This window comes from Poecilia formosa, unplaced genomic scaffold, assembly GCF_000485575.1.
Source record: "Poecilia formosa unplaced genomic scaffold, Poecilia_formosa-5.1.2 Scaffold46, whole genome shotgun sequence".
In the NCBI taxonomy this organism is placed as follows: domain Eukaryota; kingdom Metazoa; phylum Chordata; class Actinopteri; order Cyprinodontiformes; family Poeciliidae; genus Poecilia; species Poecilia formosa.
Window position 1 is genome coordinate 760912 of NW_006799985.1, and position 144179 is coordinate 905090.

Consider the following 144179-nt stretch of genomic DNA (forward strand, 5'->3'; position numbering starts at 1 on the left):
CACATTACCTTCCCTGTGAAGAATGTCAATGACCATCTGCAGGTGTAGTCTGCATGGTGTATTAAACAACTTAATAGATTTTACGTAATATTAAACGGAATTATGGGTTTTACTTTTTTCAATACCTTGAAAAAACGTCTTCCACGATATTATATTGTTTTTAATCAATTGTTGAGAGCATATAAATCGTATTCCTGCCTCAATTTTATTTTTAAGCGTAAAAAAATAATGTCAGATTTAAATGAACAGGTATATGAATTAAAAATTGATTTTCCGTATCAAAAAACGGGCTGAACAACGGGTCCCCGTTGTTCAGCCAGAACAACGGGGACCCGCTAACAACCTGTGGATGCAGATTTTCTTTCTATGATTTACATAGAAAGAAAAATATGAAATCTGAATTTGTTATGTAATAAATATATATTTAAAAAACCGTAAACTGTTTGTTGCGTAATAGGTGTATCCCCGCCCCTATTCACTTGCTCGGCGCAGCCGCAGTAGCGGTGTGGACTCCGCCATCGGGGGAAAGGCACAGAGACTCTTCGACAGGCAGCCCTCGCACGTTTCTAACGTCTTTAACAGCAAGTTGATCTTCAAATACTGTTTTTTATCACCTGACTCGCTCTCTCGTTTTAGTTACTGCGGACGAATTAGTTCGACCGCTCGGTGTATAGCATTATTACCCAAGCGCGTAGTTTTTTTTAACCATAATCTAGAAGTAACGGTCAGTGGAGAACCTGAGCAGGCTAGCTAACGTTAGCTAGCGACCTGGCTAGCTGCACACGAGCTGAGCGCTGCTCAGTGGTGGGGTGGGGTGGGGGGGCGGTTTGCCTACAGTGGCGTTTGATGGATCCTAGAATCGCCTGGTTTCAGCCAGAACAACGGGGACCCGCTAACAACCTGTGGATGCAGATTTGGGAGACGACGCAGGGGCTCGGGTATTTGCACGTCAATAGCAGCTACTCTACGGGATCTCAGAGCACTCCGAGCCTGAAACCAATCGTCAACAACGGGGCGTCGGGAGCCGTCCTCACTTGCAGAAACGGGACGCTCGACTCGCACAACGGTGGTGGAGACGTCAAGACTCAGGGGATGTCTACCTCAGCTGGGGTTGGAGAAATGACGGAACAGCGGGACTTTATACCACTGGACACCAACAGCAACCACAACAACCGAGCCGCGGGCAGGGGCGGTGTCGGTGGAGGGGGGCAGCAGGGCAGTGGGGTTGCTGTGCTTTGGAGGGGACTCACGGACGGACACCCCAACAAAAGAAAGAGAGACAATAAAGCTAGCACTTTCGGATTCAATTCCAGTCTCTTGAACAATGGTTGCGGCTCTAACACGGAAAGATATGAAGGTTACACGGGCACGCCTTGGAAAGTCAGGAACTACTCTGAAGGAGTTGTTGGGTAAGAGTGAGTCTGTTGAAGTTTAATTTGGCTGCGTTGCAGGTGATCACCTGCTGCTAAAAGTGAAACTCTACTAATCGGTTTTCATTGTGTTTAGCTTAGTGCTGGAGCATAAACTAGTATGTTTACAATTAAAGGACAAGGGGAGAGGCTGCTCGTCTCACCCCACCCACTGGCTTACTTCCACTTAATAGAATAGGTCAACTGTAGTTTATTTAGCTGGTGAAAAAGTGACTTCTGTTGAAGTTTAAATAGGAGACCTCTATATGTCTTCAGCTGCACTTACTATGAGAGATATTGAAATTCACTCCTTAAAAGGGAAATCCCACATACAGAAGTTGAGTTAGTGACTTGTTGAGGCAGCTGTTAGAAATAATGCTGGCTTTCAACTAAGTTATATTTCTTGCTTCTCATAAATGGAGTATTTCAGGTAAGTTGAGAAACGGCACTTCTCAAAATTTAAAGAAGCCACATATAAAATTAAACCTTTAAAGATATTGCATGGTTGATTAACTTTTTCCAAAAAGTACACATACCATACACTACTGCTTGAAGTATGGATTTCCAGTAAAACATATAAATATTAAATTATAAAAACTGATGAAGAAGAAAAAAAGAATCATCTTCTGATTTGCATGCAATTGGGTTAACATTACAAGATACACAAGAATGCAGTGGCATTAGTGAACACTATGGCAAGACAAGTGACTTGATGGATCAAGACATTGATGCAAATGCATTTAAGTTGTACTGGGTTCAGACTTGTATGTTTAATCCAAAGTTTGACTCAGACAACCTCAGAGCCATCAGGGACACTACCATGGATGGCAAAGGTTGACCGTAACAATAATCATGTTCAAAACGTTGCAGGCACAAATTTGTTTACATACTTTTAGAAAATTTCCACCAACCTTTATTCTGTCTATATTTGACACTGGTCAAATGATTAAATATCGTTGGCATTGCAGTCGCATCACCTTCAGTAGTTGCACGATTTTCCAGTTCAGTGGTATTGCCACTTTTCTTAGCTTGTAGTGCTATCGCAAACTGCAATTTCTTGCTTTCTTGTCTTGTGTTGGTTAAACTTTTTTCTACATCCATAAATTGACTTTACAGAAAAGTCTGGTTTGTACCTTGAAACATTAGAGAATTTTCTGTTTCTCTAGCCTTTGCAGGCTAACATCTTAGTGTTTATTATGTAAAAAAAAATGGTGTAACATGGCTAACAAGTCGTGTTTATATCTGAGAAAGTCACATTCAAAAGAGCAGAGGATAATTAAAACTTTAAATTGTGATAGTAGGGAAGTATTTTAGAGAAAACTTGAGGTTGGGCTTTAGTTTAACTAGTTACTACCAACGTGAATCGTAGAATCTGCAGTTGTCTGTAGTTAAGCTCTCACTGCTTGTTCAATTTTTATTTTTTTTACTTTTTATATATTTTTGTTGATGTAGCAACAATATTAGTCATGGGGATACATGATATATGTGCAACAAACTGTTAGTAACAACTAAATGCAGTTTAACAAATTATTTTTTTAATGAAGTTGTAGAGATGGAGACTTCACTGAAATCATCCTTTGAGGTTATGTCTATTATGCCGATATAGTTCATAGGGGAGTTTGAAAAGACTAAAAATAAAATAAAATATGAATAATCAGTCTGATGAGCCAAAATAACGAAAAAGCCAATCTGCAAGGGAAGGCGGGGTTCTTTAGAAAGACTGAAGAATTATTGCTAAGGTAATAATTATTACAGTAATTATTGCTGAAGAATAATTACTTTATTACACTGTGAAATGTAATAAAGTGTGTGCTTGTAGGTAAAACAAAGAAATGTGAAATGGCTTTAGGCCTTTCATGTTGAGAGATTGACAGTATTAGAATGCACATTAAGATGAGAAAATGACAGCATAAAAACTCTTAATGCATCACAGTACACATGTGAGGCTTATAGTAGAACAATGGGAAAATCTTCTCACTTTGGATGAAATTAGTGTAAGAGTGATCTGACATAAATGTCAGTGAACAATGTAAGGAGAACAAGTCACACTTTGAAAATAGGACAAGAAGAAGATGGCTCTGGAAACAGTCTGGCTACAAGATTCCTAACTCTACTAGATATTTGCTTCAGGTGGTCAGGGAGAGCTGTATCCATGGTTGAGGCACCACAGACCACAGAGCTCACAGATAGAGCTCCACTATTTATCACAATGTGCACCATATTAACACAGCAAATTACTCATTGAAACTGTTAGTTTATAAACTCCCAAGTGTCACAAGCTTACACTTAGAATGCCAATAGGATATTCAACATGCTGGATGGAGCCTCATTGCGGTGGATGCCCTCATCTGACAGGTCAGAGTGGCCAAGAATCAAGAGCATTGAATGTATCCATTAAAAGAACAGAATGGGAGTAATGGAAGTGTAGACTTCTCATAACTTGTGGCAATGACACGTTTTTAGCAATATCACATTTGCTAAATATCACATTTTCTAACATCTTGCAACCCTATTTTTCTTTTAAACCTAGGGATGGACAATATATCACCTTCAACATCCATATTACTAGCCAATGTTTGTCATTTTTTAACATATCCGTATCGGTCCATTAAGTAAAACTGGGCTGATGTTACCAGCTGATATTTATTTCTGTGTTGTAGCTGTTTTGGATGGAGCTGGTCATGTGGTTTTTGTTTGGTTAAGTGATTGGATTGTGATTCAACACAGGATTATGGGGTATATCGGCCACAACGGCAGCATTAAAATCTGATATTGAATCGACCCAAATTTGCATATTACTGCATTTCTATTTAAAACAAAATATTTTTTTCTATATAATATAAAAGTTATGCATACAAATATGTATTTTCTATAAACTTAGATTGCTGAAAACTTTCAGGTTTGAGGAACTTTTTTCTGAGAATAGAGAGTGTGTGCTTCTACCTCTCAAACTTACTGCTGCTTCAAAAACATTTTAATAAGGCTGCCCAATCAACTTCTTTATATATTAAATCTTGGATAGTAGTAAAAGCTTATTGCTCCAGATCAAACAAACCTTCAAGGAGCTTTGAAGAGTGGCTTTCAACAAAAGAAAGCCTTAATGCAAAGTTGTTGTCTGTGGTTAATAATGTGAAAATTTGATTTATGCTTAATTTTTGTTGCGATGGATCTTTTATAATATACTTTTATTATTCTGGATGACTTTTAGCATAACTTTTTGCTGTGTTTATTATCTTAGTTGTTTATAGTGTTATAACTGTGGAGAAAGATTTCATGGGTGCGGCTCTGAAATAAACATTTTCCTCTCCTCTTCCTGACGGTTAAACATGTGGAGACAAGCAGAACACAAGAGTGTAGAGTTCAGCCTTTTGCTGATCCTCATTTATAGTAATATGGGAGCTTTGTTTGCATGAGGACATTCTTTACTGATAAGCTCTGCTAATACCAGAACCTTAAGCTAACAGCTGGGATCAGGCACCACTGATGGCCTTCAGTACTCAGGCAAGTCATGATGTCAGCACAGTCTGAGACATTGCCACATTATTTAAAAATGAACTAGTGATGACATACAGTATGTATGTGCATGTAAAAACAAACTTTGCTGGGCTACAAGTTATATTTTTTCGGTAATGATATGAAAGAACTTCAACAGTTGGGATGAACAGTGATAAAACATTTTTAGATGAGTGAAGAAAATAGCTACAAGACAAATGACAATCTTCCTACTTCAGACGTTACATTTTAGCTACAAGGTGTTAGCAGATGAACCAGAAACCCGGCACGCCAATGTCATCCAGTGGTTTGCCACAAAATGGCACAAGGCATAAATGAAAGTGTCCTGTTTCCAATTATTTTTAGCTCAATCCGAACCTTGTATTTAATACAAAATATAAATATAGCATTTTCCCAAGCAGAACACAAGACTGTGCAATTGAGCTGTTTTGGGTTGGGAGTAAACGCAAATAAAATGAACAAAAATATCGTTTTCTATTTACAAGAACCAAAAAGGGTAACATAGGAGTAAGTTAAAATGCGCTTCAGCAGGACAGTTTGTACTCTATATTTGGCCATGTGGCTTGGCTAGAGAGGCAGAGGCATTAGCTTATTTGTGTTTGACTCTCTGCCAGGCTTTCTGGAACTGGGAAGGTCCAAGTAAAGCAGCCTGATTCATGATGGCATTGGATCAGTGTTTGCATGCTCCACACAGCTCGACTTCCTCTGAACAAAGCCAACCCTCTCGAGAGACAAACCTTCGCTCGCTCTTCCTCTTCTGACCAATCACATTTGGAGCTTGAAGGGAGGGCTAATTTTCTAGACAAGTGATTGGTGTTTTGTTTAGATTCTTTATATGGACATAGCGAGTCTCTATCCTGAGAGAGCTGTGTCCCCCCCTTTTTTTTTTTCTTGCTGATCCCGGTTTTCTAATTTAGTGTGTTTGATTGTAAAGATAAAACAAAAGATCCCACAGATTCATCCAATTTATAAACTGTTTTAATGAATAATTATAGTTATTTTTAAATTTGCAAACATGCTTGGGATGATACAAGAGAAGGTTACTTCAAATGTAATAAAAAGTGTGGTTAATTGTTCAGCGATGAAATGCCCCAGAGCAGGGTTTTATTGCCTTGTTGTTATTGCTGCTTTTTAGAGATTTATGACACCCAGCATTAACACGCAGGCAACACCTCTTCTTGAAGCCGTTTTATTAAAAACATGCTCAACACAGCGGCTGCAGTATTTAACATCTGTTAGACCCTCCTGTGTTTCCTTACTCGCTGTCTGGTGTTCAGACAATGTTGAAACATCATAACTGCGGATCAGTCTGGCCCCTAAAACCAGCGCAGGTGGACCACTGTCCACAACCCTACCTTCAAGTGTGTAGTGAAGAATGTGTCTTCCTGTCCAGAGGAAAGTTATTCTGTAAACCAGACTTTTGTCACTCTGCAAAACATCTTTTTTAAAAACTGGGTTGTTGTAAGGAGCTACCAGTGCTTTATACTGTTTCTGCTCATCAAAACGGGTCCAAGGAGGAACAAACAGCATGTGAATCATTGACCAGAATTTGATGCCCATGATTCAGTATTTTCTGCCAATTGGTAGCAATTGTTTAGTTCTGTTGATGTCAATGTGAAGACATTCTCTACGACAAATTGATTGCTTTCTTTTCATATTTGTAGTATATTCAACATAAAGACATGTTTAAAAACGCTGCAAACTTTATGAAGCTGTTCTGCTTGGCACTTTATTGTTTTGATTTGGCTTTAAGGCAGCACAACGTCAGGAAAATATGAGTGTGATTTTTATTGTGGAATATTGCAGTAACCATAAGTTACTATTATTAACCCAGATTATCCGCAGTCTTATGAGTTTTCTTTGAGCTCTCACCACAACTTTCATAATGTAAAAAAATCCTCTAACTTGCTAAAAATATTCTAGGCAGGCAGTAGTGCTTAAACGATTAATCGGATTAATCGCCATGAATGGATTATTGAAATCAATTAATCATTAATTTGAGTATACAAACCTGTGCCTTTTGCTGAAAGAATAACATACTAATAGCAGTAATTAAGGCAAAACCTTACAAAAATTTTACATTTTGCATCTAGGATAAATTCAGAACTCCTCAAGTGGCATAGTTTTAGCTTCACCCAGTTCAAATTCTATAAATTATTTTTGATTTAAACACCTTTTGCTATCCAATCAGTAATAGCTTAATCCAAAAATAATCAAAAGCCCTTAACTATATTGATAAGTAGAAAGGGCTAAGCTTTTCACATGCTGTTAGAAGTATTTTTTTACCTGCATCCTTTGCTATAAATGATCAAGCATACACTAAAGAAATGCTCTGTTATTGTATTTTAATTTAAAAATTTCATTAAATTATTTGCATTTTTGTATGCATTTCCAATTTTGAATAAAATAACCTTAAGGGGTTAAATGGAAAATAATGAATAGACTAATTGATGGCTAAAATAATTGTTAGTTGTAGCTCTAGCAGGCAGAGATCAAATGCATGGCACCTGAAATATTGGAGTATTCCAAATATTGCACCCAAGTAGCCATTTATTGTAATTATTGATATAACACTGACTATTCACTGCTCTGTAGGTGCAATATTTTCAGGTTGCTACATCTGAAATAAAGCCAAAAGGCGCATTCTTCCATTTTCTTTGTTTCACGGTTTCTGTGAGGTATTAAAAAGTCGTAAAACACTTTAATGTAGAATCATCTCATTTTCTAGCCTTAAAATGTCCTAAATCTGTCCAGATCTTTCCTGTCTTTATTATTGTTTCTGCTCAGGAAATTACAATCAAAATATTCTTGTTCCCTTATCTACTTCCAGTACTTAAGGAGGCTGTATATTTAACAAGGCTGGGCTTGGCAAAACATTTCCCAGTTTGGCTCTAAAAGCAGAACTGAAAAAGTTGCCATCAGTGTTGTTTGACTGTGGAGTTTCTGAGCCTCAATTGGTAACATGGGCGACTTCAGTTAGAAGATTACCGGGTCATTCCTGACCCTCTGTGTGGATTTATCTTTCAGGAAGATGCTGAAACCGTTTCAGCTTCATGTGAAATGTTTTGCTAGTGCTTTTCTGTCAGTCTGTTATTTGTTGTCTCATTTCAAGTCTAAGATTAGCCTGCTGCACCACTCACAACACAACCACCTCTGTCACCTACATTCATCAGCATGTGTTCTTTTGTGTAACCAGAGCTGTTTGGCTCTTTGATCCAACAGTTGGCATCCCTGATCGTTGATTGATAAAAAATTAATGGGTGTGTCATCTGTACGGTACAGACACCTCTGCTTTTGTTTGGGGTTGTCCTCATTTTGTGAACCAGTATTTAATGCATGGCAACCCTGGCAGTTCAAAGCTGCTGTTGTGTGTTGGAGGTTCAATAGGTACAGCAGTGTCACATAACAGCTTTGTTGCAGAGTTTGGCAATGCCTAAAAATGTAAGCCTTTGTGAAAATAGGGTCATGATGTCAGTACACTTTCTAGCCGCGAACACCTAATTTTTAATGCTAGTTTGAGTAAATTGCGACTTGGGTAACTACAGCTAGACCAGTCATATTTATGAGGCGTTTCTTTGTAGATAAGTATTACTTCTTAGAGTATATAATGCATTATAAATTGACAAGTGAATATAGAGAAAATAGATATAGAGTGTCTATGGATTTTAAGAACATTAGCTGACCATGAGTCTATTTCTACTTAACAAATGGCTCACATTTCTGAGGCATTTCAGCACTTCCCAACCTGCTATATGTTTGGCCTTTAGCTTATTTGTATTTTCAAAGTTTGAGCCAGCTTTTCTTCATTCCTTCTTAATTAATTTACCTAAAATTTTACCTGGCCTTTCTGATGCCTTTGAACGATTCAAAGAACTAATCTTGCCTTCCAGACAAGGTGTTGCACAGTTTTTATACAGAAGCAAAGCAGGAATGTTGAAAGTCCTGCTAAATTGTTTGCACAGGATTGCTAGTCAAGTGTCCACCATTTATGATCTGTGGTTAAATAAAAAAAAATTAAAATTAAATCTTAACACTATTGAGTGCCAAACAGGCTGTCATTTGTCTCTGGTCAAGAAACAACCTGCTTGTAGTTTAGCTCAATTTATTTATAGAAATAAAACTAACCAGATCTGGTGCCTATCTAATTCCAGCTGTTTCAGAATGAAATGTAGTGGTGGTAAACATCTTAGTTGTGTATTAGTTTTAGTGACCTGTTATCAGTATGTGCTGTATTGCTGTTCAAAGCACTAGACTCCAGGGTTGTTCATAAACTTTAAACCAAGAGTAGATGTGATTGTTTGTTTCGATTATGCAGAAACCACTAAGCAAAAAGAGTTGATTTGGGTGTTCTAGCACCATCTTAAGACAAAAATTTGCTAGTTAGTTTGTAGAAGACTATCAAATCAGAGTAAATTTAAGGAAACCATCTAAAAGGAAGACTTGACATTAAATTCATCCATATATAAGATATGTTTAATTTTTCAAAACTAGAACGCTAAACTAGGAGTTACAAAACACTGGGTACACAACAGCTAAATAGAGGCAAATATTTAACAATATTACTGGAAAAACTTGGAAGCCTCCCTAGAGACACAACTGTTTCCATGATTCAGTTTGATCGGTTTAAGTATCTTAGATTTTGAAGACAATTTAAACTAAACGGTGAAAGAGCTTTTAGTTCATCTCTAGCAGGAACCTCTGACGCAGATGCTAAGATTAGCATAGTAATGTTTATCCAGTCTCTGTATTCTCACAGAGCATACAAATTATTCATATCTCTGGAAACATTTCTTCTCTTTCCTGAGTACCCAGCATGTTACCAAACAAATGCTCCCTTCGACGCCTTACCAACCAAGTGTTGTTGGCCGGCCTGCCAGGCTGCTTTTATCAGCTAATTATCACCAACAAAAGACTTCCCTTTTACTTCAGAGCTATGTCAGGATTGCTCATCATGGGACATACTTCACAACCACTGTTGTATTTTAAGACCGTGAGAACTCATGGCACGCTACCTTCCTGCTCAAAACATAATCAGGTTAAAGTGAACATCAAACGTTTGTTTTTTGCTCTATGATTAGACATTAATAGTGTAGCATCTTCTGTAGAGGTGCGGCTAGGAGAATTGTGTTAAGCTTCTTCTAAAGTATACATTAACTAGGGCCGGACAGTGTAGTTGAAAAACATAACATGATGTAAGCATTTTATGTCAGTATAATTATTGATTATTTTTTTGTTTTAAATATCTGAGATACTTCCAAACTAGAGATGTTATCTTTCCTGTTTTGTCCACAGTTTTCACTCCACCTGTTATTTTTAAGCAGTTATGAGGGACAGTGGCGAAACCTGTAACTGCTGCTGCGCGAGTGACTCAACAGGTTGTTGCTAGGTAACCAAATACTGAGTTAGTTGATGCCACTTATCTTGCTTAGCTGGCACTGAGAGGTTGAGTGACTAAAGTATTTCCTCTGCCTACATCCCCCAGAATGCTATGCGGTTCTGGATCAGGGTTCCATGAACTTAAATATCCCATCAGACAGATTATCTATTGATATTGATCATGTATCTATCACAGTATATCAGTTCAGTACGTCGCCTCCTAGATGTTTTGCCTTCAAGTAGTGAATGTGTAAGATGACTGAAAAGTACAATAATTTTTTTTTAAGCGTTTTAAGTTTGCAAGGTTTGAGGATTCCATATGAAATCTTACTTTAAATTGAATGTCTTAGATTCCTTTCTTTTTAATCTGCAAATAGAAAACCACACCATAATCTTGTTTTTATTCAGTTTTTAAAATCATGAGCAGATTGTCTGAAGTTCAGTGTTGCAATGGATGTGCAGCGAAAATGTTTTCCTTCTGCTTCTGTAAGGTTTTAAACGGCTCTTACTGAAGATTACATAACTTTACTACAGCAGTATGGGATTGACAGATAAACGGTGCCAATGTGCTCTGAAGGCAGGCTTCACAGCTACGATGTAATGTGATCCGTGAAGGTGGAGCATGGGTCGCTCTTATTACATGAGGACAAGGGAGCTGTCGTTGCCTGTTTACTGTGAAATGAAACCTACTGATTGTGGAACTCCCTCCCTCCCTCCCTTCCTCCCTTACCTTATCTGTGGTCCAAACAAAACATTTTAAATAATATACATAAATCCTCTGAGTTTAAACAACAACAACAAAAAAAACCCCCCATAGTTTTTATATTTTAAAATTGTTTACATTACAATTTTTATTTAGGATGCATTAAAAGTTTGCTCTGGTTATTTGTAAAACTAGGTAGCCTCATGTTACATTGCTCACAGAATGGTAAAATGAGTATTTTATTGGTCTGCAGATTTTTTTTTGCCTGGTTTGAACTAACCAAGCAGATTGCTTGTGAAACCATCCTTTGCTCTGAGCCATGAGAAGTTGGCATGCGCTCTCCCTCTGCTCTGAATCACAATGAACAGGCAGGTCAGTGCGAGTCTCCCAGCTTTATTCGGAGCTGCTTTGGAGCTGAGACAGAGCGCAGCCCTCTGTTAACAAGTAATAAAGATAAGAAAAACCTGTTGCTGCATAATTGTTGTATAATAAAAACATGTCACATTTTTAACATCAGGGATTGTGGTCACACCCTGACGCTCCCACTTAAGCTGAAAGGTTGATGGCTTGGCAGCAGCAACTTAGTAAAATCAGGTGTTAACCTGTTTGATGTTGCATATAAAGTTGTTTTTTTTATGTTTTATAACTCTGCCTTTTAAAATGTAGATTTTCATATTTGATTTTACTGCATTTTCAAAAATTGGCAATCGATCCTCAGATATTGGTGCAAGTTAACATGGTGGCATCAGGTGGTTGCTGCAGAGCGCAAACATCGCCAAGTCGTCTGGATGTCTGAACACATTGAGATGCTGCCATGCAAAGTTGCCACTGAATCTATATAACATCCAAATATTCTAGATCAAATGCAGCACATTAAACTTGTAGATGTTGTAAAGGCAAAAATAATAATCACCCAACTTCTAAGATCAAATACTTTTGCAATGTAGATTTCAGTTGCTAGGTTTCTTTTACTCTGAAATGAAACCTGTGTGTGTGTGTGCGTGTGCGTGTGTGTGTGTGTGCGCGCGTGCATGCGTGTGTGCATACGTGTGCGCGTGCATGTGTGTGTGTGTGTGCGTGTATAAAGGGGGCTGGAGTCTGCAGTGTTCATTGTGAAAGAAGCATCTTTAAAGCTAAATGTTTTGCTGGAGCCAGAAGCAACAGGATGAAACTGTCCCCTGACAAAAACTATAAATTATGTCTGTCACAGCTGATTTGTTGTCATATTTTGAAATGGTTTCATATGATACTATAACTTATGTTTGGTAAACCTAAAAGCCTGGCAGGTCAGTTTTACAACCTTTGAGCCAAATCTAGAACATAAAAACAGGCCACTTATCTGATGACTAATTCTTGTAAACAAAGTTAACCCATATAATTGAGTTTTCTTTAAAATTAAAATCAAAACTGTTTTTCATGTTCCATACAGAATAAAATCTCACTTACTTAGATTTTGCTTTTTTTACATTTTTTTTATACATTTTTAGAGTAAGTTAGAGATTGTTGTTGTCAAATGTTCTGACTTGTGTATTGCTCCAGGCATCGTAAGCTAAATCATGCGTGTGCAATGTTAATATGAGTCGACTCGTCATTGAGTTCACTTGTCTGTTGCAAATCACCTGGAAAGATCGAGAGGTAAAGGCAAAGTGCTGAATGACAAATAGTCATTTATTTATCTGAGTTTCTTTAGCTTCGTGCAGGCTGTAAAACTCTCTGGCCTCTAATGATAGCAAGGCAAACATCTATAAAGCAACACACTCATGGTTATCAATGCTTGTTAGTTTTAACTGGAAGCCTGTTTAATTTTGCTGTTGTATTACATCATAGTTGTGTCTTATGAATTTTTCCACCCAAATTTTTTTTTTTCACTTAAGTTCAATTTAGCTAACTAAAGGAACAGAAAAAGCCTGCAAGAAAACACTTAGGGAGCAAAATGCAAGGTGCTCTTAGGGTTATAATCCAAACAGTTACTGTTTGTAGCTTTATAGGTTTTTGACATGTCCAACTCTGGTACACATTGCTTCTGTGTCCTTATTTCACTCACACCAGCAACATGTCTGGCATATTTAGAAGGCGTAACGAGCCTGTTTTTTAGTCCTCATGGCCGTGTTTGTGTTCCTGTTGGACCGCCCACACAGGCTTGTCCCTGCATCCATGAGCATGCAGCCAAAACTGCTCAGTGAAAAGGTCAGCGCATGTGGGCACAGCGACCCGTCCCTAGGACAAACGTGGAACCCTTCTGTTGCGTGCGTCTCTCGAGTCCAGATTCTTGTTGACATTACATGAGTACACAGCATGAGTCCTTTTTTGTTTTGGTTTAGCCTGGTTCTTTTTTTTCGGAATTGCACGAATTGCTTTGTACAAGAGAAGTCTTTGTTTCCTGTTCCCTAAGGAGAGCCGCTGTCTGGCACAAAAGCATTCTTTATTTCCTGTAATATTAACTTGTTAGTCAGTCAGCGAAGCTAATTTGAACAAGTGTTTGTTGGAAAAGCTATTTTTCTAGAAAAGACGTTTTATTACAACTACTGGTTTCCTGGATGTTCACAAATCTTAAAAGTTTTTAGATGTATCATAGAGGCACTTTATATTTTCCCAGAGTAGGGGTTTTCTTTAATTTTTTATAATTAAATAAAACAAACAACTTATTTGTTTTGTTGTTTTTTTTTTCTTTTTGGAAGAAAAACTTACCTTTTTTTAAAAAAAAAAAAAGAAAAAAAAAGAAAAAAGAATTAATTGTGTAATTAAATTATATTTACTTATTGTCCCCATGAAGAAATAAAATGATCCCAGTTATTATAAACCAATTTGAAAATAAAAAGTCCAGAGTCTTCACAATGCCAAATATGATGAACTTGAATTGGAAATGAACAAAAATACTCCTGATTTCAGTCCTGCGTTGTCTCTTTGGATGTCCATCATCCAACAGTGCTTGTGTTGCTGTGCTGATTTAACAAATCCTTACAGAACCTCCAAAGTCCTGTTTACATACAAAGTAGCGCTGCATGGTGTCGGTAGGACACTATGCGGTTTGACACAGAAGTTTGATGGAAAACAGTTGTAACTTTGGTTTAAAATTAAGAAAATAAACTCAAAAACTGTATACTACAAATGCTTAAGTTGACAAATTATTATTAACATCAGCAATTAACTTGACTTTGTCAGGATCACTCAGTGTCTGACTCTTAGCACCCACTCTCTGTGAGGGGCTCAGAAGAGGAGAGCACAATTTCCGTGAAACACAGGAAGGCAGCTCCAGTTGCCTCAGCTTAAATCAGTGTCTCATTTTGAGCGGTGCTGCATCTGTTATTGCCAAACATTTAAAGTTCCCGTTTTGCGTTTCGAACTGTGAACACATGACTGTTACTCTAAGCGTGCGTCTGTTTTCACCTGCCTCCACTTCTGTCACTAAAGTGTACTTCCCTTTCCTCTGTGTGTTTTGCAGCTTGCACGAGGAAATCAAGGATTTCTACGAGTACATCTCCCCACGGCCAGAGGAGGAAAAGATGAGATTAGAGGTTGTGGACAGAATAAAGGGAGTTATCAAGAACCTTTGGCCCAGTGCTGAGGTAAACCTCCCTTTTTTTGTTTTTTTTTCTTTTTTTTTTAATGCAGCAATCGCCCTCCCCTGCTTGCATCAAAGGAATAAAGTGAACAGTTTGAATCATTGGTAACTTATTAGCGCTGATACAGTTGCGTACATTGCCCAGGCTGCACAAGTTGACAACACAGCTCTCAATTACAACAGCCTACAGTGCTGTCAGGTTGAATGTGCTATCAGGCCACTAGCAACAAATGTCCTCCGACTCTTTATCTCTCTGCGCCACAGTTCTGTTTGGCTCAAGCTATCAGTACCACCTCAGGCATTATTGCATTTACTGACTTTGATCTTGCTGATAGAGCAGCGGGTTTCTAAGTGTGTCTGCTGTGGGCCTAAAATAGGAAGCGCAGTACTCTTCCAGCCTTGGACAGCTTTGTATCTATGTTGATTTCTTGCCGCTGGGAGCAGGGGCAGTGTGGCCGTCCAGTTTTCACAGTGCTTGCTTAACTCATAACCGTCACCCAGAAAACGCTAACATGTTATCCAATAAGTCCATGAGGACACCGAAAGTTAAAGAATTAACTTGCTTACAAACATGTCTGCTATTCACTTTGCAAACCGACTGCATTAAACCGCTGAGTGTGGTTTAGCAATGATAAGATACGTTAGGTCTACCAGCGCAAATTAGGGGTGGGCAATATGGACTTAAAGTTTTATCAGGATATTTTGTGATACTGTTGTGATAACGATAACAGTGGTGATAAGAACTATTGATCATTTCTTTAGGTAATTGTATGGCTGTGACTGCGTGACACAGCAATCAAAGCCCCACAAGCACAAATAATGCTACTAAAAAGCACCTATTTATAATAATTTAGGACACCAGTCACAAAAGAAGTGATTTGTGTCACTAAAATGCAAACACTTAAAGCATTTAAAAATGATTTGTGTTTATTGATGCTCTTTTATTGAACAATGGAGAAACATTGCAACATTAACGATGCAAACTGTCTTAGTTTATTTTTTAATAATTAAAACATCATTAATTGGAATTTATTGTGGTAACAAGTCAAATTCTTATAAGAAATTTTATCACAATGAATAATAATCGATGTGATAAATGCCCACCCCCCTCTCAATCCGTCCATTAGAAATTTGCCTGAAAGATTACCGTAGTCTCGCGCAAGTCGCAAAAAAAATAAAATAAAATAAAATAAAATGCATCATGAAGAGAACAAAAACTGTGCCATTGTATTGTGACTAAGACGTGAAGTTCTAAAACAAGAAATTGAACATTTGAAATATATTCTAAGCTGATTAATTAAACTAGTAAAACTTTTATTAAAAAGTTTTGGGGTTTAAGAAATTTCACTTTTAAGGGCTAATTTGAGAGGAGAGATAAAAAGTAAAAAATTCAAAGTTTCAGAACCATTGGCTTCACAAACCAGAAGCTGCCCAGAAGAAACAGAAAAAGAGGCCCAGAAATGTCTGCTGCCTCATTCACAGGACCAGCTTAATGATTTCAGGTGATCCGTTTCCACATTTCCATTTCTTGACTTGTCTGATGGGGAGATCTCAGCACAACAACTTATTGTTCAAACCAAAAGGTCACTGAGACAGGAAGGCAGCTGGTTCTGGTTCTGTTTGTTACATATCCATGTTTGAATTCGTAACCTGGTCATATGACAGAAACGCAAAGCAAAAATCTTGCAGGAATTTTACAAGTTAGACCAATGCAGAAAATCATGCAGCACAAACAAACTTCCATTCTAACTGAATTTCAACATGTTTATTAGCATTTTTGTATTTTTGTAGTCAGGCAGAAGTTTTGGAATCAAAAATGGGGAATAGTGCAAGCCATACAGACTTTTTTTTCCTACTCCATTCTTGGAATAAATATTGATTATGTTAAACCTCTTCTTACCTAAAACTGGATGGAAGTGGCAAAATATGAAAGCAGTTGTTGTTGGTGAAAGATGATATCTGAGTTGTTGTGTTCACTACGCTCTGATGCATTGCATCCGGGTTGAAAAAGGTTGCCTTAGTCCTGGAACTGAATGACCGTCGGTTAGGGACGAGACACAACACGGCTAACCTTTGTCACCATGCGCAGTTACGTCACAGTTCATGAAAGCCTGCTGGACTCGGTTTCATTCACAGTCAGCTTAGGATCTTTACATGTGACTGAGCTGTTTATTAGCGTGTGCTTGTATGTGGTGATGTGGAGAGGAGGTTTAGGGGAGCAGGGTCAAGGCTTAGGTCTATTTGTGCACTGCGACATGGGTGTTTCAAAGGAAACAATAATATTTCTGTCCTCCCAGTAGCTTACACATTAAGAGATTAGTGGGTTGTTTAGTTTAAATTCTTGTCATATCTTAGCTTATTAGAAAGACCTAACAGAAAATGTAAAAAAAAGTATATCAAACAGTATTTTATGTGAAATTTGTTATTAAAAACATATGTTGTCTACATAGAAAGTAATTTTTTCTTTTTCTTTAGGTCCAAGTGTTTGGGAGTTTCAGCACTGGCCTTTACTTGCCGACAAGGTAAGCTAGAGTCAAATTTATGCAAATTCTTCTCACAGACCTTTCCAAGCTGAGACTTGTTGTTGACTTATAACCAAATCAGTTTTGCGTCTCAAAGAATTAACTTCTGTAATAACAAACAGGGTTAGAGGCTGTAATGAGAATGCGAGCTGAAGTTGATAGCTGCGCCGTATTTTTAGATGAACTTTAAAAGCAGAAAGATTGTTCTCAGAATGCATCTTATTTTTTCCTCATTCGTTTACGTCTGCATCAGTTCCGTGGCCTTCCTTTTTTTTTTTTCCATTTACTGAGCAAAATTTGGTTAAGTCAGCTGCTCCTGACTTGACCACAGCCTGATAAATCTCTGAAGACACATGCATTCATCAAATGTCTCTTGCTGACCATTTTGATGAGTGCATAATCTCTATGTCTTGCACTTCTGCAAGCAAGGGGAAAGCTGGGTGTTGGGGCATTTGCTCAAAGGTTAGGGAAGATTCTGGTGATGGAACATGTCAAATGAACACATAGGTTTAGTTTAAAAATATTTATTTCATACTTACCTAGAATAACTTGATAAAAATATACTACAATTTTCTACTGCCATTATCTATCAATCTGCTACTGTTTCTGATTTTTTAAAAAAAAAAAAGTTATTCCTAGAGTGGCCTCTGCTGGTAAGAGACTACTTGAAGACAATAATCACTCCCCCTTCATCCACAGTTATTCATGTGGAATTTGTGGATCCGTGGCAGGTTACTGGATAATTATGTAGTAGGATTAATCAATTTTGTTCTTCAATATTTTGCGTGTTTATTTAATGGTATCAAAGTACACATCATTTATTACTTTTATTGAAACATATCTTTCATTTGGCTCTTATTTATCCTGGCTAGGTGTGTTAAGAATCACAGCTTTGACAAACAGTTTTGCTTTTAATTTTGCAGATGCTGACAGATTTCACTTGTAGCTACAGAAGAAAGTTGCACATTTTCTCCACAAGGGGGAACCAAAGCTTCGCTCATGACAACTGTAGTTTGCAGGAGATATTTGAAGTGTCAGGCAGAAGCAAATTGAGGAATATGTATACTTGTTAAATATATTAAAAGGTACGACATTATATAATGAGTTTTATTTTTTACCTTAATTTCTTCATAGCAGAGAGGGTTCTCAGTTTGTTGTTGTTTTTTAAGAGTTTCAGGACCAGTCCATCAGTCAAAGATCATAATCAGACATGGAAAATGCTTTTCCCATGTTTGGCTCTGATCGGTGAACTGAAGGTTCATTAAATACATAACTAAATTCTCCCACTGTTTCCAGTCTGTATACTCATTAATGAGCTGCATGTATTTTAATGTGCTTTTTAAATGGCAAATCAGATAAAGCTTAAATGGATTAATCTTACGATTCCTTTGTTTACTATTGGATTTCCCTCCATCAGAGATCATTTAGTGTATTTATTTCATTCCTTGACATAAAAGATCAGACTCACTTGAAGTTTGAATATGCAGGAGAGACCTCAAAAACAAAGCATAAATCAGTGTTAATCAGGAATGACCTGATCAGTGTACCTGGAGTATCAGAGAAGACTATGTTATGGTCTTTTATATCTTCTGTTTCTTAGACTAAACATAAGCTTCACTCTTTCTTTCCCTACAGCGACATTGATCTGGTGGTTTTTGGGAAGTGGGACACACTGCCTCTCTGGACTCTGGAGGATGAACTGCGAAAAAACAATGTTGCAGATGAGAACTCCATCAAAGTTTTGGATAAAGCGACGGTAACATTTCACTCCTCAAAAAACCCCCACAAAACAGTGTGATCTTGTAGTCTTGCATGATACTTTTTCTGACAAATATCTGGCGTGTTTTGCTTTACTTTTTTTGAATGGGTTCCAATTCTACTTGCGTTTTCATGATTCACCTTAATCTAAATCTAAAGTAAATATTTTTCCACTGTCTTTCATCGTGAGTTATTTTTTTGGTCTGTGTTTTAGGTTCCCATCATCAAACTTACTGATTCCTTTACTGAGGTCAAAGTGGACATCAGTTTCAACGTGAATGGAGGTGTTAAAGCTGCTCGGCTCATCAAGGAATTTAAGGAGGTAAGATCTGCAGCGAAGGCCCTTTGCTCAGCTGTAACACGGCTCCTGGATTCACTGATGCAACTTTTAATCACCTGTGGAGACACTGGCAGGATTTTTATCACTTTTATCACAGGAGACATAGTAGGAGTTTAAAATTATTCTGTCTTTTGGTTTCTTTGTCCATTTTTTCACCTGCAGAAATATCCTGTCCTGCCTTACCTAGTCCTTGTGCTGAAGCAGTTTCTACTTCAGAGAGACCTCAATGAGGTTTTTACTGGTGGAATTGGTTCCTACAGTCTCTTCCTCATGGCTGTTAGCTTCCTGCAGGTTTGTTTTGCAAATCTAGGGATTTTCATTCCCCATGTTCCTAATCCTCTCTTTACTCTCTCTGAATATTCACCAATTCACCTGCTTTTGCTTTTTTGTCCAGCTTCATAACAGGGACGTTTCCAGCCCCAACATAAACATCGGTGTTCTGCTAATTGAATTCTTTGAGCTCTATGGTCGCAACTTCAACTACCTGAAGACAGGCATCAGGATAACAGACGGTGGTTGTTATGTTGCCAAAGATGAGGTTCAGAAAAACATGATGGATGGATACAGGCCCTCTATGCTCTACATTGAGGATCCTCTGCAGCCAGGTAGGAACAGGAAACAACAGAAACGGAAGGAGGTCGGAATTACCTAATTGACATGTTGCCTCCGTCTTGCTATCAATAGACAATGATGTTGGCCGGAGCTCATATGGTGCCATGCAGGTGAAGCAGGCGTTTGATTATGCCTATGTTGTCCTCGGCCATGCTGTGTCACCCATTGCCAAGTACTACCCCAACAATGAGAATGAGAGGTAAAGTGCTAACCACAAACATGCTACTCATGCACTACAGAATACTCCTAAGTATTCTTAGAAGCTGTTTTCATTAGCAGTCCTAATTTAAAGAGTCTGTATTTGGAAATTAACTGTTTTTCTCACTGTTCCTAACCTCAGTATACTTGGTCGGATAATCCGAGTGACTCAGGAGGTGGATGAGTATAGGGAATGGATCCGAAAGAACTGGGACAGCCAGTCTCAGAATGATCGCTCTCTCAACAGTATGTATTAGTTGTACTTGTAACAAAGATTATATCACTCCATTGATACGAGCTGCAGCTACAACGCATCCCTCTCGTTTCCTATAGGAAATGACGTCAAACTACTTGAGTCCAAACAGCTTGACGAGTGCAACAACAACTTCCCGGACGACGAAGATGTTGTGGTTCTTCCTTCTGCTCCTCACAGCAAGTCCTCTTCCAACACTTCTTCTCCACTCCCGTCTCTGGGCTCGTCTCCTTCCTCGTCCCCGCTGTCGCCGTCTTCCACATCCTCCAGCGATGGGGTCAGTTTCCATCACACTTAAATATCATATAACCAAAAGAACGAGCAAAGATAACTTGATTAAATATAAAATACAGATTTAAAATGATAATTTCATTTATTAGAGGCAAAAGCTATCCAGATGAAATGGGCCAATATAAAATTGTGGATCTGAACGACTTTGACAAAAAAATAAATAAAAAAATAAAAAAAAAGCAAAAGAGGTCGGTAAGAAGGAAATGCTTCATGTAGATTTGTGTTGTTGGTGGTTTCCTTTAGGATTCGGATGGTACTCCATGCAAGACAGTCAAACAACAGCCTGTCCGAAATGCTAGCACACACAGAGAAAAGTCTACAGTGGTCAGTAATCACCGCATACAGAACCACTCTACCAGCACTCCACCTGCAAGCAACAAAGGAGGAAAGGTATGCTTAGTCTCAATTTTCTGTTATTAAAGGGTTCAAGAGGAATAGTTCCATATTTCTTTGTTTAGATTTTTGGGAGTTTTTTTCTTGAATAATAGTGTTTTTTATTTTTTAGAGTTCCTATTTTTGACCTTTTGGAAAATTATTTAAGACACTGATTTAGCGAGTGAATTAGTGGTATGAAACCGTATCTTTAGGTATGCCCTAGGGTATATCCTTCCACTGATTATTTTTGTTTTAAGGTATCTTAAGCAGTTGGGTTGCATAGCAGTGAGGGTACGTTTCTATAGCTCAGCAGCTAAAAAAAAAAAAAAAAAAAAAAAAAAAGGGGAACTTTTACTCACCTTAGATGCTCACGTAAAACCCAATCCATATTGATAAGTTAATTTTCTACCCACATCTACAGTGACGTTGTGATTGTTGCTTTCTGTGTCTACCATTCTTTGCAGCTGTAGCTAGTTATCTAAGCCTCTCAATGTCTTTTCAGTCATTGCGTTACCTGAACATTTTTAGGATTTACTCATCTAGTGAATGGGAAAATTGTCCCCTGATGGCATTTCCAGTACTCCCACTGTTTTACAATTTCTGGCTGTCAGCTGTGAAAACTGCCAAACGGTCAGCTTAAAAAAAATATCTGAGAACCAGCTGACTATAAATCAGAATATGACTGGCTTAGAACATTTATGCATTTTTACTGTTATTTAGTTTAAGAGTGAAGGTATTCAGACAAGGAAGCAGATTACACTAGAGTAGACACATTCTGCCTAGCAACAATTTCTGATTGGCTAATTTTTTACCCAATACAAAATGAGTCACATGGCAAAGCTGAATCAAAAACATTAAAAAAAAACAAAAACATAGTGACATCTGATCAAGAAGCCCTTTAGTGTCCCCAGACTATGATACAACTCTGGTTTAACCGTTGAATTTCTGAGACCAATTTTTCACACACCTCAATCAAATAAGCAGGTCATTAACCAGACAGTGAAGAACTTGACTGCATGGAGATAAAATAGTATATAATTCAGCCATTTGTTTCAGATGGGGTGAACCAGGAACAAATTTGAAGGTTGTAAGAGTTTGTCTTTAGTTGTGCTAAAGTCAAACTCTCCCCATTAACAGTTTGTCCTTGGGGGTCAAGGACAAACTCAGTGAGTGAGTTTGAAACCACTGTTCTGTCATGCTTCGACATCTGATTGTTGCTTTGTGGTCTTATGTGCTTTTTCCAGGCCAGGATGTCTCGTTCCAACAACAAGAGCGGCCACCACGGCCAGCAGAACTCGTCCTTCAGCTCCAAAAGTCATCAGAGCAACAAGCCACACCAGCAGGGGAACAGCAAGAAGAGGAAAAACATACGAGACTCTACACAAGAAGATCTTTGCAGATAGGGGTTTGTCTGCTCATCTGTGTTGTCACCGACAACCATCTCCCTTCCCCCCACCCACATCCCCGTCTGCAACTGACTATCCTATCCCACTTCTGCTGCCAGATGGGGGAAGTTGTTAATTTGAAAACTTCTGCAGAATCGGTCACCCATTTTTTATGGTGGCAGGTATTTTCTAGCAGAAATAGGAAAAAAAAAAGTGTTATTGACCATAGGTTTAATTTCTTGGAGCTGAACTGAATCACAGACATTCATCTGCTTTCCAGCAGCTTTTACGAAGTAGTTATTCCTTCCCACAGCCAGCCTCTTGTGCCTCCTTCTGTCGAGGATCGAACAGGTTGGATGTCTGGAATCTCCTCTGGAGCAACATCTGGAACTGCCGGCTGGAAAAAAAAAAAAGAAAAAAAAGGATCAAAACTATTGTGCAAAAACGTTTAAAACAAAAAAAGTAGAAATTGCAAAATGTACAAAAATATAATGCTGAAAAACAAACATACACAGATTTTCTTTTAAAGCTGTTCACTTACAAATCAATCAGTAAGAGTGGGAAATAACTTATGCATGAGATTTTTTCTGTTGGTTGATTCTACTGTTGGATTAATCTGTTTTGTTATGTCCAAACAGATTGTACAAAAATTTGTACGAAAAACAAGCATATGCAAAAAAAGAACAAAAAAACAAACTGTTAACACAAGTTTCATACGATGTTTTTACAAGATTTCCTGATTGAAGTCACAGACATGCACATCTTATTCCCATTCCTGTTTGGCTAAAGCCAACAGGTGGTTTGGATCCCATTGCCAACGGAAATCATCAGCATCCACTTTTACTCCTGGTCCCCGTCTATGATTGTGCTACTGTGTTAATATTTAGCCTTGAGAGAGCCAGAGCTTAGACTACGTCTCCCTAGATGACGGAACGGAGCTCTGTCGCAGCAAGCTCAGTAGCACTACCACACCAGTGTAAAGGCTTTAAAACTGCAGATTTAAATATATATTTGTGGTGATAATGGTTTTATGAAAAATCCTAAACTTGAAATGTGTCAACAGTTAAACTATGGGGGGGTGGGGATAATCAGTTTATTTGGTAATCTACCTATTACAGAATCGTTTGTATTCGTTAAATGTATTTATTTTTTTATTAATTACATGAACATAGTATGGATAAATGTATAAATGTATTATTAACATTAGAGCCCATATCTTCAAGTCCTATATTTGAAATAGAATATGTCATGGGAAGGTGGGGTGGGGTAGGAACAAGCATTCAGGTAAAGTAAAATATCACCTTTTATTGTTTCTGCTAGACTTTTTTTTATTTTTTTTTATTTCACTGACTGTTGAGTGACCAAGTTTCTTTTGATAATTGAAGAGACCATTTTGTAGGTCATATATTGAGAAATGTCTTTTAATTTGTGGCTGGTCTATCTAGACTAAAAAGGGAGCTTTTTTGCCTTTTGTTTGTTGATTTTTGTTGTCCAAATTTCTAAAATGTCATGGCTGCAAACACTTTACAAAATGTCAAATCCTTCTGTTCTGCTGCTGCAGTACAACAATTAACCTGTAGATGGAGTTATAGCTCTATGTCTTAATCTATACACTTTGGGCTTGTATACTGCATTTGAGTAGTTTATTTAACTGTCACTTTTTGTTATTGGTTCTTTAAATGCTCATATCCCCACTGAATGGGCAGCTGCACACACAAACTCCCCTTTTAAGCTGAGTACTTGCTTGGAGGGAGTGACACACCAAAGCACAGCTCAGCCTCTTATTCTCATCCTGAAATGACCCTTAAATTTAAAATAACCAGCAATAAGCATCACCTTTTATTCTCTTCTATTTTGCATGCCTAAACAAACAAAAGCACATTCAAGTCTCCTTACTGCCCATTAGAATTTGTGTTAAAAGGATAAAAGACAGTTCCACCCCTCCTCACCAACCAGGGTTACAGTTGTGGTTAAAATGCAGTATAGAAGCGCAGCAGGGCTTCTGATGGACAGATGAAGAGAGATGTGAACCAGATTTGATGTGCCATCTGAATGTCCCCTCTCCACCTCACTTTTCACTTCAGAAAGGCTTTGAACCCAACTGAACTCATCTAAAAAAAAGGTTGTTCTTCTGCAGCTATTACAATTCATGCAATAAAAAACATTACCATTACAATGTGTGTTTTTTCTTTACCTCTGACTTTTTGTGATGTATGATATGAAAACGAGCGCCATCAGTGGCGATGCAGACGATATGACTCACCGTTCAGGATGACGGGTTGGACTTGTCAATTGGACCAGGTTTTTTTTTTTTTTGTAAACTTATTGCTTTCTTATGAGGTCCAAAATTAGTCTTTCTAAATTGCCGTTAGGATAAATGTGCTTGTTTATTCTGTATGTCTCTGTGATAGACTGATGACCTATTGAGGTATCAGCCCACCTGAGCATCATCTCAGTGGATAAACTGATTTTATTTACGCCATTTTAAAATTAGTACATTTTGATTTTAGTACTGGGGCAAATTAATTTTTACTCCTATTTTGACATGACTACCTAATTTTTAGACCAGAGTGAAAACTACCATGACTAAGTTATTCCACTGATAAAACTCCACTTAAAAAAATTATAAATTTTTAATTAAAGCACAGTTTTAATCAGTGAAACCTGTTCTTAAGTTGTTTTTATTTCCACTATAGTCTAATAATTGGGCCGCATTCTTTTAAGGACCGCCACTGGCCGTGGTAAATGGCGCACTCGGGCATGCGCGTGGGTGTCGGTGACAGTGATGGAGTGGAGGAGGAGCGACGTTGCGGTGATGAGCGAGCGCGCGCAGTGCCTGATGAGGAGGAGCACGGGGACCATAACATTACGCGCTCAGTCTGTATCTCCAGTGGACAGTAATGTAGATTTATCCCCCCGGACGTTGTTGAGCCGCGCAGGTAAGACCCTGAACTCGAAGTAAATAAATTAAGAACTATTATTTCTCCAAGTGAGACCTCATATGATGAATGCTTTTTGTCCCACCGCTGAGGGAGAGTTTGATTTTTAGTTCCTCACTGCTGACAGGACGTTGTATAGATTTGACCGTTTTAGAAATGAAAACGTTTTTGCTTTTCTTTGGGTTTCACAACGTGCTTTTGCAATTTGCTGTTTGACTAAGCCAGAAGTTCAACCGGTGTTTGAAAACACGCGTGCCAACGAGATTGTCGCTTTCAATGAACTTGAACACGAGTTGCGGGTTAAAATGTGGAAACGTGTGTTTGATGACACGCGGTATCTGAATACAGTATCAGAAACCTTTTATCTGCGTTTACCCCATTTTATCTAGCTTTTATCTCTTCTCTGGTTAAAACGGTATTCTCATGACTGTTGAGCAAAGCAGACGTGAAAGTATGCACCTTCTCTCGCTAATTGTGAGGTGTTTCCGTACCAAACGAGCATCTTTCTTCTGGGATGGACTTGGTATAAACAAAGCAGTGAAATCTTGACGTCTTCATGTCGTTATCTCCTGTTTTCTTTTGCGATAGGGACCTTAAGTACCTTCTAGAGCTAAACTTAAAAAAATATTTTCAGCGTAAGACAGCGGCTCTTTTCCTCGTTGCAAATATGCAGAACTGCTACTGACGTGTAAGAGGCTGGTTTACAACGATTCCTTCATTTTCCTTTGCATCTCTGATAAAATTCCTGATGAAAAAGTTTAAAATGTCACCTCCGTGCGTTTCAATCACTTAAAATTTCATCGATGTTAATTTTGTAATAGGAATTTAATTCAAACTAAATTCATATAGACGTATTTCAAAGAGTTATCAATCTCAAGGTGTTTTCATTTACTATAGCCTACAGATTTTATCATACACATTTGGAAGATTAAATCTGGCAAACCAATTGACTTTTTTTTTTACCTGCATGAATTACTGCATTAATTGAATAAATTAACCCGTGACTCTGGAAAACACTTTACTTCCACTGAACTTTCCTTTAATATTCTGATGTATAAAAAGATTGCTATACAGTCTTCCCCTTAATTGTGTAAGTCATTATGAGCATAACATAACACTTCCATTTTAAAAAGTTATGTCCAACAGTCTATGCAATATTCAAATTATCTGAGAAATTTGCTTTCGGTGTAAAGCATAATCACAAAAACCACAAAGTATAATTTTAGAAGAAACCATCTCATCAGAGGGCTGTATCCAAGCATGTTGAGTGAAAGGAAAAAAGTGTGGTTAAAAACAAGGCAGCATTAATACCTGATTTTATGAACACTGCATGTGCAAGATAGACCATCAACCATGTCTCAAATTGCAGTTGTCGATGGCCAGAGCGCTGCAACTTTTAGATGTGTCTTTTGTCCTACACACTTGAATTAAATGGCAAAACAACCTCACTAGCATGCACACAAACTCGCATTGCTCTGCTAATGAGCTAATATTGGAGCCAGGTGTGTTGAAACAAAGAAACATCTATCAGGGGTGTCAAACTCCAGTCCTCAAGGGCCGATGTCCTGCAACTTTTAGATGTGCCTCTGCTGCACCACACCTGAAAAGAATAATTAGGTCATTAGCAAGGCTCAGGAGAACCGATCTACACAGGGAGGAGGTAATTAAGCCATTTCATTCCATTGTGTTTTACCTGTGGCACATCTAAACACTGCAGGACAGCGGCCCTTGAGGACTGGAGTTTGACACCCCTGATTCTAGAAGTTGCAGGACACCAGCCCTTGACGACTGGAGTTAGCTTATTGAGCAGGATTCTGCAGCTGCAACTTTTTGGATGTGTCCCTGCTCCAACACACCTGATTCAAATCAATGGTTAATGAAAAGGCCTTTGCCAAACCTTTTGACATGGCAAGAATGTATTTCAGCTTTTTGATTCAGGCGTGTTGGAGCAGGGATGCATCCAAAGTTGCAGGACGGTGACACTCAAGAACTGGAGTTGCCAACTCCTTTTATATGGAACCAGTTGTCAAGAGGAGGATAAATAATGCAGGCAAGCTAAGGGACACTATCAACTTAGTTTATTTATACATCAGCGATTCACAACAAATGACATCCCAAACCACTTTCCCAAACAACCAGATGAAATTTATAAACAGAAATGGTCGTTTTAATCCTATCCTTTCGAAAGATTCAAATTTATTTACATATGTTTTAGTTTGAACCTGGTTATAGAACAATACATTTTCTGTTTTTAATATCAGTCAGTAAAAAAGCTTGACATCTAAGGAAACCAGGTAACTGCATAGGTAGAAATCCTTCCTGCTAAACATTAAAGTAGGAAACGATTCATAGTGTAAAAGATTTGATTCTAATCTTATTTTTACAATAAAGCACTTTCTCTGGAAGTGTTCGTCTCCTGGCTAAAACAGCTGGTTGATTTGCTGTCTATTATTCCTGCCATTATGTCACAGTAGGTGCTAGGCTGCAGTTTTATTGCCAGCTTGAAGGTAAATTCATTAAACGCTTATTTGAACTTAAGAGCCTGTTTCCTAAATGGATAGCACTGCTGTGTCAGTTTGGAATTAACCTAACAGACAAAAGGCAACAAACAGGAAGTATTATTTTGCTTGTCACAATCTAGCAACAGACTTTATGTAACCATTAAATGCAGAACCTGTAAAGATAAGGTATGTATTACATTCAGGTTAGTTTGTAATCTTTACTTCTGATTCTTTTCATTTTATTGCTTGTGGAAGAGAAGTGATCCTTCCTACATAGATTTTCTTTGTTAAATGTACATTGTTTTAGCTTCTTCTTGACTTCTGTAAGATGGGATTTGTGAGACGGATGAAATAAGTTCACCATTTCTTGTTGCAACATCTCCTTTGAAAGTCTTTTTTTTATATAAAGAAGACATTCTTTCTTAAAGTATGTTGGTTGAACTTTGCAAAGGCTGGCACTGAGTCATAAAAAGGTGTGAAAGAGAGTTCATAAAAGCTTTGGGATCGATAAAGTGACAGGAAGTCTTGGTGCAACTTCTCCATGTAATTTGAAGAAGTCAGTTCACGTTTTGTCAAGGCTAACGTGTCACTTCAGGGTCTTTTAGTGAATCTGAGAAACCAATATTTGGTATTTTCATGAGCTTGTTTTGAGATTATTTTGCTTCTTAAACACTGAATGAGAGCTAGATAACATTATATGGCACTCTGTGTGTAAAAAGTGCCTCAAATCCAGCAAAAAGCAACTATATTATATTACTGTTTGCACCTAAAAATGAAAAATGTGCTGAACATACAAAGATAAACATTTTTCTTATGGAGCATAGTTAAACCCGAGTAACTTTAAAAGTTATTCTGTTGATTCGTGTCATTAAATTGGAGACCAATATAAAAATATTACAGCACACACCACGCTGATATGCTGTGCACAGCATTACAATAAATTAATATTGCACAATATTTTGATGAAAAAGTACTTTTTCCATTGGGAGATTATGTAACTTCTAACAAGACATTTTCTCATGTTCTAAGTTAATTTATCTACCAATGGAACGTTTTCACCGATGTTAAGGAATTATTTACTTAAAACAAGCCTCTATATCTGTCTTTCTTCAAGTGTGCCAAGATATTTGTACTAGAAACTAGACCAAAAATACTTGATAAGATTTTGTGTTTCTGCATTGTAATCTTTGAACAATTTATTTTGATAAAATCAACTTTGCCACAATTGTTACAACTGTTTTGAAAATGCAACTCAAGTCTTTTCCTATGATTAATGTACTTTTTTTTTATCAGATTATCAGGTAACTTCTGGTCAGCCATTGGCGAATTACTGGTATGAAAGGTTTAACCCACACCCGACCCCGTCTTCTTTGTTTCTAAAATTTTCCATCTTCCTTTTCATAGAGTTAGTCATTCAAATGAGAAAGCAAGGAATTTGCCAGGTTAACCAGAGTTTTCTCTAGTTGTTTGATGGATTGATTAATTTAGTGCTGCCTCTCCCCTCTTGATTCAGCTGCCTGAAAAGTAGGCTCCTATTTTCCCTCACTTTACAAGATAGGAAATTTTGAAATATTTTTGGTCACCAAACATATGGACACACATGTTCTTATTAAAGCAGTTAACTACAGCTGGAAAATTGTCATCTCGGTATCTGTAAAGCAGCAGACTGCAGCCTAGTTACCTGAGCAAATAGTCTGATTAAAAAAAAAAAACTAAGCATTACTAAGTATATCAACTTGACAATTAATGTTTTCTTCAAGTGCTTATTATAGGTGTTTGCTTATAACTATGCATTGAAATCGGTTAATACATGTTAAGATGTCACATTGTTTTAGTAGCAGTAGGAGGATTAGTTGCTTTTCTGTTTAAGTAAAGTAAAACTGTGGTACTTTTTCTCAAAGCTGTTATACCACAGGAGCCTCATAATGGCCCATACCTTTGTAAGCTTGGTGGTCTGTGACCTCCTCTTCCTGGGGTATAAATAGGACGTGACACAGAGGCCCATTTCTTTCGGCCAGACTTCAAAGTGGAAAAAACAAGAGAACATAATGCAGATCTGGGATCTTTACAGGTCAGGGTTTACAATGTATCTGTCCCACCGTCGCATATTGTTGAACTGGGTGCTTTGGTCAAATCAGATGAGGTTTCAGCTTGTAATGGCTCCATTTGGGTTTGGTGAAAAAAGCTGTTGGGAACAGTGGAGGACCCATGATGTTATGGGCTGGTTTCACTTCCAGATACTCTGTAAAGTTTTTTTTAGAGGAATGGTTAAAGATAGTTCCCTGTCTAGGTTTGGTGCCAACTTGTGATGTGTTACAGAGGAAGGATAAAAAGAGTGATTTCTTTTTAAGAAATAATTTTCCTTATTGATAAATGCAGTTAAAAGGGGCCTAATTTTCTATATATTTTTTTACTTAAGCTACTCAAATCATTTTAAAGGGGCTATTATGTAAAATTGAAATTTCTTTAGTTTTATATTTTGCTGTAATGTTATTGCTTCGTCATAAAGATGCTTTGATTCTAGCGCTTTAGCTAGTCCAGGGGGCCCCAAAGAGTTTCACGCTACATTCACTCATTCACCCATTCACACACACATTCACACACTGTAAAGTCTTGCAATGCCAAAGGGTCCTGTAGTGTAAAAGCTGTAATCTAAGTTATCATACATATGTGGAATTCACCATAGCCGTATGATTATGGTGCAGTAACGATTCTCAGTTTGACACAAAGGAAACCCTGTTGTGATTGTGCATGCTATTTGATTAATTTTACAGTTTGATGAATTTAGACAGGGACCATCTGTTCAGGGTTGAGCAGTGTACAAATTAACACAAAGAAAAAGAAAGCCCAGAAACAGATCGGTACTGTTCAGAGTGACGCCACTGCCTACTGCCTCAGCGTTGTTTTGTGACAAGTCTCTTAATAACCAGTGGTCAGGTTGTTTTGTTTTTCTCCATTAGACCGCATTAGATGACCAAGTAGGAGAAAGGCCACACTCAACAGTGAAGGTTGGCACCGACTGTAAACATGAGCACTTATTTTTGAGTCTTAAGCCACAAATGCTCACACTACTTCCTCATTTTGCTGCCATTCTTTTTCGACCTGTAGAGCTAATTTCAACAAGAAAAAGTGTTTTATCTAAACTCTGAAAAACCTAAATGTGCAACTCCTCATGCATTAAGAACATGATGAACACAAGCTTGACTTGAGCTTGATGACTGTGACCTCAACAGGAAATATGGGGAACCTCCACCGGAAATGCAAATGCAACTTTTTGCAGGTTCTTTAGAACTAGGTCTGAAAGCTATCCGTCAAGCTGAGGCGCACATGCTCTCTTTCTCCTTGCAATACTTTTGGTATAATTTCTTCCCTCCTTTTTTGAATTTTCTGCTCTGGAGAAATCTATTTCCACACGGTCTTAATGAGCATCAAAGGAAAAAACACAAAACTGCAAAATCATTTTGTGTTTTATGTGCCTTGGAAAAGCCTTTATACCTTTTAAATGTTTTTTTTTAAATACTTTGTCACGATGGAGTTGCAAACTTCAATATGTTGCAACTGATGCAGTAGAGTAACATGGTTTTCAAAATGAGTGAAGAGCTGTGTATTTATATCCAAGCCCTCTGAGTGAGTACGTAGTGAAACTGCCTTTTGCTGCCTGTGCAGCTGCAAGTCTTTTCTGGTATGTCTTTGCATTAGAGACTGAATGTCTTGTCCATTCTTTTTGGATATTAGTTCAAGTTCAGTCAGACTGGATAGATGGCATCTGTGAACATGGATTTTCTAATACTACCACAGATTACTGCCTGGGTTTTTTAGATGTGGATTTTGTCTGGTTCTTACTAACTCATGAATGTGCTTTAAACTAAACCACTCCAATGTTACTTCATCATAATGCAGAGGTGAGTAGAGTATCCAAAAATTGTACTCAAGTAAGAGTTGCTCTACTTGAACAGATTTTTTTTCTCAAGTAAGAGTAAAACAGTAATTGGTAAAAATGCAAGTACTTAGTAATTGATCAACATATCAATGGTTTAATATTTAAAATTACGTCATCAGGAAAACCGTGTGTATTACTTGGCAACAATAGCTTTCCTATATCTCCTCTTCCATAAAGATTGGATTTGTGAGGAGCATGACTCTAGTGCATGATGTTCTGTTGAAATTTTCTCTTACCTGAGCTTACAATTCCTCTTTAGTTACTGTGCGCCTCTTGGTGTTTACTTAAGCAGTACTTGCGTTCCCAAAGCAACCCACATACGCAGAAGAACAACAACAACATTTGAATGCATAGACACAACCAGGAGTGGTCTGATTGTGATGTGATGCACTTTGGTGACAGACTTCTTTCATAAGATCATAATAATAGTTTTCAGCCATTGTTTACATCCTAATTTACCACATCTGGCTTTTTCTGGTGCAGAATTATGATGCATGTCTCACATCAATGACATAAACGCTAGAGATAATGCAACATTCCCGTTGAGACTGCAGCCGCTTTGAAAACTATCAATTATTATTGTATCCAAATTAGAACCACATATCGAAGTGGCACAGATCTGATGTCTTTCTTTTTTGCGTGTGTGTTTGTGTGTGCGAGGGTGAAAATATCAGAATTGGGTCATTTAGGCTACTGTGAAAAAGCCAGATATAGGTCACATATAGGCAATAAAGCGAATTTGGGTCACATTGGCCTGCTATGAGAACATAGCCTTTTAATTTTCACATGGTGGATTGAGCAGAGCTCAAAGCTTCTCCACAACTTCATGCCTGAACTTTCAGATGTTTCTTGGTCTTCATGATGATGATTGTTGACTGATTTTAACAAACCTTTGAGGCATTCACAGAACTGCTGAATTTCTATTGAAAATAAATTACATGCGGGTGATCACGCTGGATTTTAATGAAGAGCGTTAGAGAAAATTAGGGTAGATAACTTAATATTTGTGGACTCTTTTCAGTTGTTTATGGGAAATCATGCATTATATTTTTATCTTCCTATGACGTATGTGCTACTTTGTGTTGGTCTATCAATACACCGTAAACTGAGAAAACCTTGAAAAGTTCAAGCCGAAGAAATATTTAGAAAAAGTCATCGTATACATTTTATATAATCGTTTGGCATCATTATGCTTTCTGCATGCTTTTAGCCCCTCACAGGACTGACGATTCCTCTTTTCCAATCTCCTCATTTTGGTAATCATTATTTATATTCTTCCCTTCGTCTCCCCTGGAGGGATGAAATGAGAAGGGCTCCTCTTAGTGAATTAGGTGCTAATCTCTCAATGCACCAGGGACTAATTGACCTCATTAGCTTCGAGTCCACTGCCTCTAGGAAGAGATGTACTCTTTAGCACAACCTTTGGGATACATGCTGCAGATGCTTGTCATTAAGAGTCTTATTAAAGCAATTTTAGTTACTAAAAATTTTAAATTCAACCAAATGATTTTTGCACAGCTAAATATTGCCTAAAATAACAAACTGTTTAGCTACAATCATTCTTCTCAAAATTAGTACTGACACCGAGTTATGGATATAAACACGGCTCCAAAACCAGCAGTGATTGAATTATTGGTCAGAGAAAGTCGTTGTTACACAAAGCTCCCTGGATTGTTTTCCCTCCGCTGAGTTTGTTTGATGTATTTAAAAGGAGCCCAACCTCACCTCAGATCTGAGGCCATCGAACGTCGAGAGCACATGACCTTCTCTTTGGGTGATGCCTCTCTTCATCTTTCGCTCCCAGGACCTCCTTCACTCTGCATTGTGAAGTGAAATTGTAGAACGACGTCCTGCTGTAGAAAAATAACAGAAATGAGGAGGGTGCCACTGCGACTGACTGTCTAAGCTCTCTCAAGGTTCAAAGGTGTTTGTGTTTGGCGTCATCAGATCGGCGGGAGACTTGGCTCCTCCGGTAAAACTATCCACTGGAATCTGTGAGCAAGCATTTTAATGCTCCTCTGGGCTTAAAGCCTGTTAACTATTATGTGGCAAAAGGACTAAAGTAATTATGAAAAAATATAAGTAAAATAGTAAATAAAAACATTTTATGAACAAACAGCTAAATAAATAATAGGGGTTATAATTATTTTAATACCTTAAGTGCAAAAGTTGTGAGGGAATTGTATATGTCAAAATGTTTCTATATATTTAAATATTTATTGAATCATATTATGGATCCTGTGCTGCCATGAACTATGAAAAAGTGTTTCATTAAAACACCCAAGCATGTGATTGGTTAACCTGGACAGGTAAATCATAATGACTAAAGTTATAATAGCTCCGCCCACTGACCCATGTAGGTAAATTCACGTTTCATTAATTACGTAAATAAACACTGAAACAGTCAACATCTTTTATTATCTATTTTTTTAGAAAAAAAATGTATTTGTCTTGAATTGTGATTAAGATGCATTTAAGTAATATTTACAGCTTATAAGTGAAAAAGTCTGTTTTTGTACGAAAGATAAGACTTATGCATTTACCTTTTAATTTTTGTTTCAAGAACTTTCACTGGCTTTCCAGAAGATATTTATTGTGATAGTTATAATAGTATTGTTTCACCTTACTTTAGAACACATCTTTCTTTTTTGACATTTTTTTTTTCTAGAGGAGAGCTTTTCTCTTCTTTTTTTTTCCAAACAAGCATGAACATTTTCTACTGGGACTACGTGTTTCTACGTTGGCACCTTGTGCACTTTTAATGATAGCTTTATAATTTTGGCTGAGGTTCTAGGAGGAGCCATTGTAAGACACTATAATTAACGACCAACAACTGGTGCATGGCCAGAATATTCTGTGCAGATCTTGTGCTCAAGGATGCCTCTTATGTGAGCGTGAGTATGCAGGCATAAATAGAACCCTATTAGTGATTGTTCTGTCACGTTGCAAACACAAAAAGTGACTGAATGCTTTATTAATAGTAAAAGTATTCATACCCATTAAACTTGAAAAATTTGTCACATTACTATAAACTTGATTTGTTTTAAATTGGATTTTTTTTTGTGATCAAGAGAAAGCAATGCATGATTGTCAAGTGAAAGAAAAGGAAGCATGATTTAAAAAATGTTTTTACAAGTAAAAACATTTTTACTTGTATGTAAAAATACATTTGTATGTGGCCCCCTTTTACTCTGACCAACTAATTTTCTTTTGTCTCGATTAAAAATTATATTTTTACCTAATCTATATAAGATTATGTAAGAAAACAATGCCTTCTTACCTAATCTAGCTTATAAACTAACAAACTGTGTGAAACCTGTTTTAGTATTTTCCTCCCACTTAATTAAAATACATTTACACTTTGTGGCAATGATGAGACAACAGTCAAGTATTTTACGCAAAAGTTCAACGGATACTTAGACAAAATAAGACAAAGATTCGTCATCAGTTTCTACTAAAAACTAATTTATTGATTTTAAACCTGACTCATAAAGGATGTGTTTGCTTCAGTAGAATAGTGGGAAAACAAGCAGCATGAAGTGAAGTTTCCACTGATTAATATTCTGGTTTGTTTTTGTGTGCAGCAACCCTCCACATACCTTAAACATAATGTGTTGTGTACTTGGATGCCGTTATCAGACTTTTAATTGCAGTGTTTTGGAGAAATGTTTGCAGCTTGTGCTGGGCAGAAATTATTTTTCCAACTTAGGAAAAAGAGGAAAGCTGATGGAAACTCAGAAAAAGATGCTGCAGCTGTAAACCCATCTATATTTGTTCTTTGTTTTGTACAAGCCATAGTTCTTCAGCTTTCATTTTCTTGTTATATTACTCTGTAGACTGACAATAATTTACTGTCATCTTGATCATTATTCAGTCTTGGATGCTCTTTTTTTTAAGACTGGAAAATGATGCAGTCTAACTTTAGCCATTTGAAGAGCTGCAGCACAACATGGGTTGCTTTGGAGTGCCATTAGAGGAATACCTCTTCACCCTGTTGGAGAAAACTTTCCATTTCCTGGGCAACTTCCCCTTCCACAGTCCCTCGAAATGATCTACCTTTAGCATTGCGTGATTAAAACAAAGGTTGATACAGTTACAGTTTGAAGTAGAACAAATGATTTACACTTGAAGGATGCAAAATGATTTATTGAAAGGATATTCAAATTTATAGTGCTTAATATCCCTTTTAATGGCATTACATAGCATGTTGTTGATAGAAAGCTTTGAGTCAAACAGGTTTGTGCGAAGTGACCTTTTGTGTCAAACTTCTTGATCAGAAGCCATGCCGAAACACCCTGCAGCCAGTGTGAGCTGATGCTTTCTTCCTGTGAATGTTTGAGAGCGGATGGTGCAACTGTGTGGGTGTCTTGCTCTCTCTTTCTCCCCATTTCATATCCAGAGTATTGTGCTTGCTATCATTCAAGGACATTATGTAACGCTTGTGAGAGCACCCCATCTGGAGAAGTGCCATTGAATCGAAGAGTTTGCAGAAATCACTGCAGAAATGAAAAACTTACCTGTGAAAGACATTAGTAACTAAGGACGCTGTACTGGCAAAAGAGGAATTTGCTGTACATCTGGTCGATGGCTTTAAAGCACAAATAATCTCTGTAGCATTTCAGGGAATTTGGAGTTCATGTTTAAAGATGTAATGCACATCCCACTTTATGTAGGTGCATTTGTAATTATTTAATCCCAGGCTATGCAGATGTAAAGGTAGGTGTTTTAAACTCGTTCAGTTGAGCTGAAGTCTGTGGATGTGGTTTCGTTGTTGTAGATGTGCATTCAGTGTACAAACATGCAGGATTTGCATGCCAGAGTCAGCCTTGTAGACACTTCAGTGGCTCAACAAGCTGCTCATTGTGCTAAACTGGTTAATGAGTTATTAGCTACCCACTTGCTCTCGCATTAGTGGTGGATCTGGTAGAAAAGGCATGGATTTGGGCATGGAGTCAGTTTGAATCTGGATTACAATAGAGAGCCTCCAAAAATATAACTACTGACCAACTGAGAGCCCTGGGCAAGCCTCTCCTTCTGCTGTCCCTTACACAACCAAACACTCACCTACTCCTCCAAGAAGGCTTTTGGAAATAAAAATGCTTGTTATTGTGCATTGTAGGGATTTTAAAAATATTTTTGAGAAAACTAAGAATCCTCTTTTCACCGTTTTCCTTTTCTTTGTCTTAAAACATTTTTAATAACTGCAATAATAGTGATGCATATTTGTATTTTTTTTATTAATATAAATCAAACATTTATTTATTTCAGTATTTCTACACATATTGTAGAAATGCTGGGTTTTTATTTGGCATTTGCCAGCTTAGAGAGGGATTATACCAACAACTGCTTCATATTGTTGTCTGAAATATTTGCTTTTATTGGTTGGGAAGTTATTGTCTGCCGTTTTCCTCCAACTTGAAGGTTCGTCTGAACTACTTGCATTGATGTGGTTCTTCTTTCCATCTACTCGCTGTGAAAATTATCTTTTAAAAACAGTTTCTTTAATAAGTGCTGCTTGTTGTGTAAATAATTTCCAAAAGCCACAGGACTAGACTGACTGTTGAAGACCAGCTCTGTTCTCTGAAAGAAGCAGCTTATGGTGTATCATTGGTTGATGGAGTATCGGGGCCCAGATAATCTCCTAAACATGCCGTCAGTTTCAAAGCCAAGCTGATAAAACTCTACAGCAACTTGGTTAGAAAAGCATTCATACCTCATTTTCACATTTTGTTCTGTTGCTACCTGAAACTTCATTGCACTTTATCTAAGATTTTATTTGATACATCAGCACAAAGTAGCAATAAATATCTGAAAAATACAGTGTGTGTTTTTATTCAAACCCTTTTCTCTGATAGGCCTATAAAGAAAATCCAGTGCAACTGAATGCCTTCAAAACTATGTGATTTGTGAAAGCTTGTTGGAGAACGTAAACAACCAGATTTATAAATTTCAGGGGTCACAGCAGAGAGTTCAAAGATAAGATTGTTGGAAGGTGTGAAGCAGAGTTGGGTTGTGAAACAACAACTTGCAGAGCAATGTTCGGTGACCCAGAAAACGAGTGTAGAAAGGAACTCTGGTCAGATGAGATGAAATTTGAAGTTTATGGCTAATGGGTGAAGAAGGCACTATGAGTTGAATACACTTTCCCCGCAGTGAAACACGGTGGTGGCAAGATTATGCTTTGGAGATTCTGTTCTCCAGCAGAGACAGTAAAGCTGGTAAAACTTGATGGGAAGACGCTGTCCCACTCAACCCGACTGAGCTTGAGCTACTCTTCTAAGAAGGGTGGGCAAAAAGACTTGTATTCCCAATTGAAGTAGTCTTCAGACTTTTTAGGTGACCTCGTCTTTAACTCGGCTAATTTTAGAGGCCTCACCTTAAACAAAACACAAATGAAAAGGCTGAAGTTCATTTAATTAAAGAAGTGACAAAAAACGACAAACAATACAGTTCTTGAATTTCCTATTCTTCCAAAAATTGCATTTGATCATTTCTTCTGAGTTTTACTTTTTAAAATAAAGAGGCAATCATGTAGAAATTATTCTTTTTTTATTATTATTGTTTAAGTACAATAAACTCCTCCCATGCTGCTCAGCCTTTGATAGCAGTTGTCAAAATGAATGGGAGGAAGCTTTGCCAGGTGCCTGAGGTTGCAACATTGGACACCTGCTCTGGTTCCACTTGGAATAATAATAAAAAAATATGTACCTTAAAAAGAAATATCTGCAAGGTTTCTCTCACTTTTTTGGTGCAAATATTACTTACTCTTATTATGCAATATTACTTAAAATTGTCAGTAATTCTACTACATATGTAATAAATCCACACCAAATAATAAGAAAATAAAACCCAGTTAATATCTTCTCCTTAAATTAAAAATTCCCCATAATGAAAGTTAATCTAATCCTCCAGGAAGGATCAGGTGTCTGCCATTCAAACCTCGCTCACACAGATCATTTATGAAAGTGTTTTGCAGATCTCTGCTGTCGGCAGCTGGGACGCTGATGTTCAGTGGGGAATCTCAAAGCTGTGGGCTCAGGTGTCTCATAGCCTGAAAAGACTTCTACTCCAGTGATGAGGCTAGCTCGTGTACCCTGTTTGTCTTTTGAGTGCTTAAAAATAAAAAAAAGACAATTTGGGTAATGCATTTACAATTCCATTTGTCTCATGATGTTCTTTTTACGTATTGTACTCAAATATAATCTGTAGAGTAGAACTATATTGTATGATATAAAAACAGACAGGTTGTTCTCATTTACTTTGAACTACCTTGTTGCTGAAAATGTTCTATATAAAAAATGAAATTACCTTACCTTCTGTGCTTCATTCACAGAAGGTTTCTGTTTCTCCTGTCGGCTTAAAATCAGGTATTTTGTTTTCTTGCAGCATCCATCTGTGACTAATTGTGCACTGGCTACAGGTTCCTTTTTTTGTGAAGCTGTCCTTGCAGAGTTGTTAGGGAAATGAGTCACAGTTACCAAGGAAGTGAAATGCTGTGCGGTCAAGTGCATGTTGCAGGGTAAATTCTGTCTTTGCTTGAGAACCCTGAAAACCAGGCTGATGCTTTGACATCTCAGATCTGTGAAAGAGTGTTTAGACTTGCAAATTATGATAGAAGGAAAAAAAGCAAGAGCTGAACGTTAAAAAAAGAAACAAGCTCATCTTTTGGAAAATTGGTACTCCAACACACAACACAATTTTGTTAAAGTTCTTGCCTTACATTATTTTAATCAACAGTACACTCCAACAACTTTTTTTGCTCTTTGTGACAAACATACCTCTCCATAACAGCAAGCGACCTGAAAAAGCACCTGTCTGTTTTTGTTTCATGCTGTAAGAAATTGCATGAACGTGAACGCACTGCGATGTTGTCTTGTTGCATTTCCACAACTCTGTAAACATGTTTGGCATGTAGATATGCATGGGCGTTAAACCGAACAGGATTAATATTATGGGATGCCAGAAAACAGACTGCCAGGAAGTTAACTGAACTTTGGTTGGCGATAGAAAAGCTGCTGTTACTAGAAACTAGTTTAAGACGCAATACAAGTACTGATAAGAAGTTCCTGTGTTGGTTTCTTTTTGTAACAGATGGTGATGACTCTCTCATGGCAACTGGTTTAGGTGCATCTATTCGGTTGCTTGTTGACACTAAAAGCAGATCAACCAATCGGCAGGCATCAACTCGTTGCATTTAAACATCTAGTCGCCAATGAAAACGCCACGGTTCCGTTTGGGTTTTGTGGTGTAGTTTTATTTTGTTGTGAAATTTGTGTCTAATTCAGTTAGATTTAATTACTTTTTAGAATGAGTTTTCTAGTTATTCTTAGTTATTATTAGTGAAATATTGTTTAGTTTCAGTGTATTTTTTTTTGTTATAGTAGTAGTTTCAATTTTTGCATACTTTGGTTAATCTTTAGGTGCAGAATTTTAAAAAGTCAAAAATATTGTGATGTCTGTATTATCACAATGCCATTTAATTAATTAATTAATTTATTTTTTTAATTCTTGTTGAAGTGACTAGCGATTTATCTCAACTTTTGCTGTTGCCATTTTGCAGACTGGCATAAGTTTCGGCAGAAAGATTATGGACTGCTGTAATTTGCTGACAACTGCATGTGTGTGTGTGTGTGTGTGTGGGGGGGGGCGGGGAACTAAATTTCACATCAGTTCAAAATGTTAGCAAATAGATTCATAATCACAAAAATAAAGGCCATTATATCTCTAATTTCAGTGTTTTAGAAAGTTTTATAAATGCACTATTTAGTTCCATGTAGTTATAGTTTTTCCCCATTTATTACCATTTTTATTTATTTCAGTTAAATTAAATGGGTAAGTTATAATAAAATAATATCCTGACTTTTAACAACAGTTCTGCCTGCTGCTGCTGGTAGTGAAATAGTGTAATGGTTGTTTTCTTGGCACTCTGGTGCTTCTGTTCCCAGCTGAGCATAATTTCAACACTTTAACCTACATGAGTTGTGTAGTTGACGTTTGGTTACTACCATCTCTTTGTTACAGTAGTTTACTCATCTTCTGGTGGCTTCTTCAGCAGCATAACACAATTGACCACAACGCTTGAATAATCTCACTGGTTTCTTCAGCATGAATATTGTGGCATTGTTGTGTAGCCAGTGGATCTGCAGTGACGGTGTGATGTTGTTACTCCTTCAAATACTTTGTAGACAAAGAATGTGTCAGAATAAAAAACAGATGGCAAAAGACATGTCAGAATAAACAAATATTAGATGCTGATATAAATCTTAAATATCATTAAAAGTTTATATGTCAGCATTGGCAATACAAAAACCTGTTAAACACTGTTAAAAAGGGGGCAAAAGACATAATGGTTTAAATTAAATCAAATTTATATGCAACAATGGCCTAGATGAAGTCCATACCTAAATTTGGGACAGTTTTTGTGGAGTGCCTCTAGATGTGAAAAGCTGGTGGAGATACTTTTTAAAATACTCACAGCTGTAATTACGTCAAAAGGAAGTTGAACAAAGTATTGAGTCAATGTGGCTGAACACAGATACACCCTTTAAAATTCAGAACTGTGCATTCTTTTCCTCTCACTTCATAATTATGTGCTATCAAAATTTCTAGATGAACGGCAATGAGATGTGAAAACATTTAAGGGTAACAAATGATTTCACAAGACACTTGTTGGCATTGCCTATACTCTTAAGAATTTCACGTTTTGGTTTTCTGTTTTAAACACAGATGTATATCAGTTGAATTAAATACGTGTACAGCACTGTCAGACTGTGACTCATTTATGGGAAGGGCAGCAGTGAAACTCAAGTCTTTTCGAGCCATTTCCTTTGTGTGAGCCTTCAGACAGATGCTTGGTAGGAGTAACCCTGCTTTCACACAGCTTTGCCAAAAACCTCTCCTTCCCACTCAGCCACAGAAATCCCGGAAAAGGTACTGGTGTGTAAAAATATTCCTGTGTTGCTTCTCAACGGCGACGCTTTCATTCACATTCCTTGGCCCACAGCGGCAAAACACAGGGGGATGGCTTTTTCAAAACGTGCAACTTTCGCCGTGCCTCACACAAAGCATCCTTTGAGATCCGATATCTGGCATGACCAACGTAAAGACCATCACTGGGTGCGTTTCAGAAGCTTAGCTGAACACAAATTGTGTTCACGCCAAGTGCATGAAACAAAGTGTGGGCTTACAAATTTTAAAAGGGCTGTTAAAGACACTCAGGGGAAAACCAGAATGCTATTAGTTGAATCCTCAGCTACCATTCAGTGTAGTCATCCATGGCTCTCGGAAGACATTTGAGGTAATGAGATCCCTGTGTGCTCGCCCTGCGTCACTCTGACCGTCCGACCTCTCTGCTGCTGCAGGATTTTAAATTGAAGGCTTGGACTGTGGCGTTCCATGCAGCGCTAAGAATATGCAGTCAGCATTTTTTTCCCCCCATTGTGCACATGGATTATTTTTCTTTGCAGAGCTTTTTATCTAACAAATCTTTTAGCGTGCAGTCACAAGCATTTCACAAAGGTCACTGGTTTTCAGTGCATCAAAATGTGATCATCTGATAATATTCTAATCTAGTGCCACTGAACAGGAAAAAGTCATATCCCATAAGGTTTTATCCGTGACATGAAGTGATATGTTTTTTTGTTTTGGAATAAATTGTATTTATTTTCCCTGATGACTCAGGGAAACTTAAGTCATCAGATTAAGATTACTCCTCAGGGCTGGGTGGGGTTTTGTTTTTGTTTGTTGTTAAAGACAGGAAAAAACCCACTAAAACAAATAAAATGCACCAATGAAGCACTGCTAATCAGTTTATTACTTTACCACCGAAATTTTACTGTCATAGTCTGCGTTTCATTCAGCAAAATCTACTCCCCCTCAGCACAGATGTTTTAAGGAAGAATGAATAATTCTTGGCTTCTCACCCACAAGCATTACATGAATTATGTAAGCCTTTTCTAGTGGTTACAAGGATTCACCTCTCCTTCAACTGCAGCATTAAATCAAAAATCCTGTTTTTGAGCAATGAAAGCGTCTCCTAAAGGTTCTGCAAATAAAATGAAACTCCATGAAGGAAAAAAACTGAAACACGATCAGTAAGTAAACCGCCATGTCGCCATCATATTTTATAGTGGAAACGGCGTGTTCAGGTTTTACTCTGCGTCTCTATAGCTAGAGCGCAAAATCTTCTATGTGTGCGATTTACTGAATTGGCAGTGTTGAGTTTTGAAGAGGAAATCAAGTAAGTCTGCTCAAATAGTGTGATCAGTCAGGTTGGGAACATGTTGAAACATGCTCTCAACATGTTCCCAACCATCTTCAGCCATCAAATGTATCAGGACACAAAACAGGCATTCAAGTGGTTGTTGTTTCCTCTCGTGGTTTTATTAAAATACATTATTTTGAGTTTCTGTCAATATTTGTTTTATTTTCAGATTTGCTGGTTATGCAACAAATAGGAAGTTAGAATAATCTAAAATTATTTTGCGTTTTGTGCAAATGTCTCACAAAAATTACACATGTGAAGACATTGTAGTGTCCGTAACACTGAAACGACGTCTCTATAGAGAGAGCTTGCTCAGCCAAGGTTTTTGAAGTTGTGGTATTTTGTGTCCTGGGTGGAACTTGAGTGGAAATTTTATATCCAGTAGCATTTTAACAATTTAATCTCTAAGACTGGGTAAAATGTTATTTCACTATTTCTTATTGGTATTTACAAGAAATCCCATTAGAGTAACTTAAAGTTTGTTGCATGACAAAATGTGTAAGCTAAACGGTTATTAGTACTTTTGCATTGCACTGTAGCTTTTATTTATGTTTTCATGCCCGTCAGCGTCTGTTATCTGACGATACGAGTAACTGGGATTTATTTTAACGTTATAATAGATGTGAAGTTTGACAAAATTGGCTTATTTATTCTTCAAATTTATATAGTGTAGTCAAAAAGTTATTTTTTTCATTGCTACATAATTCGTAAACGCTCAACAGTTGGTGGTTACCATAGCAACCAGTAACAGTCAGCTTACCCACTTTTTCTGTTGCTGTCTGAAACTGTGGTATGTATTAGGATGAGCTCTGTTTTCTTCACAAGTATTATATTTTAACATATGTTTTAGACAAATTTAATCACATACAAGATTTTATGTCTAATTTTGTCATGTTTTGTATGTGTTTTTATTTGTTACCATATTCAATGTTGCGCGTTTCAGCCGTGTTTAATTTGACAACTGTTATCAATGTCTTTCTTTGTCTAGTTTGGGTTTATTTGTTGTATTTTATTTCATGTATAGAAACAGAACCTGCTGGGCTGATGTAAACCACTGACTTGAGATTCTCTCTTAGGTATGTTTTAATTTTTTAGTAATGTTTCAGTTACTAGTTGTGTGATAGTGATATGTATTTAGAACAGAAAATAGAATACACACATATTTGACAGTATTTTAACTTATGTTAAAGATAAGATTAGTAATGTGGACTTTCTTTTAATCTTTGGCTGTTTTGAACTCGTGATGTCTCTTACGATGTTGCTAATATGCATCATGCTAACATTACTTCTGAAAGCACATAAATGTTGTAGTTTTTATATTAAACCTCCTGAGACCCCTGACCACACAAAAGATGTAAATTTATGTAGCATGCCACTATCTGATCTCAGTCAACTCACCCCTTTTTCTGTTGCTGTCTGTAACAGTGGGGTAGACGCTGCTGATGACTAATGTTTACCACCAAGTTGATTTTCTCACTGGTTAGAATAAATACGTTTTAAAGTTTGAGGCAAACAGAAGGGTTACGTATATGACTCCATCGCTTTCCTGCCCGTCACAGAAATTCAGAAGAAGTTATTTTGATTGTAAAACTATGTAGCTGTAATGTACTGTGCAAATTCAACTGTTCTCATTATTAGCCTCAGCTTTTAAAGTCATTTCATGCGCATTAACAACATGCTATTTTTGACAGGCGTCAACCAATGCAACGCACACTATGAATTAAAAAAACATTTAACTTTAGATATAAGAGTAGATTGTGTGAAACGCGCACCAGATGGCCCTGTCAGCAGCCCGAGTTTGATAGTCGTCTGGAAAATTACCATCATCACACTGACCTTAAGCTGTCATCCATTTCTTTTGAAGCAGTGCTGCGTGATATCTGCATTAGGTTCTTTGTAGCTGCGTAAACATTCCCGTCGCTGTACTGGTTTCAGATGTTGAGGTTTTCTGAGTGGGATAGTGGTAGTGAGCTGGCTGGACTGCTGAGGAATAATTATGGTTTTTTTCTTATGGGTGGTGGTGAAAAAGGCGCCCTTCTGCTCCAGTGTTATGGGAAAGAGTGTGGTACGTTTTGAAACCTGAATCAGGGATGTGGCTGGTAACATCAGCTGGAAACAATGATCCCTGTAGCTGGAACAGATTGCGTCTATTCTTCATGTCAATCGGGTGTGCATTTTTATCATGGCCCCGGCTACATGAAATTAGAAAATCTTGTGCTGGTGGTAATATTGGTAAATATTGCAATGCATGCCTATTTTCTGCTGTCCTTTTTCTCATTTGTGATTCCTTAAGCACTTTGGGAAAGGTCTGGTGTGAGCGTCTTCTGACTGTCCGACTGACTAAATATTGCCTTATGTAAAATTCAACTTTGTATTCACAACATATTGACCAGCGTTAATTAGTTTTTAACCTTTAAATGAAATCTTTCGCAGTCAATTGCCTTCTAAAGGCACTGAATTACCTAAAGAATCCACCTGTGTGTAATTTAATTTTCTTGTTTTCTATAAACCTGAAAGGCATTTTTTTTTTTTTTAGAGAATATTAGTAAACAAACATCATCTGGACCATAGAACACCACAAATGTCGGGGATAAAGTTCTGGAGACGTTTGCAGCAGAGTTAAGTTACAAAGCTATATTATTTTAGCATCTCGCAGAGCTCTGTTTAACACATGACAAAATCCAAGACGTACCAAGACATGCCTTTCTTCCTAAAATGACAGAAATAGCCATGAGGTCTAAGGTGTTTCTTCAGTGAACAATGAGACACAGCACTCTGTGTCTCATTTTTGTTACACCTCTGGACCTGCGGGTCAGAAGAGGCAGTGAGGCTGCAGCAATGCATTCTGCTGCACCTGAAAACTTTGATGCATTCTGTCTAGTAACCTAAATTGCCATATCTTACCCTAACTATAATATCGCCCTAATCTGCTAACGTGGAACTGTTAGCAGATTAGGAGGGAGGAAACATGTCAATGTTTTCTCCCTTTTTTTTTTTACTTATCTATGTCTTGACTCGCATATGTTATCTCACAGTGACGCGCATATGGATCTTTTGAGTGAGATAACCAAAGAATTCAAACCTTGTTTCACGTTTTTTTCTTATTTTTGCACATAAACTGATGGTTGAAAGCCTGTCACACATAACTTTGAAAGGCATCTCACAAAGCTCTGTGCAAACTGAAAGCCCTTCATCCTGAAAGGCTTTCAAATTGCTAATTGTGATATTCGCCTGTAGATAATGAAAACACATTTCAGCTTAGAATGCATTTAAACAATGCATACAAAAATATGAGATCAATGAAAAGTGTGTTATTTTCAACATGTACTTTTAATCTGACAAATGGGCCTCATCGAAACACATATTCTGATTTTTATTTTTTTTTTAACTGTGGCTGTATGTTATATGATAGTATGCTAATTACAGTAAAGTTATTCTGGGCTCATTATTAAAATTGTACGGTTTATTCTAAATTAAGCTGGAAATAAGCTGAAATATTTTTGCTATTGTAATATCCTAATTTTGAATTATATAGACACGTCTGACATTCTTATAATAACCATTTATATACAGTAATTTATTTGAATTTGCATTCACATTTATACCAGTTTACCTTTTGAGCCTTGTGACAGTCACACCGAGTGTTGTCCTGAATATGACTTGGGTGACATTTTCCTTTGAGGGAGTGCAGGTGTTTTTAAATCCAAACAGCACATGAGAAGGAAATGGCTCAGACTAATTTGATCAGGGCTATTTCAGTATTGGATTTGTCCCTCGGCTGATATGTCTAGATTTAAATTCTATGTATTTTTAAACCAATAATCCCCTATTTTTACCCGCTGTTTGTGTCAAGCAGAAAAACAGATGTCTACACTTGCAGCAGTCTCAGCCTTTGCTTGATTTATATATAAGTACATGTGAAACATTTGACCAATAACAGACAGCTTCCAAGTACCGTTTTCTCTTTTGCACTTCCTGTATTTATTATAAGCAGAGGCATTTAAAGCTTAAATCATTGCTGAAATAGCATCCTGGTAATATTGTTAGGTGCAAGTCACTCCTTCTGTTGAATGCGGTTAATTTAATACCAGTAGCCAGTACTGAGCGAAAGGAGGAGACATGGCTGGGGACAGGGTATGATAATCTAATCCACAAGTGTGCATTGCTGTACATAGATCAGTCTTCTATTTATAGAAAGGTTTTTTTTATATTGCTGCAGGATTACAGGAGGCCGTAAAATACTAACCTGATCTGACCTGGATATTTGTCCTGCAAACTGATTAAAAAAATTATGAAATATTATATCCAGCTAAATATTTAAGTCACATGAAATAAAAATAATTAAATGTAATCATTGCTTGGTACTAAGCTACTGTAACCATCTTTCCTGTCTCATCTTATAAGTTTGTGTATGTAAAATAGCACTTTAAATGGATGTAAACATGAGAAACACATTTTGTGGATATTAAGGTCCCGCCACATCCATCAAGCCTGTGTAATGGGTTTGATGTATCCCTGGTACATAATGATGATTATATGAAGAGTGTAAAATCTTGACTGTTCCCCTACATCAGGACACAGATGTGTTACTTTAGCTGGGATTTAAGCATTTTGTTTTACTTTCCTTTTTTCCCCCTTTGTTTTCTAGTCTGGAGTTAAAAGTTGAACATTATTGTTGACTTGTTGACCCTTGTTGCAGAACGTGCCATGTGAAATCTGTGATCCTGATAACTCAAAGCAAATTTTAATATCAGGTGTTAGTGGTTGTTGTTGGGCTTGTGTAACCATGTCAGATTTATCCAGGATGTATGTTAATAACAGAGCGTATGAGTCACTGCAAGTGGTCAACTAATAAGAAAAACAAATCTAATACTATCAGATCAAGCATTCAGCATCAAGAGGCGAGTGAGCCTTCAACAAAATGATTTCTTGCATTTATTTGGATTTTATAGAGGATTAAATAACTGTATTTGATTGACATTATTTCACTACAACCTATTTTTTCTAAAAATGATATTTAGCAGATAAATCAAAAATGTAGATTTCAAAAAACTTGATATTCACGAGTAATTTTGTTAAATCACTACCAATTTATCCAACCTGATGATGTGTGAAAAGCTGTTTGTCTTTACTTTTCTTTCCTTTAAAGTGTTGTCTGAAAAATAGAATCCTGAATCTATGCAGGATGAGCATCTTCTGCTTCCTGACAATCCTCACAGTCCAGAACCGTAACATTTTAGTTAGAAACAAAATGGTGTGAACAGATTAGTAGACAAGACACTATTTTATCTGTGAGATGAACTGAATTCACATTTTAAACATTTAACAATGTTTCAAGTTAAGTCGCTTGAAATATTAAATTGATATCTATAATTATGTTTAGCTAATTTAGTTTGTCCAAAACAAAACCTGTAAAATCTTTAAGTTCTTAGGAACTTAAAATTTAAGGAATTTAAAATAGAAAAACCCGGTGGGTCTCTTTAGTTGCCTCTGTACTCCACAAAGTTTTTAGGTGAATCGGCTTGGTCCTTTCTTTACCAAACTCACCTTTATCCCTAGAACTTTGCAGCACAGACTGGGAAATGCATTTGCTCATCCTTTTTTTTTTTTTTTTTTTCCTCTTCTTGAGGCCAGGGTCGCTCTTTGTCCTCTTTTGTCCTGGCTCATTGAATGCTAGCACAAAGACAGTCATAAAAGCAAAGTGATTTGCTGTGGAAAAAAAAAATCTGCATTTGCAGCTCTCTATAAAAGGTTTTGAATTGGGAGCTGGTTTGCTAAAGATATGATCTCTGGATAACATTAGTTTATTACCTATGAGGTGATTTCCAGTCAGCGCTCCATTAGGTCTGGAAGTTAAATCTCAAATGAGGACACATTTTTTCATTTTTTGATGACTATCTGCACTGCAGACATGACTCAAAAGTGATAAGAGCATTTGATGCATCTGGAAGCATTTAATAATTACAGGTTAAAAACTTTATCATAGCAGAGTGAGAAACCTGGTTGGTTGGTTGAAACCTGGGTATCTCATTTAATTTGTTGACATTCTGCTCAAATGACTAGCTTGAAATATTTAAAATGCTTCCAAATTGCTGATTAGCCTTTCTAGTAAGTGAGAGGAAAGTGTCATAGCTTATTTTCAGCCAGCTGACTGGCAATACACGACAACAGGTGAGGGTGGAGCATCACTGCATTGGCCGCAGGGAATTTTATCACTAAAACGCTAAAGCACAGCAAATGATGGTTCCAGCATAATTTTGTTCTTTGTCTTGCTACCCACCTTTTGTCCTTCTTCCTCTTGTATCCCAGTTTTTATGGCACATAGCACCTGTCACAGTTGCTATGCTGGAAACAAACATGAAGCTGTGCCTTTCCCTCCACACACTGAAATAGAGTGAGAGCAGGAAATGAGCTTTCTATTGACAGCAGAGCGAAGTTCACATTGTTTTTCTCTGAATGATTCAGTAATATCTCTAAATCCCTACAAGCAGCTTCGGTGTCCTTGTTTCTGCTCTGTGGCTGTGATGCTCAGTGATAGTTCAGCATAATTATGAGGACCTGTTGCAGCTATAGAGCTCTAGCTATTTGAAGAGAAGGACGATCTATAACAATCTATATCCACCTTGTTTACTTGTATAGAGCTTACCCAGCATGATCTCCCAGACTGTCAGGTACATTGTGGTCCTCTATTCAGCAAAAAGCAAACGCTTCATTTAAAAAAAAAAAAACGAGAACGTAAAGGAAAGATTTTTGTTTTATATTATTATAATTCGATTGTCTATGCAATAGAATATTAGGGATATAATTATTTACTCTATTACCACTAAAACGTTACGTATGCAGCAGTGCTTTACAAAAGTATTATTACTCATTGAACATTTTTCCATGTTTTTCAGGAAACAACCAAAGACTTTGGCTTATTTAATTTGGACTACATGTAATTTGAAGGACAATTATTCACGACTCTCTATATTATATATGTATTCAAGTCAGTATTGTCTAGAACCAATGTTGACTGCGATTACAGGATGTGTCTCTTCCATCATAAAGAGAATAAAACGATTCCCCATTCTTCAATCCAAGGTCACTTAGACTGGATGGAGAGCGTCTATTGTATCACATGTAGGTCTAAATTATTCTAGCACATATCTATGTTTTGACTTAAACCATTCTGTGGTGGCTCTGGCGGTAGGTTTAGACCGACTCATCGAACCCCTGGGGTTCGATCGAACCCAGGTTAAGAACCACTGCTTTAGACACTTTAACGACTCAAAAAGTCTAACTGTTCTCAGATTATTTCCTGCTACTCCCAAACCATTTTTTTTAACTGAAGAAGCCTTTTGAATGAGAGGCAAAAAAACAATAAAGTCCAGTTTCCTCCTGCCTAGCCTCTTAGGATTGGCATGTCCTGTCAAACTTGAAAATCTAAACCAGTTTCCACATGTTTGTGCTGCGTGTAAACTGCTGTGCATCTCTACAGTTGCTCCAAAGTTACTTAATGTGCTCTTTCTTTGATACTGTTGTAATACAATTTCCCTCAGAGGATTAATAAAGTACCTACATGCTGTTTATTCAATAATGTTTTCCAACAAACCTCTGGGGGCTACATGGAATAGCTGAATTTATACTGGAATTAAGTTGCACAGTTGGACTTTACTTGTAAGACAAATTTTTTAAGTTGGTTGGTTGTACTGGATTTTATCTGGAGCTAAAAGACAACAAGTGACTGAATATAAACTCACACTTTTCAGTTTTTTATTTGTAAAAAAAAAAGAAGAAGGTATAAGTAATTTTCCGTACACTTCATAATAATTCACTCCTTGTCTTGGTCTGTGAAACCAAGCTCTAATAAAATTGTAACATTGTTTGTGGTCCTAAATATTCCTTTGGCAGTTGTTTAGACACAGCTCATACTTCTGCTTACTTTCATTTATGGCCTGGTGGTCAAATTGATGTCATTTTTCCAGTTTGTGATATTGATAATAGTTTGTCTAAATTCACAAGCTACATCCAGTTCAGTTAGATTCATGCATCTCACAAAGCAGCCACACATGTGGGTTTGTTGGTTAGTCCTGTTAGTTCAGCTGAGTGCAAATTAAAATATTTTGAGTGACCATTTAAGTGGTAACTCCACAACTGTGTATTGTTAGGTAAATGACTCCAAAGCAGCTGGCCTATTTGTGGATGAAGTCATGACTGTGTCTGCTGACCGTTGTGGCAGAGATGAGCTAAAACCCTTCCACAAACAGAGATAAGGGGTTGCTTTATTGTTGCCTTTGCGTAGTTAAGGTATGAATAAGCTTTTTCCTTCCCTGAGCAGTCCGGATATTTATATTTCACTCTCACAGCTGTCCTCTTGAGTCATATATTCCCTGATAATTTGTACCTTGGTATGTTAAAACATGGAAACAGTAATCATTTTAAAATGAGTATGGATTTACTTTTGCAACCTGAATTAATTTAAAGAAAGTGTGTTCATTCAAAAGTCTTAACTTGGGTAGTTTTGCTATTTAAATTTGTAAATCCTTGATTGCTCATGTTCTCAAGTCAGCTCAACCTTATTTATAGAGCTTCTTTTGAGTTGATTGTAGGGTGTAGAGCAAATATCTTAACTAGAGTACCTTATGGTTTTGTCTGGATTTTCACAAGCTCATGAAGTGTAAGCTGTGAATTCATCAAGAAATGATTAACATATTTCAGGTTATTACGACCTAAAAGAATAAACTCTCTTTTGTCTCTTTTGAACCAGTAAGTGACTTTATTTATAAGGTTAATGTCGGCAGAAACAAAAATGTATATGTGTCTATCATCAGCATATGGAGGCAATAATAAAGCCAAGTTGTTGTTGTAAAATGTTTTGGTTAAAGAACGGTAACAAACATCATATATGATGTTTGTTACTGTTCTTTAACCAAAACATTGTCTTAAGTTAATTCAGTCTTGTATACAAGACTGAATTAACTTAAGACAATCAGCTATGCAAGTTAATTATTAGAATCTATTGACATGCCTATTTAAACTAGAAGCAATAGCTTTTATTTTGAAACGGGAAATGGTACCGAGATGTTTTGTTTTGAGCTGTAATTGGTCTCTGCAATTTATTTCTGTTTTCTCCTCTTATTGTTTCTCTGATCTGTTTTGCAGCGTCTGATTCAAATGCAACTCTTTGCCTTTACTTAATAAACGGTCAGAAACTAAGACCATTTTGAAGCTCCTGTGGCTGCAAGTTGATCGTTATGATCAAGTCTGTTTTTTTTTTTTGTTTTTTCTCTGATTCAAAATTACCAAATAAATCTAAAACTTTCTTTAGGAATGAGTACATTTACGTTTCAGAGCAGAGCCTCTGAAACGTAAATAATGTCTAATAACCGGCCAGAGCTTCTTTTATGTTGTGGGTGGTTCTTAAACCAGACTGCTGAAGAGTCAAATAAACAGTATTTAAATGATTACATAAAACACCTCTTTGCATTTCCACATTTTAACAAGAAGAATAGACATTGATCGATAACTTTGAAGTGTCAAGTTTGAAACTACTTAATCTTTTAAAATGCTGTTGTCCTTATTATTGCCTTTTCCTTCCAGGTGCCTGTAAGGACTACCTATCTGCTCCGTTACATCCTTAATCCTCACCGGAGCTCTGCTGACCTTTGTTGCACTCCTCGTCAGCTCCTGTTTTCTTCCCTCTTCTTCCTTCATACCCTCCTCCCTCCTCTCGCTTCATCTTCCCTCCTCTTTTGTGTCTCCAAGCCCTGGGCTTTATTACTCAAACCCACTGACGGGAGCAACGCACAGTAGTTGGTAAAGGATGAGGCGGGCTTGCTTGCCAACACCAGATAGAGGATAAAAGATACAACAAAAAGACTAGCAACAGGGAAGAGCGACAACGAGGGATAGAAACGGAGGGAACAAGTGTTGGAGGGAGCTGCAACAAAGCTGTGACAGACAACAAAAACAATAAGGATGCCACGACAAAGGAAAGACACAAGTTTTACTTGATTGTCATGAGCTAGCACCACGCTCTTACCAAATAAAGGTTGGTAATATTTTTTTTTTTTTTTTTTTTTGCTTCCTTTTATAGCAAACTTTTGTTGTGCTTACTCAAAGGAAGTAGTGGAGACACACACTTTTGCGTCCTGCAGCTCCTTGTTAACACCTGCTTTGCCTCTGTAGGAAGTGTTAGCCATGCCAGCCAAGGGAAAGTACCTGCTGAATAACCAGGAGCTCAAAAATGAGGCACTCTACCGCAGATTCTCCTGCATCAGCCAGTATCAGCCACTGGCTCTGCTGGGCCTCTCCATATTCTTCTGTCTGGTTTTCCTCATTCTCTTCTTTGCCCTTAACCTGGTGAGTTTTCATTCCGGTTACAAGACAGTTGAGTTTGTATAACTGTATAGAAATCACGCTAATTTTTAAGTAATAAAAATCAAAGGTATCCCTGTCTCTATGTAGTATGTGTACAACAGATAATTTTGGGAATTACTATGTCCCAGAAATATTTTTTTAAATATTTTTCTTGGTAAGCAGATGTGATCAATTGTTAAATTCTGGGAACATAGTGGTTTTATCAACGCTTGTTGCTCCAGATCAAACTCTCTCATTACTTTATGTGCACAATGTAATGAAAGACATTCAGTCTGTCACAGACCTGATTTTCTTGGGGGAAAAAAAAACAAAAAAAACTTATGAGATATCATGACACATCTCACTGAGCTTGTGATAAATGTCTGGATGGTAAAACTGTCAGAATAACAGAAGAAGAAAATTGCTTTTTGTTGTGCAAAAATATGCCAATTTAAAAATTTATATATTTTTACTGTTCGTCCTAGTTTAGAATTGATAGACACAGAAACGTGGCCAGAAGTGGTACTTTTAACCTTAACTGAAGAAATTGTTACTCTGATTTTTTTGTCTTTTACATTTATGATTAATATGGTCACCAAAAGTTGTTCACTCTTAGTATTTAAAGTATTTAAAACCCATTTTCAAACCATTTGAAAATGTTTTTAATGATGTGTTACACTGTCATACTTTGCCATCACTGTTACCTTGAAGCAAAAAGATCCCTATGGCTTGCAGTCTTTCTAATTGTGATTGTGCAGGTTCTCTCCAGGTGCATTAGCTTAACCGGTTACTCTAAGTCTCTAAATTCCCATTAAGTATGAAAGTGCTTCTCCATGCCTGTTTGTCCTGTGTGTGTCCCTTCTAATGAACTGTGACCTGTCCCGTCTCGCCCAATTACTGCTAGAGATAGCCTCTCCATTCCCACCACAGAAACCTTGCAAGCATAAGTGAGTGAAGACAACAGATGAGTGGATGATTCATATTGAACAGAGGAGGCCTCTTATAACTTTAGTTAGTTCTAAGCGTGCTTTAGTTTTCTTGAATTCCATATTTTACATGGCTAAGTCAACAAGTTTTACACCTTTTTCAGTATTTCAAACGGCTAAGTCAACAAATATATCAGTAAGAGCCTACTTAAGCTATTAATGTGGAAGTTTGAAGGACTTTGCATGTTAGTTCATATGCTCTGTTTTTATTTTTAATTATGTACAAATTCAGGCTGTTTGGCTCACAAAATCTCATTATTATTATTATTATTAAATTGGAAACTTTGACTATATAGTCAAATAAGTCAAATAAAACGAACAAGCTGGAAACAAGTTAAACAGACAAGTCAGACTTTTCTGAAGGCTGCTAAAACTTAGCATTAGCTAGCAAAGTCAGTGATAGTTGGATACAAATGTTTTAAATATTCTGCAGTAGCAAAAATAAATCCATTGTTGAAAGAAAACTGCAAGTTCGCAGTTTAGCCCAAGTCATTAAGGGACTGCAGCAAACTGGTGGAAGAAATGTATGTGCAAATTGAGTTTTTATGGCTTGCGTGGAACTTATAGCAAAACATTTTCCAATGTTATCGGTGAAAAAAAATCGGCCAGTGGAACTAGTCCTTTCTTAAAATCAATATTAAGAAATTATTGACTTATGTTGATCTACCAAATAATGGATTATGTCAAAAAATTGATTGAAGTTTGTAGTTGTAATGTAATAAAAATTTTGAAAAGTTAAAGGGGTTGCATTCTTGTGCAAGGCACTGTATTTATTTCAATACTGTTTTTAGGACACAATTTACTGCTTTTATATGTACACATGCTTATAAATACATCATAGCTTTTCTTCAGCAGTGAGTGAGTGACGTTACATGTGTTATGTAACTGGAAGGAAGGGAGAGCAGCATTGAAACATTTATATTTCAGTTCTGTTTGGCTGTAGAAGTGGACAACTCGAGAGTAGCTTGAAAAGACAACATGACGTTCAAATGTCTCTGCCTTCGCAGATGTTGCTCTACTTGAGCCAGCTGTCAAAACCAGTCATAAAAACTACAGAAATTTAAAACTTAAAGCATTTTGCTGTCGGTGTGTTCAGATGGCAATTATGCTCCTGGCTTCGGCTGGTCTGAACGTACTGTTGATTTTGGCACGAAGTAAGTAGCAGTTTAGTGAGTCCAGCCCATCGTACTAAACTGACATCTTCTGTCAGCTTAGATTATATTACTTTCCTGTGTAGGGAAAAAAATGAACCTAACCTTCCTACTATTGTCTTGCTGCAGGCTGTGTGGCACACTCCCTTTTTCTCTTGTTTCAGTCCCACACAATAGCTCCATCCCTCATGTTTACACTGCACACGTGGACATAAACATGCTGTGATTTTATCTCCTGCTCAAACACAAACTCAATCAGAGTTTTCTGGCCTTCTGCCTTGTCTTTTTCATCTCATTAAGACATTTAGGCAGCATACATATATTCATTCACACATCGGAGACTCACTTGGTCCTTGGCCCATCCCCTGACATTCGATCAGTCAGCTTTCCTTCTGTTTTTCAGCAGCTACTCTTTTTTCTTTTTTTTTTTTTTTTTTTTTTTTTTAAAAAAATTTTTTTTTTTTTTAGCTAAAATGTCTCTCTTGTGTCCACATGAGTTAGACAGTGTATTTGTTTCCAAGGGAACAGAGAAGTTGGGAAAGAAATGTTGGAGTGGAGCTTGTAAAAGTTGAATACAAAAGAGCAGGCAGCCAGTAGTAGAAAGTCAATGGCCATAAACTGGTTTTGGTCATGGATATGAACCAACAGCTTTGTTGAGGAGAAAAACTAATCATTTGGTACATTTTGAGCCCTCGTTTTCAGATTTCAGCTTGATTGAGGTCTGGTTTTAATCACCGTTTGTGCTATCCAGTTATCCGGTTTTTCATCCCATGCGTTTGTAGAATTAGATATAATTTTTATCTGCCTTGTTGCTATAAAAACGACACATGAAACTGAAATGTTGAAGGAAAAACTGCAATGGCTTTTTTTCCTGCTTCTTTTTTGTGCAACAGAATTGTATGCATTCCTGTGAGTTTCCTTCATTTTCCTGGTAAAAGAAAAAATAATTTCTCTTTCTCTGGCAAGAAAGGTTTTCATTAAGACACAGAGAGCTGAAGGGGTTTAGTTAAGAACTGTCCTTTTCCAGTGCTGCCATGGTAACCAGCAGGCTCAACATACAATGCAGGGATGGCCTTCTCCTCTCAGAGATCTATTAACACTGACTATCTGCGTTTGTCTCTCTGCAGAGCGCTTATTTAACCCCTTGCTTTCTCTCCTGTTCACACTTCAACTCCCACCTTAGCTTTCAGTCACTCCGAGACATTTTCACAGAGGGCGGAGAAACACTTAATGTTTCCATGGATGCATTTGCATTCAGAAGTCATTCATCAGCAGATGTTCTGTTCACCTAACCCTTGCTTTAATGCTGGCCTGTCCAGGGTGTACCCTGCCTCTCGCCTAATGACCGCTGGAGGTAGAAGTCAGCACATTTGTTGGTCTGTCACGTAAAATACAAAAAAAAAAAAACCCTTCACTGAAGTTTGTTGTTGTAATGTGAAAAAGTTTGAGTTTAGCATATTCTAGTAAGAGAGCTGCCTGAAAGAACACTGCAGAAAAACACAATTGTACCAAGTATTTTTGGTCTAGTTTCTAGAGTAAATATCTTGGTGCACTTCAAAGAAAAATCAAACTTACAAGTAACTTTTCAGCAAGACATAGGGTCTTGTTTTAGGTCCATACTTCCTTAAAATATTAATTAAAATGTTCTAGTTCCAGTGGCAGATTATTCAACTTATAATAAGACAATTTTCCCATGTTATTAGTGAAATGGTCTGTCCAGGGAACTAATACTTTTTTAAATCAATATTATTATGTAATTTACTTAGAATAAGTTCCTATATCTTCCTGAAAAGTTACCTCTATGTTAACTTTGTCTTATTTGAAATGTACTAAGATATTTACTCTAGAAACGAGGCAAAAAATAATTGGGATGGTTTCATGTTTTTGCAGTGAACGTACTTTACCTCACCAACAAGAAATAGTCACAACATAAAATGGGCTCCTTGTTTAGCAAGTTTAACTACATTTGAAAGGTCAATCACAGAAAACCTGTCTGTAGATCTACATTTAAGGAACTAAACATAATATAGCTATTTGATTGGTATGGTGTAACATGTTTTTGTTTTTTCTCTCCCTGTTATTACTGCAGAAAACAGAGGAGCATCGTGCCTTTGTGAGTGTGGTGGGCACCAGCTTGTGTGTGTTCGTGATTGTATTAATACTGGTGTGCACAGAGCTTTTCTCACAACGAATGAGGTTCTTGCTGGGCGTGGTTATCTGGGCCACACATCTAATCCTGGGATTCGCCTTCATCTTCAGTAAGGCTGTCATCCTTCCTTGGGACCAGGTACCTCACTTTTCACCAGGGTTCAGAGAGACTAAAGTTTGGATTGTTGTCATCAGCAGCTACAATTCCTGCACAAGTGATCAAGATGAAATATACATTTTCAGATGTATAAAAGTTTCTTCTTGTTGTTTTCAGGTGCCTTTCTTCCTCTTCATCATCTTCACAGTGTATACCATGCTGCCATTCCAGCTGTGGCACGCTGTGGCGCTGAGTGTCATCACCTCGCTGTCTCACATTATGATCCTCACACTGGTGTTAATAGGTGGCAACATCGCAAAAGATGACCTTGCTAAGCAGGTATAAACAACAGGACAAGAGATATTCTGCAACTTTTAAAAATCTTTAAACACAGCTAACATATCTGTCTGCAATTATGAATTGTTAAAAAGGGTCATTATGGCAATATAAGATTCTCAAGACCAAATCTCACATGCAGAACAAATTATGGAGATTTGCAATGCTTAACAATTTTGCTTTGATCTACAAAGATGCACTTCAGTAATTTGGAACAATTAATTTTATTTATTTTAGTAGTTCATTTAAAACAAAATCATAGATTTCAAATGTTTTTTCCTGGACTGGAAACCCAATAATGAAGTTTTTCAGAAATTTTGAATATCACATTCAGTAAAACCAAAAAATCTTAATACAAAGATGTCAGCCTACTGAAAAGGACCTCGATATACTCTTCAGTCTATGCTCCCAATACTTGATTAGCATTCTTTTTACATTAAAAACTACGTGGGGGAAATCAGCCTATGGCATTACTGATTTGTTAAGGACTCCTACGATGTCTCTTGTCTTTCTTTTGACAAAACATCATATTTTCTCCCCACTGGTGAAGGAAATTTGCTGTTCAATGAAGTACAACCCTATCAAGGCTGCAATCATAACTGGTGAATGAGCTCCTTTTTCAGACAGACTTTTTCCTTCCGCTCAACTTTCCATGAATACACTTGGCTGTAGCTTCTCTTGGCCTGCTCTCTTTCTAGAGCTTGTAAAGGACTCTCTTTTTAGTTCTAATCTAATATCCTAATTATATCAGATAATGTATTTTGTATTTTCTTGAGCTATAAACTGTATTCAACAAAATTACAATGTATATATTTTTTCCACTCTGTTTAATGAATATTTATAATATGAGTTTCACTTTCTAAATTGGTATTCTGATATGAATGAACTGTTCAATGACATTCTGATTTACTGAGATGCATCTTCAAATACACATAAGCAGCATTTTGCTACTCTAAGTAATTGATGGAGGACAAATACGACATGCGTAGTTTGTGCACCAAAACTGTTACCCCATGCGTTACTGTGTCTCTCTGTGCAGTTGGTGTCCAATGCTGTGGTGTTTCTCTGCGGATGTGGAGTCGGAGCCTTTCACAAGGTTCTGATGGAAAAAACGCTAAGGCAGACCTTCCAGGATACTCTGATGTGTCTAAGCATGCGGGTGAAGCTTGAGATAGAAAAGAGACAACAGGTTAGTGGAAACAAAAAGCTTGACCTTCCGAGAGCTTTTCATGTTATGTTGCAGACTTGGCTGAATAGCTGCATTTTGTCCAGGAAGTAGACGGCATTTCATGAGAATACCTGTGCAATGTTTCAAAAGCCCTTGAAAGTTTTGCTTATGTAAGAAACAATTATTCAACTGTGTTGTATTCTTTTCTAAAAGAGATGTACTGGGTCACATCACTGCAGCAGCTCTGTGGGTATACGGCGAAACCTTTGCTTTTGCATGGAATGAATATCTTACTGAACCAAAACCAGGGCTGTTGAGAAATTATGAAAATAGCCAATCAGTAATTTATTTCTAAGCAAAAGGCTGTGATGGTTCTCATGTTGACTTTGCTGTGGTTTTATTGGCACAAACAAATCCCTGTCAAGTTACGTCACCCTTTAATGTCTTAAATTAATTTTGTAGTCTCCTTGAATATCTAGGTAATTTATTGAAGTGTTTACAGGCAATAATCATTAATCATGGAATAAAAAAAAATCTGAAAACATTGATGAATAATTACAAAAAGTGCAAAATCTGTTTGTAAAATCGAAATCCCTGGTAAGAAAAAAAAAGTAAAACTGTTTTGAAGAAATCTACCTAGAAGATTCACTTAATATGAAACATGAGCATTTCCTACTTTTTCTAAGAAATGTGTTTTTGTTTATTATTCCTTTCAACTCTGATGCATGACGGATCATTCAGACATTAAAAAGGCCCCTAAGCTCAGTGGATAAATCAGAGTTATGCCTTTTACATAACTGAAAATGCTGGAAAGAAAATATTTCAATTTAGACCTTTGTGGTTTTTTCACTAAGCCTATTGAAAAGAAACATTTCCTTGGTTTTAGTTTTAAAAACTTGATCCGTTAGCTGTAGTTTTGTACTAGAGGCTCAAATGAAGGATGACCCATCACCAGGTCCTGTGTTAAATATTTGCATTTTTTCACTTTATGCAGACACAGGTTTCCCATATACTGATAATCTAGTTGTAAATTGTAATTTTCTACGCCTTAAAGCTCTTCCTTTGTCCTCCGTAAGTCCAACTTCCTGCTTCCTTCCAAACTGCTCACTGTGCTGGCATGTTTAGGTACAAGTACTGGAAAGTCAGATGGGGGGGGACAGGCAGTTTGAAAAACTGCCAGAAACGTGTCTTAAGAACCATTACTGGCTTTTTAAGATTACAGCAAAGTCTGTAATCTTAAAATTTTTGAAACAAAATTTTAATTGTCCAGCAGCGCAGTGCATCAGAAGAATGTGAGGTTCATTCTCTCACATTCACTACAATTGATGCCAAATGTTTGAAATGTCTTCACAGTCATTGCTCATGTGAAAAGATTTTGTGAATAAATTGCACAAGCCTGGGCTCATCTCATGTAGTCAGAGCATGCAGCCCTCTGCCCTCCTGGTGCCGTAAGAAGAGATTACTCATTTCATGAAAAGTTGTCTCTCTAAATTCTATGGTAATTAAGCTAATGAACTGTGAACACTGCTCTGGCCTTTGGCCACTGTGGAAACATGACCCTAGTATTAATTTTTACAGACTCAAATACTGTTTTATGTTTTTGCTTTTGGGAAATCTCATTATCTGAAGAGACTTGATTTATTGGGTTATCAACCAGTTTATATAAAACACAACAAAAAGCTGCCAAAAGGAGTTCCAGTGTTACGACTGTAAAATTAAGGATTTATATAATAAATGTAGGATGGCTAATTTCCTAACTGTAGGGAGAGCATATCCCTCAATCCAGGGTTTGTTTCCTGATCTTGGGGCTTTGCTGCATATCTTCCTATCTGACTACTGTCAATAAAGACAACCAAAAGTTTCAACTTCACAGAAAAGTAGAATTGTAAGAGCACTATAGATAAAACTGCTGACTTCACACTTGTCCAGGAGACATTTATTAACTCCATGGATGGGACACAAAAGGTCATTGCTAAGGAAGCTAGCTCCATACAGAGTGCTGTGTCCAAAAATATTATTGGAAAGTGAACTGGAACCAAAAAGTATGACAGAAGTAGTTTTTTTTTTCCTCCTTTTTGGGCTGGACCTTTCATCTGAACACGACAGTCAAAAATAGGGATAATTTGCAGACTTGCCTTGATTACAGTTATTTAACAGATAATCTGTGTGTGTGTGTGTGTCTGTAGGAGAACCTGCTGCAGTCTGTGCTCCCCGTTTATATCTCTATGAAGATGAAACTGGCAATAATGGAGAGGTTGCAAGACTGTAAAGATAAAGTCGAGCAGCAGCGGCTTGTGAAGGATAACAACTTTCATAGCCTTTACGTGAAGAGGCATGAGAATGTCAGGTATGACCAAAACACTAAATGTTTTATGTTGACTGTCATTCCTGTCAGTTTAATGTCTGACTTCCTGGTTCAACAATTTATTTTTTAATAGTAAAGACTCTTATGTTACTGACCAGGCATTGCAACTTTTTGCGAGCATACTTTTCATAAATCCTATAAGTATGTGGCGTGCGAAAGCCAGAAGAAGCACATCAAAAGGAGCTTATATTAACAAGTTTTTATAAAACTAGAGATAAGCAAGTGTGTTTTTGGTGCACTGACCCAGATGCAGGTTTTTCTGTTTGAGGGTTTCATAATTTAGTAAGTGCTGACAGATATAACGGCAAGCTAAAGTGAGCTTTGACCGATGGCTTACCAGTTAATTTGTTTCAACAAAGCTTTTGTGTGGACAAGCTCAAGTATGTTAAAAAACACCTTTCCATCTGGCTTACAAAGTATAGAAGTAAAAAAAAAGCACATCAGGCATTAAAAAAGACAAAGAATGTGAGCATAGTTTATTATTATGATGGTTTTCCTGAGAAAGCAACCTTTTCTTCTTCCATGTTCATCTAAGGCTACAGTAAAAGGGTGCTGACTGACAGACTGTGCACCTTACTCTTTCCCTGTAATTACCTCGGTCAGGGCTGTGATTAGCTATGTTGGCAGACTCATAAAGCACCTGGCCATTTTTAGTCGAGTAGTAGAACAATTCAAGACCATGAAGCATCTGTGGGCCTCTGCATTTCAACACAGGGTCATTTGGAGTCAGACCATACTCAAGAGTACCTGTAATCATCTACCACATGGGGCGTGCCTTATTGCATGTTTAGTTCATTCAGCACCCTACATACTCAACACTGTGCATTATTGCAGAAAATACATTGCATTTAGGGCTGGTGGTATAATTTTGATACTGAAATAATATCCTTTTGTTATATATATATTTTTTCATGGATGGCACACTGAAGTCAAATTAAAGCAAAGAGCGAAGTAACTGCTGCAGTTTTTGGAGTTTGTTACAATCCCACTGAGGCCAGTTACATTAATTCCCAGTTGGTTTCCCTTGTGGTGTTGGGATCTCTTGAAAGGTCAAAAATATTTTCACTTTCCCTCTGAGGTTTGCTGACAGGAAGCTGACATTGTGCTGAATCTGTGATTCAGCACTGAGACAGTCAGTCTTTTTAGTGAACCACTAATCAAGTGCACTGGGGGTCAATGGTAGAGTGAGCCAGGTGATTTTCTTTTTGTGTCTAAAGCCACTTACTCCGTGTCACAAGCCATTCTGATTATAGGAATTAAAAGAATGGCTTCCATTTTTGACTCAGTTCTGGGACAGAAAAAAATAAAATAAAACCACAATTGTGGGTTATATTGTCTAGTTTATTAAACATTTAATTGTTAACTTTAAAGAGATTGACATCAATTTCTATGTTCAACCAATTTAAAAGGAATTCATGTGACAAAAACAGAGCGTCTAGTGGGATTATTTTGGACAAATCAATATAACAAAGCACCTATATGGATTGCAAGGAAAGTGATGCATTGTTTTCAAAGTTTCTTCACAATAAAAAAATTAAAAAACTTTGTGGTGTAAAATCTTTTCTGTCCACATCGGGAAAGTTCATTGCAAGGCTGCTTTTCACTGCAATAACAGCTGCAAGTCTTTTGGGTTTTGTCTTTATCAGGTTTTTACACCTTGAGACTGAAATATTTGCACATTCTTTGCAAAATAACTCATATTGGATGGAGAACATCTGTCAACATCATTTTAGGTCTGGTTTATGATTCTGGGCAATTCTAACACATGCACATATGATGATTATGTTTCACATTAAGAAAAGAAGGTTTTGGGTGTTTTCTACCTCACATTTAGTTTTGCATGTAGAGCAAACCCCTTAATTTTGGTCTCTTCTGACGAAAGCACCTTTCCTATCCACGTTTATGTTCCCCAAAGATCTTGTGATTAAACTGCAAATGGGATTTTTTTTTCTTGCCACTTCTGTAGATACCAGGTTTGCTATAGTGAGGACGCATCCATCTGGTTGGTCCCAATAAATATTGAGTATATTTTCATTATGTTGCTGAGACATTTGTTGTGCCTAACAGAAAAAATGTTTTCTCAGTGTGACAAATGGTAAAAATGTTGAAGGGTCTACATAATCACTTTTCTAGACTTCTGGACTAAAATGGAGCAAAGTTAGAGTTTGAAAAACATTTGTCAATGCTCTTTTTTTTATTTTTTTTTCCTTTTCAGCATTCTGTATGCAGACATTGTTGGCTTCACTCGTTTGGCCAGTGACTGTTCTCCTAAAGAGCTTGTACATATGCTCAATGAACTGTTTGGCAAATTTGACCAAATTGCCAAGGTAAGCTAAAACATGACATTTTAACCTTTATGACCTAAACAGACAATCATGTAAGAGTTAAATTCTTAGATTAAATGGCAATTTTTTTTTTTTGTTTTTTAGCCACAATTCATTTTTAGCTTGAGCCTTAAACTATAGCTTCTAGCTGCTGTGATCTAATGGTTACAGTAATTTAATTTGGGACAGGGCATTTTCTGTTTTAGACCGTCATAAAGAAACCTGTGCATCCTGCATAACAGTAAGAAGGATCTAAAAAGAATTTTTTTTTTTTTTTTACACAGAAAATCACTGAGCTGAGCAGTGTCCTGTTTATATGCATATTTTGTTCCCTTTTTAGTTGCCTGGTTGCATAACAGTCTCGGAGTGAATTTCTCTTAATGTTTGCAGGAAAATGAATGCATGAGAATCAAGATCCTGGGAGACTGCTACTACTGTGTGTCAGGCCTACCGGTGTCACTGCCTATGCATGCTAAGAACTGTGTTAAAATGGGCCTGGACATGTGCGAAGCTATTAAGTGAGTCTACCAACCATCACCTCCTATCTGCCAAATTCTTTAGCATTTACATGAGAATTATTGTCTGCGTAGCCATACCGCACATTTAAGACTGTAATCATGGACATTTTAAAATTTTAATGATAAAGCTCTATACAAGTAGGTACAGGCCATTTATTATTTTACCATAAATAGTTTGTGCATGTTCCCATGGACATTTTAAAAAAAAAAAAAAGTAATGCATCAGTAAGTTAACGTATAATCTTGTCAGTCAGACAGCAGCGTTTCACATAGACACAGAAGGGACGTCAATGCCGCTTTGTTATTGTTGCTTTATTGGACAGATGCACATATATTATGTTCATACTGAGCCTTTAATTTGAGTGAAATCTCCTCCAGGCAGGTACGGGACGCCACTGAAATTGACATCAACATGAGAGTGGGTGTTCACTCGGGTAACGTGCTCTGCGGTGTCATCGGCCTCAGAAAGTGGCAGTTTGATGTGTGGTCACATGATGTCACGCTGGCCAATCACATGGAGTCAGGAGGCCTCCCAGGGTAAGTAGCTACACTTTCAGCTCTACATATGTTGAATGGCTCTGATATTTATTCATATTCAAGGAACCAACACTGGCTTATTTTAATACTTGCGTTATATTACATATTAGGACACATGTAATATTTCCCAATGTTAGGAAATATTACAAAAGCCTTATATTACATATTTAGGGGATTTATGTAATATGAGTGTTGGTATCTGGTCTTTAAGGTTTCAGCTGTCAATTTAGACTTTGATTGATTTCAGTTTTTTCATACACTAAGGACTATAACACATTAAAAAAGAGGTGCAGATGCTTTTATATAGGGTATAATTTCAAATCCAAGCAAAAATTAAGAAAATAGAAGATTTTTCCTATTTTTGCATTACAGCATTGTTTTGTGGCCTTTATCCTCTTATTTTTACAAAACTCTTAAGTTCATGTGCTCTTAACATTTTCACTTGTTTTGTGTAATGTCCCATTTAGTAAAGATATTAATCTAATTTGTATTTGCACTGAGTGATACAGATATGTTGACCTAAATATTAGATGCACGCATACATAATATAAATATTGTATATACATGCGATTCCACCGTCCCATAAACTGAGACTTAACCAACGCCCTTCTATTTGGCGTTTTTTTTTTTTTTTTTTTTAAATAAAATTCATGACAAGGATTTATTTCTAGACTGCATAACATTGTGTACTGATTTAAAAGAGGATTAATAAAACTAAGTGACCCAAAAATGTCATAATATTTTCTTTGTTTTGTGTTTATCTGTTCAGGCGTGTCCATATCACAGAGGCGACTCTGAAGCACCTGAACAAGGCCTATGAAGTTGAAGAGGGGAACGGCCACCTGAGAGACCCCTACCTCAATGAACTCAATGTCAAGACATACCTAGTCATCGATCCGAGGGTATGTTCTCAGCCAAGCTTATTTATACAACAACTCCAGGACTGAGAGTGAAAACCCTTTTATCAAAACAGTGCAAGGATTCAGACCTCTGGAATGCTTCCCATTTTGCCACAAAACACAAAAATCAACATATTTTACTGTGATTTCATGTGAATTGCTTAACTACAAAGTAGAAATTTTTTTTTGTGGTTTCCACACTTTTGAAAAGGAAAATCTGGGGGGGGGAAGTTTCATGAATTTGTATTCATGCACCTGAGTTAACCGTTGCAGAGTCCCGTTTTATTGCAATCCCAACTCAAAGTGTTTTGGGGGGGGGGTAAGCCTCTTCCAGATTTGGAACCATCTTTCTTTACAAAACAGCTTGAGATAAGTCAGAGTAGCCTCTGAAAATAGCTTTTCATTGTGAATATAGGCTGAACCTCTACAAAGCATTCTTCCCGACCTGTCTGCTGTGTTCTTTGATCTTTATGTTTGTTCATTAACATTAAAATTGTAATGAAAATACATTTGTTGTTGTAATGTGACAGAATGTGGAAAAAAAACATGTCAAATAAGCATTTGAATTCCATTTGTTCTGTTGTTTCAAACGTCGACGGGGTTGGTTTTAATTTGTTTTCCTTTAAAGAAGATGTGATTAGTGTTTCCTGTGCAGCAAAGCCTATTATATTAGCTTGTTTAGAACAAAAGGTGAAAATGATTTTTAGAATAAAAGGTGAGAATGATGCTGTTTGAACCTCTTGAAACAGTATCATTGTTTTCTTTAGCTGAACGCTTTGGCGATAAGTTCCATCTGTAATTCCTGTAGAAGTAAAAAGAGAATCTTCTGAGAAATGATTAAATCTCTGGAATTTCAAAGTTGTATATGATGCATACATTAAATGCCAAATAACTTTTCTTTCTGTTTGTGTGTGAAGTCGAAGGATCCATCGCAGAGCACCCGGAGCACTGCTAAACCCAGGGTGAATGATGGACTGAAGATGAGGGCGTCGGTCCGTATGACCCGCTACCTTGAAACCTGGGGGGCCGTCAAACCGTTTGCCCACCTGCAGAGCCGGGAGGGCTTTATATCTGAAAGCATTGTTTCCGCAAAAGGACGGTTCAAGGTTAGATTTATTTTGAATATTGTTTGCATTATTAGGAAAAACATAACAAGGTAAAAAATCGATATATATTTTTTTATTATCTTAAATATTCAGAAAAAATTTAATCACATTACATTTATGTTAAACATTTATGTTAAAGTCATTTATGTTAAACAGATATTTTCCTATTTATTCCTGTTTATTCATGAGGTAGAATTATTCCATAAAGCAGAATATTGATATCCTTGAATTTTGTATGGTGTGGCCTTATTATTTTAATTCTGTTCCCGTCTTCTTCAGGACATCCCTTTACGAACCTCACTCACCGACTCCAAGAAAGCTGATAGGTAAGGAAAAGTTCAGATGCTGTTGAGTAATTTGTTATGTGTAATGCAATGAAAAGAGAAATTATGGATGAATCGAGCTTTCCCCACAGATTCCCTCTGAACAGAACGACAACCTGGTTTTTAGTTGTACTTGATGTGGATGCTGCAGATCAGAATCGTGCTTACCAGCAACATTCTCGTCATTCCTGTCTTTTTAGTGTGTTTTTATATTTCAGTAACTGTATTACACATTTCTGCACAAAGTGCCACAAGTATCTGTATTCTAGTCGTCACCATGTTCTTTGAAATTGTAATATAAAGAACGCCTCTCAAAAGTGCAGGTTTTTGAGGCCTCTATCAATAATCCTTAAGCTTCTTACACCCTTAATGCGACATGTATCCTGTCCAGCACTGTTGAGAAAATTATTTTTTTGAGGGGAATGATTAGGTGCAAAATGACGTTGGAGCTGTATTAGTGGTGTGTACACTTTGAAGCCACTTTTCTTGCATGTGTGATAGTCATTTATGGTGATATAGTGTTTGTGCTGTGGTGCTGCTCTGTGGTTTAAGGTTTTCTAAAAATTCATATGTGCGAAAACATTTTATTCTTTGCAAGGCAACAAAGGTGAAACCCCCACCCCCACCAAAAAAAAAAACCCATAGCTGCAACTGCAGCTCAATATAAAGTTTTGACTCAAGAGGGATGAAATGAGATAAAATCTGCAAATTCATTTTTTTCATAAATAATTTGAAAGTTATTTCTTATTTTTCTGTCCAGTACACAATTATGCCCCATTATTTATTCAGTCTATCACAGAAAATAAAATACAACATTAAAAGGGAATGCATTTGTTCTCTGTAGTTACAAAACAAGCATCAAGTATAAATGATGTTATTGTTGAAAGAGATCAGGCTGGGTTGAAGGTTGATGTGGGTTAATGCGTTGTCTGTTGTTTTGACATAATAGATGACTGCCTGGCATTCTTCTGTGTTGCTGCTTTACTTTCATACTTGCATTGCTCTATCAGGTCATCTATGATGCTTAAATCTTCTGGCATATCAGGTTGTTTTGTGCAGTTTCGTTAGGAGTACACTTCAAAGTTTTAAGGTTTGCATTTATCCGTGCGTTATAGGCAAATGTTACCACAGAGAAGCACATGTATTTATGATTAGCAGACTGTAAAATGTAGGGTTGCTACTTAGTTTTGCACACACAATTCACATCTCTTCTCAAATCTTCCATATTTTATTTGCTTATGTAAACCTCATGGCCAACTACTTAAGGTCTTGAGGACTTCCCACACTAAGCACAACGAATGTAACTACAGCTATAAATTTGCTGATTGTTGTAAGCAACAACTGAAGTGGATACACTCAACATAACTATATGAACAATATTACCACAATGAAATCCTTGAAGCTTTGCATGGTAGCTAAGTACTAAAGGGGAGATGAGAATTCATGAATTTTCCATATCGAAATTTCACAAAAAGTGATGGAACTGACAGATTAATTTGACTTAATCAATAAATGAAACTTGGCTGATAAAGTGGGATACTAAAGCTGTGTGTAACACTAAGCAACTGCTTCAGCGCTAACTAATAGATTATTGTGTATATTCTACAAAGATTTTGTCGCATTGGCCCAATGATGAAGTTACCTGTTGTTCAGATGCTCTGTCTGGACCAACGAAGAGTCATTCACCTCATTATATCAAATGTTTGGAGAGGCCAACATAGCTGCAAGATTAAGCCCCAACTTATGAGAAATTTAGCTGCTAGTTTTTATTATTGTTTGTGTGGGAGAAGACCTAACAATCCACATTACTCTATGGATGCCACCCCAACCTTGAAACAAGGTGGTGGTAGAATCATACTGTGGGATGCTTTCTTTGAGCTGAGGTGATGAAGTTAAATACAGGGGTATACTGGAAGAAAACCTGTTAAGAACATGCGTAACATTTGAGATGTGGGACTGAGGTTGACCTTCTAGAAGGTCAAAGATATAAACGGTGTAGTAAGAGCAACTAAAGATCGGGTCAGTCATAGTTCAAATCCAAGTCCATTTAGGAATATTTTTGCTTTCACCTGACAATTGTTGACTTTTACAGAGCATGAGCTAGTTTGCAGTCCAGTTTTTAATTGCAATGTGTGAAAATTAAAACAAACAAACAAACAAAAAGGTACATGAGGTAAGAATCCCTTTTTCTTACCTGGAACAGATTGAAATCCATTCATTTTTCCTGTTTAGATTTTCCTGGTTAGACCTGCTCGTTGTGTGTTAGCTGCGCTCTTGTAATACATTTGTATTTTTGTCTTACTGTTGGATCCCACCAGCTTTGATGAGTCGCTTGAAGAGCCATTCTCCTTGTCCACCCCTCAACTCAGCAACCATAAGTGAGTGGGGCTTTTATGACCCACAGGCTCCTCAACCCAATCAGTGCAGTAGTTCTCAGCCTCCAGGCTTTTTCCACGCCCTACAACAATGTGGGCTTGCTCTTAACCATTGCTGACAAAACAAAACAAAAAAAATCCCTTAGATGTTAGTTTTTTCATTAACTTTTTTTTTTTTTAGCTTCTAGTGCTTTCCCTTTAATTTTTTAAGTACTTAACCTTACCCTGGTGCTGCTCCTCACCACCTATAAAAGCTGTGGTGTTTTGATCCTCAGGATGAGAACTACTGTTTTCTAAATATTTTTGCTCTCCCTACACTAACCAACTGAGTAGTAAAATGTTATTTTCTTCATCTCACTAACTTCTAACTCTTTTTAGCAGGGCTCCACATAACCATCAGTGCTGTAGACTCAGAGTAGTGGACTGACATGCTGCTATTAACACTGACCACCTATCTGGGCTTTTTTTTGTATCAGGGTCTGCAGATCTCTCTGAGTGTTTCCTTCCTGATCTAGTTGGAATATGGCAGAAACGCACCGAGTTCCTTTGGGATAGATTAACACGCCGTGTCATGCATCCCGAACTGCCCCCTCCAGCTCTCTCATAGATACAAACTAGATTTCTCTTTTCTCACTAATGTTCTTACCTAGTAACCAAACTGTGTCCAAAAAGAACCTAAATGCAGATTTAGTGTTCCTTCATCCTGTTCGGATGTGGCTGCGTGCCTCAAAGTGTGTCCGGTTGCTGCTTCCTAATTATGTCTTGTGTGCTCTCTGGTGCAGGATCAAATCCCAGAGGACTAAGTTTGATGAGCAGCTGCACAACGAGATGACCACTGCAATAGATGAGCTCAGCAGCAAGTAGGCCGCTCATTCTAAAGTTTATTTATTTATGTATGTAAATGTATGCATCGCTTCATGAAAAGTATCTCATTAAGCAGTTCTGGTTTAGGTTTAATTAAGAAATGCTAGCATACGATAGGTTTATGCTTGACAGTGTTGATGTGTAGATTTGAATATCCTGGTGTTATAGATTGCAATTGAATAAACAAAACAAAAAAACCCTTAAAGTCTAGGACATTATATATTTGGAAAAATCACATAGACTGAACTGACTGGTGTCCCATAGGATGTACAGTACAAAGCTTTTGCCTGCAGTGAAGCAGCAGCTGCTCTGAATCTGCATGAATTTGATTATGGTGCATCAGGTTCTTTATTAATGTACTGTGTTGAGTCTGGAGTTGATTCAGAGATAAATATAGGTTAAAGATTTTCTATTATTTTGTTTTTGCAGCCACATAGTGGCCACATTTTTACCTGAGGGAGAAAAATATACATGTGCACCTTAGAAAACATTTGTTTAGTGTATTTTGTATTTACATGAAGGATGCACATTTTATATGTAAATTGTTTATAGCCTTCTACTATATGTATGTTTATGATAAAGCATCTTCCTCCTTATAGACTTTCTCAGTTTTTACTCTTTTGTCATATTTAAATATTTCAGATTATGAAATAAGTTTTATTAGCTAGAGTAAATGCAAAACGCAGTTCTCAAATTATGATTTATTTTATTAGAGAAAGAGGCATCCTAACCAGCCTGGCCCTATGAGCAATACTAATAACCGCCACTTTGTAACATAATCAATTTTAGTAGCTAGACAGCCAGATCTATAATATAAATACTATAGATATAAGCACTACAGTCATCACCAATCTCATTTAAGGACAGAGGTCACAATTCAAGTCAGAAAACTTGTTTGAAGACTTGAGATAAGTAGGCCAAATTTCACCAGCAGTGATCTAAATCAGTCATTGCTAGTTATTGCCAACGCTTCATGGTAGTCGGTGCTGCCAAGCCAACCAGTTATGTTTCCAAGGCAATTACCGTAGTTTTTTTTTTTTTTAACAGAGCTTATTTTGTTTTGGCTGCTTCGCTTCCTCAATAACTGAAATAATCATTTATTTTGTATTTACTCAGGTTGTATTTTTATGATGTCAAAACTAGATAACAGATAACATGCAAAAACAGCACAACCCTGTTATGCAATGAAATAACCAGAAAATGCTCGGAGCTGCACATAGTCGAAAGATGGAGCAAGAATCTACAGATGGCTGTGTTATTTAGAAAGATTTATCAAGAGCTCTGAAAAATAATCCACCCATGTAGTGATAAGAAAAACACTAAACATGATTGATCTCCACATTCCAATTATTGCTTGGTGATTTTCTGTGCTGATCCTGTAGGTTACATGTAGGACGTGTGTTCAAACGCTGTAGATGAAACACATGGTGCTGTTGGCATGAAAGGACACAGGTTTTTGATCCACTCCTCAGAAATGATGCATGCCGTTTTTGTTGGCTGAGCATTAAGTAACACAACCTCATGACGTGATGTTTTCTTGGCGTTCTTTGCAGTATATCTTTGGCTGATCCTTTAGGTATGAATCACTTTTTGTGACAATGAAAATTGCCTTCCTATGTGAGGTGAATATAAATCTCCAGAAGGTGGAAAACAGCCCACAATTAAAAAGATGGAAATTGCAGAGAAGGCCCACTATGTTCAGCTCAGCTGAAGACATGATTTCACATTTGGAGGATGTTTATTTTTTATGCAAATACAGGTCTGAGATAAAATGTGAGAAAACTGCTCTGCCTGGCCCAGTCACCATGAGCACAGCCTCATCTGCAGCAGATGAAAAACTATGAAGTTTTGCATAATTAGCTTTTAGCAGATGGGAAATCTGAGCCATTTTTTTGTTGTTAAAAAGACATAAATCTTTCTAGGGTGTAAGGTAGATTTTACTGAAATGTTTTCTTGCATGATGAACAGAAATTAAGATGCAAAGTTGACTTTCCACTTTGTCAGGTCACTAACAATTTACCGATTTACCAAGTACATGCTATTACAAGTGCAACAATCTGCAATCATGTGGCTTTCTTTCAAAATTGCTGCTATTTGTCAAGTAATTTGTTTGTGGCATGGTGTGGGAACAATCACCTCATCTTGAGCGTGAACAAAATAAGAGATGATTGTAGATTTCAGGAGAACCTGCAACATGTCCATCATGGGAGAATAAGTGGAGGACTATAAAAACCTCAGTATTCAGCAAGACAACAGGCTCAACGTGAGCGAAGCTGCATAAAAAATGAGACAAAGCAGACTGTACTTCTTGAGGAAGCGTCAGTTCTTCAGATGCTTTATCAAAGGAAGAACGCAATTCAAAAATAGTGTCTTCAGTCAGAGGCTCCTTTAATGCTGACTGCTGCAGAAAGTCGTTTATGGTCACGGTCATCTCTGTTTAAAAAAAACTCTTTTGGATCAACTAGTTCAAGTTCCTACAGCCTTTATTTTTCTGGGGTTTAATTAAGCGTGTTAGAATGCAAAAGAATAATCAGATCGCTTTTCTTCTCTTCTCGCAGGCAGTGGTCGAAGTCTGAAGAGAGCAGAAGGGTAGCCTTGTGGTTTCCAAAAAAAGAATTAGAAAAGCAGGTGGGTTTGACTTAGGTTATTAAAATCATTAATTATTTTTTGGGATGCACATAAATTGCTTTGATACAACAGCATAAATGGTGGTTTGACTTTATTTTGGACAAATAAAAAACAAAATAAATGGGATTTATTTTGGGATTTTGTCTCATCCACAAAGAGGCAAAAATAAGAGACGGACTTAGACGTACCCTTTCGCTTTCTGTTAAATTTAATCTGGTGATTGCAGGAGTTGATTAATCTGGAGGTAATCTGCTCAGTCTCTGTCTCATGATTTCTCATTTGAAACACCCATCTGTATCCGACCTCAACTGTCTGACCCAAACGGTTCCTCTTTTGATAAAGGTGAATAGTTAATATGTTCGGTGGAAACCCAGCACAACCTAACCTGGAAGACACAGGAACACTAATGCTGCTGTCCTAGAGAAGGATGTTTAACTATGACACAGAGTAAAATTTGCATCTGCCCACAGGCGCAAGCAAATAAAAAACTTCAGGGGAATTTTATTTTGTATTTTTTTTACTGTCAGAACAAAGAGCGAACTGTTTGACTGTTTCAGATCTTAACACACTACTCCAGGTATCGAGCACGGTGGTGACAGCATCATGTTTTTGGTCTGGTTCTTTGCTCAAAGTGGGTAGAATGAAGAAGATGGAGGACTACTTTCAAATGCATTAACTTCACCACATGTCAGCAGCTGGAAAGTTAAAATGTGGAGATAATTCTGTTTTCTAACACACAGCAAAACTTATTTTGGTGTGGATAAACATTAAACTGAGGGTGCATAATCATTCCTCCGATGAAAAGAATCCAAATGCATCGTTAAAAACCCCAAAGCCTCATTCAAATGTGTATGTAAACCTGAAAACTGAGCAGCATTTTCCTCTTTTCCTCTCCTTAGTACCGATTCTTGGATTTGCCGATGTTCAAGCACTATGTGGGATGTGCAACCTTCATCTTCCTCTGTATCTTTGTAATTCAAATGCTTGTCACAAAGGAGTAAGTAAAACCATATTTCCATTTTCACTAAAAGTCTGTTCTACCCTCATTGTGCTAAACTCTGAAAGAACAACACAAGGCTTTTGTTTTCTTGTGCTTTTCGGGGATTTAGTCAGTTGTTATTGTTTTGAAGAAAACCATAAAATTAAACCTCTGGATGAAAAAAAAAAAAAAAATTCTAACTGATTTTGTCTCTATCAAAAGGAATCATGGGTGGACATACTTTGGAGTGTTGGTTTCTATTCTGGTGGTGATTTTGACCATCTGTTATGTGGGTCATTTGCAGGTCAGTATGATTAACCTTTACTATGACTGATCTTTTAATGTACACATTTTCAGGCCATGTTAGAATCTGGGCTCGAAGAAAATGGAAAAGACCTGTGCATTGCTTGCTACCACCTAGATGGATAATGTAATGAGATGTAATTTGGGTGTTTTGTTTCATTGTGACCTGGCCCATTTCTGCAGCACATGTGCATGACTGAAGTGTTTTGCTCTTGACCACGCGATATCCTTTTAAAGTAAAAGGAAAATTTAATGTGAAATCTTTTCCAGATTCCTGCTCTGTTTTTGTGCTAATGTCATACAAGAGAATCTTATACAGTAACAGTGAAGACTTGATTAAAAAATAATTTTAGTGGGAATGCATCTGCGTCAGCATTCTCCTCCCCCCCGCCCCTCTTTTGCTTTCTAGCAATTATCTTCCAGAAGCGGAGTGCAGATGAAATTTAAAATCACAAGCCTTGCTCAATACTGAAAAGAGAACATTAAAGTTTAAGGATGTCGAGTGCATTTGGACATATTCAACTGCTTTCGCTAATGTCCTTAAAAATATCCTCAATAAACCTGTTAGACTGACCAGATCAAGCGTTTTTTAGTTCATTACTGATTTTTGTGACACAAAGAGCTGAAAGATGAAGGTCTGCTTAAATGTGTTGAATTTGCTCTTAAATGAATTATTTAACAAATTCAGAAATTACTAAATGCTTTTAAATAATCCTCAGTTAATCATAGTTAATTAACATTAGTAATCTTGAACAATTTCAGCCTGGAGATAATATTTTATCTACAATAACATACTGTTTGCATTCTGTCTCCAGCTTTCTTTAGTATATAGAAAGTTAGCAAGTGACACTGAACATGGTGACAATGTGGGTAAAGAGTAAAAAAACATAAACTTAGCAAAATGTCACCAATATTTGCAAAAAAAATATTAAAGCTTACAATGTGAATAAGCAGATTGCCTGTTTTTGTTCAGTTTCTCTAAATATGTGACTAATGTTATCAATCAGAACTCAGAATTTTAATTCATAAAGTAATTTCTATGAACTCCAGACACAAAATATTTAGATAAAAGTTCAATTGTTCATCTTCAATCAAATTTGAATGTTTTATTACCTATTCATAAAACTGCATTAATATAGTTTGATGTAAACTGAATAGAAATGATCAAAACATGAAGTTATTCGTTTTTTTTGTCTTTTGAACTGCAGAAGTGTTGGCTAACTATAAAACCCCCCCACTTCCTGTTATAATTCACAGACAAAGCAACAACTATAAAACAGGCAAGTTTAAAGACAGTAAAGATTGTGAAATAGAAGTTCTATACATATATATATGTATTTACAATTAACTTAAGTTGAACTATTAATACCTAAACATGCCCTTCAAAGTAATGTTTGAATTGTTGCAGCTTCCTTTTTGACAAGGAAGATGAAATCTGACGGTCAGTTCATCGCACTTTTCTCCCCAAAAACAAATTCTTCTGAATCAAATCATCTGCAAGTCACTGACACATGATGTCTGGAGACGGCTGACTGGGCAAGGAGTCACATGCTCCTTTCACATGTCTGAATCCACCTTTTCCTCTCATCTTTTCTTCTCACTTCTCCTTATCCTCTGCAGCGCGTGTTTCCACACAAGCTGTCAGGGTGTCGGTGGCTGCCAGCTGTATCGGAGGCGGTGGTGAAGCGGCCGTGTCTGCGCCTCCCTCTGGCGACCATTACCACTGCGGTCATCATTATCGCGGCGCTGTTTAACCTGGTAGGACAATGTTCACAATTTGGGCTCTGAGTCAAATCAGGTTGGCTTGTCAGTCAAATTTAAATTCTTATTTCATCTCTTAGCAGTGCTTCCTTTTCCATAAGGACATGGAAACTGATGGCGTAGAGACTGATGACTTCTCACTGCCTGTGAGTGGAGGATTTGTTAACTATAATTTGTGTTTTAGTTAGTCCCATGGAGTGTTACTGTGTCGATACATAAACTTGGGGAAACGCAACTCATCCCAGATATTCAGTGTCGCGCCCAAGTGTTTAACCGCCTTGAACTTTTCCAACTAGTTTTTGTTTAACAGACCAACACAAAGTGGTTCATATTTCTCGAAGGGAAAAGAAAATGACCTATGGTTTCGACAGAAAAGTGTGGTGTGCATTTTTATTCTGACCCCTGTTTCTACCAACCTTTCACTGCAGCTCCAGCTGCAAGACATTTGAGTGTGTGTAGAGACCATATTTGTTGCTCGTTTTTTGTTTTTGCCAAATAGCTCAACCTTAAAAAGATTAGATGTGAAGTATAAATAATCGGTCTCGAGCCTTTTGCAGACTCCAACAGGTTTTCTGTCAGGATTGCCATGCGTTTACTTGCATCCATCAAGTCTGACCAGTTTCCTCATCCCTGCTGATCGGGATGCTACCTTCACAACCCAAATTATTCACAGCTTTGTGTTGGTCTGTCAAGTCAAATCCTACTTAAATACATTAAAGTTTGTAGTTGTAACAGACAAAAAGTCCTAAGTATTTTTGCAAGGCACTGGAATTATTACTTTATTTATGATAAAGGTTTGCAGGATTAAATGAAAGTTTCCTGTATTGGACATGCAAATTATTTTCCAGATAATTGTTTTAGTTGTTTGCATTTAAACATGACCGATATTTTTTGTGCTAGACTTGTATTGCCTGTATGATGTATGTCCCCTTTGTCCTCTCTGTCCGTCAGTACTCTGTGTGCTGCTGGAGCCTGTCGCTCATTGCATGCGGAGTCTTTCTGCGAGTGAGCTTAGAGCTCAAAGTGCTCTTCCTCCTTGTTGCATCCATCTTGTACCACTACATGATCTTCAGCCTTCTTGACAACTGCTTCATGAAGTTTCAAACCTCCTCCCGATACTACAGCGGATTTAACTGCAGCGAGTAGGTCAAAAATTATGAAGCATATTTTATTGGAGTAAGACTGTCAGAGACGTTTCCTTTTACTTTGCTAACAGAGATGGACAAAGTTTTTGACTCGTAAGATTACATTTCATCTGGCTTTAAACCATGTTTGTTTTCTTAAAGCTTGTAAATTTTACAGTTTGTGTTAAACTGTTCTGAAAAAAATGCTCATAATGTCATTCTGAACAATTTATTCCTGAATGTATTCCTGAATGAAGATTTGCCATTTTTGTTCTGCAGGATGACAAACAACACAAATAACACAAACTCAGTGGATTGCACTGGCTTTGTCAAAGACCTCCAGATTATGAGCGGCATCGACATCATACTGTTTCTAGTCACCATGCTCATTATATCGCTCCAGGTAGGATATTTTTCTGCTTTCGTCGCCTTCCTCTTGTATCCCCAGCAGTTCCGGCAGAAGAAAACCGAACACATTAACACCCACAATACTGCTGCATTTTGTAACATCACTGCGGGTCTGCCTCCTAGAACGACAACTGCTTTCGGCAGGACTTCCAGCTCAAGTACAAGAACCGCACGGAGCAGGACGAGATTGAGACGAGGGAGAACCTGAACCGTCTGCTGCTGGAAAACGTGCTGCCTGCCCACGTGGCAGCACTGTTTGTCGGTGAGAACAAGAAGAACGAGGTGAGATTTTTTTTTTCAAGGCATTTCAGCTGAATCCTTCAGGTTAAGCCATCTGGTTGCTAGGCACTAGATGATAATTGATGCAGAGGAAGAAAAATACTACCAGTGAAACGCCGTAATACGAGTCATTTTCTAAGCCGAAACTCTGAATTCAGAGGTTTCTGATTCTGCAGATTGTATTTTAGTGTTTTTATATTTGAAGATGACAAGAATCCAGTAGTTCCTGTTTGGCTTTAGGCAGATTAAACCTATTTTACATTCATCGATTCAATGTCCTCAGTGAAACATACAGCTCTACTCATCCAGCTCATGGGGTTTTCGCGTTACTGCTGATATTAATGCTGCTTTCTCAGAAAATCTGACCCTGAAGCCAGAGTAGCTTCTGCTCCGTCGTTGGGTCCGGCGTCTCTCTTCTTCCTCTTGAACTACACTGCTTAGATTCTGTGCGGCGCTCATGCGTGTTTGTTGGCTAGTAAATCACCATGACACAATGGTCATTAAAGCAGGAATGGATAGTTTTGGCAGAGTGAGCAGGTTCCAAGACCAACTGGAAACAAATCAGCATCAGGAGAGGGAAGTTTGATCTACCCAAGGGATCTATCTGTATTGGTATTGGACGTGGTAATGCATCAGCAGATAACACGGCTCCTCAAATCATCACAGATTGGAAACGTCTCTCCAACATCCCAAAGCAACTCGGATGTTGTGCCTCTTGTGTCTTAATTTATCTCCTAATTAAATAAAAAGTTTACTTTGGTCTGAGAAGAGGACGTTGGACCACTGAGTTGGGGTGCTTTGACCGTTGCTTCTGCTTCAGAAGATGCTTAACTCGTTAATTTGCTGTGGCTATCCCTGTTACTTGTCAATCTTTACTTTTATATCTTTTTTGCTTCCACTCAACTTTCCATTAATATGATTGGATAAAACCTTTTGTATCGGTTACCCTCCTTGTGGAAGATGTTAATAAATGTCTAATAGAGAACTGTGAACACAATATTTGGCCATAAAATGACATTTCTGTGTTAAAGTCCTTTTGTTGGCCATATGTGATAGTCAAATTTTCACAGATGGCTTATTTCTGAGTTTTAGTTAACTGGAATTAATGTCAAATACATCACAGTTTGTAATAAATCACTACGACATAAGCTTCATATTACACACCTGTATATTAATAGAATTTAGCTCATAACAATGAATTATCCTAAAGTTTTTTTTTAGCAAAATGATAAGACTGAAAATAAAACCATGCGTTTCTTTTTTTTGTTTTGTTTTTCTAACAGGACCTGTACTACAAGTCTTATGACTGCGTCTGCGTGATGTTTGCCTCTGTGCCGAATTTCAAAGAGTTTTACACCGAGTGCGACATTAACAAGGAGGGCTTGGAATGCCTCAGGCTGCTCAATGAGATCGTCGCCGATTTTGATGAGGTCAGGAGAATAAAAATAGAAAAGACATGCTTTCCTGTTACTATCACCATCCATCACATCTTCCTTGACGTGCTAATTATCTAGACCTTTGATATATGCAGGGGGAGAAAAACAAAAACATGATTAAAAGTGAACATTTCTCACTTGTTTTCCTGTAATCCTCCAGCTGCTCTCCAAACCAAAGTTCAGTGGTGTGGAGAAGATCAAGACAATTGGCAGCACCTACATGGCGACGGCGGGGCTTAGTGGGCCGAACCATCAGGTGGGCTTGAGTAGCGCTTCAGCTCCGGGTCAGGCAGGGGTCAGACGAGCTGTTTCAAAGCAGGCTCTGCTCGTGCTTGAAATGTTGTGGGTATTGAGCTGATCCTCCTGCGTGTTTTCAGGACATAGAGAAGCAACAGGCCCAGATAGGAATCATGGTGGAGTTCGCCATTGCCATGATTGGCAAGTTGGACGTAATCAACAGACATTCCTTCAACACCTTCAGGCTTCGAGTGGGTGAGTGTGCACAGCAGCTGGGCAGCCGAAACCTCTATTGACTGTATGCAGCTACACCATGACCTGGCCGGTCTCCTTAGTTACTCTACACATGATTGGCGTTTATGTCCTGCTTTTACAGTCTGATCTGTAGCACTGTGGTGGTTTTTAGGTTATTATTTTACAGACTGTTTATCACAATGGACCTGCTTTTACAGCATCGTGTTACTGGGACTAACCTCTTCACATTTCTTCATGTTAAAGCCATGAATCACAAATTTACTCCACTGGGATTTTATATGAAAGACCAACACAATAAATTGAATCACGCACTGGAGGGAGTACATACTTGATTTTCAAATTTTTTGTAAAATATCAAAATCAATAATTGCGGCGTGTATTTGTATTCAGCTGTCTTTACTCTGAGACCCCTAAATAAAGTACCGTACACGAATTGCCACAGATGTGTGATAGAGAACATCAGTGAGCAACACCACCGTGAAGGTCATGGGTCACAGCGGACAGGTCAGGGAGAGCGTTGTGGAAAAGTTTGAAGCAGAATTTGACTTGAACACAAGATCACAAGCTTGGCAATTCAAATTATCACCCAAAAATGGAAAGAAGTGAAGCAGAAGTGCAAGCCTGTGTCTGGGCCAAGATGGCCGTGGTTGCACTAGAGGAGCTGCAGAGATTCACAGCTCACACACAGATAACTATCAGCCCTGACCTGGGCAATGTTGCTTTTAAGGGTGAAGTGCAAGAAAAGACACATTATGACATTAAGACTCCATGCTCTCTACTGTCTAGAGAGATGACTCTAATCAGATTAATTTGTCTTAAGTTTATAGAAATATTAACATTATTTAACAGGTGAAATAAAGGTGGGGAAAACATCTGTTGTGCCATTTCTTCATGTATAGATCTTAATTGAAAATATAGGGGTACCATTCAGGGAGGACAGATAAGGAGGATAGATGCACATTTGTAACTAGAAACCAGAGTCAGAACTCTGACTTTTGTTAGAATGGGCCTTTGGATTTAAGGCCAATACAAGTTTTCTAGAGGAAATTATGGAATATGTCAGAAGATGAGGCAATCATTAGAGAAAGGTGAAAAAATGAAACTAAAATATTTTTAAATGTCCTAAATTATCAGGATTTAGAATCAGAAATCCAGTGGGTTGAATAAAACATGCTTACAATGGGATAGAGAGAAACAATCTGGGATAAATGCTGGAGCTTGAGTCCAGGTCTGTAGAACATGTACAACAGCTCCATAAAGATGAAAGATAAAAAAGACCTTCTCTGTGAAGTTTGCTATAATTGTGGATTTTAATAACGAGTCATTAACAAAAGAAAAATGTAAACACCAAGGCTCCATCCTGTAGATCTTATCCTTCAACTGTTAGAGGGGAAAGTTGGAACGTGGCCTGTTTGTTAGACCAGGCCTCAAAGAATTCACCAAAAATAAAAACCCACCACCTGTGACTGTGTTTCATGATTACGTTGGAGTAGCTCTAAATTACTTTAGAGGGCTTTAAATTATATAGTGAATCTAATATCCAAAATGGGTTAATTTAATTTCTGTGGAAAATTGTGTCTGTAAGTCATAAAAGTATTTTCTGCTACATTAGTCAGTTTTCATTCTTTTTTATTATCTTATTATATCAGTCCTGTTTCAAGCTATGTACATAAATGCAGATTCATGCATGCATAGTTTTTAAACAGCAGTTTGCCTGGGTTAGCTGCTGGGAGCTACACACTCCTCAAAAGATAGTATCTGAATAAAAGACTGCACTAGATCAATTTGTTCTGATGAAGGGACACAATCAGGAAATCTTTGTAGTTTATTATCACGATTAAAAACAAACCTGCAGCACAACACACCTCTGGTAATGAAGGAACAATTTTGTGGTTGCATTCTTCCCTTGTGACTTTCTTTTCCTACTTGTAATGTGATAAGATACGGAAATAAAACTAATCTTTTATTTTTTTCCCCTCTCTAAGGAATTAATCATGGCCCAGTGATTGCTGGAGTGATCGGGGCGAGGAAACCTCAGTATGACATCTGGGGCAACACAGTGAATGTAGCCAGCAGAATGGAGAGCACTGGAGACATGGGGAAGATCCAGGTTGGTTTCAGTGTGGCTTTGCTCGTTTTTGTGTTCATTCGTGTTTTCATGCCTCTTTCATAAAGCCCAGATTCCCGGAGCGACCAACTCGTAACTTCCCGGTAAACAGATTCTCCCACATCAGCTCTGGGTCTTTTCAGTTCCTCCAGAGTTGACATGGCTCTCATGGTTGCTTCTCTGGTTAATGCTCTCCTAGTCTTTATTTTAACTTCATGTCCAGTTTATTTTTTAAAACCTGGCATATTGTTCAACAACCACGTTAAGGGGTCTGAAGTCTGTGGCTCTGGAGCAGCAAGTGGCTCTCTGGACCTTCCAGTATGACTCTAAATAACTTTGGCTTAACTACAACTAATGTTTTTACATGTAGAAAAAATGCTGGTTTTAGTAATTGCATAGAATTTCCACAACAGAATGAGACTAAAAATACATCAAATTTATTTGTCACCGAGTTGGAAACTGTGGTAATGTAAACTCCCTATAGAAGAAAATGTATGTATTGTTTATGCAAAAATAGAAATAAAATTGTGGTCTTTTAAATAACACATGAAGAAAAACCACACGCTAAAGACTGTGGTTGTGTGAACGTTTTTAAATGAACGTAGATTTAAATTGGAATCATGACTAATCGAACATTTGGTCTGCATACAAATGCCTCTCTCAGCTTCAGCTGTGACTTTTTGCTCCTTTTAGGTAACAGAAGAATCCTCTCAAGTGCTGAGGAAGCTGGGTTACTCTTGTGAGTGTCGAGGATTCATCAACGTCAAGGGGAAAGGGGAGCTGAAAACCTTCTTTGTGTGCACTGACACGAGCAAACAGCTAGGCATCGGGCTGAGTTGAGGCCGGGCCGTCACAGCCAGCAGAACTGGATACAGACTTGTGTTACAGAGTTTACGGACTCCTGCACATCACAGGTGTCAGTCTGGCTGTAATGTGCGTTCCTGTGATGCCGTTGAAAGGAAGAAAGAAAACGTCACTGCTTCGTTGTGTGGAAGACACACGTGGGACCATTTAGTTAAGAGTTAGAAGACGACTGAGTCGGCTGCCGACAACGGCCGCCATCTTTTTCTATTNTTAAACTGAGGGTGCATAATCATTCCTCCGATGAAAAGAATCCAAATGCATCGTTAAAAACCCCAAAGCCTCATTCAAATGTGTATGTAAACCTGAAAACTGAGCAGCATTTTCCTCTTTTCCTCTCCTTAGTACCGATTCTTGGATTTGCCGATGTTCAAGCACTATGTGGGATGTGCGACCTTCATCTTCCTCTGTATCTTTGTAATTCAAATGCTTGTCACAAAGGAGTAAGTAAAACCGTATTTCCATTTTCACTAAAAGTCTGTTCTACCCTCATTGTGCTAAACTCTGAAAGAACAACACAAGGCTTTTGTTTTCTTGTGCTTTTCGGGGATTTAGTCAGTTGTTATTGTTTTGAAGAAAACCATAAAATTAAACCTCTGGATGAAAAAAAAAAAAAAAATTCTAACTGATTTTGTCTCTATCAAAAGGAATCATGGGTGGACATACTTTGGAGTGTTGGTTTCTATTCTGGTGGTGATTTTGGCTATCTGTTATGTGGGTCATTTGCAGGTCAGTATGATTAACCTTTACTATGACTAATCTTTTAATGTACACATTTTCAGGCCATGTTAGAATCTGGGCTCGAAGAAAATGGAAAAGACCTGTGCATTGCTTGCTACCACCTAGATGGATAATGTAATGAGATGTAATTTGGGTGTTTTGTTTCATTGTGACCTGGCCCATTTCTGCAGCACATGTGCATGACTGAAGTGTTTTGCTCTTGACCACGCGATATCCTTTTAAAGTAAAAGGAAAATTTAATGTGAAATCTTTTCCAGATTCCTGCTCTGTTTTTGTGCTAATGTCATACAAGAGAATCTTATACAGTAACAGTGAAGACTTGATTAAAAAATAATTTTAGTGGGAATGCATCTGCGTCAGCATTCTCCCCCTCCACCCCCCGTCTTTTGCTTTCTAGCAATTATCTTCCAGAAGCGGAGTGCAGATGAAATTTAAAATCACAAGCCTTGCTCAATACTGAAAAGAGAACATTAAAGTTTAAGGATGTCGAGTGCATTTGGACATATTCAACTGCGTTCGCTAATGTCCTTAAAAATATCCTCAATAAACCTGTTAGACTGACCAGATCAAGCGTTTTTTAGTTCATTACTGATTTTTGTGACACAAAGAGCTGAAAGATGAAGGTCTGCTTAAATGTGTTGAATTAGCTCTTAAATGAATTATTTAACAAATTCAGAAATTACTAAATGCTTTTAAATAATCCTCAGTTAATCCATAGTTAACATTAGTAATCTTGAACAATTTCAGCCTGGAGATAATATTTTATCTACAATAACATACTGTTTGCATTCTGTCTCCAGCTTTCTTTAGTATATAGAAAGTTAGCAAGTGACACTGAACATGGTGACAATGTGGGTAAAGAGTAAAAAAACATAAACTTAGCAAAATGTCACCAATATTTGCAAAAAAAATATTAAAGCTTACAATGTGAATAAGCAGATTGCCTGTTTTTGTTCAGTTTCTCTAAATATGTGACTAATGTTATCAATCAGAACTCAGAATTTTAATTCATAAAGTAATTTCTATGAACTCCAGACACAAAATATTTAGATAAAAGTTCAATTGTTCATCTTCAATCAAATTTGAATGTTTTATTACCTATTCATAAAACTGCATTAATATAGTTTGATGTAAACTGAATAGAAATGATCAAAACATGAAGTTATTCGTTTTTTTTGTCTTTTGAACTGCAGAAGTGTTGGCTAACTATAAAACCCCCCCACTTCCTGTTATAATTCACAGACAAAGCAACAACTATAAAACAGGCAAGTTTAAAGACAGTAAAGATTGTGAAATAGAAGTTCTATACATATATATATGTATTTACAATTAACTTAAGTTGAACTATTAATACCTAAACATGCCCTTCAAAGTAATGTTTGAATTGTTGCAGCTTCCTTTTTGACAAGGAAGATGAAATCTGACGGTCAGTTCATCGCACTTTTCTCCCCAAAAACAAATTCTTCTGAATCAAATCATCTGCAAGTCACTGACACATGATGTCTGGAGACGGCTGACTGGGCAAGGAGTCACATGCTCCTTTCACATGTCTGAATCCACCTTTTCCTCTCATCTTTTCTTCTCACTTCTCCTTATCCTCTGCAGCGCGTGTTTCCACACAAGCTGTCAGGGTGTCGGTGGCTGCCAGCTGTATCGGAGGCGGTGGTGAAGCGGCCGTGTCTGCGCCTCCCTCTGGCGACCATTACCACTGCGGTCATCATTATCGCGGCGCTGTTTAACCTGGTAGGACAATGTTCACAATTTGGGCTCTGAGTCAAATCAGGTTGGCTTGTCAGTCAAATTTAAATTCTTATTTCATCTCTTAGCAGTGCTTCCTTTTCCATAAGGACATGGAAACTGATGGCGTAGAGACTGATGACTTCTCACTGCCTGTGAGTGGAGGATTTGTTAACTATAATTTGTGTTTTAGTTAGTCCCATGGAGTGTTACTGTGTCGATACATAAACTTGGGGAAACGCAACTCATCCCAGATATTCAGTGTCGCGCCCAAGTGTTTAACCGCCTTGAACTTTTCCAACTAGTTTTTGTTTAACAGACCAACACAAAGTGGTTCATATTTCTCGAAGGGAAAAGAAAATGACCTATGGTTTCGACAGAAAAGTGTGGTGTGCATTTTTATTCTGACCCCTGTTTCTACCAACCTTTCACTGCAGCTCCAGCTGCAAGACATTTGAGTGTGTGTAGAGACCATATTTGTTGCTCGTTTTTTGTTTTTGCCAAATAGCTCAACCTTAAAAAGATTAGATGTGAAGTATAAATAATCGGTCTCGAGCCTTTTGCAGACTCCAACAGGTTTTCTGTCAGGATTGCCATGCGTTTACTTGCATCCATCAAGTCTGACCAGTTTCCTCATCCCTGCTGATCGGGATGCTACCTTCACAACCCAAATTATTCACAGCTTTGTGTTGGTCTGTCAAGTCAAATCCTACTTAAATACATTAAAGTTTGTAGTTGTAACAGACAAAAAGTCCTAAGTATTTTTGCAAGGCACTGGAATTATTACTTTATTTATGATAAAGGTTTGCAGGATTAAATGAAAGTTTCCTGTATTGGACATGCAAATTATTTTCCAGATAATTGTTTTAGTTGTTTGCATTTAAACATGACCGATATTTTTTGTGCTAGACTTGTATTGCCTGTATGATGTATGTCCCCTTTGTCCTCTCTGTCCGTCAGTACTCTGTGTGCTGCTGGAGCCTGTCGCTCATTGCATGCGGAGTCTTTCTGCGAGTGAGCTTAGAGCTCAAAGTGCTCTTCCTCCTTGTTGCATCCATCTTGTACCACTACATGATCTTCAGCCTTCTTGACAACTGCTTCATGAAGTTTCAAACCTCCTCCCGATACTACAGCGGATTTAACTGCAGCGAGTAGGTCAAAAATTATGAAGCATATTTTATTGGAGTAAGACTGTCAGAGACGTTTCCTTTTACTTTGCTAACAGAGATGGACAAAGTTTTTGACTCGTAAGATTACATTTCATCTGGCTTTAAACCATGTTTGTTTTCTTAAAGCTTGTAAATTTTACAGTTTGTGTTAAACTGTTCTGAAAAAAATGCTCATAATGTCATTCTGAACAATTTATTCCTGAATGTATTCCTGAATGAAGATTTGCCATTTTTGTTCTGCAGGATGACAAACAACACAAATAACACAAACTCAGTGGATTGCACTGGCTTTGTCAAAGACCTCCAGATTATGAGCGGCATCGACATCATACTGTTTCTAGTCACCATGCTCATTATATCGCTCCAGGTAGGATATTTTTCTGCTTTCGTCGCCTTCCTCTTGTATCCCCAGCAGTTCCGGCAGAAGAAAACCGAACACATTAACACCCACAATACTGCTGCATTTTGTAACATCACTGCGGGTCTGCCTCCTAGAACGACAACTGCTTTCGGCAGGACTTCCAGCTCAAGTACAAGAACCGCACGGAGCAGGACGAGATTGAGACGAGGGAGAACCTGAACCGTCTGCTGCTGGAAAACGTGCTGCCTGCCCACGTGGCAGCACTGTTTGTCGGTGAGAACAAGAAGAACGAGGTGAGATTTTTTTTTTCAAGGCATTTCAGCTGAATCCTTCAGGTTAAGCCATCTGGTTGCTAGGCACTAGATGATAATTGATGCAGAGGAAGAAAAATACTACCAGTGAAACGCCGTAATACGAGTCATTTTCTAAGCCGAAACTCTGAATTCAGAGGTTTCTGATTCTGCAGATTGTATTTTAGTGTTTTTATATTTGAAGATGACAAGAATCCAGTAGTTCCTGTTTGGCTTTAGGCAGATTAAACCTATTTTACATTCATCGATTCAATGTCCTCAGTGAAACATACAGCTCTACTCATCCAGCTCATGGGGTTTTCGCGTTACTGCTGATATTAATGCTGCTTTCTCAGAAAATCTGACCCTGAAGCCAGAGTAGCTTCTGCTCCGTCGTTGGGTCCGGCGTCTCTCTTCTTCCTCTTGAACTACACTGCTTAGATTCTGTGCGGCGCTCATGCGTGTTTGTTGGCTAGTAAATCACCATGACACAATGGTCATTAAAGCAGGAATGGATAGTTTTGGCAGAGTGAGCAGGTTCCAAGACCAACTGGAAACAAATCAGCATCAGGAGAGGGAAGTTTGATCTACCCAAGGGATCTATCTGTATTGGTATTGGACGTGGTAATGCATCAGCAGATAACACGGCTCCTCAAATCATCACAGATTGGAAACGTCTCTCCAACATCCCAAAGCAACTCGGATGTTGTGCCTCTTGTGTCTTAATTTATCTCCTAATTAAATAAAAAGTTTACTTTGGTCTGAGAAGAGGACGTTGGACCACTGAGTTGGGGTGCTTTGACCGTTGCTTCTGCTTCAGAAGATGCTTAACTCGTTAATTTGCTGTGGCTATCCCTGTTACTTGTCAATCTTTACTTTTATATCTTTTTTGCTTCCACTCAACTTTCCATTAATATGATTGGATAAAACCTTTTGTATCGGTTACCCTCCTTGTGGAAGATGTTAATAAATGTCTAATAGAGAACTGTGAACACAATATTTGGCCATAAAATGACATTTCTGTGTTAAAGTCCTTTTGTTGGCCATATGTGATAGTCAAATTTTCACAGATGGCTTATTTCTGAGTTTTAGTTAACTGGAATTAATGTCAAATACATCACAGTTTGTAATAAATCACTACGACATAAGCTTCATATTACACACCTGTATATTAATAGAATTTAGCTCATAACAATGAATTATCCTAAAGTTTTTTTTTAGCAAAATGATAAGACTGAAAATAAAACCATGCGTTTCTTTTTTTTGTTTTGTTTTTCTAACAGGACCTGTACTACAAGTCTTATGACTGCGTCTGCGTGATGTTTGCCTCTGTGCCGAATTTCAAAGAGTTTTACACCGAGTGCGACATTAACAAGGAGGGCTTGGAATGCCTCAGGCTGCTCAATGAGATCGTCGCCGATTTTGATGAGGTCAGGAGAATAAAAATAGAAAAGACATGCTTTCCTGTTACTATCACCATCCATCACATCTTCCTTGACGTGCTAATTATCTAGACCTTTGATATATGCAGGGGGAGAAAAACAAAAACATGATTAAAAGTGAACATTTCTCACTTGTTTTCCTGTAATCCTCCAGCTGCTCTCCAAACCAAAGTTCAGTGGTGTGGAGAAGATCAAGACAATTGGCAGCACCTACATGGCGACGGCGGGGCTTAGTGGGCCGAACCATCAGGTGGGCTTGAGTAGCGCTTCAGCTCCGGGTCAGGCAGGGGTCAGACGAGCTGTTTCAAAGCAGGCTCTGCTCGTGCTTGAAATGTTGTGGGTATTGAGCTGATCCTCCTGCGTGTTTTCAGGACATAGAGAAGCAACAGGCCCAGATAGGAATCATGGTGGAGTTCGCCATTGCCATGATTGGCAAGTTGGACGTAATCAACAGACATTCCTTCAACACCTTCAGGCTTCGAGTGGGTGAGTGTGCACAGCAGCTGGGCAGCCGAAACCTCTATTGACTGTATGCAGCTACACCATGACCTGGCCGGTCTCCTTAGTTACTCTACACATGATTGGCGTTTATGTCCTGCTTTTACAGTCTGATCTGTAGCACTGTGGTGGTTTTTAGGTTATTATTTTACAGACTGTTTATCACAATGGACCTGCTTTTACAGCATCGTGTTACTGGGACTAACCTCTTCACATTTCTTCATGTTAAAGCCATGAATCACAAATTTACTCCACTGGGATTTTATATGAAAGACCAACACAATAAATTGAATCACGCACTGGAGGGAGTACATACTTGATTTTCAAATTTTTTGTAAAATATCAAAATCAATAATTGCGGCGTGTATTTGTATTCAGCTGTCTTTACTCTGAGACCCCTAAATAAAGTACCGTACACGAATTGCCACAGATGTGTGATAGAGAACATCAGTGAGCAACACCACCGTGAAGGTCATGGGTCACAGCGGACAGGTCAGGGAGAGCGTTGTGGAAAAGTTTGAAGCAGAATTTGACTTGAACACAAGATCACAAGCTTGGCAATTCAAATTATCACCCAAAAATGGAAAGAAGTGAAGCAGAAGTGCAAGCCTGTGTCTGGGCCAAGATGGCCGTGGTTGCACTAGAGGAGCTGCAGAGATTCACAGCTCACACACAGATAACTATCAGCCCTGACCTGGGCAATGTTGCTTTTAAGGGTGAAGTGCAAGAAAAGACACATTATGACATTAAGACTCCATGCTCTCTACTGTCTAGAGAGATGACTCTAATCAGATTAATTTGTCTTAAGTTTATAGAAATATTAACATTATTTAACAGGTGAAATAAAGGTGGGGAAAACATCTGTTGTGCCATTTCTTCATGTATAGATCTTAATTGAAAATATAGGGGTACCATTCAGGGAGGACAGATAAGGAGGATAGATGCACATTTGTAACTAGAAACCAGAGTCAGAACTCTGACTTTTGTTAGAATGGGCCTTTGGATTTAAGGCCAATACAAGTTTTCTAGAGGAAATTATGGAATATGTCAGAAGATGAGGCAATCATTAGAGAAAGGTGAAAAAATGAAACTAAAATATTTTTAAATGTCCTAAATTATCAGGATTTAGAATCAGAAATCCAGTGGGTTGAATAAAACATGCTTACAATGGGATAGAGAGAAACAATCTGGGATAAATGCTGGAGCTTGAGTCCAGGTCTGTAGAACATGTACAACAGCTCCATAAAGATGAAAGATAAAAAGACCTTCTCTGTGAAGTTTGCTATAATTGTGGATTTTAATAACGAGTCATTAACAAAAGAAAAATGTAAACACCAAGGCTCCATCCTGTAGATCTTATCCTTCAACTGTTAGAGGGGAAAGTTGGAACGTGGCCTGTTTGTTAGACCAGGCCTCAAAGAATTCACCAAAAATAAAAACCCACCACCTGTGACTGTGTTTCATGATTACGTTGGAGTAGCTCTAAATTACTTTAGAGGGCTTTAAATTATATAGTGAATCTAATATCCAAAATGGGTTAATTTAATTTCTGTGGAAAATTGTGTCTGTAAGTCATAAAAGTATTTTCTGCTACATTAGTCAGTTTTCATTCTTTTTTATTATCTTATTATATCAGTCCTGTTTCAAGCTATGTACATAAATGCAGATTCATGCATGCATAGTTTTTAAACAGCAGTTTGCCTGGGTTAGCTGCTGGGAGCTACAGACTCCTCAAAAGATAGTATCTGAATAAAAGACTGCACTAGATCAATTTGTTCTGATGAAGGAAATCTTTCTAGTTATCACGATTAAAAACGAACCTGCAGCACAACACACCTCTGGTAATGAAGGAACAATTTTGTGTTTGCATTCTTCCCTTGTGACTTTCTTTTCCTACTTGTAATGTGATAAGATACGGAAATAAAACTAATCTTTTATTTTTTTCCCCTCTCTAAGGAATTAATCATGGCCCAGTGATTGCTGGAGTGATCGGGGCGAGGAAACCTCAGTATGACATCTGGGGCAACACAGTGAATGTAGCCAGCAGAATGGAGAGCACTGGAGACATGGGGAAGATCCAGGTTGGTTTCAGTGTGGCTTTGCTCGTTTTTGTGTTCATTCGTGTTTTCATGCCTCTTTCATAAAGCCCAGATTCCCGGAGCGACCAACTCGTAACTTCCCGGTAAACAGATTCTCCCACATCAGCTCTGGGTCTTTTCAGTTCCTCCAGAGTTGACATGGCTCTCATGGTTGCTTCTCTGGTTAATGCTCTCCTAGTCTTTATTTTAACTTCATGTCCAGTTTATTTTTTAAAACCTGGCATATTGTTCAACAACCACGTTAAGGGGTCTGAAGTCTGTGGCTCTGGACCTTCCAGTATGACTCTAAATAACTTTGGCTTAACTACAACTAATGTTTTTACATGTAGAAAAAATGCTGGTTTTAGTAATTGCATAGAATTTCCACAACAGAATGAGACTAAAAATACATCAAATTTATTTGTCACCGAGTTGGAAACTGTGGTAATGTAAATTCCCTATAGAAGAAAATGTATGTATTGTTTATGCAAAAATAGAAATAAAATTGTGGTCTTTTAAATAACACATGAAGAAAAACCACACGCTAAAGACTGTGGTTGTGTGAACGTTTTTAAATGAACGTAGATTTAAATCGGAATCATGTCTAATCGAACATTTGGTCTGCATACAAATGCCTCTCTCAGCTTCAGCTGTGACTTTTTGCTCCTTTTAGGTAACAGAAGAATCCTCTCAAGTGCTGAGGAAGCTGGGTTACTCTTGTGAGTGTCGAGGATTCATCAACGTCAAGGGGAAAGGGGAGCTGAAAACCTTCTTTGTGTGCACTGACACGAGCAAACAGCTAGGCATCGGGCTGAGTTGAGGCCGGGCCGTCGCAGCCAGGAGAACTGGATACGGACTTGTGTTACAGAGTTTACGGACTCCTGCACATCACAGGTGTCAGCCTGGCTGTAATGTGCGTTCCTGTGATGCCGTTGAAAGGAAGAAAGAAAACGTCACTGCTTCGTTGTGTGGAAGACACACGTGGGACCATTTAGTTAAGAGTTAGAAGACGACAGAGACGGCTGCCGACAACGGCCGCCATCTTTTTCTATTCACAAAAAAAAAAAAAGGAAGGCAAGGAAAATTTTTTTTTGTTTGTTTCTAACCTAATGTGATGAAAATGAAGTTATGTATTATTTCTATTTTATTCTTGCAGATCTTTTAAATGTTGACTTTAATAAAAAAGCATGATATAAAATTATGCTTTATTGGAGATAATTAGGTTTATTATCTAATTAGGGTCACATTTGTGCCCCAAAATAACTTTTGTTGAGAATTTGCAGAAATTAAAAATCCAAGTCAAGAAATTAAAACTCTGAAATTCACCTACTTAAAAAGTGATTGATTATTCTACATGATAGACATGACAGATGTTAGGTATTCAGGTTGAGCTGTTTGAAATGAAAACTGTTTCTTGCATATTCAGGTAATGGCAGCTTTCCTGCCTGGTAAAAACCTACATCTTCACCCCGTTACAGACAGAAGACACAACGCTGTGTACGTTCAGGTAGAACTCCTTATGCTCACATTCCTTGGTTCCAGCTGTGCAGTTTGACCACTCCAGCAATTTACAGATTCAACAAGAACTGTGCTGAATGTATTCCATCACTTTTGTTTATTCCACTTTGATAAAGGAAAAGAAAAAACTATTCTGCTGCCTTTTGATTTATATGTGTGCTGCGACAGGTTGGAAATGTTATGCATGTCCTCAGCTGTGTGATTTAACAACCTGCCTGCTGATTTTTATTTTTTTTTTCTTGGCAACCATAACACTGTCGGCTCCTCTGAATCCGTCTCGTGGCCTTGTCATCTGAGACCAACATCTCGTCTGTAATTGCTGTTGCATAATGTTGTGCTGGCCTTTCTGTGAACAAATGTGACATTGACTTTTTGTACAGTTACAGAATGTAATAAATGTTTTCGTAAGTCTGTTGTTTGACATTTAGAATTGGAAAAATTTTAGACAAGGTTTAAATAAGGAAAAAAAAGGTTTATTAATTAAAATGCACACAATAGTCAGACAAAAAAAAAAAAGCACCGTTTGTACAAAACTTAGGTTAATAAACTTAACGAGGCTGGCTGGAATGTCATTTCACTGCGACAAGGTGGCCCATGTCTGGACAGGTGGATGAGGTCTCCATCGGTTCACTCGTCTCATGAACTGAAAGCAGAAAGAAAACCATTATGTGTGGTTTTTCTTTAATATAGGACATAGTGCACCATAAACAATCTGTCTACAATTTTTTATGTGAAAATCACATGGAAGCAGTCGGTAAGAGCCCCAAGGTCTTAGCAGTTTTTCAGAAATTAAGATGTTCCATTCACTTCAATGGGGCCCAACATGACTGCAAAAAAGCTGAATATTCCATAAAACGTAGGAGATGTCAATACCAAAAGACAGCTGTAATGTTCTGAATGAGCGGAATATGGTAAAAGTTGAATGAGTGAAATAGTACAAAGTATGCAGATGTAAAGTGGCAAAAAGGGGAGGAACTCAAGTGTTAATGGCTGCAGCGTTCAAACTAATAAAAGCAGAACAGTGAGGAAAAGGAAAATTAAAAGGAAGGACACAAAGGAATGACGAGAGAAATGAGAAAAGAAAAAAACCTAAAAAAAAAAACAAAAGTACACAAGAAAGAAACACAACTTTTAGAAAATAGAAATCAAGTAAAATAAACATACTTTTCCAAGACCTATTTACTTTTTTTTCCACACTGAAGCACATTCCTTCCAGTTCCAGGCTGTAGGATAAACCTCGGCTACAGTTCGGGTGAGTTAAGACAGTTTACCTGTTGTGAGGTCTATGAGGGGTTCAGGCAGCTCTGGGGGGACGGTGATGCCCATGGCCTTCCTGATGCCGTAGATGCTGCTGACGTCACATGGGGCCACTTGACCTGTCAGCTCCGTCAGGTTTCCTGTAACTTTCTCAGCTGTGTGGGAAGCATAAGAAGTAAGACAGCAGAAGATTATGAGCCAATCACAAAGCAGAGGAAATAAAGGGAATTCATACTGTTTATTTTTGAAGTTATTTAAACCTAAAGCCAAGGGATTTTTAGTTATAAATGATTTCTAATAAAAAGGTCACACTATTCGCTCACACAGAAAGCAGCACATCAAAGGAAAATGCCTCATATCCCTGGGAACTGGGGGCCCCAGTGACTTGAATCAGACCACTGTCTAACCACACCTGTGTTGGATGAATACTGACGAGGTAAATGGAGGGTTGTTGGAGGTCTACAGCTGGTGGTGAGACCCGAGTGCGGGAACAAAGGGGCCCATGCAGCGAGAGGCTCTTACCCAGCTCCAGCTCCTTGGCAGTCGGGGCCAGCAGGCAGATCATGTTAGGCGGCTGCTTGGCACTTAGGCGCTCCCTCTGTACTTCCTGCAAGTTACGCAGCAACTTTGTAGTTTCGTCCAACTTCTGCTGGAAGTGCAGGGCGTCTGTAACAGATAGAGGAGGGTCAGCGCGGAGACTCTGTTAGCACTTCCTCTCGGCTCCTTCTGTTACGTTTGGGTAACCCCCGCAGAAACGGGTTACATTTACATAACACAATGAATCCTTTCATTCTGAATCCTGACAGCATCCCGGTCAAAAACTAACAGTCTGAGATAGAAGTAAATGTATGACAGAGTGAAGAAAAGTCTATTGGTGCCACATTTATTCATTATAATTCATTTACAGTAATTGTATCAGTGTTATTTGCATTAAGTTGAAGCTGCACTTTTTGAGTGGCCTTTTGGTTTTTATGAGAAATATGCAGCGTCTGGCAAAAGTTTTCTTACTCTACAAACAATTTCTCGATTCAAAGCCACAATTTTCAGTGTATATTATTAGGATTGTATGCGGTAGGCATACACTAAGTAGCAGATTATTATGAAATAAAAGGATACATCCAGTTTCAAATATTATGATCAACATGAGTTCATTGTGTTGACTGCCCTCAAAATCAACCATGCTGATTGGCATCATGTTTTTTATTCCATGTTACAATTTTTCTCTCTTTCGCCCTACGCTTTTCTGTCATCATATCTTGCCTTCATAGTGCACCAGTAATTTTTTATTGAGAAGTTGACACTGCTCGGTTATGCAGCTCAACTGACTGAGCCCCATTAAGATGAAAACTTAAGGAACTTGTCAGGTGTATATATTTCCAAACAGAACTGCTATAAAGTGTATTTTGCATCACACACCAGACTGTTTGAACTACTTCTCTTTCCCGTTTTGGGAAAAGCTGCCATCTTTGTTTTCTGTATCAACTGGCTCTGCCTAAGGACAACCAGCAGCGTCCTCTTCTGGTTGGAGGCCAAACTACAACAGCAGTCTAAGAGGAATTAATAGTTAATCGATTGGAGGTCATTTTAATCTAATAAACCATTAACCAACAATGAATCGTAAGTCGATTGTTCGCTTCCCTACCACAGTTATACTTTGTTGTACCAGGAGTTAATTTTCTTGTTCCAAATGTATTCTGTTGCTTCTATAAACAAAGAACTGAGGACTTTACCCCCAGAGAGTTCCTCAGCCACATCCAGGCTTTCAGCAGAACGAGGGACGTCCAGCTTGGCGGATGAGTTGTCCTCGGCTACCTGGGACAGACAGAGGGGGAAAGTCAGATTAGAAAATGCATTCCTCCCTGAACAGGTGATGTGCCAAGAGAACATCAAGGCTTTTTTAAGTCTCTGTTTTTTTTTTTTTTTGTTTTTTTTAATGGAGATGCTGCTTCTCTGATCCAATAAAAATCAAACCTAATCAAAAGCTACAACGACCGAGAAGGGGATGAGTGTAACCTGGAGAGCAGCCAAGAACAGCAAACAGACAGTACAGAGAGTGGCTCTGTGTCTGACGCTGGGGCCAGAGCTTCGGTTTCCTCTGCTGCTCTTAGGAGCGATTGAGCTCTGCAGCCAGCGGGGCCGAATGTGCTGAAGGAAAACACAACCCCCTCCGATTTCTCTAACTGCGGACTGCGAGCGAGGAGCTCTTGAAGGGAAATGTTCTTTCCATGTGTGGATGGATGGCAGTTAACGGCGGGCCCCTGCTGTGTTGACACAGCTGGTTGGTGCAGAAACCATCAGCGGAGGCCATCTATAACACAAATCAAATGAAGGCTCCTCATATGGGGTGTAATGCAGACACACGTGACGGGCTTTCCGCCGAGCAGCAGCCCAGCAGGAGCAGATGAGGATGAGTGGTTCCGGTTTTGTGTTACATTCGTGTCATTCTACACTTAATGTCCATTTCCATTTCTCCTGCTGTGTTAAAAACACAGTGCACAGAAGCGGCTCCAGATTAAAGACAGACTCTCACCTCCACGCCACTCTTCTTCTCCTGTCTGCTTCCTGGCTCCTCTGGCTGCTGGACAAATACGAGCAACAGAAAAGCAACATTGCCCTCAGTTCTGTGGGTTAGGGAGCTGGTAATAGGATGTGATAATAATGGCTGCTTACAGGCTCGGTTTCCTTTAGACATCTTGAATGCTCTCCATTGGTCATCGCATCCAGAAGACTGTCACCCATTTTGTACACGTACTCATCAGATTTGGCTAGGAACTCCGACAAGCTGCCAGAAACACAAAAACAATCTTCTCAACAACAGTTTGTAAACTTCACAACTGCTAACTAGTTTGTTAACAATTTGCTGATAAAACCTGCTGAGAAATTGATTTCAAAACGACTTAAACTTCCCATAAAAATGAATCCTCCACGCAGGATTTCGTGGACAAGTGAGGGCATGTTGCTAACTAGTCACACATTTTCAATTCATTCACTTTTCCGGGGAAAGAACAACACCTTCCCTGGAAAGTGACAGACCCAGACAAACCGCTGGACAAAGTCAGAAAGTGAATATGCAGACATTAACATCTGAGCACATCAAGCTACGTGAAGCCAAAACCACACATGATGGATGATAATGTATCTCAGTTAACCTCCCACATTGGATAACTTAAACAAACAGGCCGTATTTTACTCATTTCATTGCCTTGTTCTCAAACATTGAGGTATTTTAATGAGATTTTGTGTAACAGAACACAGAGAAGTGCATTCTCGTAAGAGCAAGTGAAAGACAAATGTGGATTGAAAAAACCTGAGACATGAATCTGTATTCATTCCCTTCTTACCAGTAACCAGTATACAGACCCATTCAATAAACTAGAATATTATTGAAAAACCCATTTAGTATAGGAACTTTATCGTTAAGCGAAACAGACGCAGATGGCTTTGCACTTACTGTTACATCAGACCAATAAAAAACAGAACTGTAGACTTAATGAAAAGCATGTTTAATGTCTGCTTAAAGGTTCTTATTTTCAAAGGGCACTTTTAATCTGACAAACGAGACACATCGGGACGCATATTATCATTTACTGACTGTATAGGCCAGAGGTCTGCAATCTGCAAGTGGCTCTTAATAATTTGGATTCAGAAAGTGCAGAACCAACATAAAAAATAATAGAAATACAAAAGCAGATTTAGCAGTCCTTTTTCATTTTTTCCATTAAATAAATCCTGCATTAAATTTCCAGAACAGAATGACACAAGTATCACTGGAAACTGTTCTTGTTTCAAATATTTCCCACAAGTAGAAGGAAATGTATCAGTCCTCTTTGTGTAATGTTCTTTTTTTAGTTTTAAAACTTAAAAACAGATACAACATGGCAGCTCTTTAAAAATGACCACAAAACTCTTAGGAAATGTATTTTTATAATAAAATTAAGCTGTATTTTTACAAAGTCTTAACAAAAATGTAAAGTTTTTGGTAGCTGGATTGAGAGCAATAAAAGCTTTCTGCTACTACAAAAAAAATCAATAAAATAAATTAATTAAGTGTGAAAAAACTGGTTTTGGCAGGGCAATATAACTATAGGACACCATTATATTAAACCTTCATACTTTTTTAATGTCAAAAGAAAAAACATGTTATCTATTATAGTGGCTGCAGCCTATATTTTGTCTGATGAAAAAAAACAACAGTCTCCTCGCGCCTTAATCCCCCCTGCTGAAACACCCGGCCTGCTTTAACTGATCAGCTGACCTGCCGAGTTAATATGAGGTGGGATTTCTGGGTCACTAAGCAGTCAGTATTTGCTCTGTTCCCTGACATCAGACAAAGAAAAACGTGTGAACATCTTTTGTTGGGACGCGAGTCGTGCCCTGTAAGCTGAAAGCGAGCTAACAAGCCTTACGTAACTAGACTATTAGCAATCTGGTAAAAGGAAGGGATAGGACCACCAGTTCCCATGATGCATTTGGGTTTAAGAGTCAGCCTATGGTGATGACAGTGTTTGCTCAAAAAGACAGAAACATCTGGGCTGCAATTTCCTGTTAGAAGTGACTTGAATGGGACATTGTGGCATCTGCTGATTCTCACTGGTTATGCTACAGAGATTGAAACACGAGACATTAAGTGTCCATTTCGGAAATTAGATGAATACATGAAGACTTAATTACAAATGATTACCATCTTCCCTTTGGCACAAAGTAGTTCTCCTTTGAGCAGACTCTGAACTTTGGAACTTTGCTAACCTTTTTTTCATAAAACAAACCAACAACAGAAGGTCCCATTCATGTATTGTATTAAACCTGAGCTGTACTGTGAGACCTGAGGGTCAGGTTGTGTCTGCAGCTGTTGGCTAATCTCTGCTAGTCTGGATAAAGTCAAAAAAAAAAAAAAAAAAGGGGGAACATCTGGCCAGGAGTCAGTGAGGAATGCCTATAATGACGTTGCCAGTAAATCCCACTGCGCCTGTGGTCGCGCTGCAGCATACCTGTCTGAGCCCTGCAGACTGGACTCTTCTCCGTAGAACGAGTAGATGAGGTCTGAGTCGTCCTTGCTGACGTTGGCGAAGCTGGAGTCGTACGCCGGTGCGTAGGATGTGAACGGGCCGTAGCTCAAGTAGGACACTGTGAAGAGTTTGTAACGCATCAGAAATCTCTCTGTCAGCTGCTCAGACGATACGAGGCGAGATGAGCTTGAAGCAGCTCGTTTACCTGGAGTAACTCTGTTCCTTTTGTCCTCCCTGAAGCTCTGCAGGCTGTTCACGCCGTTCTGCAGCCGATTGGACATCATGACCAGTTTCACTGGACAGTAGCCAACGTCTGAGCAGATGACATTTAACCGTTGCTTTTATTATTAGAAGATCTGCATTAATGTGTTCCAAAAGCAAGACCGTATAAATATTAAATGTCTTACACAATGATTGTTTTTGCACTGGCAGTCTAACATTTATTGGTTCCCCTGGTAAATATTAGTAAAAAATTATATAAATCCTTAAAATGTCAATGCAGAAGCATAATCTCTCACCAAATTAAAACCTGGGAAAACTTGATGATAAAAAAGAAATGCACTTTGATTGGAATACTGTAGGGAGCAAAATGGTCCCTGGGCATTGCAGAGATTTTACTGTACTTAAGTGTGCTTTTTCCACACATTCTTTCTTCGTGCAACTCCACACCCACCTGGAGTGTTTGCTGTGTACGAGCGCAGTCCGAGTCTCATCTGACCAATTCAGATAACTCTAGTTATTGTCCTACTCCACAGACATACATTTGTGATGGTAGGACAGCCAAAGCTCTTTTTTTCTGAAAACAACACCTATTTAGAGAAAGTACAAAGCATCTCATGGTTGCTATGGAGACCAGACAACAGCCTTCTTTCGTGTGGTTCTCCAACAGTGAGCTTTAAAGATTTGTTTTACTCACCCTACTCCATTTTCTCACTGGGAGTTATATCTCAGAGAAACAGAGTCAACATTTCTTAAAAATTGGCCTCGGTTACATTTCTTTTAAACAGACTGCTACAGATACCACTTTAAATATTTCTGCTTCAAATTGGTATTTCTTAATTTGATACAGTTTGTTCCCCACTTTCCTTAAAAGGTTACATTTTTCAAAGATTGTTATACTGCAATAAAAGAACAAGTTATTTTAAGATTTATTGGCAAACCATCTTTACTAGGTTTGCCAATAAACAAGGACCAAACTTTCTGTGACAGATTGACATTGTTTGTACCCCCAGGTGACGGATCGGCTGGGTTGAGGACGGCGAGAGTCGTGGAGCCATCAGACTTCCGCCTTGCAAACTCCAACTGTAAGACAAATAAATTATCACTCTCTCATAAAAAAAAAACGCCAAAAACATAAATAGTAATATACATTTTCCAAAATACAATAATTTAACAAAAATATGTGTCGTCACAAGGTTAATGTTATGGATTATTGCTGAACTGATGACTTTTGAATGATCTGCAGCATCTTTTCTTGTCACACTGCCAGCTGAAGAAATGAATGCTTTTAAAGGAAGACAAATTAGCTGAAATAAAAAAAGCTTTCCCGCGAATTCTTGCTTCTTACATCGCACTGCACCACTCTGTTCGACAGCTTTCCTCCAGACTCCTCAATGACCTTGCGGATTTCCTCCAGCTCTTTCTCGGCCTTTGCCGCCTCGTCCTTGGAGTCTTTGTCTTGTCTGCAAAGGAATTTCAAATTGAAGAGGTGAGGATGAGACAATTTGACAATGAGTCGATATTTTTGGAGCAGCAGCAAACGGCGACAAACAATAATGCAGGAAGGAAGTCTGCGTATTTAAACGCTGCTTTTGTTACACTCTTCATCCATTTGATTCGATTCCCTGACGTCAACAAATGTCATCAAGATGCAACAGGCTCATAAAGATTGTTGTGGACATGGTGAGTCTTCATGCAGCAAAAAAGAAAGAAGCTAAATTCAAGAAAAATATGTACAGCAACAGGAGCAGACACGTCCTAGCTTGCCATCGGGCATTCCTCACATTCTCATTATGCAGCTCTGCAGTAAAAAAAACCCAAACTTTACGCAGTGACTGAGTGGGAATGCTCTCATAAACACACAACATGCTGTTTCTGATTAGTCTTCTTAGAAAGCTAACAATATTTCACCCTTCACTCAAAGCTTATGCATCTTTTACACAGATATTTAAAGGTCTAATGTGTCGAGTTGCAGGTTATCAGTGGAAGGTGTGACGTTGGCAAGTTGAAGCACCTTGGAGTGCTGGGCGTCTGGGAGCGCTCGCTGCTCCCTGCAGCCATGGCTCCCTCCTTGCTCTGGTCTGAGCTGGTGACTCCTTGGTCCTCTGACTTCACCGGTTGTTTGGCAAAGCCGTCAAGGCCAGACATAAAATTTATGCTCTGCTTTAGACTGTCCAGCCTTTCCTATTGGAGGAACAACAACAAAAAACACTTAGTGGCCTAGAGAGGAAAAGCAAATGGGTAAAGAAAATAATTCCCTTTACTGTATGGTAGAAAAGTCCAGTTCTGGTGTCCTGAAAGTTTTAGCTGTGTGCTCACTTCGACACAGCTGACTCTAGTTGATTTACCGCTCCAACATGTTATCAAGCTCTGCACAGGTCTGTTAATTAACTATTAAATTGATGATGGTGTGTTGAATCTGTAACAGGCCTTTCCAGAAACAACACCACTGCAGTATGAAAAGTTCAGATGACGTTCTCTAGTGCCCTCATGTGTTGGATCAATGCAATATCAAGTCTACTTACTCAACTCCCTTTTGTCTCTAAAGGAAACACACAGCTATTATTGGATATATTATAAAGCTGTGTTCCTCACCATCTACTTCACTTCGGATAATTTTCCTACCAGGTTAATCTGTTGAAAGAGAATTTAAATAAAAGTTTTTCTACTCTAAATAGTCTTGCAAGTCTCTGTCGTGTTCATCTGAAGACTCTTATCACAAAACAAACCCTGGTTTTCTAACATGAGCTGATGTTAGAGGATGTACTTATTCTGGCTGTACAATTTTGGACTGAAATCCACGGGGAAAAGGAAAATACAGACACATTTCTATGAGGAGACTCGTACCTGGCTCAGGATCTTCATTCCAGAGTATAACAGTTTTCGAGCTGCCTTATGGTAGATTGTCTCTGGTTTGTTGTAAATCATGGCATTCTCACACATAATTCTGAAGTCTGCCTACGGCAACAACAAATCCAGCACCAAGCATTAGACAAGATATGAAAAAAATATATATATATTTAAGCAACAGGTTCAGCACCTTGCAAGAATTGTGTATTTCATTCATAAAATAAAAGATACTTGGAAAATTCAAAGAGTTAAGAATCTTTTCTGACAGTAAAACATCTTGTGGAGTTGTACGTCTGATCTCTGGTTTACCTACGCACTTACTTTGAGTTCGTCTAATGACTGATAGAACTCTTTCTTGACTTTGTCCTTCATTGTACTGAAGTCCATCGGGCGTTTAATAATTGAAGAGTAACCAGGTGCAATGAGGTCGGTCACCGGAAATGCAAAGAATGCATTGGGGTCTTTCCTGCAGTGTAAACACATTTCATTCACATATGAACCAAAGCATAGACAAAAACAGATACATGCAGACAGAAAGGGCGATGACTGGGGTTCTCAGCTCTGTGAGGGGAGTTTGCTTATACATGCACAATAATTAATTAAAGAACACTTAGAACCATGTACTGCACCTTTGAAGCTGCCTGATGAGCTGATTCAAAGCTTCCTGCAGAGGTGTCTGCTCTTTTTCTGCAAACACGGACATCAGATGGATATTAAAAAATACTTATAAGCTTTGAGAAAGGAAGTTGGAATAAAGTATAGACATTTTGAAACTACCTTCCAGTTTATCCAGCTCTGAACGAATAGGAGTTCTGCTCTGCTCTTTGTCTTCTTCCCCATCTGCATCATGTCCCTTCTTCTTTTTAGTCGTCTAACATGAACAGAGACAATATTCGCCTTCATAGCAGCAAGTCCATTTGCAAGGATAATCATCTCCTACGGTCGTGGCCAAAAGATTTGAAACTAACAGTTTTGTTTTTCATAAACTACAACATTGCTTGAAGGTTTCATGGTCAGAAAAGTTTAAATTAATCATTTTTTTATTATCATTTTGGATCCCCACTTTTCACAGTTTCAAATGTAAACTGAATGACATGTATAACACCAAAACTTGGCCTTTCAAAACACTGTTGTTTTCTGAATTATTAACCTACATACGCCATGATTTCTGCACATTTTCAAGACAAAATTTCCTACCTGCCCAGGTTCAGATTTTCAGTTATCAATCCTTGGAAAAAGAAATGACTGGATGCATTGAGATGGACAGATTAATGGCTATAATCTTTAAGTCATAACGCAAAGGATTAGTTACAGAAATACAAATATTTGACCTATTCTATTTTTTCTCCATGCTTATCCAGGATTGGAAGATACTTAAAATGTGCTCTTCGAATCATGATGCTGATATAGTATAAAAGTAAACTTTCAAAGTTTGTGAAAAACAAGATTTCTGTTTCCTTTGTTCTGTTCTGTACTCTTTCTTTAGTGTGTGTTTATGTATGTATATATATATGTGTGTGTGTGTGTGTACTGTTTACCTTTTTCTTCCCTCTGTCTTCCTCTGGAGAGCCGAAGCTCCTGTCTTTATCTTTCTTCTTTTTCTTCTTCTTGTCTTTGGGTTTGTCGCTGTCCGCGGGTTGCTCCTCATAAAAAGTGTCCAGACTGGAACTTCCGGTCGTGACTTCGTTCCCGGACACCTTTAACACCAGCTTCAGCGGTCTGTCTCCGTATTCTGGGAGCATCAAATCAATAAGAGTCAGTGGGTCAATGCGTCTCAAAGAATCAACAATGTCTGTTCGTCCTGACAGCTCAGGGGATGAAATGAACAGCTACCAGAGAGGTAAGGCATGTTGCAACTCCTATTCAACCAACATATCGCTAACACTGTTTATAAACACAGACACATTCAGGAAATAGTCCCATAAATTAACGTAGCTGATAAATAGTTTCCGAGCTAACGCTATTATGTTGCTATCATAGCGGGAAGACAATTAATTCTACATATTTTTCAACAAAAAAGCTATAAAAATACTATATAAATAACACAACCAAAGATATGAACTAAAATACCTTCATATGCATGTTTTTCGGACTTGTGCTTTTTGTGCTTCTTGCCCATTGTTTGTATATTAGCCACCGGCTGCTAACTCTTCTCAGAAGACCGTGTTAGCGGAAGCATTATGGTGAGAGACAGCGGACTGCAGCGCCACCTGGCGGCAAGGCGGAGATCACACGCCGGTTTGTACACTATAGCAGCCAGGAGAGGGCGCTTCAGGCTTGGTATTAATGTCGATAGGCTTCACTCCTCACCTAATCCCGCTTTAATTTAAAATCTGGGATTTGTGTAAACCTACAGGAGATTTTGAACAAGGATAGACAACTATATTGCACATGTGCAGGACCTTGCAAAAGTATTTTTCAGACAGCTATTGGCCAAGCACTCCACAAATCCATCTTTTATAGAAAAACGGCAAAAAAAACAAACAAACAAACAAAAAAACAAAACAAATCTTAGACTTGTTCTCAGTCGCTTTGATGCATTTCTCACAACTAATAATCCCCACACGTCTTCTAATCAGTGAAAGCTGAGGTTCACTTGGAAGAAATTGTTCAATTTGCAAAATATCTTCAGGAAAGAATGACAAAAAAACTGCATGAAATTCACAGGGTTTGACAACTGGTCAGCCTTTTTATATGTGATGACTCAAGCAGCTCAATTAGTTTATAGGAAATTACTGTTCAGCATTTATAGGTAGTTAATTTTGAATTGATAATGTTGGAAACAACAGAGAATTGTATGGATGCATTCAATACATGTCCAATCAAGAATTAATAGTGAGGAAAATTGCTGTTCACAAGTGTTCTCCATTCGAATGGGCTGAGCTTTTGCCATTTTACATTAAAAAAGACAAAAATTTCAGTCTCTAAATGAAATAAGCTGGGAGTAAAAAGAAAATAACCAATTATAAAGAGATTAAATGCAGCTGTTTTATCAGTTATTGATATTTTTTGTGCGGGTCATTGTAAAGTCAATTTTTCATGCATATTTTTGTTTTATTTTATCTGAACTCCAAATTCTAGAAAAGCATTTGTTTCAAAAGGAAACAAAAGAAATCCAGTAGAAGAAATAAACCGTTAGAAGAGAATAAAATGAATTTCTTAGTGCCCTAGATGAGTAACCTAAAGCAGTAGAGGTAGTGATAAGATTTCTGGCACAGTTTTACCCACATTAAAGGGACAGAAAGAAGGACAAGAGATGTCCCAGATGAAACCCATGAAAGTGTTTTAGATGGTTCTGTTTTTTTCTGTCTGTGTGGGAAGGGGATACGGTGCATAAAGGCTCACAACTTTTTAATAACAAAGACTATTTTTGCATTAATAAATAACCCATGGATTTGGAAAACACTGAAGGAATTTTAGTACAAGCAAGAAAATTCAAGAAGCAGAAAGAAACAATAATAATCAAAGGAACTTTCCACAGAACTTCTCAGTTCACAGTCATGGAAATGAGCTCATCATTTCCATATTTCTTAATATAAAACAAGGTGTAAAAGCCTCATAAACTTCCCTCGTTTCGATGTGAGCAGCTGCGTTCCTGCACCCTCCAAGCTCTAGGAAGTGTCATGAAAATTTCAGGGCTGCAGCACAGGTGTGAAATTGTCTTTAGGTAGCCTTTCTCTAATATTCCTGGTATGAAAGCAAACATGCGTTTGTATTGGTGGCCTTTTTTTATAGCTTTTAGTTGTAAATACATTCAGTGGATCATGTTTAAATTAGCCAGTGTAATCTCCAATGGCAGACAAATGACACTCTGTTGGATTTGTGTTTCGCAGGACTCTGTAGAGTCTGGAGCTTCCCTGCCTGTCTGTCTGCCTTGCGGAGCTGTTATGCTCTGTTAAATCGGCACATATTGTACTGGCTGATGAATGACAGATGTTTTATTCATGGAGGAAAGATAGTGTACATTCTTTGAAGCACATTCCAGGTTTCACGACGAGGGTACAGGATGGGGGCAGACGGTTTGAAAGGAAAGAAGACTGCCTGAATTCACCATTTCAGCCATTCCTGCCTGCAGATGAAAAGGTGATTCTGACAGTCTGTTGATGCTTCAGTCTCGTATCTGGGCAAACCCATCCCCAGCAAATTATGTCTTGATCTGTGTCGCGAAGAATGTTTCAGACCGCATTCCTTACGCTCAGCTGGGACATCTGACTGGTGCTCTGATGAAGCAAACACTGGAAGAACAAATACAGTGCAATGCATTTCTTACCCCTTGAACTTTTTCTTGCTTTGTTTTGCCACCTTACAACCACAAACTTCAATGTGCTATATTGACCTTTCAACAGAGAGACAAGCAGTAACTAGTGCAAAATTTCAAGGAAACAAATGCATTTTTTTTTTACAAAGAAAAGTAATCTGAATAGCTTGGACAGCATTCAATTTTAAGTCTTTTCACACATTCTTAACTGGATTAATATCTGGATTTTGACTGGGCTATTGTAAAACATTAATATATTTTGAACTAAACCATTTCATCGCACCTCTGGCTGCATCTTTTTGGTCATTTTCCTGCAGAAAGATGAGCCTCTGTCCCAGTCTCAACTCTTTTACAACTTCTAACAGATCTTCTTTCAGTTTTGCCCTGCTCATGACTTTCTCCATGTTCCGATTAGTTCCGACCAACAAAGCATCCCACAGCATGAGTCAACCACCACCTTCCTATCACATGCTGGTTTAGATTTTAATTTATAAAAAAAGAGAGAAAATGGGTGTATTCTGTTTGTTTTTACTTCACAACTGCACAATTATTTGTGAAATACAGTCAAAATAAAACATGGTGAGGTTTTTGACTGGAATGTATCAAACTATTACAAGGCACTTTAGCTTGCAGACAAAGTAGAAGAACCTACAAACAGTTTCACACCACATTCAAATAGCAGCTGACAGTTACAGCAAGTAAAAGTGGATGTGCAGAGCATCATGGAAAAAACCCATCATAGAGTAAACTCAGTAGAATGCTGTGATTGTTGGTAAATGATTTCTATAACTGGACTGATTACATTATTTATTATCCTAGTTATTTTTTGTTTAATACAGCATGTACACTGCTCAAAAAAATAAAGGGAACACTCAAATAACACATCCTAGATCTGAATAAATGAAATATTCTCATTGAATACTTTGTTCTGTACAAAGTTGAATGTGCTGACAACAAAATCACACAAAAATCATCAATGGAAATCAAATTTATTAACCAATGGAGGCCTGGATTTGGAGCCACACACAAAATTAAAGAGAAATGATCCCCTTATTTGCATGAGCAGCATATTAAAATGTATTAATTGAGTTTAGCAGAGCTGCTAGGCCTGAATATTTAGCATCTGTATCACCTCAGCTTTACCTCTGTTCTGCCTTAAAACGTGTAAAAACCTAGAATTCATATGTTTTTGCATTGAGAAACAGAAGTTGTATGTGTACTCCTGTGAAGGTAATTGTTGCTATCGAGAGGAAGTTCAGTGTTTTGGGAAGTTAAAGTTTTTCATGCAAAGAGAACTAAGGAACTTTGAACTTTGAAAAGATTTCTCTGGTACTGCAACAGCAGAGTGTCAATCCTTCATCTGCAGAACCAGACTGCTGGAGTGGAGGGATCGTTAACTCCGGCTCAAACAATTTTTATTGCAGTGTGGCGAACTTACGAAAGCAAATGATGCATTTAGAAGAAAAACTTTGTGCCGTGTGAAATATTTTGATTTTACCTTAATTTTGGGAATTCTGACACAATGAATTGACGATTAAAAACAAACAAAATGAAATAAATAACATGGTTTAGGATTCAGCATAGTCATCCAATGGAAAGATTACATATTTTTAGTCAATGTTTAAATGTGTCTTTTCTATAATTGAGGTGTGGAACAAAATGCACAATATCGAATCAATAATACATAGATCTGTTGTACAATATTGCATTATTTCAAAAGCAACAATTGCTCTCTTCAACAATCAAACTTTTCAGAAAATGACATTTTTTCTATGCTAAAGATAACATATTTGGTTACAAGCCGTTTTGGACCATTTTTACTAAATATGTATTAGTCCAACCACAGACAGATGGAACAAGTTTCAATGGAGTCAAACACAAGAAAACAAAATAAAGCATAAATTTACTGCTGTTGCATACAAGTAAAATAAATAAATTATTTCAACATTAACTCCAGTTTTACAAATTTATTTTGACCCCAGTATAATTTTCAGTAAAAGTCAGAATTGTATAGTTTCGTCACCTTGCAGTGTATTGCACTGCAGTGGCAGCGTAACCTCAAACTGAAATATGTTAAAAAAAATGTACAAATATTTTATTCTGATTACATGGGATTTTATGAATAAATGTAAAACATATATATATACTGTATATATGTTTATATATATATGTTAGACAAAATCACCAGTGGCACTTTTGCTATAATTTAATATATTTTTTCTGTGTTGCAGTGGTGTGTTCATCTTTAATATCTGAAAATATTATTTAAGTAACATTTGATCATGGACGTTTAAGATTATTCTAATAATTAACCACATCGTATGGCTTTGAGGTGGAGGAAAGTCATTTTAAAGAATCTGTCCTTCAACACTGTAAAACCGCAGCAGTTTATCAGTCTGATTACAGCAACCTATCATCCAGTATCCATCCGCTCTGCAGCTCCAAGGAGGTCATGAGAGCCAACTGCTCCGGTCCAGTCACGAAGCTGCACAAGTCTTGGAAGCCCTTGGATTAAAAAGGGCTCAGTTACACCAAACAGGGTTAACAAATGGCAGATGTTGTGAAATTCATTATCCTCTGTCACAACAGAGGAGCGGCGGGGACCAGAAGACCATTTCCACATGAAAGCCATGTCCCAACAGAACCATGAGAAATGGCGTCCCACTCTGCAGATGGGATTGGAGCTGGGATGGTTTAGCCTTTGAACATGCAACACAACTAAATCACAAATAGGCATAACAAAGGCTGGCTTTAAAGAGTTTATCTGCTCCACACATGGACTGTGTGAACCAAACAAACAAAATTGTGGTGGATGTGTATTGGGAAATATCTTTTGTTCAAAATTAGAATTGTTAGTTATATTTAAGTTAAAGCTTTAGGCTCCTAGGTAAACCATTTCATCCCCAGAGCATGATGATAGTGCCACCACTCTGTATTCATCTCCTTTAGGCAAAATGCTTATTTTAGTCTCTTTTGATCAGAGCGCCTCCTTTAACATGTTTGCTGTGTCCCCTATCTGACTTGTTGTAAGTTGTAGAGGGAAATTACAGTCACTAAGTTTCAGAAATCCAACAATACTGCCACTCTGTCAGTAAGGCCAGATTTGTGGAGTTCATGCCTAATAGCAGATTCTCCTGCCTGAGGATCTCTGCAACTCCTCCAAAGTAACTATGACCCTTATGATTCTCAGATTATCAATCAAATTTATCTCTGCAGCACATTTCAGCAATAAGGCAGTTCAAAGTGCTTTACATCATAAAAACATCATGCAGTCACCAATTGAGAAACCAGTACGCATCATGAGAGATTAATGCTCCTCATTTGACCTGTCAGTTTAGGTGGATGCTTGTGTCTTGTTAGGTTTACAGCTGTGCCATACTCTATCCATTTTCATATGATGTATAAAGCTGTACTCTGACATGTTCTAAGTTTAGGATATTGTTTGATAACCTAACTCTACTTTAAGCATCTTCATAACGTTCTCACTGACCCATCTGCTGCATTCCTTGGTCTTCATGATGGTGTTTGTTCACTAATAGTCTCTATTAAACCAATGAGGCCTTAACAGAATGGATGTATTTATACTGATAAGACCCAAGTGATTACATACGAGTTATTTTTATGTAGGGCTGTAGACCAAAATGTTTCAGACTTTTGCTAAAACGATACTTTTCCAAGGAACTGTATTGACCTCACACTAACTTATTATAAATCTCGTCTGTCCGTGTCTTCTCTTTCACTTTGTAGTTTGGACATTGTCACAGTTCTTTGCGTATCTTTTCAGCCTTTTTAAAGTAAAAAGCTACTCTGCTGGATAATTACACCAGTCCGTGACAAATGGACATTAATAACTTCTGTCCTTTTAAATCGATGTGAGAACGTGGCATGGAGTCTAGCCACAGAAGAAGATTCTCTGCAGCTGAAATTGTCAGAGCGCCGCTCAGATGTGACAGATGAAATGTTTGGGGTCATTACAACTGTCAGCACAGAAGGGGTTTGAAGATGTAACCAACCGTCACGAGTAAGCCAGACAGCAACATCAAAGAGGAGAAGCCAATCATTCTGCCTCAGTGTTTTTCTCCCGCCTGCCATTCTGTCATGCCAACATCTTTGAGCATCACTCACTCATCCCCGTCAAAGCTCTGGGCGTGCGTGACGACTCTATTTTTATCTGCAATCAGAAACGTTTCATGTCGTTGGGCTGGATCGTCGTTTTTTTTTTCCACAGCTCGCCGCTGACTCTGCAGCGTGGCGGTCCGGTCCTCTGATAACCAATGAAGGTACGCCACTGAAGATCTGGTATGATTTTTGGGCGTCAGCAACCATCCATGCTGAGCTGCAATGCCTGCAAAAACGGTTGTTGGTTGTTATACCCCAAAATACCCTAAACTGGACCCCTGTGGACAAATAAATATAGCAGAAGACGGAAAGATCTCAAATCAGCACGACAGACGCGGCCCAACCCAACTTTAGCTATTTGAAGTTCCTCAGTGCGTTCCTATTAGCATGTGCCTTTTCCAATTTTATCCGCAGTGTTCTCTGATCCAGTTGCTCTAATGTATATTTCACTGAGCTTTCTTAATGTTTTTGTAGTTTGTGACTCTCTGCTTTGGAGTGCTTGATGTATTATTCTGCTTTGAAAACTTCATTGTAATGGGGATTTTTTTTTCTTTTTTAAAGAAAGCTGTTTTGATGTGTAACTCTTTTGGGGACGATTGCAGGAAGTTGACTTTCTCTATGTTTAACGGGGCATATACCCGAAAAATGCTTACACGTGCCCTAAAATCCACAGTGTGCATGCATGACAGCATAAAACAGGACAAGCAAGGTGGCAGAAAAAGTAGGTAGAGGTTGGGGTAGGGGGCCTTATTTCGATCTGAGTCTTTATTCTCTGCAAGCCTCTGAAGACAGTGGTCCTGGGGTGCAAAAAGTACGCAGGGGAGGTGCGTTCAAAGCTTGCGAGCTTGGTGATGATCCTCTGTCAGATCCTAAGCCGTTTGAAAAGTTCATATAAACCAAAAGACAGCGGCTGGGAAATGGTCTTTGCAAACCCAAAGAGAGTTTATCGTCTCGACACAGGGAGAGGCACTGTTTGAGGTGGAAACACGCTGCCTGTAATCTCATTCTACTTCAGAGCTTTATCAGGGACCTGTACCTCCTCAAAGGAGATGGATAGACCAGCATGGTTCTTATAAATAAGGCATCTCAGAACATGTGTTTTTATTGTGCCTTAAAGCGCCACTGAAACATAGCAACTGAGCAGACTAATGACTTAATACACCATTAGGCATTTAACGAAATATAAACACTTCACACTGGATATCTAACCAAACATTATAAAACTGGAAAATGAACATAAAGCTATTCTAATTCTGTTGTTTTCTATGCTGCATGGACTATATGGTGATTTTATGCAAGTTCTATGCTTAAGAAAAGGAGGTATCCTGAAGTCAGGAGTAATCTGTGTCACTTTTTTACATATCAGCTGCAGCCTGCAGCCTCCATTTTCTTTACCGACTTCATGAATGGAGGATGATGGAGGGGCAGGAGCCTAGAGGGTGAGAGGCGGGGTACAGCCTGAACAGGTGGCCGGTCACACCGTATCAAAAAGATGGTTGCCTGCGTGTGCCAGGGCTGCTTTGCTCTACAAAAAGCATATCTGAAGGTGGTATTCTACTTGTGTGATTGACTTTATTATTGTTCCTTGGTCTTCATGATGCGGTTTGTTCAATAATATTTTCTTACAAACATCAAAGGCCTCCATAGGTGAGCTGCATTTACACTGAGGTTAAATTAACCACAATAACTTTTGAAGGCAACTGGTCAGACTGAATTTTATTTAGAGGTATTAGTAAAGAGTGCTGAGTACATATTCCGCAGTTTACATAAGATTTGTATTTTTAAGAAACGAACACTTATCTTTTCATTGTACTTATGCACTACTTTGAATTGGTCCATCACATAACCTCCTTTTGTGTCAGGGCACTGATCTTTTCTGATGCTTTTACCTCTGTAAATGCTTCTGGCCATTTGAACCAGACATGAAGGCTTTAATGTTCTCTCTTTTTGTCTCTCTTTAGTGTAGGAGTTTTCAGAGTGTAAGGGAAATCATTTTTGACATATCTGGACAGTACTTGATCAAAGCTGTGCGAGTACAGTGGTAGAAACATAAAAGTAAACCTACAAAAACTGTTACAAAGTTTTATCAATCAAAAACCTTTCATATCAACAGAAGTTCTTAAATTATTACTTATAGAAAATTGGAACTAAATGAATTACTTGAGAGTTACAAAAATTATGTTGCTGAATAAGTGACAACCTGCTGAAAAAAAAATCCCTATCATGAGACAGAGTAGACTAGTTGGCAGTTTTGTCTTTAAGGCAAAAACTTTTATTATCCTGAACAATCACACCCTTTCCACTGGCATAAAAGTCCACATGACAGAAGTTTCCAGGACCTTGAAAAAGTTAAAGAAACAGAAATCACTATGAGGAGAATGACAACAATGGTCTTATTTTGGAGACTGATGCCTACAGGTGAGAGTTATTAGGAAGGACCATTATTCTCCGCTCTCTGTGGGTGTGGGTGTGTGTTTGTGTGCTCCGGCGGCCAGCCTTTCAAGCGGATCTCAGCAGCAGCTTACAAAGGTGTGGCCACAGCGCCACATCCAAATGTGGCACATGAAAGACAAAAGTGCGGATCAACAGAGGGTGTCTCAGCCTCATTCCTTTGCTTTGCCGTCAATCTGACAGATGGCATGGGCCTGTCTGAGGCCCTGGCAGTGAGGAGTGTGGTGGCTTCAAAGGCCCTCTGTAATCTGCAGAAACATCACAGGCTGCAAAAAAGTGACTGTCTCCCAGACACACTGCCTACTAAAAGGGCAAGCGAGGCGCTAATGAAAGGCAGATAAAGGATTCGCCGGCTTAGACAGTGCCTCGCTAAGTTAAGGAAAATAAATAAAAAATAGGAACAGATCACCTCAGTTGGCTCGTCTCTTTCTTCTAGAGAATCTACAGATAAATGGCTGTCAGTTCTTTTGTATTTGTGCAGATAAAGACCTAATTTCAATGCCCCCCACCCTCTGGGTATGACTCAATTCAGTCTAAATTGTCAGCACAGAGTGGTGATGAGGAAGAATAAAGTTTATTCTTAGTCGTTATCTAAAGGAACATTCTAGTTTGTGCAGCTGGCATTTCAGTTAGGCTTGGTAGAGCAAAATCTAACCAACAGTGACGATACATTAATTGGAAGCTAAACTGACCTCATCATTTATTGGTTTTTTATGCCATCTCAGAGGAAAAAGAGATTCATGCTGCTCAATTTAACCATATAGTGTTGGTCAGATGTTTGCATGCACTCATTATTGACACGAATGCCATTCTAATCTTGAGATTTTAATGATGCATTTTATCGTCTTACATTGTGGATCAACATACAACTATGAGTGAGAGGTTGAATTTAATCAAAATTATATATGCAGGTAAAATGTACATATTACCTCACAGAAAAAAGTGAGCTTAGATTGTGGCTTTTTCATTTTTAGTAAATGCTAAAACTAGAAAAAAAAAAGCAATGCTTCACTATATCTAAACAGGTGACAGATTTACATTCTAATTGCAACAGATTTCTTTGTGACATCTGCTGCAATTAGTATAACTGTGACTGATATGGATACAGCACGATTGCCAGTGCTGTCAAATAACATTTTTCAGATGCTCCTGCTGCCTACATTTAAATAACAGGAGATGCCATTTTTGTTCAAACCCTCATTTATGCTTATTTATACTCTTTATTTAATATGTTGTTTCCATAAAGTGACAAATGTGATGGTTTTAGGTCTAGTCTTTGACTGGGCCATCACTCATTGTTTAGGATTAATATTCTGCAGGATCTTGGAGTTCCAACTCAGTTTCAATTACTTTAAAACAAAAACAAAAAAAAACAGCATTTCCACAGCATGATGCTGCCACCACAGTTTTTAATGTGGGGAAGCTTTGTCCAGGTTTATGTTTCGCATTAGTTTTCCACCGCATTTGTTTTCCCTTTAGGCCTAAAGTGGAATTTTGATCAAATTTGACCAGAGCACTTCCGCATGTTTGCTGGGTCACGTACGAAGTGGAAACGGAAGTTTTTAGAATTTTCTTTTTACAAGAGTTTTTTTTCTACCATTCTTCAAAAAAATATCAGACATATAGAGTGCATGACCGATGCAATCACAGCTCAAACAATTAGAAAGGCATGAAAAATGTTTGTCACTAGTTTCAGAAAGGTATACTCATATATTTTTAGATTTATTCATGGAGGGAAACATTTTCACGTCTTTTAGTTTTACAGAAATTGCTAGAAAATTCAATATTGCAATATTGTAAAAAAGTTCTAACATATTCCTGGAAAGTTAAGTGGAAGGAAAAGATGCACCAGCAACAGGATTGTATAGGAAAACCATTCAAGAATTTGGAGTAAAGTAAGGAGCAAACTGTGAATCCTACATACGGTCTATAAATGTTGCATTATTTGCGTCAAATGACTCCGACACTGAACCAGAGACGCACCAGAAGTCTTGTACCTTGATCAAGGAGAAGAAAAACTGAAATGTTGTTCAATGGTAAAAAGTCATCTTTCTTCTTCTTCTTTAAAATCATGTACAATTCCCTTATGTGTCATAATTATAATTTTTTTTAATTGATGAAAATTTGGGCAAGTTCAAAGTGTAGAAATAAATGTTACACTGCACTGTTCAGTCATAGTAAAAAGAAAGCATACCCTCCATGAGTTTTAGGGTTTGAGTGTTTTAATATACACTCTCAGAGCAAAAAACTAAAGTCAGGTGTCAGTCTTTTGAACAGAAGACATCTGCTCTTAATAAAAGAGCAGATATTGTTGCTGTTTGTTTATGTTACTGTGTCCTTCAGCTGCCATAAGGTGCCGTAACTAGCAGCCTCATATGTTACGTTTGTGAAGAAAAAGTACCAAATGATGACTGAAACAATTAAAAAAGACTGAAAAAAATAATTAAACTCCCAATTGAACGCTCGTGCAACACCAGCGCAAATAAAAGATGTGTCTATAAAGGTTTGGTTTTATGCGAGAGCAACAGAGGAAAAGTCTGGGTGTCAGCTGCTGCTACGCGTTTAGCCCTGCCAGACTGTTCTGCTCTCCACACCCAGCTCAGGGATTGAAAAGTCATTCAGGAGTTGTGTAATTGACTGGAGTTTAATTAAAGGCCAATATGAAAAAAGAGCAGACAAAAAGGCAAATTAAAGACACTTGTAAAACAGAAAATGAAATGCTTAACAAGCTCTGCACCACCATTCAGGGACCTAATTTACACGGCAAACCCACACTGCGAGCCCAGTTATAATTTGGTGGGTTCAGTGTTGCAGTTACTTCAAGGCTGTGAGGCTTTAATTGAAATATGTTCTATCAAGGATTTTCCAGTGCATCAAGCCCTGAGGCTTTTATATAATTAGGCTTGCAGAAAATGCTGGCTGTGTATTGCCTCATATATCTAATCAACTCATTTTAAAATCAAGAAACTCATCTCTTCTCGTCTGTTCTTACTTGCGTGTATTGTGCTATTTAATTTGATAAAATTGATAACATCTAAAATATGTTAAATGGGAGCTATTATGTATTTTCCAGCATGATTTTATTACTTAATCAAGTAACTGTGTTGCCTTTAGTTGTTATAAAAATGCTGCATACAAAAATGTAGCTTAAAAGAAATTTGACTTTGCAATTTTACACTTAGAAATTAGCCTGTCGTTAGCTGGAGATAGGCACCAGCACCCCTCCCGACCCCACTGAGGGACAAGGGTGTTCAGAAAATGGATGGATGGATGGAAATTAGCCTGTGTCTCTTTAAGAAACTACTGCCTTTTTGTTAAAGTTGTTAAGCCTTTAACAACTTTCTTAAGAGCACTGGGCTGAGAAGTAGTTTGTGTGAGAAGCTCAGCAGTTCCTCCAGCCGTTTGCTGTTTGCTGCTGCCGCTAGTGTGGAGGAGCTGAATAGGAGATGATGGGTGGAGTGCTCTGTCGGGTGGAGACTGAAGCTCCAAGGAGGTGCAACAAGACAGAGCTTCGCATGAGTAAGTGTTTAGGTACCCTGAATGGCAGGAAAAGATTCAATGATTCCTTAAACATACATGAAAGAATCAAAGCAGCACTCTGGGTATGATTTTGATGAGAGAATAACATTTTTAAAAAATGATATGAAGCTGACATCCTATGTAAATGGTTCAAAGTGTTGCAAATAATAGCAAGTCTCTATTTTTAATAATATATTTATGTTTAACCCAGATTATCTCTTTATGAGGAGTTTGCCAGTTTCCCTCAGACTTACAAAGGTTTTTGGTACTTAAGTTTCTTCACACAGGTCATCTGCCCACTCTACATTGCACCTAGGTTTCAGTTAGCATGCTTGCTAGCTAGGTGCAGTGTGTGCAGAGCTCTAGGCCACTTTCACTCAGCTACAGACCAGGGATCTTTCAGCTCATTAAAAACTGGTGAAAATGTGGGAATTAGCCCCTCAAACCATGAAAACTTGGCCCAAGCTGACAGCTAAAATTAAATCATACACATTTCTCTTAAATGTTTTTCGAAATATATCCTTGACCTGTCAGAATTAACCATGGAGATTTATTACATGTAATAACTTACCATTTTTTCCATTTTTATGTTTTTTTTTTTTCAAATAAATGATTTTAGAGAATCACAACTTCCAGCAAATTATAAAAACACGATTACCATCTGCCCGTTTGATGAGCTCTTTCTCTGCCAAACCATTCAAAGGGGGGAGGGGGGGGGAGGTGGCAACCTTATGCAACAGTTCTAGCAGATGTTGTGGTGGAAAGAACACTAAAAAGCAGCTCTCAGACATTTGGGGGCTATTGACTGATGGCTTTTAACTGCCACACTTTGAATCTAAGAAAAGGCCAGCACAGATCAGAAGCAGGCGCAGCAGCACCCCTCAGATCAGTTACGGTCACCTTGTTTATTGCCCTCAGAAAAAGCCTTTGCATAGCTTTTGCAACCACCACACCCATGCTTCAAATAACACACACAAGCATGCAAAGACTGTACTCACATGGCACGAGAGGAAGAGGTTACATGTTGAAGGATTAACTGGACCACCACCAGTAACGCCAGTATCTTTACGATGTAATTTGCATTGATGCGTCTTTAAATGTCAAATATGATAATGGAAGAAATTTTGCATGTTATATTTGAGAAAATTTTATTTTTCAAGTGACATAATTGGCAAAGTGTTTAATTTAGGTGAGTGACTGGCTAAAGAAGTGTGAAACGTCTCAGCATGCTTTGAAAGTGAGCAAAGTAATTTGACGCTAGATGTAGAACGAAGGTGTCACAATCCCTGTTTTACTGGGTCACCTGTGCCAAAGTAAAATTACCAGTATGACACCACACAGTTACAACCACTGACAAACCATTAAAAGTATTAAAAAAACAAAAAATTTTCTGTAAAATTGCACCACTCATGGCTTAACCATGTTAGGGTAGCTACTGTTACTTTTCTTTGTAGTCAGTTTGGACACATATTTCTTCCTGTTTTGGATGCTGTGCAGAGACAGAAGCAAATGAGGTGGATTAGCAGTGTTTGCCAACAACTGATGGTGTCATCAAGAACATGGTGACACTCTGTCCCATTGGGCTGCTGGCACGTCATGACAGTCCTGAATGACAGCTATTAGATTATCATGCAGCAACAGTCTTCAGTCAGAGGCCTCTTCAGATGTATTGCAAGACTGACCGCTACTGGAGCTCCTCTCTTTGAAGATAGTCGGATGACAATTTGGAATATATAAAGTATTACTGAATTGAATTAAAATGAAATGAGATAAAGTTGTGAAATGTAGGTTTTTGTAAATATATTACATGTGGAGTCTAGCTTTTTATTTTTTTATGTTTATACATTTACACCATTTTATCCATCCATCCATCCATCCATCCATCCATCCATCCATCCATCCATCCATCCATCCATCCATCCATCCATCCATCCATCCAGTATATAGAACCAGTTAGACTCACAAAGCTGGGAGAAATTCAGAACTTTTTCAACAATGACACAGTTTTTTTAGTGTAAAACAAGAGGAAAATGCTTTTTTTTTGGAGCTTCTGCCTCTTCAAAGCAGCCTCCCTTAGATAAAAGCTGCTGTGACCCTGTTTCTTTGGGAGTAAAAGATACAGAGAGCTGCAGGGGCTGGGCGAGGAAGAGGAGGGATGGAGGAAGAAGGGAGGGGGTGGCATACTGGAAGAGGTGGGGTAACTTCAAAACCCACATCAAAAGGAATAAATAATTGTTTCTGCTGGTTTTGTTGTTGTGATACGGATCGGCGAAGCAGCAAGTGGCGAGCAGGAAGCTTTGATTTGAGGCAGCCTTCCTGGAGAGGGCTCCTTCTGTCAGCAGCTGAGCAGAGAGAAGCGGAGCCCACTGATTAAAGTCCCGTTTGTTTTAATCTTCTCCTTCATCCAGGGGAGGCCCACAGAAAAGGAGAGATCCTGCTTGGGGGCAGGCCGATGCTCTTCTCTCGGGACCATTTCCGTCTTCTTTTTGGGTCCTGAAAAGGAAGCAGTGGTGCAGTAATCACACACAGGATGAGGGGCATGCTTAAAAGGTTGGTATGCAAATTATGGGTTCAAAGCAGGGGAGGATTCTGGGTATCAGGTTAGTGATTTGTTTCAAAGATACTTTATTCTCAAAACCCCTCAATTTTTTCTGTTTTAATTTGCTGATTAGGTATAATTCACTGGTAAAACAAATGAAAGGCTTCAGTGTTTATTGTCAAAGCAATAAAATGCATCCTGGCATTCAAAAAGGTCACCACCAGAATAGAAAAAAACAAACAAAAATAAAGCTTGAATGAACGTTATAGCTATGTAATATAAAAACAGTTTTGTACATGAACAGAAAAGATAAATAAATAGTTAACAGGTGTAATAAAATGCAGAAATAGAAGGTTATGGTTAATGTTGAGTCAAACTGTAGGAATGTGCGATTTCCCATTTGAATGATAAAAATTTCCTCTAACAGGATAGTATAGGAAGATTTTATGTGTGGTGCAGACTCTCATGCCAAACTCTTTATTGCTTCCACTTGGGATTTATGAATGGCCGAAGGAGCTCGGAGGCGGCTTATCTTTGCTAGTTTATGACGGAAATGTTTTGTTCTCTCTTTGCCGGGCTTCCTCTTGATGAACAGGTGGGCACTGCTAGGTCTGTCTGTACCTCCTAAAGTCCACATTTCTTTGTTTTTCTGAGGGGTTTAAGACCAGGCCTCTGGGTCTCATCAGCAAACACACGGTTTCATAACCACAGTCTTCAGCCTACACAAACATGGTTTATGTTTCCAGACGGTTTCTTCTATTGCAACAATTTTAGATTGTTCATTGTTTAGACATTTGTTGTTTCTTTTTATAAAAGTATGTGGCTTTTCCTTAGAAATAACCACCTGTAAGAGGAGATCTTCATTGGCTGACGTTCACGTTTGAAAACCCTGTTAGCATGTTTGACTTTAGGATTAACACTGTTTCTAAACTAGCGAACCATCATTGTACATGACTGATACAAACTAATATGAGCAAGTAGAGAGCATCTGCTACTGGCATTGAAGTGCAATCAGACCCATCATGAAGATGAATCAAGCAAGTCAAGGTTTCTGACTTGATATGCAACTCATGTTTTCATCATAAAACTCTGAGCAAGCTTTTTGCAGGATGTAGAATTACAGATCTTAATCCAGAGGTTATCACTGCCACCTCACCTTGTGCTGAGTTTTAATATGAGATTAACAACCTGATTTAAAAACATGGTTAAAATCTGTGGAGAAGTTCAAGAAAGAAGGGCAATACTTTCCTGAAAAACTCCAGTTGTACAGTTGTATCAGTTAAATACTGTTGGATATATTTACACATTATTAAAAACATTAATAAATAAAAAATACAAGGTACAATTGGAAAACCAGTGAGTTTTTTTTTAATTCTATATTTTCTTAAAAGCATCTAATAAATGGTAAAATTTCCGACAGTAATTTGCTGGACTGGGCTTCAGTGCCTTAACTTTAATGCTTTATAACTGCCATGGACAGGCAGATGAAAATGCATTTTTACTCTAAATCTGGCAGAGTTACTTGACTTTATAAAGTATTTGTGGCAAATGATTTTTATCTCTAATTTTAATGGTTAAAGATAAAAAGATGACTGTTGAAAAGAGTCAATACCCAAGTGAACCTTCTCCGCATCTTCAATCAACTGGAAAAAGTTGGAGCTTTGAATCAAAGAGCTCTGTCTAAAAAAGCTACGCGAGTCTTTGTCTCACCCACAATACTTATAGAGTGCTTTAAAGAGAAAAGATGATGCAAAAGAGTGGTAAACACAACCCTGTCTCTTTTTCAGTTTGTAAGTAAATCTGTTTCCATAGAATAACAAATCAAAGAACTGTCTTAAAAAAATAAAACCACGAAAATCAGATCACATCCCAGGGAGAGGAAGGAGTTCATCCTCAGGGGAATTTTGAAAGTCTGCATCAAATATTCCAGCTTTGGTCTCTTTGTTTCTGGTGTTTTGACTGAAGACCCATCTAGAAATGTATATGTAGCGCCCACACCGCAGGTGGCAGCTGGGAACTTTAAGAGAACATTTCTGCACTCAGACTGTACAGCAGCTAAGATTAAGAAGATCACCACATGAGGCATGATACCTTAGACAGCAGCTGTCTTGATAAAAGTCAAATGAAGGTTGCAGCTTATAAAAAGGGTATGCACTTGTAGATAAGAACCCTCTGTTAACGCATTTGACATGGCAGTGACATTTTCTCAAGGTTTACTTCAGGTCAGGTCAAAGGTTTTTGCAGGAAGCATGTTAAATGTTCAGGTGGCAGAGGAGCAGAAGTTGTTCTGAAAGCAAGAACACTGTACTATAAGAAACGGGTTTATATGTGTAGAAAAGCTGTTTCTCAGTTAACAACAGGTTGATTATATATGAAGCACAATAATATTTATTTATATGTGTATTGTTGATATGCTACATTAAACTAAACTTCATGTTATGACCCAGCTCAGCCAGGGGGGAAGGAGCAGTAACATTAAAGAAACCTAGATGTTAAAGGTTTAACAGTTTGAGGTTTATTATTTGGGTTTAACAAAATAAAAAGGTAAAAATCAACAATAATCAAAAGATAGGAGCTTACCAAAAAAAAGAAGTACTAAATAAAACAAAATCCACAAAACAATCAGAGTTGTAAGCCAAAGAACTTAACCAAGCAAAACTGGACCAAAAACCTAAGGTTAAACAAAAAAACAACAAAACTCTAGTAAGCTACTATAAGCTTACATACAAAAACCCCACAAGGATTGTCAAAGTTAACAAGGATTTACACAAGCTCACAGAAAGACAATGCTGCATACAGCAGTCAACAAACACCCATCAAAGTGGCTACCTGTCTCAACAAAAAATCAGCCACACCTTCTCCCAGGAAGTCTTGGGTTTAAAAAGGGAGGCCTCATCACAGATTGGTGGAGCTGACAATTGGTGAGCCAATCAGCTCTGCTGTAGGCCTCAGGGAGTGGCACAGGAGGATGAGGGCTGCATCCAGGTCCCAGTGGAGTCAGTTTCATTAGAAAGCTGCAGACATACAGAAAAGGAAAAGAAATGAAAACATGCAAGGCCGTAACATGTCAATAAATCACTTTCAGAATCTGTTGGACCGGCAACTTTCCCAAAGTTTACGCCAGTTCTCACCCAAGGTTTGTTTTTCATAGGAAATGAGAACATTTTCTCTAAAAAGACCATCAAATCGTGAAAGAAGCATCAATTTAAAATAAAGCCTCGGTTTTTATATACATTTACAATTGAAATTGCATAATTTCCATAATAAATAAAACTATCTTAATCAGTAATAAAGCAGTCAACCCCTTTTTAAGACTGCTGACCTGCCTTTTGGATCTTACCAGTTTTGATTATTTATCTTTATTAAATAGCTGTAGGGAGCCACAGATTTTCCAATGTCTTTCAATTTGGGATTGTACCTGAGCCTGAGTTCAAAAAATTAGAAATAATGCAGAATTTTTGGCTAAACAAAACATATTCTTAGGCATATTTCTAGGGGCAACAATTGTAAAGGTACAAAAAATAAATTAATAAATTATTTTACACTGATATTTTAAACATTGTTGGACAGCACCCGAAGGACAGGATGTTGTTGGTAACATTTTGAAGTGATTTGGTGAAAAGCAGTTCTGCTGTGTGAAAAGGTCAAATCTGAGACATTTGCAAGCTGACAGGACTGACAGAAATCTCAGATGTTAGCTTCCCTCTACTGTTATCTACAACATACTGTGCGCACTGTGAAACTGCATGTGTGCACTTAAAGCTGAACTGTGTTTCACCGCCAGTCCTCTCTGCTTAAACACACTGAATATCTGCAGTGTGATATAATCTGAGAGCCTCCTGCGGATTTGCATCAACTCACATATGCGACACTTAGCCTTTGATTCTGACAGAAATCCAGCATTGGCAAAAGTGTCATCAGAATTGCTGAAGAATGATGTCGACTTGCAGCTTCGAGGCCTTTATGCACTTATTCAAACAAAGTAGTCTCATTGGATCTTATCGACGTATGACGAAAGAGCGGAAGGCAGCGTTTTCCATCGCTGACAGTAAACAGCCGCTCCGTCCACAGGCCTGTCAGTGTTAGAGACAGAGCTCGTTAGGCACTGACATCAAACGCTTACTCAGACTGATGATTTAAATATTGAATTGACTCGCGGCGGCACGCAGACAGAGGAGAGCTGGTATGTGCTGACAAGACAGATGTATATTTCAGCAGCCGTTTCCCAGCTAAACTGCCTAATGGCCTTGGGGATGAGACAGATGAAAGTTAAACCTGCAGATCTGCGGAGATGTCTCCATATTTTGGTCGTACTATAAGTGGCAGCGTCTCCTGGCACCGTGAGCCTCTATGGCCCTGTAACCCTGTGTTCTCAGCACATGCAGCTCCACCATTCAGTGGGATCAGAGGATAGATTCCCCACATGAAGATTCCCCTCTTTAGGCCCCAGGCGGTAGGGACACTAACAAACTGTAATGATCTCCAGCTAGGCCTGTCTCTCCTGTTTTCCCCCACTGATGCACAACTAGACCTGCAAAACAGGCTTGCCTTTGGACAGCTCTACTGAACCCAGTGTGCTCCTGATTTATTTTCTGCTCAATTAGATCCAGTCAAAGATCAGACAGAAACTGGATGGACAGAACTTTATAGTAGAAACCGTGGAAGAGAAGTCAGAAAATTAATGTTGAATGCGATACAATCTCCATGACCCGTTTTTCTTATACAGACTTCTGTTGCCATGAGATCCACACAGAAAACATATGCGAGGCACTGAAGGGATGAAGCTATTTGCTAATATGTTTTGACCTGCCTCTTATCTTGATGGATTCAAATAGATCAGTGAGGTAATAGAAGAGGAAAAATCGCTGTGCTCCCACATAATGACAAAGAGAGCAGAAGGACAGCTATAAATGCATGAAGCTTCAAACTGTTGTTGGCCATTTACCAATGGAAAGAAATTAAGCCCAAACCAGAGCAATTTCACTGTTACAGAAAGTATCTGCTGGCTGGAGATGTAACAGGTTTTATTTTTGATCTTAGAACATGAAAAAGTTTTATAATAGCCATAATTTGCTGTAAAAGCACATAATTCTTCAGTTATCTAAATCATCAATGATGAAAGTCAAATTCTGGTTGCAGCCCTGTGAACCTTTAAAGTAAAGATGTTTCGTTTTCCAAAATACATCATAAAATATCCTCATAACTCCAAACTAAAGTGGTGAAGAAAATAATTCATGTCAGTTATACCAAATTAATAAGTGTCGGTGTATACATTACCTTACACAAGAATTTATACCCTAAGAACCTTTTTACGTTTTGTCACCTTGTGTAATTTTTATGTGGAAAAAAACAAAAAACAAAAACTAGTGCATTAATGTCACATTGACGTATAAGGATACATAACTATTAAAATGTTTTCCAAATAAAACTGTAAAAAGTGTGAAGAGCATTTGAAAGACTTTGACTGGGCCATAATTTGATATAAACTATAGCTTTATTTTAAAGCTATAGTGAATGCAATCTTTTGGCATTCATTTGTTAAATATGTGTTCAAATATAATACACTGATGTTTGATATCAAGAGAGATAAATGCTTATGCAAGCTACATTAATAAGGGAAAAAAATGCCTGCACATTATTAGTCTGCAGATTGTTAAAATGACAAAGCCACTCACTCTGATCAAATGATTATGAGCATTATGAAAATAATGAACTGAAGCAGGAAAGTTACAGTATGCCAAGTCATAATAAGCTGAAAGAGGCCAAAATGTTCAGTAAAAAAAATAAAAAATAAAAATAAAAAATAATAATAAAAACTGTTTGTACCAAAGCACTAAAAACAAATGTTGCAATTATAATCTGCAGCAGCAGGGCAAGGAGATCAGTGAAAAAATGCCCAGTATATGACCATTAACAGTGGTATCGTCACTTTTCCCACATTGTCAACAGATTACGGGAATAATATAGTATCAGCCATAGTAGAAATATTGTCTAAAATTGATATTGACTCAAATTTTCTGATTGGTGCATCCAGAATATATATAAAGAAGAAGTTTTACACATGCAGCCTTTTTCAAATTTGAAAGTTTGCAGTAAAAAAAAAAAAAGAACTGAACCTGAAAATAGACTAAAAGCAACTGTGGTGGTTGGCAGAAAGACAAAAATAAGAACAAATCAGTAACTTTATTTTTATTGATGATTTCCTATGCCATTAATTAGTATTTTCACATGTAATTAAAAGACATAACTCACTTTCTATGAGCGAATTGGGCACACAGACACCCCGTTATAGACAGCTTTACACTGCTGCAAGGTTCCTGTGTGTTTTTTCTACTTTTGTAAGAGAATCAGCTGCTTTCAGCTGACAAATAAAATTCATCCACAAAACCATGAAGACAACCATGGGGATGGAAACCTCAGGCAGAATGTTGTTTGCGTGTCAGAGAACATTAATTTGTTCACATTAATAAAGTGTCATGAGTTTAAGCCACTGCCTCAGTACTGTGTCTTGTTTGAAGCCTACAGAGAAAATATTCACAAATGGTGTCGGTAAACACTAACACCCTGCAATAGAAATCAGAAAATGTGTTGAATTTTCACTTACTTTAAGAGTGGTGTCAGTTTAAATCAGTAAAAAAAAAGAAGGAAAAACAACTGTTTGCATTGGCCGTTGTTTTCAGTGAACTGTCTGCTGCAAGTCAGATCCTCTTTTTGTTGTTGAGCCTGCTCTCCTCTGGGAATAATGAGCGTGAGGCGATCAGACAGCAAAGCTGTTTTCCACCCTCTGAAGTTTGTGCCAGAAATGCACATCCTCGTTATCCTGGTCCACAGCTACTGGGAGCAGAAAGTTTCCAACTTCGCTTGTTTTCATCCATTGTATTTGCATCACTCTCTAACATTAAACCTTCAGTTGAGTAATGGAGTGGTTACAGAATATTTTCATTAAGCCAGAAGCTGCTGTCCAGCCATGACGAGCCGCTTCTCTCTGTTCTCGGCTTAGGCAACTTCAAAGTTCTCTTGAAATTTTGCCCTGTTTTTATTTCTGTCAGTCTTGAAGCCCGTGTAATCAACAAAGAACTGACTTGAAGGTCTTAGAGAGCCCAGTATGAAATAGATCAGTGCTCACTTACATCCCTGGGTGTAAGAGGTGTGGACACAAATTTCTGCATAGGACAGTGGTTGAAATGAATATGAATTTTCAGTATTTTGATCTCAGCATTGAGAAGGGATAAAAGGCACAGTCCAAGGCACATCTGAAAGAGGAGCTTACATTTTCTATAAAACTGAACCTAAGTCAGCCTTTGATCTTTTAATCCTGTGCTCATAAGGTTGTGAGATAAGCAGGCATGACTAACGTCTCCTTCTAATAGTCAAGAAAGAGCAGAGCCCACATAATGAGCTGTTTTACCCCTTTTGAAGACAAATTGGACTGAAATTCCATGTTTAATGGATCTTCCTTTCAATAGAACTCAGTTTAAAGTCAAGGGAGCGATGGCCAGTCACATTAACAGCACTATTAAACACTGCGGGAGCGTGGCCTTGTTTTTCTCCCATCCTTCAGTATGTCTGCCTAAGCTGTTTGTCGCTGTCTTTGAGCTCTCATCTGCTTATTTCTTTATTTAGCCAACGCTGTCACTAACGCTGAATTGCACGATTTACGTAAATGCAAAACCAGAATTGAGTCTCGTCAGTCGTTCGCCCACGGATCTGAGCGTCTGTCCTCGTTCAGCGTCACCAAATCCTCTAACTAGACTGAACAAAAGGAGTCCTCTTATGAACAGCGCAGCAAGTCAACGATTCATTCCGTAATATTAGGAGCATATTACTTTTGAATAAACAAAAGGTGTTGTATGTTTTATGCTTGTCTAATTCCAGGTTGGTTTCAATTCCAAAATAAAAACTAAAGAGAAGTTGGAAAATAAATCTCAAACGGTGTTTCAAAGAATCTCTGTCCCATGTAAAATTATCCAGTTCAGTTTTGATCAATCTCCATATTGTATTTATTAAATCAGACATGATCAAATATCTGGTTCAATAAACCAGGTTTTAATGCTTTTGCAAAAAAAAAGTCCAAACTAAAAGCTCATCAATATTCAACCCCTTTACATTTTGGATTTGTTATGAGAGTTTTACACTTAATATAGTATTTATTTCATTGTACGATGGATAAAGTCAACAAAATTTTCCTTTGACAGCTGTTGACTAGATTACAACAATTTATAACATTTTTTTCTTTAGTGCAGTGTAAATTGTTTGGTGGTTAATCACAAGATTTAGTTGTTTTTTCCCTGAACGTTGATTTTTAATGGCCTGGTTGTTTGAAATCAACTGTCCTAAAAGATTCTCATATTAATCATCACTACGTCGCTGTCCCATTGCCGTTTAATACTGTTATATTATATGTATGAATTCTAATTCCCTAAAGCTTAAAGTACACACTGACACCAGTAAAGTTTGCAGCTCAGTAATAAAAACTAAGCCAAATAAAACCAAAGAGAGTTCACAAATCACAATCCTAAAAGGCTTTTTGTTACGTAAACTTAAATCTCATCTAATGAGATGATTTTCAACCATTTTATTTCCAAAGATTCATAAATAAATGTTGACCTATTAACACTTGCAGGGGCAAAGCAGGTCATCTAATCATTTTTACAGATTAAAGCCCTCTGTGCTGGCTTTGAAACTACAGCTGAGTAATAGTTTCTGTGCGTCTCTCCCAGGGGCTGTGCTGAACCTTTAATGGGTAACACTCATTCCCGGTTGCTCTGTCTCTCACTGTAACTTCCCCTCTCTATTTCACAAGCTGACAAAGTTATTTAAATCTTTCTAATTCTTTCATCTTATATTCTCTTTGTCTCATTGTTGTGCGCTCAGATGGAAAAGACACAAAGAGCACAAAGGGAAGAGTTTTATGATAAAACACATTTATTTCTTCTCACTCAACTTTCCTTTTTTCCTACAGAGAATCTAATCTCTGCTACTCTTGAGAAGTGACAGTGGCTACAGAAGATGTCGTGTTGATAACACGGAACAAGGCCAGCTTGTTTAAAGGCTGGAGTTCAGGATAAGGCGTGCCACGGAGCTGTAGCCACACACAGTATTTCTGTTTTGCCACCAGTGATGGGTGTCCTATCGTGTGGCTGGTTCCCCTCGCTGCGTTTGATGATGGCCTCAGGAAAAGGCAGGCATTGTCCTCTGTGGCCTGCAGGCATGTTTGTAGCTATGCAGACTGAGCCAATGGCGAGTCAGGGGCCAGCAAAATGTCAGACGCATGTAACCACGCTCACATGTCTTAATGCAGGCCTGTGTCTGGCTGTTGTCCCTGTACCCCTCAGACCCCGTTTGTCTTTATCCCTCTGTCTCCAGCTTTTCCCTCTGTCTGAGATATACACGCCATCTGGTCTGGCTCCACATCTGTGGATATCCCGTATACAAAGGCCGGACAGCAGCGCTCTTTGTGCAGCGGCGCTTTTGCGCAGCAGCTCTTTACACTCTCAGGCACCTGCTATGGCTTAAATCACGTTACTCATGCAAAGGAGGAAAGCCCGTCAACAGTGACCTCCAGTGAACATTATTTGTTGTAGATCACTTAGTGGGGTGTTGTTTATAGCCTCAGGCTTTGGCACAACTCCGCCGTGGAATACCAACATGGCTGTGCAGAGGAAATCCATTTGCAAATCTGTCAGCAACCTGCACAGCTATAGCAAAAACAGTCATTAAAATGTCGGCGTTTTACCCAGAGAGGGCAATATGCCAGAAACTATTGAAAGGGGGACAGTTTGCATTAGGACAAAAGTATAAACACACAACAGTCACTAATTAGCATATTTCAAAAGGGCTTAAACGTGCTTTTATCCTGTTTTGTATGGCTGTTTTTGTGGATTTCAAACAAGAATATAGAAAATGCAAAACAAGTTACTGTTCTCTTTATGTGGCCTTGGCAGCCCTGCACAGATTCATACAGAGTGGGAGCCACTGTGGTAAGTGCATGCGTACCAGCGGGAAAACCTTAGATACCATCAATGGTACTGATTGTTGCAGGTGAGATGAATTAATTTCACAACTCAATGAGTGTTTTCCAGCTACACATTAACTTCTGTTTCAGCTATCTTTAAAACTCTATTTTCAAATTATGTTTCAGCAGATGTGACATGTTTTGTGTCACTTCTACGTTTCATTTTCTTGGAAATCAGATTTTAAATTCTCAATAGCTGCATGGATGTTTGTGGCGACCTTTCAAGTTTAAGCTTAATCACTGCTTACTGTTTGTGCGATAGCTAATAGCTATTGCTAGTTAAGTTAATGACGGCTGTTATTAACTAAAACATTTTTATATTGTTGTTTCCAGCAGATTTGTGATGCCGAGTTGCCTCATTTCTTTCCCATGTCACTTTGAACCTTTAGGCCAGAGTGCTGCTTGTTCCTCTGAGCTTTAGCTCTAAAAACACAAACATGTCAGAAAGATTGAGCTTTTCTTTTTAAAAACCCTCATTTCAGAGTAAAGTGTATTTAGTTGGCTTGCAATCTTGACCATTGTCATCCAGAGAACACTTGTTTCTTTTTTTCCTTTTTTGGTTGCCTTCTGTCTGCTTATGGTGCTATAAGTAAAGCAATAATTTGTTTGGTTTTGATCCAAAGAGTTGAGGGATGTTTTCTGCTGTTAAATTCCACAGGACACACCCAATCCTTACATACATCTGTAAAATACTCCCACATTTTCAGCACATCCTTTTTTGGCAGAAAGTGGGGTGAAGAGTGTTCCCTCTCTCACTCTCTCTCTTGCTCTCTCTCTCACACACACACACACGCACACACAAGTGCATATAAATCAACATTTTCATCTCATCTCACCTGGCTTCTCTCACTTTTTGAATGTTCTGTTTTTATTTTGCAGCAAAGACAAAAACACACGTGGGATGCGAGCAGTAAAGTGACAACGGGAGCTCTCTCAGTGGCTTGATGGTGGTACTGAAGTCCCTTGACAGTGGCAGCAAGATTGAAATATCACCTTTTTCCGCAGCTGAAGTCGTACGACTGATTTTCTGCTTAATTAAAGCACTGAAATATGTTTGGAGAAATGCGCAGCGGAGAGCTGCAGGCTGCCTAAAACCATTGTGCTGCAATCTTTTTCTTCATATCTCCATGAAACGGTCCAAGCCGAGAGGGACTCTGATCACAGCGAGTTGTGTACTCTCTGATAATGCTGTTTCAGACCCTCTGCAGGCTCGCATGGGCTTTCATATGTGTTATTTGTGTAATTATTATCCTCATGAATTGTGGATTGTCAATGACAGTTTGAAGATGAAGCGCTGTGTCAATTAAAGTAATCCACATTTGAAGCTCGCGTCACCCACCACTACAGAGAGAGCAGTTCCTCTGATGTGCAGGCATGAATACAAGCAAATGCATGTGATTAAATATTGTTTCCTATTATTGTTTACTTGAGAATTTCTCTGAAGTTAATTCAGAGAGTCTTCCACACTAAATCACTTTGAGGCGCACATCAGAGGGAAAGCTTGAAATCAAATGCTTTTGGTTTTTTTGAGGCTTTCCCGTGGAAAGTTATTTGAGAGATTTATTTCAAACAGATTCTCTTGTCAGACTGATCTAAAGCTTTGGAATTTTAGAAATGCGCAATTCTCTTCAGAGCCATCATCAAACCAGACTGAGCTCAAACTTTCCACAAACTTTCGGCCAGACACGTGTTGGCCTTTTAGACATCTTCTCTCCAGAGTCCACAAGTATATTTGGGATTGCTTCTGCTGGTCTCCTTACGTTTTTATGCAACATCACAGTTCATCTTTGATTTGGAATTTATTGGATATTTAACTGGAGAGCACATCTTGGATCCATATAGACATGTGTCTCAAATTTTAGATACAACCAGATTTTTTAAAAATTTGTTACCAACTTGTCCATCTTCATTTAGTTTTCAGAGAATTCACCAGCAATTTGTTCAATTGAAACAATCTCCTAAGTCTGAAAAACCTTGGATTAAGCTCAATACAAACTACAGTAACCTAAATCAGAATGGTCGTTGTACTCAGGAGAAGAAAGGTTGGAAGTGCTGAAAAACTTCATTTGTCAGAACACAAACTTTTCCAAGCATTCTTACACTTTATTTGGCCAAGTCTGTATCAAAGCGAGTGGACAATCTTCTCTTTCATCTCTTTGAGGCTGCGCACGAAAGGACTGTGTCCTGCCATTTCTGTGAACTTGTACAGCTTAGCACGATGAGGGCCATGGGTTTTTTTTCTTTTTTTCTCAGCGGGTTGTCCTTTTTTCGTCTCCAACCTTTTGATCTAAATCTTCTTAACTTTAAATGAAGTGCTTCGCCCTCTTGGTGAGTCAGAGTTTTCATGTCACTGTTCGTCTTAAGATGTAAATCCTCTTGGAGATGTGACGACTTGACCATGTTGTTCAAGCGCGGTCAGAGCTTAAGTGTGGACATCCAAGCTTTCTCTGATTAAAAAGGTTAAAGAAAATTTATTTTGATTACAACAAGTGGAAGTATGCACTGACAAGAGGCAACAGTGGGACAGTTTGAATAAAAAAGTGATACAACATTTTTGATGAGTTGATTTAAAGATTTTTTTTCATTTGTTTGATAGAGTTTGAGATTCCAGACTTCGAGGGTTAGTCGAAATATGGATTCAATTTCTACTTTTGGAGAATTTTAATTGAAACATTATATATGATTGCTGATGAATATTCAAGTGTCAAGTTCTTGGTAGCATCAACCCAGTTGTCTTCAATATACTTAGTTTTCCTGTATCTACTGAGGAAAGTTGTACCCACATCATGACGTTGCCGTCATGATGATGGAAAAAAAACAGGAACAGTGTTAAAAACTTAGATTTTTTTTTTTTTTACGTCCACTTCACAGTTAAGTAGAGTGAGTACAGTACCCCAAAAAATGTACTCAAGGAAGAGTTGCACTATTTGAACATGTTGTGGCTACTTTCTTGGCAAAAAGTAGCCAAGAAATTACTCAAGTAAGAGAGTATTTAGTAATAATGCTACTAAAGTACAGAGTAACTGATCAAAACATTAATCATTTAATATTTAAAAATGACATCATCAGATGAACCAAAATACAAAGTTATGTGAAAATTTTGCATTTTAAGGACCAAAGTGAAAATATGTAATATAAATAACATAATTACAAATTAACAAAATTAGATAAAAGAAAAAAAAATATCCAAATCAGTTTCTTTCAGTATAAAACTTCTGAAACTTAAACAAAAACTGCAGGCATGTGTCTGAATTTTTGGTTAAAACAAGCTTGTTGTTGATTTTTGTTCAGTGAAGAAGTCACTCAGTGAGCAAAGCATTCAGAAATTTTTCTGACGTAAGAATAACAATACTTCATAATGCAATAACTGAAGTAAAAGTAAAGAGTACAGTGTGGTAAAATTAGTCAAAATTATTTTTTCCCAATAAGTTTCTCAGGTAAATGTATCTATCTTTTATGTAGCCTTTGAAAAACCAGCCTCTTATTCTAAACCATTTGCTTTCAAACGCAGAAAATTGATATCATCGTTCATAACTTCTCCTTCTGTTCGCTGATTGGCCCAGTCAAAAATCAACCAGAGACGATTCTAGTCAAAAGGAGAAAGCCCAGACTGTACTGGAAGTGAGAATTTTTTCCAAGAGGAATTCAACAGGAAGGCAATAGCCAGGCTAGTTGTTACCCAGTTCTGGTCCCAGTATAACATATTGAAATTTCTGGTTGTAAAATGTGTGAAATATGAAAATTGGGTCTTAATACTTTTGCATGACAGTGTGACCAATAATTAGCTAAGACTGATGAACCGGACAGTGAGGACCAAACATTCCTGCACCTACACATATCGTGAGCAAGCGATGCCAGGAAGTTCATGGAATAAAGGACCTATGGGGTCCTCTGTGCACAGTGCCACGAAACGGGCTTTTGTATGTGCTGTACACAATACTTCACCGCTGGCACGTTGGACAGCGTGAGAGTTTGCTGCCAAGGGAGCTTCAGGCTGTTGTTCTTTTCATCCAAGTTAAGCCACTTGGCCTGCAGCAGAATGGACATGGAGAAGAAAGGACAAACAGAGAGGCTTGTGGGACATGGCAGGGTTCCTCCTGGTCTCTCTCTGGGACACATTTCCCCGGCATTTTATCCTTGCACCCCTCGGTTTGATTCACCATGAATTCTTTGGTACTGCTCAATTTACATGTTTGCCAACAGGCTTTTAATGTATTTAAAACTTGGATGATGTTCAAAGGATGCTATAATTCCTCTGAAATAGGCCTTTTGAAGGTTTTATCTTGTTCTTTCTCTTCTGGCTAATCTTGGAGCCCCTCTGTCTGCCAGAGCAATTTTTCTAATGCCAATTAAGCTTGACATTAGCATAAACCAGCTTTTAAAGTTTTTTTTTTCTCTTAGAATGAAAGACTTTTTTTTAATGGACACCTATTTACACCAGAATAGCCTGCTTTTGAGTTTCAATATTGTGCAAGGTCAGTAAACTAAGTTTTTGTGTCCACTTTGTTGACTGAACATGTGAAAACACGACAGGAAGAAACGCTCCTCATAGCAACTCAGTGCTTTTATTTTTCTAATTTTTTCATTTTGCTGATTAGAAGTCAAAGGGCCTGATAACACAGTCCAAATGAAGGTTATGCTTTTAATGCAAAATATGTTGGCAGTCTTTTTCATTTCTTCCAAGAACTGGATAATTGCCACTGAGATGAGAGCTATAGGAACTAATTAATTACCGTTAGGGCTCAAAAACAGAGCGCAGTGAAACAGAGAGCAAATGGCTTTTTATTAGCCATAAATGTGAAGATATTTCCCAGAGGCGCAAAATGCATTCTTTACAGATTTCTTGCATTTGTGTGTGCAAGTTAAAAGGCTCATTCGTTCACCTCATTGAGAGCTGGGACAGTGTTCACTCTGGGGCGATGATGTCAGAGAAACCAAGCTGTAATCTTGATGGGATCTTCTTTTTCAGTTGGAACTGAATAAACATTCAATATTCAATAGTTTTTCTATGTATGCCATAATATATGTCTCAGTGTCTATGAATAAAATTTTCTGAAACAATAGGTTTCCAGCAATATCTATCTAGGCTCAAATATATACAGAAAAATCCCAACTAATACTTCACGAAATGTCCATTAATAAGTTGCAGAGACACCACACACTTTCTGTAGCCTTCAACAAATTTGTGGCAAAGTTATGAATGTCTGTCTATTTTTAGTGTTAGAAATAATGGAGCTTATTCAGACTGGTTGGCCTGCTGGTATATCTTCTGCTTTTAAGGAAAGTGCACACGTCCTCAAAAGAGCTGATGTTGGGGATTAAAGAGTCAGTTAACAAAGTTTAATGTTTATTTTATTTTTTTACAAAATAGCAAGAAGAATGTTGGGAGGAAGTCAAGATGAGAGATTCAAACACCACATTGCACCAAATGTCATCCACGGTGGTGGGAGCATCATGCTGTGGGGCTGTTTCTCTGTCAGCGGTACTGATGCATTGCGCAATGTGGGAAGAAGACTGAAACAGGAAAACTACCTCCAAATTGTTAAACTTAACAATAAATCAGCAAGTAGAAATTAATGTTTGCACACAGATGAGCCTTACACATCTGAGAACAATAGTCACAAACACATTAAAACAGTTTGTTGACTGGATAAAGCAATCTAACACTGAGCTTCTCCAGATCTTTGATCCCAATCCTTTTTGAAAATTTGAGCCCAAACGAATTTACACTCTGGATGCTTTCTTCTCATATGGAAACATAAAAAAAAATGACTTTTTAGGTTTTGGACCTGTACTGTGATGTGGTTCGTGTTATTGTAAGCAGATAAGAATAATCAGGACAGATTTTTTGTGATATGTATTGTGTCCTTTGTTGCTTTTTATTTGTAAAGCATCATTTTGATTTGACCATTTGTTTGGCTCATGGTGCAAAAGTTTGAGCACTACTGATCTAAGCAGAGTTTCTGACCCATCCTGCTCTCAGTGTGTGTCAAAGTTTCTATCCTAATTTCAAAGTAATACTTCACTGTCAAATATGTTTCCACAGCAAATGAAATGGGTCTACAAACTGCAACGTGAGCCACTGTGTTATCAGCAAAGCAGGAAAAAGTGACCAGTCCATCAACGAGGAATGAGAATTTAAGTCAACTACAGTGTGAAGTTTAGGTGTAAAGCTTTTGGCTTTTAGTGTCTGAGTTGAGTAAACTTGGAGTGCTGCTCACACATTCCTGAAAACAGGAGAGTGGTGCTGACAGGGAACGGATGTCCAAGTAAAGAGGTTGTCAGATTACCTCGGAGGAGTCCATCAACATGTCTTTCAGCACTCTCTTCTGTTTCTCTCCCATTATCTGATTGTTTAATCACCTTTATGTTTCTTTGTTGATGCTGCCATGGCAGTGATTTGCTGCTGCGGCAGAGTACAGATGCAATTCACCCATCAGATCAGAGTGGTTTGACTCTTAGTGAGAAAAACAACAAAAAAATAAATAAAAATAAAGCTGTCGTTGTCATAAAACGTGGAATTCTTGAAAACATGTTAATTTTCATTATTTGCTTGGGGGAAAAAAATAACTATTTGTGTCTCCATCAGTCTGTTTCCTCCGAACCCTCAACACATAAACATCCCAAAAAAGAAGACGAAGAAAGGAGTAAAATGAGATTGCAACCCATTAGCAGCAAGTCACTCGCAGTGAACATCAGCATAAGAAAGTGCTTTCAAGTCTGCTTGCTGTCAGCAACTCTGGCAGCTACGCAGAGCTTTTGGCTTTGACTGGGAATCTCAGCAAAGTAGAAGTGGTCGGCAGTGACAAAATCAGTTTGAACTCGTGTGTGGAGGATCTGTTAGAAGAGGCTGTGGATCAAAGATGCCTAAGTGGGTCAATACTACCTTGACCATCAGAGAACAGTCACATTTTGAGGAGGGGTGGGGGTAATCTGCAATGTAGAAGTAGATTAACATTTTGCAAAGAAGATTCTTCTCAAAGACCCGAGATCAAAGCAGAGCACGGCTTTTATTTATCCTCTTCCAAAGTTATGTCGACTTTGTTCATTTAGTAAATCGCATGTAGCAGAGCAAAAATGTTTTAACCTCCTTTAAGTGTTTTGAAAGATTTCTAGGTTCCTAAGGTGCTTTTATGTGTAAAATGTTGAAATAAATAATTTCTACTTTGGCTTTTAGGATGACTATTTTGTTAAATAGCACCTGCAATGTGAAATGTTCCACATAGCTTCAAGCAGAAATTAGTAATGGCTGCAACACAATCTGGTTTCAGTTGGCATTGTCTTTACAATCTCCAGCAGTCATTGGGTGAGACGGAAGTAAAACAGAATTCAGTAAATGTCTATTAAATGTGGACACATCTACAAATCCACAACATTTGAAACAATCTGTTATCTTTTTGATAAAATGAATGGTACACATAAATCATGTTTACTGGCTTTGAAGGTTAGTGGTTTGATAAAGATTTGAATTTAAAAAAGCATTTTAGATAATTAAAATCAAAACTACTTAATTCACATGTGTGAATAAATAAAGAAATGGAAAGATTTCTATCTTGTTATAAAAATATTTCAGTCATTGCTTTCACTTAAAATTAAACCATGACATAGCATTAAGCAACATTCACCACTGTGATATTTTCTTTTCTTTTCTTCTTCTGTTTTTGTTTTAAAAAATCAATTTAATTCTTATTTATCCCTTCTGGAATATTTAAACTACTAATCAATCTGCACACACACACAGAAACCATTTAGTCTCCACTGCTGTCGCAGATCTTTGGAAACCAAAAGCTTTGTTTTCCTCTTCTGGGTAAAGACAAGCATGGAGTCTTTAATCTTCTGAGTTGTAACATCTTCAGTCAGTCTTGCATTGCTTTGGTGTGGAGTGTTTTGGTATTGTCTTTATCTGCACATTTTTTTTGTGTGGCACACAACAAAAGAGAGAAAACCAGGAATGTCTCAACTGGGATTTTTATCAGCAGTATTCAGGTAAATCCTGGCCAATATTTAAGAGTAGGCAATGGTCAATACCAAGTCACACTTTTGCTGATGTGGCGTTTTCATTATCGCCTGTGCCCTTTGGTACTTACATTATTTCCTATCTGTTCATTAATCAATTTGGCTCATGTGGTTACAGCTAATTGTGCAAGGCCAAAATGTTTTTTTATTTTATTTTTTTTTCCTAGAAACTCTCTTACCTGCCAGATGCACCAAGAGCTATTTGTGAGCGCAGTAAGCATAGTAGGTTACATGATACAGAAAAACAGACAGGGAGTCACTTCAGGCTCTCTGTGTCTCTTACAGTTATTATCAGAAACCCCAGATTAAATCAATAAAACTTGTAAATCAGTTTTGCATGCCATGTAAAAGAAAGCAGCTGGGAGTGCAGCTGGCATAAAATGACAGGAAGTTTACTTACAACCAGTTACCAGGAGGTGAGTCTAGTACTGATCATTTGAAAATGCAGTGGTCGAGACAGTAATCCAATACCTTAAATCAGATCAGATTAACACCAAATTGAATGAAAAGACAAGTGAGCATCATTTTTAGATGCGAGTGGTGAAAAACTGTGGTGGTTCAGTAACAATACGTGTTGTTAAATGTGTTTTTACTGTAACAACATGTATTGTTGCAATGTGATGTTGCAACTCTAACATGGAGAAATATGAATATATTTTAAGAAGACAAAGCAATGTGTGTTATTAGCACTGTTCTAAAAACAAAGGGACATGCAATCTCAGAGGATTGATTCAAGGCTAAAAACATGAAGGCAGTTGCAGCAGTGACCTCATCTGCAGCTGCATTATGGAACATGGTAAAGACATGTCAAAAGGTCTTATTTTTCATGACAGTCATCATCCCTTTTTGAAAATGTAATCACTTTAGAAGGATTTACTGGGAATGACATGGAAATGATAAACAGCTTTAAGTGTTACCAGTGGGTTAAGAGGGAAATCAGTTTGATCTTTTCCATATTAAGCTTAAAGTCAGATTTAAATGTTTATCGCTCTCAGCTTTTCACTTTTTTCCCCCCAATGTTTAAGAGCAGTCAACACCTGTTACTGGGGTCGGAGGAACAGGAGTGAGATTTTGGCTACAATTTCAGCCAGTCTGTACGGGCACAAAATGGTTGGTCTTATGGCTGTAATGAGCCATGGCAGCTACTCAGTGGGAGCCCTGTATGAGCAAATGGACAAGAGAAGAGGAGCCATAATGGATTAAACTCAGATGAAATCCTTTATGAACAAATCACTATGATGATACTAAAGAGATATAGCTATTTTGATGGAGCTATTGATGTTATTTTCGTTAACAAAGCCCATTTGTTGCTTTATTCTAAGGGCTAGAGTAAGAAGAAAACCAAGGTATTGTTTCACTGACCACTTTACCTATTTAAATAGCTTTAAATGAGATAAAAACATTTATTTCCAAAGAGCATTTACTTCAATAGTGTTTTGTCTCAGCTCATAAACGGAGGCAATTTCTGCTTTTACCAGGGCTGTGCTAATTCCAGCCTGGCCTTTGGTACACTCGAGGCAGCCCTTTAAAGACGGCTCTCTTTTGAAGCCTGCTGGTCGAACTGTTCAAAGCTGCAGCTGTTTTTGGTGGTGTTTGACAGCTTTAATTGATGTTTGTTTTGGCATCGAGTTTCGTTCCTTTCATGCAAATGTCCAGCATGCGGGGAAGTGGGTCAGGGCAGCACTAGGTGGGCACGGCTTGTGTGTGCTGGGATAAGAGCAAAGCGGTTAACGGATTTACATTTCAGATCAGAGAATGTCAACAAGCACAGAACGACAAAAAGAAGCAATACTGATGCTTTAAGTTGGAAAGACAGGCTTCATTAGCATCTTCTTGATTAGATCATTGCTGGTGGGAGGACGCTGAAAGATACCGGCCCATTTTCTGCAGCTTTCACTGAGGTCCACCACTTTTTTTTTATCAACAAAATATTTCCACATTTGTTGTCCACCTGAATGCCCACTGAGCTTCGGCCATTTATCAGACTCCTAGCCTCCCCCTCCCAACTCCAAAACCCACCCCGCCCCCTATCCCATGATCCCTTTTCCCTCAGCCTGCGCTGACATCACTATGGAGGCACGCAGGGGCCTCTTCATCTGCTCTCAATTAAAGTCCTGCAAACTCCTCAGCGGAAACAACCTCAAACTGCTATGATGCTAAGAGAAGCAACCTGAGACCTTGACAAAACAAGCTGGCGACAAAGCTTGCCAGCAGTGTGTGTGACAAGGTGAAGATTTGTGTATGATAATCAAGTTAGAGCATGAGCAGCAGTCCTTTATGTGAGGCAGCGATGAGGATATGTAAATGTAAGATCTTCTGATGACCAAGCAAAGATGTCATTAAATCATAAAAATGCTTCAATCCTGTTTCACTAATTTTGGAAGGAACCCAAAAATTAATTAAAAGTGTCATTAAAACCTGCTATTTTGGGCTTAACATGGACGGATGTGTTTTTTGTTTTTCAAAAGCCTTCCAGCTTTGTTAGATGGAAATTGATTTGTACTTAATAAAAAGCCGTGTCTAAACTTGATGTACACTGTGCTATTATTTTAACTTCAAAAGTCTGTTTGAAATGATCAAATATAAAATTATACATATCCAAGTTGAAGAGTACATTATGTGCTTGAATGTAATGCCAGTTTTAGTCATTAAATTGTGGAATCGACTCGTTTTTGGGAGAGTTCAGTTATAACATACATGTTATCAACTGTGGGTCTTTGAGTTTTGGTTCTCGTCTTTGGATAATTTCTGTTTTTCAGTTTTTGCCATCCACTGCCTCCACATTTGGTTTTTGTTTTGGTATCCTTAGCTCTTTATGTGTTTTGGTCACTTTCTTTTACATTCTTACCTAAGTTTAATCTCTTACTCAGGTACTCTTCATTCAGCTGATTGGTCTCACCTGGTTCAATCAGCCACTGATGCAAACGGCAATAATATTAAACCTATCAGTATGTAAATATCTTTAGAACTGTTTGCTAAACCACATGCTATTTGAACTCCCCTTTGTACAAAAACACTGAAAACTTATTGACCTCTGCAGCAGTTTGTAAGTTTTAAAGTTAAAGCTCACTGTGGTAATGAGCAGGGACTCAAGTTTTAGCAGATGATGGTGACGCTCACAGAGCATCAGAGGTTGTTGTGACCCAGATGCTCTCCAGATGTTACCCAACACACAATGAGAGTCAGACATAGACAGGAGGTGAATAAGAGGGTGTGAATATGTCTGCAAAAGGCCATGATTAATAAATCTTTGCAAGTATAAAAGTTTTACCTGTATTTCAGAGCTACGATGACAAAACAAAGCGAAGTGAGGCAAAAACCACTTTATGAAGTCAGATGCATTCAAAAATATACAGCACACGAGATTGTTGAAATCACAAGGAGCTGGAAAGACAGCTGGGCCTCAGGAATGGGGGATGGTTCCTCTTCTCTCCAACCGCTAGTTTTTCCTCTCAACAACTGAATGATAAACAATATAAACTAGTTCTGCTGTTTATATGGGGAAAACAAAGTAAGCGCCAAATGAAACGCATCATTAAAAATTTATTTTTAGTCCGTAACCTCGATGTGACAGTCACTTGCTCTACTTTGTCTTATTCCTTGTTCATCAGGGAACAAAAAGCAAAACCTTCAGCAGAGTGATGTGACTGACCACCACGTACCCTCACCCCTCTGTCCCTTCACCCCAACCCCCAACTTTAGAGTCAGTGTTGAACCAGCAGGCCTCCAACTGGCCAGCCTTTCTCTGCCTGGGAACAAGAATTCATTACAGAGAAGAATTGCCTTATTGTGAAGACCCTGTTGCCCCCTCGTGCAGGAGAGGGTGGTGCCTTGCAACATGGACACTGGGCCATCATGCCGTGACCCGGCTTCAGGGGTCATATCACCCACTCATCACACACTCACTGTTTGGAAAAGCATTGCATGTACAGGACTGTCTCACAACCACAAATTGATGCAAGTTGATGTTTATATGAACTATTGTGACTACTCAGCTAATCTGTGGCCATGCAGGTAGATTTTCCTGCTTAGAATCTGAAACCTAAAGTTTTACAATCCCTGTAATAAAGAGCTACGGACATTTTCTGTTTTCTTCGGTTGAAACAAAATTGTGTTCAGTTTATCTTCAGGTTTATATGATGGAGATATCAATCTGTAGCAATGTCATTACACTTCCCTGTGGCAGTGTTTATACACCTCAACCTTATTTCCATTTCACAACAACAAAGATCAATGAATTTTATTGAGGGTTTTAATTCAACAGACGAACACAAAGTAAGTCAAAAAGTGTCTTTTATGTTCTTTGTCTTTAACTGGTTGAATTGACACCTTTTTTGAGTTTTAGAGTGATGTGTTTGGAAAGTTTCTATTTTTGTTCTGTTGTATCCACCCAGCAGTACCAATTGTTTGTAAAAATCAAAGCTTTGAAAACAAAAAAAGTCAGCAGTCATACAAAAATACTGAGTAGGTAGACATGGTTTGGATGGGATCAGAGGGCATTTTCTCATGTTCAAATAGGAAGCAGATGTTTCCTTCTCTTTGTAAATAGAAATGGTTTAATTACAAGATTTACTTGCTAGGCCATAACCCTGGATATCTCAGAAACTTGGACTCAACTGCTGAGCGTGACATTGCTGAGGCCCCCATCTCATCAGATTAAGACCACCACAAAATCTCTTGGAACTCCATGACTATTCAAATGTGATTATATTACAGCCCAACTCCAGTGTAGCAGTAATGACGCTAATATGTTCTTAGTACTATGATTTAATTGTCACTTGCTGTTTTCCTTGCTATACTACCATGATGTTACCGCCATAACACATAGGCAATTCACACACTCTGCACAATTTCCTAACATTTTCAAGAATATTCTTACTCTCCACCATCAGTTTCAGCCTTGCTGTAAAGATGCAATCATCAGCTTATTAGTAGCACATAAAATCAGGTGGACTGGTTTTCTAAAGTTTAATGCATACCAGAGCATGATATCAGTAGCTCCTTTTAATCTGGTGTAGTACTATTAGATGTACACAAAATGTAAAATCTTTTGTATTGTTGTATCTTCCCAAATAGTTTATCTTTAGGTGCTTCACAAATATGCGGGTCCTTTTTTTGTTTTGAAATATGCATGAAAATCGTGGTTTGTCTTTGTGATGGACTCACACCCTGCATGAACAACTTCTTTTGATTAATGGACAGAAGTTGGCAAGACTATGATAATTTACATTGCACAGTCCAGTTCAGATATTGAATAATGAGATGCAGTTCTAGATTACTTTTCTCATACCCTGTCCTATGAGTTACAATATCATACAAAATGTCTTGAAAGAGAGAAAGGTCTACAGAAGTTTGACTTGTCTTATTTGAACATTGTGGTTTGCATTAAAGAGATATCAGCCAGTTTTATTTGTGGATTGTGTGGTAGAAACCACCCTGTAAAGAATTAGAATTAAATTTGTTGCTTTACTTTGGAAATGCCTCTGCTGTTCTGCAGTTGAGCAGATACAGACATTGTTCTGTGGCTCTGGTTGTGAGCCAGCTCAAAATTGTTTTGTTGTAGTGGAAAAAAAAAAAAATTAAAAGCAGTTGCTTTACAACAGTGCTTCTGGCATGCCTGTTTTCACTGACAGCGAGCTGCAATTTTAGACTTGTTTTAACATAACATGTTTTTAGAATAAACATAAAAAGAATACAGAGAAAACCCCCTGCAAACGAAAAAAGATCAATTTGTTCTGCAATCATGCTGTGTATTCATGCACTTATTGACATAAAATGTACCTCTTCTAAGAAAGCAACTTAAATAGATTGGAATTTCTCATGAGGGATTTTTACAAAACTGTCTGGCAGTAATATTTTATGTTAGTCCCAAAACAGCTGCCATTGTGCTTTATCTGTGTGATGAAATCTGCAGCCTGCAGATCAAAATAAATAATAATGCTATTTTGCTAGTGCTGGCCAAAAATAAGACTGTCTGACTAAAAACCAAAGGTGTTAAGATTCAAAATAATAAAATTAAACAGAACTAAAAGGTTTCATGTGGTACAATCTCCTTTCACAAAAGGCTGAGACGTCTGTTTGGTTTGTTAAGGGGAAATGATCGTATGAATGAATTCAAAACATTGTATTTTTACTCTGAGGTTCTAAGCAAGGTAGTAACCATGCTGTAGTGTTCAACATATAAAAGATCAGAGTTGTTTCACAGCCTGATTTTTAGATGTAGTGATGACATCTGTTTTTCCAACCAGTTGGCTATGGGATTTGTAAGCATTAACAAACGACTGTTGCTATGACCAGAATAGAGGATCTTCTTTGGACAGTAGTGGAAGATGAGTAGATAATCAGAAACATCTGAATACCTTCCAGTGGGGATGATAGGTTTAAAATGACAGCAGCTTAAAGGCTTGTGCCATAGCTTGTGGAGAATCTCTGAAAACACAGGTAAACATGAGGAACATTGTTAGGAAGCATGTAATTCTGGTTATAGAGATAGATCTTGAATATCACTACAATATAGGACAATCAGGCACAAAAAGCTCATCCTAGCTTAAAGATACTTGTCTTTAAAGTATTATCAAAAAAATAGCTTTGAGAAAGATGCATGTAGGCTTGGCAACTAAAGCTTGTCCAACTGAGAAGTCCCAACTCTACAACTTTAGTAGCATGCATCTCTCAGAGGTCTCAGTCCAATGTTAATTAGTCTCATTTAACATAAACATGCCCAAATATCCACTAGCAGCATCTCTTCAGTCACACCTTGGCTGCTTCACAAAGAACAGGCTACGGTAAGACTGTATTGTCAGTGGCTCAGCTTGAAATGACAAACAGAAGGTCCATAGGAGTTGTGCTGGCCCAAGCTGATAGCAGAGGTCACTGGCCTTCCCTGCAGTGGGAGTGACAGGCTGCAATTTTTTTCTCCTCTCTTCATTAGCTATTTACATTAGCACCTAATGTGCGGATCACCATCGCCACTCAACGTGAATCCGACCAGTCCAAAGGGAGAGTTGCTTGGAAGTGTTCACGGCACCCCGGGAGTCGCCGGGTGTTGGACGCCTGCAGGGTGGTGGGTGTTGAGAGCAGGGGCTTGTTTGGATCAGGGACTGAATTTTCCTCTGAAGATGAGGAAACGGTTTATGGCACGCTCCCATGAGAGTGTCTCCTGCTCTTTGAAGCTCCTGTCTTGGTGGCTGCTCTTATCTTTGGGAAGGGATTATTTTATCTCCTCCTGTTTCTTTCTTTT

General features: G+C 38.0%; 3 protein-coding genes and 1 long non-coding RNA gene across 9 annotated transcripts; 3 read left to right on the forward strand and 1 right to left on the reverse strand.

Annotated features, from left to right (window-relative positions):
• The first annotated feature begins 502 nt into the window (after positions 1–502).
• tent4b (terminal nucleotidyltransferase 4B) lies at positions 503–24468 on the forward strand. Its single transcript, XM_007552146.2, has 12 exons — positions 503–1409; positions 14444–14567; positions 17039–17085; positions 18721–18841; positions 19058–19165; positions 19346–19474; positions 19578–19788; positions 19868–19994; positions 20136–20239; positions 20327–20523; positions 20781–20927; positions 22157–24468. The coding sequence occupies exons 1-12, from the start codon at positions 847–849 to the stop codon at positions 22313–22315; spliced, it is 2037 nt and encodes a 678-aa protein (XP_007552208.1). The 5' UTR covers positions 503–846; the 3' UTR covers positions 22316–24468.
• A 609-nt stretch (positions 24469–25077) lies between these two features.
• On the forward strand, positions 25078–93103 carry adcy7 (adenylate cyclase 7). 5 transcript variants are annotated; one of them, XM_007552151.2, is made up of 28 exons: positions 25078–25236; positions 52523–52973; positions 53111–53284; positions 57508–57705; positions 57841–58002; positions 59039–59188; positions 61354–61514; positions 63748–63859; positions 64247–64374; positions 64753–64911; positions 65681–65813; positions 66728–66916; positions 67196–67242; positions 69558–69617; positions 70397–70474; positions 73037–73106; positions 83202–83299; positions 83504–83585; positions 85203–85340; positions 85424–85489; positions 86295–86485; positions 86747–86870; positions 86999–87157; positions 88438–88584; positions 88751–88846; positions 88968–89082; positions 91051–91175; positions 91846–93103. In XM_007552151.2, exons 3-28 carry the CDS (start codon positions 53123–53125, stop codon positions 91990–91992), a joined length of 3297 nt encoding a protein of 1098 aa, XP_007552213.1. In that variant the 5' UTR covers positions 25078–25236; positions 52523–52973; positions 53111–53122; the 3' UTR covers positions 91993–93103. The 5 variants fall into 5 exon arrangements, with proteins under 5 accessions (XP_007552213.1, XP_007552217.1, XP_007552209.1 ...); XM_007552155.2 differs by having other exon boundaries at positions 85445–85489; XM_007552147.2 differs by lacking the exons at positions 83202–83299; positions 83504–83585; positions 85203–85340; ... (7 more) ...; positions 91051–91175; positions 91846–93103 and adding exons at positions 74006–74103; positions 74308–74389; positions 76009–76146; ... (7 more) ...; positions 81874–81998; positions 82689–83074 and having other exon boundaries at positions 25079–25236.
• Positions 93104–93141: 38 nt separating this feature from the next.
• brd7 (bromodomain containing 7) lies at positions 93142–104141 on the reverse strand. 2 transcript variants are annotated; one of them, XM_007552159.2, is made up of 17 exons: positions 104093–104141; positions 103561–103754; positions 102800–102893; positions 102652–102709; positions 102344–102488; positions 102020–102130; positions 101187–101356; positions 100521–100635; positions 100180–100255; positions 99159–99266; positions 98936–99071; positions 96618–96729; positions 96478–96522; positions 95678–95759; positions 94470–94613; positions 93962–94102; positions 93142–93333 (listed from the first exon to the last, which is right to left on the reverse strand). In XM_007552159.2, the coding sequence occupies exons 1-17, from the start codon at positions 104139–104141 to the stop codon at positions 93260–93262; spliced, it is 1854 nt and encodes a 617-aa protein (XP_007552221.1). In that variant the 3' UTR covers positions 93142–93259. The 2 variants fall into 2 exon arrangements, with proteins under 2 accessions (XP_007552221.1, XP_007552220.1); XM_007552158.2 differs by having other exon boundaries at positions 96478–96525.
• Positions 104142–104149: 8 nt separating this feature from the next.
• LOC103138069 (uncharacterized) lies at positions 104150–106872 on the forward strand. Its single transcript, XR_001662115.1, has 2 exons — positions 104150–104260; positions 105856–106872. It is a non-coding gene; the product is annotated as an uncharacterized LOC103138069 (long non-coding RNA).
• The last annotated feature ends 37307 nt before the right edge of the window (positions 106873–144179 follow it).

Coding starts and splice junctions, on each gene's coding strand:
- tent4b (XM_007552146.2), top strand. CDS start 847: ATGGATCCTAGAATCGCCTGGTTTCAGCCAGAACAACGGGGACCCGCT. Junction 19,475..19,577: donor TGGCTGTTAGCTTCCTGCAG/GTTTGTTTTGCA, acceptor TTTTTTGTCCAG/CTTCATAACAGGGACGTTTC. Junction 19,995..20,135: donor CCCAACAATGAGAATGAGAG/GTAAAGTGCTAA, acceptor TCCTAACCTCAG/TATACTTGGTCGGATAATCC.
- adcy7 (XM_007552151.2), top strand. CDS start 53,123: ATGCCAGCCAAGGGAAAGTACCTGCTGAATAACCAGGAGCTCAAAAAT. Junction 59,189..61,353: donor AGATAGAAAAGAGACAACAG/GTTAGTGGAAAC, acceptor GTGTGTCTGTAG/GAGAACCTGCTGCAGTCTGT. Junction 86,486..86,746: donor AGCGGATTTAACTGCAGCGA/GTAGGTCAAAAA, acceptor TTTGTTCTGCAG/GATGACAAACAACACAAATA.
- brd7 (XM_007552158.2), bottom strand. CDS start 104,141: ATGGGCAAGAAGCACAAAAAGCACAAGTCCGAAAAACATGCATATGAA. Junction 94,614..95,677: donor GGCTGAGGAACTCTCTGGGG/GTAAAGTCCTCA, acceptor TATCTGTTACAG/ACGCCCTGCACTTCCAGCAG. Junction 93,334..93,961: donor CCTCATAGACCTCACAACAG/GTAAACTGTCTT, acceptor TTCTGCTTTCAG/TTCATGAGACGAGTGAACCG.